Source organism: Gymnogyps californianus, chromosome 17 (assembly GCF_018139145.2).
Source record: "Gymnogyps californianus isolate 813 chromosome 17, ASM1813914v2, whole genome shotgun sequence".
NCBI lineage: Eukaryota > Metazoa > Chordata > Aves > Accipitriformes > Cathartidae > Gymnogyps > Gymnogyps californianus.
In genome coordinates this window covers 9,189,178-9,294,863 of record NC_059487.1, presented here as the reverse complement: position 1 = coordinate 9,294,863, position 105,686 = coordinate 9,189,178, and the positions used below count along the sequence as shown (strand labels likewise).

Genomic DNA, 105,686 nt, shown 5'->3' with positions numbered 1-105,686 from the left:
TAAATAAAGGAAATTGCAATTCTTTCCTCTCTTTGGTCACCCTTTAGTACGTGCAAGGTGACTGCCAATCTCTTCGGTGCTTCCCCCTGCCCCCAGTCTATTCTCCTCTCCATCCCGAAAATGTAAAAGTTAATCTCGGAGATGAAAAGTTGGAGAAGAATTGTTCTTGGAGTCAAAATTCCTGATGTCCTAAATTACAGCAACCCCCACCCCGAAGTGATTGGCTCCTTAAAGTAATCTGACCCCTCTCAATTAACTAGCACAGAGATAAAGATTGCTCATGCTAAACTTGTCACATAACACCAGGCTTGGAAATTGGAAAATCTCAAATAAAAGAAAGATACCTGTTTGGCTGTATCAATAGTTTCAACATATATCAATATTTGGATATGATTTACTCTCTTGATGTGCAAAATTGAGCGAATTTATGCACCTACATCTAACAAGAAGGGCTTCTTGTCGAATAACCACTTTAATTAAAATGTATAAGAGACCATTTACTAGCTGAAGCTTCGAGAGAGCTAGGATCTGCGTTGCTTTTTTCAAGGCACAACTGTCATCTGCAAAATATACACACGGAGTTTTGAAGCTCAGATGTGAGCTGCTTACAAATCCAAGGGGGGCAGAAAAAGATGTTTTACCGACTTGATTTGCACCTGCAATTAAACAGACACACAGGCTAGGCTAATTTACACTGAAACTTAATTGCGAGCATAAATCTTGCGTATACAAATGACATATAAATAAAACCTCTCCTAGATATCCATGGTCTGTTACACAAAGGAGCCAAGAGTCCCATATCTCCTTTTTTTCATGGTTATAGGTCTCACTTTGGGACATGGAATTACTTTAATGCATTTGTCTTCTTGCCTGAAAATACCTAACTGTGGGATGTCAAAAAAATAAATCAGGATCCAATTTGTCCTGGAGTACCTTTAAACAGAGATGCTCTTAACAATTAATCAGCAAAAAGAGTGTGGGGAAACACAAGCGTGTGGGTTACAATTTATTAACTGTAATTCCAGCTTGTTTGAGCATCCTGCAAAGGTGCTTTGTTGCTCTTGAGTTTTTGTGGAGGGAGCCAGGACTGAGTGTTGTAAGGAATGGCTCAAGGGATTATAGATTTGCTGAGGCTGTTTTTATCTTCTAAACAATATTTAATGTGTGGAAGGCACTTTGAGACTCCAGGGGTGAGCACTGTACAACTGGAGCAGCGTTCTTTATGTGAGTGGCAAGTTTTTGATGAAGCCCAAAGGAGAAGGTACATCCAAAAAAGAACAAAAAGCAACCCGAGCTGGGTGTTTCCCCTGAAAATACCTCTCACATAAGAACTTATTTCCATACAAACTTGAATGTTTGGGGGCTTTTGAGGAGCCTGGATAAGGAGATCGAATGAGGCTAAGACGCAGAAGGCTCAAGAGACCTAAAGCCATTTTGTGCCTGGATCAGAATGGACCATCCTCTCAATAATGTTGATGTCTTTATGGAGGCTTATACTGAAATAGGACTAGGTATTTTGAGGGTTGAATTTTAATTTCATTTTGTCACATGGCTGGTCAATTAAGACGCTGCTAGATTTTTGTTTCTCTTCCACAAAATGTATTATCTAGGTTTTTCCTACTTGAGTTATGAGCCTGCTGTTATTCTGATAAGCCTGTTTATGGTGTGACCTACTTAACCAGAGCTCTGGTGGCTGGAGGCTCGCAGTAGTGCAAAGACTAAAGGCCACAAACAGGAAAAGATATCATATGAAAAAAAAAGTTTTCAGGCTTTTGTCCTTTACATGCTGCAAGGTGTCAAGCACTGAACCAGCGCCGAGACCATTGTTCAACCAACTGCTCTTTTCAAATGGAAATGTCTGCAAAAGCCATGTCAGCAAAAGGAATTCTTTGCTTAAACTGTGGCTCCTAGCTTATATCCTACAATAAAACCTGAGGCCTATTTGTCCATACTTAGGACTTGTTACTAGGTTTTAAAGCTCCTTTCAGGCACAGTTTTAGCCTAATCTGGCTGTATCACTAGCACGGGCAAGATTATGAAGCTGCAAGGTTATGTTGCCTTTGACTTGCGAATGTATGTCAAAAGTCTGGTTTATAGTTTCTGCCAGTGCAATTGTCTTTTAAAAAAATATCTTTCTGCAGAAGGCACTGGAGCGACACAGGACTAGCTACGTCCACGCAGGAAACAGGATCAAGGATTTCCAAAGGTCTGTTGATTTTTCAGCTTTCATGCTCTGAAGATACATTTCCTTTGAAGTGTCTCAAATAGGGTAGTATCCAATTATATTTGTAATCCCAATCTAATTCAATCAGGGACTGCAATTATAGCTGATCTGTCTGTTAATCTAGTTAAAGACAGTAGAGTAGACTGCACCTTAGCTAACATAACTAAATTAAAATTCAAGCCGTTGAACACTTGTAACCAGGCGTAACCAAGTTACAGCCAGAACTAGCTGAAAAGTGGGAGGTTTGCAAGGCAAATGGGCTGATCTTCACTTAATGTCCAAACTCTGCATCAGTTCTCCTTGCAGCTAACTCTCTGCCAAGCTTCTGATTATAAAGGGCCTTAAAAAGTACTTTTGGGCTGAGCCAAATATAACAACTATTTTGGCTTTAGTTGTTTTCTTCCTCTCAAACGCTTCATCCCAGCTCCCCCAGCAGTGGGCTCAGAGCACTAATGCAGTACCACTTTCACAGGTGCATCGCCTTGCAACTCTTTGGAGCAAGTAGCCTAGCAGCTGCTTGACATCTTACCTGCTCACTGTGTGGCCGTGGCACATCTGGAGCAACCAGGCAGACACCCAGGTCTTGCACAAATCCGCCTTCGCCTGTGCACGTCTACGAAAAAGCCTTACCCGAAGAGCTTCCGTGCAGCGCACTTGGAGGGACAGCAGGTAGATGACCTGAGGTACATCGGTGATGCACCATGGTTATGGTGCATCATTTACGCTACTACAGGGAACAATCAGACAGCGTTAAGGGTCTTGTAGGTATAAAAGCAGACAGATCGTAAAAGAGCTGTCAGGGGAACTTTACAGATGGCCATAGCCCTGCTAGCCGGTCGTGCTGCATCAGTGTGACTTTAGAAAACACATCACTCTGGTTAACTAACCAATGTTAAAATCAGCAGGTCCTCAAACAGTTTGATCAGCTAGTGTGGATGGCGTTACAATGAAACAACTGCGCTTCATAGGCGGGAATACTTTTGGGTTGTGGTTTTTTGTTTTGGTTGTTTGGGGTTTTTTTAATTTATACCAGAATTGGCTGGCTGAAGTGACCCTGGCCAACAAAACAGCAAAGATGTCCTATTGTGTTTAATCATACTTGGGGGCAGCTATTAAATTTAATTAGTTCTGTCCCAACTGCCAGTTGCTCACTTTCAAAGTATTTACCCACCAATTCCAGGCTCCCCCTTTCAGTTTTAAGGGCTGTACTTAAGCTGCCTTGATGAAGACTAAAGTCTGTTTCAACCATTTTGGGAGACAATGTATGAACTAACACTCAACAATCATTTCCTTTGTTTGAAGAGAAAATTGAGTAGCAATACTGTCTCTTGCTGAAGGTGGTGTCTGACAGCAAGAACACCTTGCAGAAAATGTATTTACCCCAGTTTGGCCTGAACTTTCTGATCTGACTTAAGACTTGTTTAGAAAGGCATGTGCATTCTCTTAAATACAGTAATATAGCTACATGGCTATACAGCATCCGGACTGAATAAACACTCTGGGATTTATAGCATTATACCTGTAGTTTGAATTTTTGGTGATGAATCTTCTTGTGTAAAGAAATTAAAAAGTAATTTTTTAGTTGTCCAATCTAAGTAGAGATACTGAATGATATCAAAAGTGTAGTCTTAACTTCAGTAGGCTCATTCTGCTGTGGCACTTCAGCATCTCTATGAAAAGCCAGACAAAATCCCTTTAATCGTTCATTTAAAAGAATGGTATTGGAAATTTCATCAAAACTGGAGATGTGCATTTAAACCAGAGTTTCCTGAAATAATATTACTTATGGCAGACAGAACATACTAGCATCTTCGAGTCTTGGTCAAGAACTGATCTGTGGGAAAGTTGGAATGAGGAGAAGCAAGGGATGACTTTCTTCCAAACTTTGTTCTCAGTACAAGATCTATAAATTGTGAAAATAGGATACCACTCACAGTAAACTGTGCAGATGTTCAAGAGTGATCGTACTATTATATCACCTCCATTTCCCTCCTCAATTCCTGGCATAAAGAGTAGAGTACTAAGCTTGATCATTTTAGATATTTCAGTCATCATTCTGCAACTAAGCTAACACTTCACAAAAAAAAAGTGCAATTCGTAGGTTTTTGTCCTTTTTTCTTTCAGGCTGTCATTTGGATAATTTTGTGTTGACTTCATTCTATTCATGGTTTTAAGTGTTAATGTTTTGATTTGGTTTTTTCCTGTTGCTTTCCAACCATAACAGTTGAAGACAGGGGCTTGGGGATTTTTCAGTTGTTGTTGATTTTTGGTTTGGTTTTTTTTAGCTAAAAGCTGAGCTATCAAAGACCAGATGGCACCTCCAAAACCTGCTAATGCTCTGAATCTCCACTAACCATTGGTTGTCAGTCCTTCATTAAGTATGGCATGAACCAAATTCACCCACATGGAAACTAATCAAATTTAGGACTGGGATATAACTGATAAAAGTAATTGGAAAAACTGCTGTAGGAAAAAAAAAGGAATTAGGTCTACAATGTAAAAAAGAACCCCAAACTTATTAATCATAGTTGTAAAAGCAGAAAATGAAAGCTAATTTTACTAAGTAAAAGACCCCTGCTAAATGGTATTTTGACATCTGAAAATAATTCAGTTTCGATCTTTGTGCTTCACTGACATGAACAAGGAAATTCATAATTCTCTCTCCAAGCTGTTGTTTCAAGCCATCTCCGCACAGACGATTGCAGAGCGCTCGAGCCCAGCTAGCAGATTTTCTTTGCAACCACCAGGAACACAGAGCTGGGAAGAGACCTTTTGGAACCAAGCTCAGCCCTCTGCTAAGACAGACAACGTGTTCCATGTGCCTTTCATGAGCTGCTTTTTGGGATAACATAATGGCACAATGTATCAACAAATTGATTATGAAGCAATACTACATGCAATTCAATCATGGTTTTCTGAGACGATAAGGATACAGGGGGAGGTTGTCCTAATTTGTTACCTACTAAGTTGTATTTAGCATTGCCATCTGATTAAATATCTCACCATCGCATTCAGATGTGGTTTGGTATTCTCTGAAAAAATTATACCTCATAATCGAAACTCATTAGCCTAGTTCCTAATTATGAAGGGGATTTACCGTAGGCAAATGGCAGCCCTGATGCACTGGAGGCAGGGGCTGCTGGTTCACAGCGATTGTTCAGAGACCCTTACAACACCGCTGGCCCTACGTCCCCCCCGTAAAAAGGGATAATAATTGGACATCTCCAAAGGCTCCATTGCAGCTTAGTGCTAAAAAAAGGTTTGTGTACCTTGTCTGGAAGGAAACGATCTCACAGGATTCCTGTTACTGTCTGTGATGTATCATTGGGTCATGAAAATCAGTGAAGACAGCACCACAAAGACAAGTTACATTTACCTCTACTCTTGCGTTTATTCAGAAGCAAGTAAGTGTTTGAAAATGAATAGCATTCCCTCTACTCTGCAATATTTGTTCACTTAACACGCAGTTAATCCATTCCTTAAAATACTTGGTTTGTATTCTTGGGCAAAGCTGGATCTCTCATTCTCCAGATTGCATCTGCCGTCTAATACAAGATATTACATGAGGACGCTTTTCATGCTGTGAGAAATAGAGCTGATAATGTTTACTCTTGCATAGATGAAACGCTTGGGCATTTTAACAAACATCCAGAGATTTGTTTGTTTACCTGCCTAGCCCACATGCCTCTCATTCCTCCTGGCTGGGGAGCTAGTTGGTGGGTCTTTCAAAAAGTTGCAATTCTGATGTTATTCCTTCCCTTGCTTGGGAGAGCTCAGGTTTGAAATTAAGTTGCTTCCTGCATCTTCGGTCAGATGTATCTTTGGTAAAAGGCATTTTAAATGTAACAGCCCAGAACCCACAGGAATCAGCAGTCCATTAGTTGCATTAGGAATACCATTATGAAGGTGGTATTTCCATAGTGGTTATAGAATCTTAGGATTGGCAGCATTGCCAGCCTGAGTACAAGAGAACGTGTTTACAAGAGGGAGGGTAACTACGATTTTTTTACTTGTTACACCCTCATGTTGTCTCTTTCTCCTTCACCTTTCCATACTGTAATGGAGGTGTGAAAATCTTGCCACCTCAACTCCTCCTCCCCTCTTCAGTCTCATCATCAATGTCTAAATATTATTCCTAAAACATAGTAATGCAAAATAATGTCATCTCTTCACAGTAATCCCAGCTAACGGAGCTGGAGTGAACAGTGGGCATGGGGCAAGCAGATGGCTATGCAGAGTCACAAACACTAAAGCAAGAGGGCTTGCTGCTATCAGAAAGTTTCAAAACAATATAAACGGCTGCTCACACTTAACTAATTATTAATTGATAACAGTTCTGTGATGCTGTTACATGGACATCGTTTGTTTAGTGATGGCAGGAAAATATGAAGCTCTCAATACCTTTGTTGCAGCTCTTCATTACTGTTTTACTTAATATTTTGGCTTTAAAATATTTAGGACTGAGTGTCCAAGGGAATTTAGTGCCTAGATCCCTTTAGGAGGTTCAAAAGAATTGGCATCAAAGATTTTAGCACAGTGATAAAAAAACTAGAAGCAAATTCAGGAGAGTTTCTAAATTTAACCCAAAGCTTATTCCTGAACAGGTGCAGCTCTTAATTATATTGGCCTGCAAATACATATGAAGTAGGGCCGCTGCTGTAGTGAGGGTAGTATTTGTATTAACAATTCCCACTTGGAAGGTACTTAAGCTATATTGTGGCTATATTAACTGCAGCTGTACTAAAAGCATCACTAGGTCAAGAAGCAGGTTGTTCCCTGAGCAGTGGGCTGAGGAAGCCTGTTTCTAAAGGTTTGTGCTCCATCATTCTCCCACTCCTCAGTGTTTTCCCTGCTCAGTCCAAAATCTACAACCCGTTTGGGTGGCTGGTGCTGGCGTGTGTGTGGGTGGGTCTGGAGCAATGGTTTGGCTGATGGGCCAGCAGCGCGTACGTGCTGTCTGGCTTGCTGGCTGCCATGTGGGTGAGGTTTGGACCATAATTCTTTCTTTCAATGAGGATGTTCATTTGGATCTTTCTTCCCTACCCAGATGCTGATTGTCACACACTTTGCACGAACTCATGTCTTTGGAACTGCTCCCCTACTATCAGGTTTGACTGAAGCGGTCAGCAGGTTCAAAAACGGAAGATGGATGGATGGACTGAGGACAAATGTAACCCTTATTTTCTTATAAAGTAGGAAAAAATAAATCCCTTAATTACCATAGTTATAATGGTGTAAAAACTGTTTAAAAAGAGCGTCTCCTGATTTTGGATTCAGTTAGAGTCTAGTCTGGAAGAGTCATAAGTACTTACCAACATGCAATTTAACATACTTGTTAACCACTTCTGAATTTGAATGTCTGGGTCTCTGCATTCAATCTTGATTAACTGGCCCAACAATGAACGTTAATTACCCTGATTTACATTGCCTACAGAGTTATGGTCATCTTCATATCGGCAAACTTGAGGCTTCCTAAACATGTTCCAACAGGGTAACATTCAAGCCTTCTTCCATGTAGTGGAGACAGATAAGCCCTGAGAGCCTGCACTGGGAGATTTATCTTGCAATGATGAGCTGCAGTAAGAAACAGGGGGAAGAATACAGGAGGAAACTTGTGAACTGGTGTGCCTCAAAGCATATTAAGACTTTTTTTTCCCCCTCTCCAATCTATAAAGATGTAGGTAATACATAGTGCAACTTAGGAAAAGGCATTTTTATTTACATTTAGATTCTGAATATAGAAAAAAAGATTAACTAAGTTTTAAATCTGTGTGTTCTTCCCAGCAATAAACTGAGCTGACCAGAGTAGGACAGCATAGGATTTAAGACAATGTTCTTTACCTTGGTGGGAGTTAGTAAGTGTGTGTATGGAGATGTATACATACACATACACACATGTATATGTATAAATAATATATATACATCTCCCCACAAACTTACTTACCAGATTTTCCATAGCTGTAATCATTTTGCAGTGACATTCCTGAAGACAGGAATTTCCCGGGCTGGGCAGAGCTGTGGTTCCTGCTGCTTGCAACAGTTTCTTGTGGCAATGAGTTCCACGTGCTCATAACGCACAGCGTTAAAAAAGCTTCCTTTTATCAGCCTCGAGAGTGGGGCTGGGCTGCTGCTGGAAGTATGCCTATCAAGAATGATGCCTCAGCTCTGTTGGTGGTAGAAGATTGTTCCTCTGGACTTTTCTTAAAAAAATAAATAAATGTCAAGTCAGAAAAGGAAGCCTGCTATTTTTCAAATCCAGAAGCTGTAATCATGCTAATCCATATGATCGTGCTAAAGCCAAGCAACATGCCTTTTGCATATGATGTAATCATTCAGCCTAGCCTATTTATAACCACCACTGGCTGGGAACACCTTCCCAGAAAAAAATAATCAGGAGAGCTTTTCCTGGGTTACATTCCTCCTCTTCCTCCCCATATTTTTCAGTCAGTTGTGCTCTTTCTCCTACTTTTGCTGTCTTCCCAGCCTTAAACACAGCAATGTCCCTTGCACTTTTATTTTTCATTTTAAACTAACGCTTTCCACATCTTCTATTCTTTCAGTGTGTTAGAGCCATACCGAGTGAAATCCCAGTCCTCTGAAATCAATACCAAAACTTCCATTGATTTCATATAATGTATTCTTTTAAATTCAGTACAAATGCTCCACATGAGTTGTCTATTTTAAATATGGATCTACTGTACAGGGCTGTCTGTCTCTCAGCTTGATACTTAAAACAGCATGTTTAATAAATTCGCTGGTGTGGGTTGGTAGCATTATGTGTAATAAATGAAAATCTGTTGGTTACACTGAGCATATCAAGTGTAAAAGGAGAAAATTCATCAATGTAAATATCTATCTGTGGATCAATTGGTATCAATCTTGTTTAACAGTCTATTTCCTCAGGACACACTTTGGAAACAAAGAGCATTTCAAACTGCTGGTTAAACAAACCATGGGCAATATGGGGGTGGAGTAATTGCCAGATAAAAATGGTCAGCAATTTTAAATACCTGATAACCTCTTCTATTTTATATTAGTAAATACAGAGTTTCTCTTGATGTAATGTGTCTATTAAAGTGCATCAAGAGTGGGGGGGTTGTAAAACCATTATTTGCTTGCAGAGGAAAGGGCAAAGAAAGTGGCCTGAAAAATAAAATTTGTCCGCTGACCTCCATGTTCAATAATTGTCCAAGGAGGAGGGTGATACCTTCTGCTCTGCAAGATTTTTTCTAAGGTTTGTATTATCCTTAGCTAAATAAAACCTCTTACGAGACACTATAAAAACAAAACAAAACCCCAAGAGGAAATATAACTAATTAGATCACGATGCACTGTTTACCTTAGTCTACAATGTTAAGATCTTTTCATGCCTGTCCCATGCAAACTACAGCTCCCCCCTCCTCAAGCATCACAGAAAAAAAAAAAAAGATAACCCTGAGCAGTACCACGGACACTTGGCATGACTGTATGCACAGGCACAAACTTTAGAATAGAATAAACGTTGTACAAACCCCAGGGTTTTTGCAAGGTAAAAAATGCCGGTAAAGTAACTGGTAAAATGAGACTGTGGTGTTGTGCAATGTTCTGTGGCAACTGCGTGGCCTCATTAGGTACCATTGCTTCCTCCTTCCACCTTGCTGCTGTCTAGTAAGATTTGGGTTTTCCCCTCTACATCACCTTTCTGAACCTCCTCATAATCTCAGATGGATGTTTATCTTCACAGTAGCTTTGCAGCTAGGGAAATGTCATCCTCAGTTCACAAGTGGGAAACTGAGGCACGGACGCTGGCAAATTGTTTGCTGACGAATGCAATGGCAAGTGCATATTGAGTCCGACTTCGGCTGAACCTAGATCTTCTGAACCCTTACCCAGTGCCCTGCTCCCCCAAATCAATAAAATCATCTCTTCACCAAATCAATGTCTGTCTCCAATGTCTTCGAGCAACCTATTTCATTTTTTGTAGATAGACCTGGGGAGGGGGGGTGTTCTACATGAAAACAAAAAGCAACCATGTCTCCCACAAAGATTTCGCAATCCACCTCTCCATGTATTCGAGGATCCCCACATTTTTGCTTATGCAAGGTCCAGCTGCCTTCAGTGGGGATCGGAGGGGTAGAGGTGACTCTGCTCTGTAACACTCGAGGGCTTTACAGCAAAGTAAATTCGAGCCTTAGCTGAGCTGGGTCCTGCAGTCACATCTAGCCACATGGACTCTACCTCCAGTGTGCCACAAACGCCAGGGGCCACCCGGCTGGGGCTTGTGGAGGAGGTTTAAACGTGGTGCACTTTTACATGGAACCCAGCAGCGGAAGAGGGGCGTAAAAGTGAAAATGATTCCACTATGTACTTACACAGTCAATTTAGTACAGGAGAACATTTTCAAAGTGTTGTTTTTTCACTTGCTTCAAGTTTTTCACATGAACGTTTTACATGTCTAACGTTTTTATTCGCTGTTAAAAATACTATGGGCTCAATTTTGCCGGCTTCCTAGAAAGTGAGACTTAAAAGAAAAGGAGTCTTTAAACAAATGAACCAACGCCAAGCATAATTACGCGCCGTCTGGATCCGCTTTTAAAGCCCTTAACTTGCCCGCACCACCAGGAGACCCCGGGCTCGTCCATTCGGACAATCAGTGCTCTTTCCTTTTCCACCTTATCTAACGACAAAGGGAAGAATTAGCATTGTCCCGGGCTTCTGCTTGCTTTAGGGAGGGGGGGAAGGAGAAAAAAAAAAAAAAAAAAGTCTTTAAAGCACAATATAAAAAGCGCAGGTGAGATAACAAAGGTATTGTCCCTCGCCAGCCCAGCAAGTCGGGCTGCCGGCTTGTTTGTTTACTCTCAGAGGTGGATCCTGCCCCCCTCGCTGCCCGCGGAGCGCTGCCCGGGGGCGGCCCCGGCCCCCGGCGGGACGCACGCCTTTGTCGCCCGCACGGCCGGGCCGGGCCGGGCCGGGACTACATCGCCCAGCGTGCCCCGCTGCGCCCTGATCAATGGACCTTATTTGAATAATCTGTGAGCCCTTGGACTCAGGCCAATCAGCTGTCAGGGACCCATGATAAATCGCAATGCATTATTGATAATCATAATTACTCTGACATGCGCATTCCGCCCAATGGGGGTAATTTCCCAACTCTAGGAATTTGTTGTGAAGAGGAAAATAATTGCTACTATTTTGCTCCCGATGCTGGTGCACCATGTCGCGACGGAAGCAGGCGAAGCCCCAGCACATCAACTCCGAGGAGCAGCCCCCAGATGCTGCAAGTGGTAAGGCGCAAAGGAGGGCGCGGAGCCGCGGCGGGTCCCAACTTTCCTGATGCGCGGAGGCGGCGGCCGGGGCGGCGAGGGGCGCTTGCCGGGGGGGCTTTTTCCACCCTCGTGCTTCACCCCGCGCTCTTTTCCCCCCACGGGCTCTGCCAGGAGCCCGACTCCCCGCTCCCCGCAGGCTTTTTGGGGCATTTAAATCCCCGCGCCCCTGCGGAGCCGCAGCGCGGTGTTGTTCCGCGGGGCTGAGCGGGGGGCACCGGCCCCTCGGTATTTCCCGGGGGGTGGGGGGTGCTCGGCTCTGGGCCGCTGTGGGGCGCAGATCTGCGCGGAGCGCGGTGCTGCCCGAGGGATCCCTCGCCCTGCCCGGCTGGCGGCCCCCCGATGTCCCGCACCCGCCCCCCGCCGTTCCGCGGAGCCTGCGCCGGCCCCCGCATGGGGGGCGCGGGGCTGCACCGGCCCCGCTGCCGCTGCGGTCGGGGTGCAGCCTCATGGGAGGTGAACCCCAAAGCCTCCCTAAGGCGGAGGAGATTGGGGGGGGGGAGCAAACGGGGTGGGGGGGAGAGGAAGGAATTGCGAGCAGTCTTCGCAGGGGTAGGAAATGGCTCGAGTTTGCTTTCCCTGATCTATTTAACACTTTCTTGATAGTTATATGAGGATTTTGGGGGGCTTAAAAAAAAAAGGCAAACAAACCAAACCAAAAAAACCCCGCTCGGACTATTTTTGTTGGAGATCACAATCGCCCTGGACCTTTTGTAGCTTGACCTCCAGCCATCTTTGATTTCCGACTTCCTAAAATAACTCCGGTGAGCTAATGTGGGGTGAGCGTGAGCGCTTTGTATTTGGGTGGTGCGGGGGATTTCGCTACCGCAGATCGCTGTCCCTCCTTTTAGGGGAGCTCGCAGCCCTTTGCCTTGCTAAGGGAAGAGGAAAGTATAAATTTGCGCTCAAATTAGCCCAGAACTCCCGGTGGGGGTGGGCGTGCAGGGGAAGGGGTGGAGGGGGCACTCGCTTGCCGCTGCCCCCCACGGGAGCGGGGAAGGGTCGGGGCTGCCGGAGCGTGCCCGGCTTTCCTCGACGGAGCGGCATCTTCCCGCAGCCGGGCTGCGGGGCGGCTGGCAGCTCCCCGGGCTCCGGTGCGGGCTCTCCCCTCGCTATTAACGCCCTTGGTGCGGCGGAGCTGGGGAAGCTCCCGCGGTGACCGTCCTGCTCCGAAACGAGAGGGAAGAGGGCACGTCCCGGGTGGGGAAGGGGAGGCTGGCGGTGAGCTGACCTGGGCTGCGTTTGTTAGGAGTTGTTGTGGTCGTTGTGCCCCAACGCTTCTGTACGTTCCCCAAGAACTTTCTTTGGGTTCTCTGCTTTCCTAAGGGAGTAGTTTTGTGTGGGGTTTTTCCATCCCTAGAACTGATCAATACAAATGCACGTTACAGGAGCTGCTTATTCCCGGCCCGCAGGAGGTTTCAGGCTCTTAATTTTTTTCCTCCTCCCCCCCCCCTCTTCTTTGAGTCGAAATGTGCAATTGTTGGGTCCGGTTAATGGTGACTTAAGAAACAGCAAGCTGGCCAGAAGGCAATAAATCCCATGTTTAATGCATGACTGTTTTCCTTTGTGCATATGGTTAGGTTGGGGGATGGAGGTGATGTTTCCACATGTAAATCTCTGCCCACTGCTGGAAAGCCACCTCCGGGTCTGCGCTGAAACAAAAGGGTTAATAACTCCTGATGCGGCCCGCTTGGGGCGGGGGAGGTGTGCAGGGAGGGGAGGAGAGGAGCACACACCGTGCTCTCCGGGGCAATGGCCAGCTGCTTTTTTGTTGTTGGGGCTTTTTTCCGCGCCCCCCCCCCCCCTCCTCTTTTAACAACAAAACCCTGGATGGAAATCCCTCCGGGAGCCGGGGCAGCGATTGCACAGGCCGGGGGGACCAGGCGAAGCTCTCGCCCCGCCGGGGGGGGGGGGGGGGGGGGCTTCTCCTGCCGCCTCGGATGGGGCCGTCTTTTGTGGGTCGTGGGCCTCTGGCGGGGCCGGGGGGAGCGGGGGGGCCGGAGCTGCCGTGCGCCGCCCCGCGGCCGCGCTCTGCCGGGACCCTCCGCTGCGGCCCGGGGGCAACGGCGGGGGCCGCCCGGAGGCGGCGGCCGGTGCAGGTCCCCACACTGAAACCCCGTCCTGCGTGATCTCCGTTTCTGCTTTCAGAAATAGAAATCGTGGCTGCGGCTCCGATGGCTCTTATCGTCCGCAGATCTCCAAAATAGTCTTGATATTCCCCGCTCCAGGTGTGCCCGTAAATAACAAGTGATGAAGCTGCATAACAAAGTCGAAATACCGCAGGGATTTGTCTGGGACATTATCGAGTATATGCATAATCGTAATAATAAAATCAAGCCCTTATCTCCTCTTTTGCAAGTGTTCCTTTTTTTGCAAAGCGATTTGGGACCCACCTCTGTGAACAATGCAGCGTGTTAAGAAACGGTTCTGCTAACCTGGTGATCAATTAACAGGTCAAAAAATCAGCAGGTGGTCACTGGAGGATAATACTACATACTGAAAATTAGCATTTTCACAAAGGGACTGAAAATGCCCATTGTGCTGGATTGCTGCCATTAAAAATCTGATTCATTCTTAAAAATACAGTATCAAACTGCAACTTTTTCTCAGGGCAAAACTGGAGGTTTCCTCTATTTAAATCCCCGGTTCGTGCTTTGAGCTCTGCAGAAGTGGAGAGGGGGGTGTTTAACGAGGCAACCCAAGTTTTGTGGTGGTTTTCTTTATTTTATTTTTATTTGAGGTTGCCCGAAGCTTCTGCTGGTGGGGAAGGCTGGCCTGGCCTGGCCTGGCCGGCCGGGGGCGGAGGGGCGGCGGGGTAGGGTAGGGTAGCACAGCATCCCCCCGGCCGTGCCATGGGCTGCGCAGCCGGGGTGTTGCACCGGTGTGAAGGGCGAGAGGGTGCCTGGGAGCCGGGGGGGAGGGGGGGCGGGAGGGGGCGATGCCCGGCTTGTTTTTCCTTTTACGTAAGTGAAACATTATATTGGTTGTAGTGATGAAGCCCTTTTGCTGGGCTCGGCGGCATGTGACGTTTTGACAGAGCTGCTGCTCTAACCTTTGCCTCCTCCTGCTTGCTGTGGGTGGTAAGTTGATGTCAGGCTTACAATTAGGACTCTCATGCAATTGACCTTGGCAGCGGGGTTTGTGCCGTTTAGCTCGGTCTTAAACACTGTACTAGTGTTAAGTGTGGTCCGGGGCCGCCGCCTTTAGAGTTGCGGGCCGCGCCGGTGGGAGGACCGGCCGCCGCGGAGGCACCGCCGCCGAGCAGGTAGGGCCGAGGGCGGGCGGCCTCCGGTGCTGCTGCTTCTGGGGGGAAGCCTCTGCTTTTTGGTTGTTGTTATTGCTTTATCTTGAAGCGGGCTGGAGAAACGCCCTTCGCTTAAAAAAAAAAAAGTCATTGTAACGGGTGAACGTCGGGGTTGCTCGTTCAGCTCAGGTGGATGCCGGTGGCGGGGGGGAGGCTGAGCGGGGCCAGCCCCGGCCGTGCTCCCCGGGGTTGGCCCCGCCTGGCAGCACCGCCCGGGGGCGGCCGGTTCCCCGCGCGGGCCGGGCAGAGCGGCGGGGCCGGGGCGGGCAGCGCAGGGCGTGAGTGCCCTCCACCGACCGGCCCCGCACTCGCCCGCGCCGGGAGCTGCCTGCGCGACGGGCTGCGGGGGCGCGGGGCGGCAGGTAACCGGCAGGCGTTTTGGGAAGGGGCGTCCAGAAAGCCGGCTGCTTGCCCGCCCTTTCGGGCGACCGCGGGAGGTGACGGCGCGGGGAGCGGGGCTGCGGGGGCCTGCTGGGGCGGCTGCAGCCGGCGCCCTGTCCTCCGTTTGAAGCCGGTGCCTCCGATCGTAACTTTTCCTGCGTGTTTGAACGCTTTTCTTGCTCCTCAGAAGCGTTTATTCACGACAGTTTACTCTGTCCTTGGCCGAATGTTTCTCTGGAATAGGTGGATAATCGAAAGGCTGACTCAGTAGGTAGATAATAAAATTAGAGCCTTGAGAGAGGTTCTCTGTCAAGAAAGCACGTGAAATCCTGATTGTTAGGTGTAACACGTTTCTGGCTCCTTCTTGGGTAGAAAAATGCTGCTGATAAATTCAGTGTAGAAAACATCAAGGCCTTTGGAATATTTCTGTAAGTTATCAGTCGTGCATTTTGCTTACACAAAGTGCTTTTGTCATAGTTACAGTTAAAGAAAATGCTTTAAACGGTGTTTTATAGTGGGAGAAGAAGGGAAATTATGGACCGTTTAAAGTTCTTGGAGGTCCTAGTTTTTCAGCTGGGAAAAAAATCGGGGAAGCACGATGCCTGAGAGCAACAGGGAGCTGATGACAGAGGTTTTCACGTTTAGGACTGGAGTGGATACTTGCTAATCCTTCATGAGTTAATTTTAACTGGGGAAGTGCATGGTTATGTTAATGTTAAAGTAAAAATAGTTGATCAAATGTAGTCTGTGGAAAAATTAAGCTCACCAAAGGTATTAAACTCTTGGGAAAAAAAAAATGGGGGGGGGGGGCTCTGACCATTTCCTCCCAGTTCAAGTGAAATACAATTTTGTCGCAGTTGGGAAAAAAAAGTCACTAATTGCTCAGATGAGTGGTAGACGAGCAGCACTCTTTTTGAAATCACATCAAACCAGACAAGACTTATTTCACTCCTTTTTTACTGGTTCCCTTAAAAAAAAAAAAAATAATTCGAGCTGAGTGGATTTTATCAGCCTTCCTTGTCGATGACCGCCTTGTCCTACACAATAGTGGATTTTTTCCATCCATTTGCCAGTGATTCAATCTAACCCCCCTGCTGGGTTTACTGCATTCTTCTAACTTATTGGATAACTAGATGCTGAGAGATAACATTCCTGAAATTCGGGGGTGGGGAGATAAAAAAAAAAAAAAAAAAACAGTAGAAGTCCTATCCCTGGGAAGCCTTTGGAGAGGGTTAAGTGAAGTGCACAAGCAATTGTTGTGGCAGGGCTCTCCGCTCCTGGGTAAATCCTCATACAGTCTGTGGACAGAGCTGGCTGCCCAGGGAGGTTTCTTTGCAGAGAAAACCCACGATTTCAGACCGTTAAGTTCATGTCGGTGATAACTGCTCCGGGGGGGAGGGCAGGGCAGGGCAGGGCAGCACGGGGGTTTGGGTAAATGAGGTGCTCTGATTGCAGGCTTTTGGTGCTCCTTCGAGGCTGGGGAGAGGATGTAGCTAGAAATCAAGATGAAGAGTTTCAGAGAAGCTGTTGGGTTTTTTAAAGAAACAGTAAATTGCTCCTTTGTTATTCCAGGTACTACACAATAACCAAGCGTCTTGCTTCCACTGACTGTATCTTAAAAAAAAAAAAAACCAAACCATTTTTGAGATAGGGAAAGCTATTATACTCACTTTTTCTAAGGTAGAAGGGAAAATAAGGCATAACTCTTCCCTACTTGTCATGCAGCAAGTTGGTACAAGCTGGGAATTGAATTTATTTGGAGTCCTGAGCTAGTGCCTTACTGTCAGACAGGGGAACTGGAAACTAAAATGTGTGATAGTGGCAGCGAGAGCGGGCAGGGGCAGGGCTGCTAACCTGCCTGCTGCCTGCCTGCCTGCTGCAGGTGCCTTCAATTTACTGGAGTTTCTTCCTCTGAGGTGGCAATTGGTGCTTAAGTCCAGTAAAGTTACCCCTGGAGCTCCTCAGAATTATGAAAATTAGGAGCATGGGCTGTGCTGGAGTTTGGAAAAGAGGGCTTTGAATTTAGCATGGTCTTATCAGTGGAAAAAAAATTGAAGGAACTATGAATGGAAGTGAGATAAATGATCATATGCTTTGAAGCAGTTAAAGTTTGAGGACTTGTCTAGACATAGTTATCCTGGAATAACTCCTTGGGGGTGGGCAACAGTCTGTCATGCAGACATTTCTCCTCCACTTGAAACATTTTGCGTGGCCGCTGCGGAGGTGCAAACTGCAGCGTGAAATGCATGTGCTCATGGAGGAGAGACTGTGGAACAAAGAGCTTTGTGCTTTCTAAAGTAAAACCTAAGGTTATGTTGCAACACGGGGAAACTGTATAGTTGGGCCTGGGAGATTAGTCTGATAAAGCCCTAAATGCTAAAGGATTTGGAAAAGAGGTTTTGATGTTTTAACCTATTCTGTGAAATACCTGTTGGATGGATGGAAATAGTTACGAAAGTAGTCAAGTAAAGACCTCTTGAGTCGGTGTACAGAGTAGTTATGGAAGCTTCTTGTCTTTTCTTCAACACCAGTGCTTTCTTTCCCATTATATCTGCTCAAACTCTTGCAAGGATGAGTTTAAAAACGTCCATTCTTGACCGCAGTTGACCCTGTTTATTGACAAAGTTCTGAATCATGTACTACTTGTGCTTGTATGCAGACTAGGTATCTCTGGATGTTTTTCCATAGCGTTAAATCAACTTTAGACGTATCAATTTAATGATATTTGGGGTGGGAAATGTGTGCTAAAACTATGCTTTTACTCTTGTTTCCTTCACTTGTGGAAGTTGTTTGGGCTGAAGCAGGAGGGGAAAAAAAGTATTTAATTCTCCCTGTTTAGACATGAGGGATCCAAACAGTTTTGATCATAGCTGTGCTGAGAACACCTTTCCTCCCTGTTCAAGGACTTGTAATCCTGAAGTGTGCGTGATTAACAGAATTGCATGCATATAGATTGGGATTTATTGCTCTGCAGACTATAGCATAACAGGCCAATGATACTTGCGGGTTTTTAATTGATGAAGTTTTTTGGTTTTTAAGAAAAAACTTTCATGTTCATTTTCCGTCACTCAACACTAAACAGTTGAAGTTTGATTTGTTGAATATACATATAATACCCTTGTTATGCTAATAAATGTCAAGATTTGCAGTATCCTCCCTTACAGAGCTTTTACACTGCCCTGAAACAGTAAGTCAATGTGCTTGAGTTGTTGCTTGGACATGCTTCCCCTCCACCCTGCCATGTACAGGATATACACATGTATCAGATGTGTGGTTCAGTTACACCTTTAAAATGAAAGCCGCAAATAGCTCCTGTGCTTGCAGAGTCTTCAGTTCCCCTTGTAAAATGGTGTGGGCTAGTAACATGGAACCAGAGCCGAATTACTGGAGATGCAAAAGCTGAATAGAAGAGATCTCGTAATACAAATTCTCAATTGTGGTTGAGGTCTGCAGTGTGCCCCACTGGGTGTGTGGGAGGGATACTTGGTTACTGCACCCTTGGCGCCCATCAAAATTGGACCGATTACTGTGAGTTACAGGACATTTCACCTGAGGGGGGCTGTAATACATCTGCAGTCCTTCCCGCTTCCCCCTCAGCTGTATGAGCCACAAGTTTTACCTCCTGAACGCTCCTGCCTCCCATGCCCCGAATGCTTGCCCGCCTCGAGCTGGGTGTGAGTTTGTTGTGTGAAGGATGGCTAGACTGAGCAAAAACATCCTGTTTTGGTTTAGAATTTCTCTTAACCTCTCTTCCCGTTCTGATATTTCCCTGAATGATATTTTTTTTTGTCCATGTGCAAATTATGCTCAGTCTAATCTGTGGGGCGCTGGTGGAGGGAGGGCAGGAGTGGACTTGCAGACCAGCTTTGCTTTCCGTCCCCCTCCCTAAAAGCGGGTGAGTTGCGGATGCAGCTAAACAGGGTGTCCTGAGCGGGTCTGAAATGATGTCGTGTGTTTTGCAAGTGGGACTTGTTGCTTAGCTGTCTAATAATCATGAGTATCAATGTAGGCTCATACCTGTGTGTGGGGTTCTGTAAGTTAATCATCTTTTCTTTACTACTGTGGCTTTTTAGAGGTTTTTTATGTGAGCGTGCTTTTGAAGTATTTAAAAGCTAATATTGGACTTACTTTTGCTTTTGTCAGCCCTCTTCGGTAGTAATTACTTCTATAATGGCGGGGTGAATGTCATTTAATAGATCAGTGTACGATTAAGAACTGCTCTGAAGTTCCTGTGTTAACAACCTTGCATGAATTTCTGAGAGAAGGTTAACAAAGGAATTATAAACTGAAGTACGAACACAAAATAAGCTTATGTAATGTTTTGCTCAGTGTTACGATGCTTTCTCTCTCTTCCTTGGGTCGTGTTCCTTTTAAGCTGTTTTGCAGGTGCTAGCTGCCTTGCTGCACTGTTACCTTTTTACCTGTATAAAGGGATTTGCGATAAACCTCTTTCCATTGAGCCTTGTGAGATTCCTTTCATATTATTGTTTTTATTGAAAACAGAACCGAAATGCAGATTTCTTTGGGGCTGCAAATGAATTGGCAGCAAAACAAAGAGCAGGACTTCAGATTGATCTGCAAACTTGATTCCAGTGTCTTGTATCTTTAACTTGCAGTTCAGGTGAAGTCGGTGATCTTAAGAATAGGAAATACTCGGTCTAAATCTAGCTATTAATAATATGACTTTCTTTTATTTTAAGGGAGTCCACAAGACGCCCCAGGTGACGGAGATGGTGAAATGAGTTCCAAAAGGTGCCGCACGGAGGAGACTAAAATCTGTGAGAAATGCTGTGCAGAATTCTTTGATCTCTCTGAATTCCTTGAGCATAAGAAAAATTGCACTAAAAATCCACCTGTTCTAATCATGAATGACAGTGAGGGAACAGTACCCCCTGAAAGCTTCTCTGAAGCTTCTCTAGGGAGCTTTCCAAGTGATCGAATGGATAGCAGGACACGCAAGGACATTCAGGCAAAGGGCTGCACTGGCTCTATGGAAAAGAGAGAAGGAAAAATGGATGCTGAATCGGTAGGAGGAATGTACCTTAAAATAGAACCCCCTGTCACACCTGCGGCTCCTGGGCTAAGCTATCTACCAAAATCCAAAGTACCAAACACTAATGTGACTTTGCAGACGATACGTGGCACTAAAGTGGCTGTGAACCAGCGGACCTCCGATGCCATCTCTTCTTCAGCAGCCAGTTTTAATGCTATCCCCATGATCCTGGAGCAGCTTGTGTGTTTGCAGCAGCAGCAACTCCAGCAAATTCAGCTGACGGAGCAAATTCGCATTCAGATTGCCATGATGGCTCCCCATGCCCTGCATCCTTCTATAGCAGCTGCTACTGATCCACTAAAAGCTCTGGGCGCTCACATGTCTCAGCAGCTGTCGGCTGCTGTTGCTTTAATCGGACAAAAAGCTGGAAGCCAGAGCCTATCACTGGAATCCTTGAAGCAAGGAAAACTACCTCATTCTAACACTGGCGTTGCGGCCGCCAGCTCGCTGGCTGCTGGGCTTTCCTCCTCCTTCCCCTTGAAGCCAGAGGCAAGCAGAAGCCTCCCCGGCTCCATTTCTCGGTTCCCAAATCCTTTGCTACCTCAGTCCTCCAACTCCGTCATCTTCCAAAATCCACTTTCGGCCGTTTCTTCTGTAATAGATTCCTCAAAGAAGGGGAAGGGAAAACCTCCCAATATTAGCGTGTCTGAAAGCAAACCGAATGCAGAAGAGCCGCTCTTCAAACACAAGTGTAAATTCTGTGGCAAGGTCTTTGGCAATGACAGTGCCCTGCAGATTCACCTCCGTTCCCACACCGGTGAAAGACCCTACAAGTGTAACATTTGTGGTAACCGCTTCACAACCAAAGGAAACCTTAAAGTGCATTTTCAGCGTCACAAAGACAAATACCCCCACATAAAGATGAATCCTTACCCGGTTCCTGAGCACCTGGACAATGTTCCCACTAGCACTGGAATCCCGTATGGGATGTCTGTGCCACTGGATGAGTCTAACCTAATTGTGGATAGCAAACCTCTCCTAACAACTCTGCCTACCTCTGCGGCCACCAGTGCGCCTCAGACCGTCTCCAACCTAGCAGGCATTAAGGAGTCTCTGCCTGGTACGTTCTCCAGTGACCTGCAGTCAAGGCCTTCTCCAGAAAGTGAGGGTGGCTCTTCCTCATCAGGGGTGGTCGGTCATGAATCGGGAACAGAGCAGAGCTTGAGTTCACCACAAGCTACCTGCAGCGTGAGCATCTTCCATGTAAGTGGGTCAAACGAGCAAGGCTCAGAAACATCGAAGCTTCAGCAACTGGTCGAAAATATCGACAAATCCACTGCTGACCCCAACGAGTGCCTGATCTGTCACAGAGTGCTGAGCTGCCAGAGTTCACTCAAAATGCATTATCGTACTCACACTGGAGAGAGGCCATTCAAGTGTAAAATCTGTGGCCGTGCCTTCTCCACTAAAGGGAACCTTAAAACTCATTATGGTGTCCACCGGGCCAATACTCCTTTGAAGATGCAACATTCGTGTCCTATTTGCCAGAAGAAGTTTACAAATGCAGTTGTGTTGCAGCAGCATATCCGCATGCATATGGGGGGACAAATACCCAATACACCAATGCCAGAAAACACCTGCGACAATACTGATGGGGATCCTACTGTGGCTGAGAAGAACGGAGATGCCAGTCGCCCAGATGAGACCGTGGAAAGCATAGAGATGGAAGAGGACCTGGACTCTCAGGATGGCCCTAGGAGTTCTTCAAAACCTCCTACTCCGTACGATGCACAATCAGAATCACCAGCCACAGCAGCCACTTTCTCTGGTATTGCAGCACTGGAGAATCAAATGAAGATCGTCAACTCTGCTTTGAACTTGCAGCGGCAAAGCAGCTTGAAGTCTAGTGACAATGGCTCAGCAGAAAGTGATGGCATGACAAATGATTCGTCTTCTGTGGCAGGAGATCCAGATTATCAGAACGGCAGGAGTCCTGCTGCCTCCGAGTCTGCATCGCTCCAGGCTCTGTCCCCAGCCAACAGCCAAGCTGAGAGTGTAAGGTCAAAGTCACCTAGCTTCAACAATCAAGAAGATACAGGCACAGGAAATAAATCAGAGGGTCCTGAGAACGCCCCTGCAGAAATGGAAGGGGTTGTTGGTGCTTTGGATTTAACTTATGGCAATATTGGTCGAAAGGTCATTAAAGAAGAACCTGGGTTACACTTTGCAAATGGAGAATATGGTGAGTAATATGAAATACGGGCAATAACTTGGGGTAGGGTAGTAGGACTGGAGGAAATACATCTCTAAAAGGACAAACAGGAGGCAAAACCTCCTCAGCTTTCCCCTCTTCCTTCTCCTCTTAGGATAGGGGCATATGCCCTGTAAAGTTTTCCTGACTCAGACTCAAAATTCAACAAAATTCAAAGACTTAAGTGCTGTCATCTCCTGCAAGGGGTAGCATAGAGGTCCTTAAAATAAATAGAGGCTGTGCACTTACTATCTTTTATGGGCTCACCTGATTCCTCCCTATAGCTCTCTAAAGATACAAGTTTGTTTCATGGAAAACTGCTTAACCCAAGAATGTGACATTAAAACTCTGGAATCTTTTGTGGGGTTTTTGAGCTCTTTAGCATTGAGGCTAATGTTGATCTAAATTTGACCTGAAAGTGAGACTCTAACTCGTAAGCTCACCAACAAAAATAGGGATGAACTGATTTCTTTCGGAGCATCCTAGCAAGTGTAATAGCAGCCCTACCACGTGTCTTTGGAGGGCTCTGCAGGCATGCTCTTCAGGCACGTGCAGCTCCAAAGGCAGGGCCTCTGGTATCTTAGCCAGACTTAAGCTTGGAAGCAGAAGGAGGTTGGGATAAACGTTATTTGTGCTTTCTTTCCAGGTCGAAGTAGTATTCCAGCTGCTTTTGTTAGAGCCCCACCAGCCCTCATAAAAATGGAGATGCCCAGCGAGCGTCCCATTAGCACTAGCCATTTCATTGGCCCACCAGCTCTCTCCCCTGGTGTTGCCCCTCTCCTTGTGCCACGACCGAAATTCTGCCGTCCCGCCAAACAGCACATCTGCACTACGTGTGGGAAGAACTTCTCCTCTGCCAGCGCCCTTCAGATTCATGAACGGACCCATACTGGTGAAAAGCCATTTGCCTGCACCATCTGTGGGAGAGCCTTCACAACAAAAGGAAACCTGAAGGTAAGTCGTCTCTTATGTTGTGATCCCCTTTGTTGGGGGAAGTCATACCAGAGAGGGAAAGACTATTGCTAGTATTTGTCCTGCCTTTGGGGACAACTTTGATTTTCTTTTAGTTCCTCAAATGGTTATCTTTGACTTTCGTCTCTCCTTCCTGAGTTTCTTCACACAACTTGCTAAACAGTGTACGGAGATCACCCGCAGAAGTCTTTGCTACTGTCCTTGGCTTTCCTTTTTGGATGGTAGGGAAGGCTTAGCCCTTATTAAGCAGATTGCTTTATTTTCATTTGGATTTGGATGTGTCAAGACATGAACATTTCATAGACTGAATGCTACAAAATGATGCCTACAGAATACATGCATTACACTGCACCGCTTGAAACACCATGCAGGACGAGGAGGGATAAAACTGAGAGGATAATCCTGAGATGACACAAAGCACTTGGGGATTGTATCTAAGCACTTGGTGAAGAAGTGCTGCAAGTCTGTCCTTATTGTCAGATTAATCCATTTGCCCTGTAAGGGACTTGCAGCTCCCTCACTCACACAGAGGCTTCTCACTTCCCATGAGAACCTCTTCAGGGTCTTCAGTCCTCTTGTGTAAATGCTGATGGGGAGGGAAAATACTCTGCAGTTTGTGAGGAGTCACTTGCTGGAAGCACTAGCGGTATGTTTGTGGTGTGGAAGACTTTAGCTTAGGTGTAACCTCTCTTCCAAATTCCTTGGTGAGTTTTCTTGCATTAACTAGTATTTTTTTCAGTGTAGTCTGTTCACAGCAAATAATGTGGCTTTTATTTTTGGGGGGTAGAGGGGCATCTTTGCCAACACCACTTACAATAAGTGTAAAAACACAGTCCTACAAGCACTTCAGCAGTAAACGATAGAGCCATGGTAATGTCAGGCTGTAGAATGACTGTATCTTACACATGCCAGGAAGAGAACAAAGACAAGAACTAGCCAGCTTAAATACTTACCTGAATGCAAATGGAGCATACCTGACTTCTTGTGAGCAACTTGGCTGTAAGCAAAGTGGAACTTGGGTATACCATAAAAGAACTGCATTATTAACGATTCTCTTTACTTTCTTCCCCTCTGGAAGGTCCATGTAGGAACTCACATGTGGAATAACTCTGCCAGGCGGGGAAGAAGGCTTTCAATTGATAACCCCATGGCTCTGCTGGGGAATGATCCCAAGAAGGTATCTGAAATGTTTCCAAAGGATATAATGCCTCCTTCAGTGAGCATTGACCCCACAGTATGGAATCAGTATGCAGCGGTACTCAGCAATGGCATAGCAATGAAGACTAATGAGATCTCGGTGATCCAGAGTGGTGGCTTACCTACCCTTCCAGTCACCATTGGGGGTGGTTCGGCAATAAATACTGCTACGGTCTCCAAAATAGATGGCACCCAGTCTGGGACTGGTTCTGATACGGAGAAGGCCAGTGGTGCTGCTGCAGACAATGTGCCAAAACACCAGTTCCCTCACTTCATGGAGGAGAACAAAATTGCTGTTAGTTAAAAACTCTAGTGAAGTTGACGTACAGAAAGAACAAAAATATATATATACACAAACATATATTTTTAAGAGATTCCACTTCAGCCTCCTATTTTCCTATTGACGTGCAAATGATTTTATGGTTGTCTTTGTAAGAGTTGCCCAGAGTACAATCATGATATTGCTTTGCAAATAGTAAATAATAAAGAGTAGGATTTCCTTCTATTTGGAAAGATGCGGGTCTTGCAAAGTAGTTCTTGCGTGTGACTTTAATGTGTACAGCCTTACAGAAGTTTCTACAACTTGAAATTCCAAAGGTTAGAATATTTACCTCTTTGTTTAGAGTGAAATACTTGGGGGTTTTGAATAGAGTGGAAACAACCTACTGTTGATGGAAAAGCTTCTATTTACTGATGAGAAATGAAAACTATTAATGCGGGTAAATATCCTAGAATGTCTGCCACCCTTTTAGAAATAGTTTTTCTGTTTGGATTTTTGGCTCTGTGTGGTTTCTGAATGTACTTTTTGCTATAATGGCTATAAAAACTACAAAAATTTTTTTTAATTCCTTTTTTGCCTCAGAAGTTCTATGAAAAGAAAGTTGCTGTTTTTCTTTAATCACTGCTTCTAAGGAATTAATTCTCTGTATTGTTGACTGCTGCTTATTTAATACTACTACTAGGACAGTCCTTCAAGTATAGTGCCAAAACTCCTACTTCCAAAGATGTGCAGTTTTTCCTAGATGTTTTATTTCAATACCGAGAGCCCCAAACAAGCATGGGTGGGTATGTATATACTTTTTTTTTTTTCCTCTCTTGAAAGGGAAGACTTGCCTTGGGAAGTCAGGTCTAAAAGCTCTGCAAGGAATCTCAGGTGACTGTTGCAATTAGGCATGGGAACTGGTTTCCTTAGCAAGAGACTTTTTTATTTTTATTTTTTTTTCATTTGGGTAATTTAGAAGATCAGTCTGTGTAAACCTGTATTTAAATATGAAGTATTCATGCTTAGGTTAAATGTTTTGTGGGTTTTTGGATGGCATTCCTGCTCTGGTCATTAAGTTTCTTGGTGGTCTGTGAACTTGCATTCTACCAAAATAGTAATTAATGATCTATGTGTATTGTATGAAGGTTGCTGGGATAGTCATCTGGATTCTAAGTTATCTACCTCATTTTTTTCCTTTTGTAGCTGTAGTGTCTATTTTTCTATTAATGACCACTGTAATGAACTGAGATTCAAGCAGATGCTTCCATGCACTATCTGAAACCAAAACCTGATGTATTAGTGGAAGCACCTGAAGACTTACTGGACTGACCTTTCACTATTCCTCTAACGTCTGCTGGAACTGTATGTGTAATGGGATCTAAACCAGACTGGAAAGTGAGTATTTGGTATGGAAGGACTGAACGATGGAAAGAAGTCTAGTTGTTGACTGCAGGAAATCTTCAAGTCCAGTCTCCGTTGTGGAAGGCCCCAAAAATGCAGATTACCAAAAGTTTGTGTAATGTTGTTGCACCTGATTCTTGCTTATGATCTCTGTATGCCGAGTTGTGCCTTTCCTGCTGGACTTGTAAGTAAGAACATACCAGTACCTGTTTACACTGTAAAATGGATATTGTTACATAGACCATGCAAAAGGCATCCCAATTGTCAAGTTTCTGCATTGTGAATGTATGACTTTTAAGAACTCTGTAGTTTTGAGTATCTACTGATGCGTTTCTGTTGACATTTTGAGAATAAATTTTGGGATGGCTTTTTCACACTTAGTGCTTAAATTTTTCTGGCAAAGCATTTGTCTGCTGAAGAGCAAGTTCTGATAGGCAGCATGCTGTCTCACTCCAGTGACTTTTTAAATCCATGATCTAGGATTATGCTCTAGTTCATTACTTAAACCAACAGAAGCTAGGTAGCAGTGGAGGAGTCTCTAGATCAGTTTCTTGGGAACAGTTGGGGTTTGATGAAGGGATTGGTACTTGCCAGGGATGTTGATTCCCACACTAAAATAGAATGACAGTAATATGTGCAGTAATTCCTGTACTGTGATCACCCTAGAAAGGGGAAGGAATACTAAGTTACCGAATTGCCAGTGCCTGAAGATGCCGGCTGCATAGAAAAATGATAAAGAACTTCCCCTAAAGAGCAAAGGAAAACAGTTCTGAAAACAGCCCTGATAAGTGTTGAGATTCTGATACTCACAACCTAAACTAGCAAATGTATTTTGTGCTTGGGAGGTAACAGTGAAGGAAAATGGTGCACAACCAGTGTACCCTTAAGGTGCACCCTTCAACATCGGTGCTGCCCGATCATGGTGCCCCTTGCACAAGGCTCATACCTGGGAGTGGAAAAAAAGGCAGAAGGGAAACACTTGCTCTCTAGGCTCTACCACAAGCTCTGGAGGAATGAAAAAAGAAGGGGTGGGAAGGGCAGGACCAAGTGTAAAGTGGGCAAAATAAACATAGGAGCAGAAGGAAAGGTAACAACACATGGTGGATTTGTGGGAAGGTGGAAAGCATACAACACTTAAACAACTGCATGCTGTGCGTAGACTAGTTAAAAGCAGCACTACAGTTCCAGGAGGCAAAATATGTGGTGCGAAAGAAGACTTGACCCTTCTCTGCTCGGGGAAACAAAGAGATTATAATCTGAATCACAATGGATGAGGAGTATAGCAAGAGGTCTCTCAGTGGTGATAAGTAAAAATAAACTATACACTCATGCTAGCATGGATACTGTTCTCAAGCACTGACCTATAACCTGCTTTGAGAGCAGTGTTGCTCTGGGTGCCTGGATGGGCTTGCTGCCGGAGCTGCTGCTCTGTCCCTTCAAACTTTGGGCTGGATTTCTGGCTGGTTCCTTACACTGGTGGCGTTGGGCACCCCATGCAGGCTGTGCTGCCTGTGCAGGACTAACTGCAGTACGATGAGCAATGTGGTATGAAAGAGGAGGCGATGGGTTTACAGCAGAGGTGGATCACAGCTGAAGACCTGCCCTAACTGGGAAATCTGCTCTCCAGCATCGGCCAACCACAGGTATTGTGAAAAAGGGGCCTGGCTTCAAAAGAACCTGTGATAACAAGCCTGCTCGCCACTGATAGCTTGATACCAAGAAAATACGTCAGCAGCAGGACAAAACGAGCAGTTCTGCTAGCAGGAAGCCAACACAACCTGCTGTCCTGGGGCCTTGCATCTTGGTAGTATCTGTTGATGTCTCCTCATCCAAACAGCTCCTGAGGTTTGGGATCTTGTTCTCTCTCAGATGTAGACTCTGAGCATGTCCCACGAGGGCTGAGCTCGTGTTACAGCTTTACCTCAAAAGGTGCCAAGCTGTAGGGCGCTGTCTGCCTTTTCACGAGCATCTATATGAATGTAATTATGTATTTAGACCTCTGCCACCTTTAACTGTATTGGTCAACAGGCTTTAACTGTATTGGTCAACAGGTTGGAAATTAAGAGGAGATGGGGAGGGAGGAGGAGTTTATTAAAGTATGAGCTCTGGTCTAAAAATAAAATGTCAGGAAACTGCTGGGAAACCAGGACAAGAGCTTTTGGCAAATAGTTGTATGATATAGTGCAGCATAGTGTTGCTTGGGGGAATCGGGTAGACGCACCTAGGGCCTGCCTTGGCCGGGCAGACAGCAGTGAAAATGAAACGATATGACTTGGCACGGAGTCACTGCAAGGCTTTACTCTCCAGGCCACAGTGTCAAGCCCTTGCTGTGCCCAAAGCTGTATCTTACAGCTCAGTGACAAGGCAGCTCCAAGCTGGAGCGTAGCAGGATCCCGAGCTAAGCTGCTGTGCAAGTCACGGATCTTATCACAAAACTTGAAGAACGGGTAGGACCTATCGGACCACTGCCCCCACAGCAGAAAGCGGGCTGTGCCATAAGGACATTTCTGCTGGAGGTAGCTGGGGTGGGGGGGGAGGCTGTGTTTCCAAAGCAAGTAGGACTGGGAATTAGCTGCTCTCCCATGTACAAGAGCTGAACTGACACTGTCCGAAACTCAGCGTGGTGGAACTCGCCACACTGGCAAAGTGTGTGCAGTTTACAGTAACGTTGCATCTTAACAATTAAAAAAGACAGCTGATTGTCGTCTTCCCTGTCCTGATGTAAATTAGGAACAAGTTTACCGAAGCTAATATAGCTACATTGGTGTGAGAGCAGAATTGAGCATGGTATGTGCGCTGTCTCTGCTCATTAGCCTCTCCGCTTGCCTAGAGGACTCTCCTGTTCTTACTTGTTATTGTTTACTTTGCTCATCGCATAGAGGATTTGCCCAGGCTGTTGCTTTTGTGCAAGTAGCATATTTACTTGCATGAGCTAAGGTAAAGGCTGGCTTACTTAAAATGTTAAATTTGAACTTAAAAGTTGCATTGCTTTAAAAAAAAAAAAAGAAAAAAGTGCATTAGGTTTACCTTCATGTATTAGCTCTATTCGTCTAAAGAAACATTTCTCTTGACCTACCCTTCTGTTCAAAACTTTCTAAAAAGTCAACGGGAACTTCAAGGAGTGAGTTTGAAAACCACGTAGATAATCAGCTCTCTGGGCTGAGCTCAGTGAGGCTGACTGCCTTTCCAGCAGCTGGCAGCGAGGAGGGGGGAGCCTTCCCGCCGCTGCTGATAAATACAATGTGGAGCAAAGTGTAAATGACCATTGAGCTTGGTTCTGCAGAGGGGAAAGGACCTGGCTGAGGTGCTTGAGCCAATGGGATGGCAGAGAGAGGCTGAAACAAAGGAAAAGGGATGAGTATTGCATTAATTTTTTATTTTTCCTGTTGAAAGCCATTGTGCTTACTGCAGGGTTTGCAGTACATTTGGAATCAGGAAAGATGATGGCTTCTGTTTGCAAAATAACAGCTTAGGCAGAAAGCCATCTTAGCATCTGTGTGATCCCGTGAGGTTACTGCTACGGTGCTGAGGCTTTCTCGGTCTCTTTTTGTGTTGTGTGCTCAGATGAGAGGGCTCTTCTCTGCGTGCACTTCCCATAGCCTCCCTGCTCACGCTCACTGGTGAGTGCTCTACATTAGTTGTGTGGGCGAGCACTGGACTAGCGTATGTTTGACTTCAGCTCACATTTGTCACTGACCTAGAAAAGCGTCTGTCATTGCACAGCCACAGCAGGACAGGAAGCGTAACTCAGAAGCAGAGAAAAGAACCAGCAATTACACACTCCTGCCTATTATCATACTATCTATTTCATTATCATATCTTCTATTTTCTGCACTTTGAGTTAATTGCTTATAAAGGGCAGTGGTTTTTGCAACATTTTGATTGCTGTTAATACCACTGATATTCAAAGCTGTCTGATTTATTGGAAAGCATGCTTTTTAATGCCTATTATAACTGAACCATGTGCTGGACATCCCAGCCAATCTAAAGCAGCGTCCCTCTCCTTTCAAACTTCTTTATTAGCCTCTCTGGTTGTCACATCTTGCAGTCCAAAGATTAACTTCTCTCATTGAATTATTTCATGTAGAAAATGTCTCGATTCAGAATGAGAACAGGTGGATCTCATCGTGTGCCTTATTTTCCAATACTTGGTTTAGGCAAAATCCAGACATTACTAAAGCTTTGTGTAAAAGTGTCTCTAAAGAAAACTAAAAAAACAAATCAAGTAAAATCCACAGTACCTAGCGCTATTTTATATATATATATTTATTTTTTTTAGTCAAACACAGAGTCTGAATATATGGAGGAAAAGCAGAGGTACTGTCCATAATGTCAACACAGTACCTAGAACTACAAGAGCAAAAGGGAAGAACAGGGTGAAATATAAAGACCACAGCCTCGAGCAGCAATGGGCATCGGTGCAGGGTCAGGAATACAAATCCACTCTTGCAGTGTTTGAATCTCTTTAACAGTGGAGTGCAGTCACAGCTTCTGTAGGCTTGGAAGCATGAAAGCCATCGCTGCTGAAAATATGCTGTCAAACTGATGGTCACTAAGGGACTGCTGGAGCAGGAGGGAAAGCTGAAGAAGCTGAAGCCTGTCTGCCTGCGGGGAGGTGTTCCCCGGCTCCTCTCTGATGCCAGGGGCTGGCTTTGGTGGGCAGATACCGCACCTGAGCGCTCATGGTAGGTCAGGATGCCTCTGTGTTCCTTCTCAGTCTGGTAAGCAGGACACATTGAACAGCACAAACAAAGCCTTTTTAAAAACAGTTTGATAATTGTGTAGAGATATTCCTATGCTTTTGCTTACATAGGTTTAGGGGCAAATGTGATTCAAAGCATAAATAAGATACCATTTTTATTAATAATGATCTTGTCTATACTTCAATCAGCTCATTTAAGCTTTGAAATAAAAAAAAATCCAACAAAAACCCAAACTGTGAGCTGACCAAAACTCAAAGCACCCGGTTTATGAAACCATGAGACTGTGAGGGCCAGATGTACAAAACATAGTGTGTTGTGAACAGAAAGGTGATGCAGGAGGAATATATGGGGTAAATAACTACTTGACAAATAACCTGTATTCTTAGTGTAGTAATATAGAATCTGTCCTGAAACCTTTTATGCGTATTATCTTCCCAGAACCTCAATGGCTTTGCAGTCCTATGTACATGATGACAGAGGATGCTTTTAAATCGAGTTAACTGCATCAGCTTAACAGCCCTTCACAGTCCTGTAGATCCACTTTGCGAAGTTTGTTTTAGAAAAATTTGTCTCCATGCAGTCTAGATGCTCAGAATACCAAACATATAATTTTTTTTTTTTTTTCTCGACACACTGGTTGTTTTCATGAAACCAGTTTGATTACTTAGGTCGTTAAAGTTCACAACACATTCAGGTGATTTGCTGCTTTGGGGTACCTAAATCTCTGTACATATTAAAAGTACTCCAACCTCTCAACTCATGATGTCCAGATTTGGAAAAAATCAAATTTCCTCCTTACCTATTCTTCTGTTCTCCCATCAGTTCTTTCAGTCTTCACTGACAAAATAACCACTTTACGTAGGGGGGGTTAATAAAATTTGCAAATATAAAATGTGTAACAAATACCAATTTATTCTCAGTTTATAGCTTTACATTTTTTATCACACCCACAGGATGTGTAACACAAATAAAAATCCGTATGGTGAGAATTCACAAAACAGCTACAGCTGATAGCAAAATCATTTCAAGAGCTAACAAAATAAAAATGTGAGTGTATTTGTCTAGAAAGCTGCACCTTTTTCTTTCTTCATTTCTTATATTTGACAGATGTCCTAGATGAATGACAGTTTGACTATTATCGTTTTGAAAATTAGGTACTGAAGGGTTGTTTTCTTTTTGATCCACAACATATAATTGTGCGAGGAAGAAAAAGATCCTATACAAATACTGCACTTCCTCAGATCAGCATGAGAAGTATCTGCTCTGAGACTTCATTATGAGAATGCCAAATGTTCTCTTGATAACAGAGCCTATGGCAGTATGAGCTTTATTGTAGTTTCCCTTAGCAAGTGTTGATGGATTTATGGAGGGCTTCATTAAATATAGGCTTAAAGGATATCCGCTATCGCCCACTTGTCAAAAGAAAAAATAATATCAAAGCCATCCGTGCAGATCAGAGATGCAGGTGTTAACAGTGCATTATAATCTGGTAGTGTTTAACTTGCCAATTAATTGCAGTAGTCTTGTCTGAGTTCAGACGTTTAAAAGATAAATTTAAAAGATGAATGCATCTTGTGTAGGCTTAGGGCACGTGTATAATGATACCATATTGCTAATGATTCTTGCTTCAGCATCCCAGTTCATGTTTGCGTTTCTCTTACTAAAATGCTCCTTCCTAGCAATGACTCTGCATGCGTGCAGCCGCTAAGCCCCGGGAATGGGCAGCTTTTGCATGTTTGCTCTTATTTTGGGGGATTGAATGTCATAGTCCGAGCCTGTTTCAGTACTGCCTTGAAGAAAGAGTGATGTTTCACCACACCAAACCCACCTCTTTCCTTGTCATTTGTGGGAGTGAGTCAGTAGCATGGGGAAATAACGTGGCATACGAGGCTGCCTGCTGCACAGTTACTGCATGACTGCAAGTTTTCAAGCCCTTAGCAACCAAATCCCTACTCCTGCCTGCTGTCTTCCTTACAAATGGTGCAGCTGCAAACACAGCTCTGAAACAAAGCTCAAAATACCATGCTCAATGGCCTACATTTTCAGACAAAGAAGGTGCACCTTGGTATTTGTAAAACATGCACTTATGAAATCAGATAATAACAGGTACAAAGAATAATGACATAACTTGAATTGCCTGTGGAATCATAAACATTTTGTGCAACCAGTCACATACCTATAGTCTGAGCCATCTCCTTAGATGTCAGAATTATCTATAATTTGATACTCATGTTTAGGGAAAAAAACAAATAAAGTAAGCAAAAGCAAATGTAGTTCCAAAATTGAATTAATCTTCCAGCATATAAAAAGTCAAACAGAATATTATTGTTCTGACCTTCTGCAGTGTTCATCAGGCAAAAACACTGGAGTCCTATGCATAAAAAACTCATTTATTTAGTAGCACAACTAAAATGGAAGAAAATTTATAGCATATTGTGCTAAATAGGTAAGGAGTACAATTTGCAAATGCATTGTCAAAACCACCATCCGTTGTTTGAGTGGGAAACTAGCAATAGGACTTGCTCCTTGGAGGAATATAGGCACGCCCCCAAAATACAGTTTATTTACATGTTCTTTAATCAGTGGAGCTTAGAGACCTGGATGCATTTGAGGATCAGTGAAACACATGGGAAGGCATCACCTGTGGGTGAGAAGCTGGTGTCACAGGCAGAGAGGAGGAGGCAAAGCAGTGGGGACACACGTAACACGGAGCTCTGTAACACAGAGATGCGATGGAGAAGTGGGGGAGAAAGGCAAAAAAAATAAGGCAGGAAGGCTTGCTTCCAAAACACTGGGAGCCACTACGGTAAAGGCTCATGGACATAGAAATTTCTGGTCTGATTTAGGCATGCCCTGCCAGCCAGTTGTGTCCGCAGGCTGTGCTTTGCCAGATTGAACTTTCACTTGTCTTTGCAAACTTGAATGGCAGACCACAAGAGACTCATGACTATTCAGTGCATAAAACATAATCCTACTTGCAAAACAAGCGTGCTTGTGCTGCCTGCTCTGGGAAAAGATATTAAATCATTCCAATCAGCAACCTCGTAGTTTTGTACAACGCTTTGCATTAAAAATGGGGGCTCAACCTTGGACTTGCCAATAAACAATTTCTGGTTTTGAAATGAGATCTATAATGTGCAGCGATGAAAACACGAACAGCATTTGATAAACTCTCTCTACAGGACAGCCTCAGAGGAGGCCAAGTGGTCTATGACAATTCATTGGTTCTATGACAATTCATTTGGGGGGGAGGGGAGCAGGGAGGGGAATAAAACTCTGCTTGCTGTGGTGTTAATTTAATCATCTGGGCAAAAAAAGTCCTGGGAGAAAAAACATAGATAATGATTTAAAATTATGGAAAATAAATCAACTCCTTTTAATTTGCAGTTGTGCAGTATGAATTCTGCAGCCTGCACGGCTCCTTTGTGAGCCTCAAGTTCTGTGCTTACAAAAATTGAGCATCAGAAGAACTAAAATAGGTTTTATTTCACTTGATTTAACAAATCTAACTTCTCAGTCTGAGGCTGGAGGTTTTCCTTTGGGCATTCCTTCTCAACAGGCAAATGAAAATCAAAGGCTTGGAAATCAGGAGAGCGCATACCTCCTGTGAATGGTGAGATCACATGTAAAATCTTTACAGCAAAGCTAATGCTATGCAAGAAATGCATCAAGGAGTGGGTTTGGCCCATTGGGCTACAGCCTAGTCGAGATCTTTCACAGTGATTTTCTAACCAAAAATCAAAAGCGTTACAATACAAGGCAAAAAATTAGAGTGCCCTTAAGGGAGGCTTTGAAAGTTTGTTTAAATCCTCAGATGCTGCGGGAGTAAGTCTGCAGGCTGCAGTATCACTGTCGCTTGGTTTCTATTACCGTTTGCCAAATTCGTTATTCCTGATTATGCAGATACATGTAAACCTGGCTGTGCATCCCTTTGCTCCTCTTTTAGGATTACTGGAATTGAGGGTCACCTCAATGACTCCTGACATTTCTCCCTTGACATGTGACTCCCAACTCCCAATGACACCTTTCTCCTCCCATGTTCATGGATGGCGGAGCTGGGCCATGTGCAGAAATGATGTGAAGGAAGTTTAGCTGCTCCATATAAAGGAGGGATGTCATTCCTTTCTGTCTGAAACACAAAGATATGAAGGGCCAAAATGTGGTGCTTAAAAGAATGTGGGCTGTTTTAAAATCCAGTGCCACTTCCACCTCAAAGCAAATAACAATGCCACTTGATAAGTTTTATTTTAATTACAGATTGAGCCTCAAGGCTGGAGGCTAGGATTATCATTTCAGCCAGTTACAGCATTAGGCCAGTGGTTTTGTGGCAATGGTGTTATTGCTTGTAACAGTTCTGGTCAAGTACAACATCCTGTTTAGGTTCTTCAGTTGCTCCTTTTATTAGATTATCATTTGAAGCGAATTCTATCATAATATCTTTTCTCTCATTTAAAAAAAAAATATTTCTGCAGTTGAATATAAGAAAAAATGGAGCAAATATGTTTCATGAGCTGAAATGTTTGTGGGAGGAGAAGGGATTTCTATTTCTACTTCAATTGTCCCCATGAGTGGATAAGAACAGTAGATTGCGAAGTAAGAAATTAAAACATGGTATTACTAAATTGAAATACAGTCTAAAAGTCAGTTCTACAAAAAGTTTTTGTAGTAAGACTGCCCTAGTTAGAATGGCATTGAAAATATCTGCCTAAACATTCTCAGTACTGGTGCCTGAAACTGGTGTAACTATTAATTACATTGCTGAAATGTCCTCATTACAAAATGTCAGGATGACTCTGCTTCAACTGTAGAGAAAAAAATTAAATGACAACTGCATTTTTTGTGCTGGTGTAATCTGTAGTGTAACCTGAGCTAGAACGCAGTGAGGGTAGGAAAGAAAAGAGAGCTACCCAGAAACTGTGATGTGACTCGCTCTTCTTTGCTCTTCTTTTCTTTTTTTACATATATTCCTTTTGGTTTTTTAGTAGTCTTCATTTTTCACTGGGAAGGTACTAACTATTATTTAAGATTACCTTGAGCTCATTTTAAGATATACGCAAACATCCCTCATCTTAAAAAAAACAGTCAGTTTGGTATATGCTACTTTTTAGTATGTTAAAACAAATGGTCATTTTGAACTTACACTCGGGCTTACCTACTCATTCTCTGCTCTTGGTCTTTGTGATCGTGGTATTTTAGTTCTGCAGAACCATGAGCAGTTTAGATTGACTGTACAGGCAGAGGAGATCTGTCAGCCCGGGACTGCAGGCAGCTGTAGGGAGTAGCTGCAACAACTAAATGAGACACCCGTTGTAAGTGGTCTAAATACAGCTGCATGTGTAAGTAGGCACGGTGAGTCTTTGCTTAGCGAACATTTCCAAGGAGGTTATTTGTTAAATGAAGGATTTTGCAGACTGTTTGCAAAGTGATGACAAATAAGCTGGCTGTGCGCTAGAAGGAGGTTCAGATTTTGTGGTGACTGGGACTGCAGTGTAAGATGCTGAGATGGATGTGTAGATTTTCATACGATCTTTATCTGCACTGGGCATTTCCTCCATCTGTATAGGTACACTGGTGAAAATCTTGGTGGTTTCAAACAGGAAGAAGCTACGCTGGCACGAATGACAGCCTACAGCAGGTTTGGTGCCCTCACTGGTGTGGCTATGCAGGTGGTGGGAGCAAACTTAGACAATGCCCACAGCAGCTAGAGCACTCTAGAGCTACCAAGACAGTAGCCTTGTCAGCACCCACGGGCACCTGCCCGCAACAGCCATGGGCACAGCTACTGCTCGGTGCAGGCAAGGCTTTGGTTACAGAAGATGTCTAACACCCACGTTATGATTCCCCTCGAGGCAAATCCGGCTGAAGAAGCCCCTGGTCCAAGCCTGTGCCCTCCCGAGGCTGCGGCACTCTCACTGGTGCTGCTTGGCTGTTCGCAGGCTGCGCTCAGCATCCAGCTCCTGATGGGATTTGATTGAAATAAATAAATAAAGGAACTCTCCCAGGCAGATGGTTTTTGTAAAACCAGTCCCTTTGCAGAGCTGACTGAGAGCACAGCCACACAGGAGGAAAGCGTTAGAGGGGAACGGCGAAGCAGGAGGAAGTGATTTGAAAGGGGTGGGGGCTGGATCCCCATCGACCAGCTGTGACACTGTGACACAGGGCCAGCGCCTAACTAGTTACACAATCTGAAACAATTTTTTCTTTGTTACTATTACTGACATTTTTTCAATCACTTGGTGGTTTTCTCCACTGACTCTAACCAAGCTTCCACCAGGCTATCAGCACAGTTTGTGGTGGCTGAGCAGATACCATTAACCCTGTTAGACTTCCCTATTTGTGATTTTCTAGATGTAATTTAACATTCCCCATTTTAAGAAGGATGTGTTATGTGAATATTTGTCTTGACCAATTTTTTTCATGATAGTATCACTAGGAAAGTGTACTTCATTTGAATAGGACCATTGCAGTACCAGTTTCTAATCCTCCTTATGAAATACATCTTTGCCACTGGAAATTTTGGGGTTTGTGTTTGGATGAAGAATAAGGTCAACAGCATGAAAGGTACATGGGCTGGAGGTGAGCAGGGTGTGCGGTTCTTAAGGGATTCCTTTTGCTTTCTTGTTTATGGCAAAGAAGAACATGAAGATATGGAGATGGCAGGAGGAAAATGCAGCGGAGGTAGAAGAGTTGGAGTGAAGCAAGACAAGTGGATGGAGAAGACAGCAGGTGTTAAAGACACATTGGGCAGAGTTTAGCTGGGACAGGAACATTAAACAACTGGTGGGAAAGATGGTGGTGGCATCCAGGAATCCTGTCTGATAAAATGCAAAGTTTATCAGGCCAAGCACATATCTCAGCTTCTGTAGCCCAGTGCTTTTTTTTAATCTGATTTGTATACTTAGTTTTAATGAAGATTTTGTCACTGTAATTGTAAAGAAAAGCTTGAAGTCATAAACACAACAGAAACGCTGGAGCAATTTGTGCCTAAATTTGCAGAGGAAATCTGAATTAGGATCCAGAAATGAGCATTGCCAGGAATGGGTGAAGGTCACCGAGCAAGAAGGGTGCAAGCAGGAGCACCGTAAAGCACAGCCCCAACGTGGGTGGTGGGATGGTATAAAGAAGGGGAGATGAAACTTGCACCTCTGCGCTGGCTACAAAAGGCTGAGGACACACGGGATGTGGCGCGGGCCTTTCGCCTGAGGTGAAACACAGGAGGCCACGGGCGTAGGCGGCCAATGGTGCCAGTACGGCAGTGCTGAGCCCCCAGGAGCGACCCGGCTGGCAAATGGAGACGGGGTGCGCCGGGCACCGAGGGGAAGGGGCAGGCTGGAGCGAGGGGAGGGCAGCGGGCGCTGGCAGCCGGGCAGGACTCGGCCCGGCGCCCCAGGTGCGGGGTGAAAGGCAGAGCAGGTGCCGGCCGGCCGGGGGGCAGGCGGCAGGGCAGGGCTGCCCGCGGCGGGGCGGAGGGGAGCGGGCCCCCGCGGGGCCGGAGCGGGGCGGGCAGGCAGGCGGAGCAGAGAGGTGCGGACCGGGGCAGGAGGAGAGAAGCGAACCGGGCCGGGAGGGCGGAGCGCACCGGGCGGCGGGCGGAGCGGGCGCGGCACCTGCGTGCTGGGAGCCCGGCGAGGCCGAGCCCGGCCCCCTCGGCGGCGCCGCCAGACGGCGGCGGGCCGGGCCGAGGCGCTGCTGGGAAGCGCATCCCGCCCCGCTCCGCCCCGGCAGCCGCGGCCATGACCGACAACATCCCGCTGCAGCCGGTCCGGCAGAAGAAGCGGATGGACAGCAAGCACCGCAGCGGGTGAGCCGCTCCGCGGGGCGGCAGCTCCCGCTGCCCGCGGGCCTGGGCCCCCGCTCCTCGTCTGGCCGCCGCCTGTGTTGCGGGAGGCGGGGGGCGGGCGGCGCGACCCCCGGTCCCCTCGGCTCGGGGCGGCGGCGGGGGCCCCCGCCCGGGGGCCGTTGCGGGATGCGCGGGGCAGGCGGGGCGCGGAAACGCAGCGGAGGGCAGGCGGGAGCCGCGTCGCCCTGCGCTGCGCGGTCGCGGTCCGAGCCCGGGGGAGGAGAGGAGAGGAGAGGGGAGGGAGGCAGGCGCTGACAGGTTGTTCCTGACGCCATTGCCGTGGCACGCCCGGGCGGAGGGCAGGATCCTGCCGGGCGGTGCTGCGCTGCGGCCGGGGACGCCGGGGCTAGGGAGAGCGGGGCCAGCCATCAGCCGCCGGTTGGCAGCCCCTTGCGTGGGGAAAAAAAATCATCCCGGCCGGCCTTTATCCTCATCGCCTTCTCCATTAGAGCCCTCCAGACAAAGCAGTGCCTGGGCAGCAGCGAGCGCGGCTGAGGGTCGTCGCAGCCGAGCCCGGCCCGGCGAAGTGGGGCAGCGAACGCCCGCGGGCTCCGCTGGAATGGCCGGGCGTGTCCGGGCGAGAGGCGGCTGTGTCACCGGCTGCCTGACACCAGCCCTGCCGGCGGTCCTGTTGGTCATCCCCGCTGTTGCGCTTGGCGCGGGGCTGGAGAATTACAGGCTGGTGCTTGAGCGAGCGCTCGGCCTTTGCTGAGGAATAGCGCTGGACCAGAAATGGTGTTTGTAGCTCTGTAACAAAGGTCTCTGTCTGAACGCAGAAGGCTCTGTTTAACTGTGTCAGCTAAAGCAATACAATATCCTTGGTGTGGGATGTGTTCCTAAAGGAGATGTATTTATATATTTATACTGGTATTCCCATGCAGGAAGTTAAATAAGAAAAATGATCCTTTAATACTATTTTGTTAGGAAATTGCACCACTGTCCAAATAGGTTGATTTGTACACAGTGGTATGTACAGGGTATCCAAGTTACCTGGCTGTCAGTTATTGCAGTGCTTCATTTGTCCCTGGATAATTTGTTTTTTAAAATGTGGTGAGTGATATTAGCAAAATAAACCAAAATATCAAAGGAAATCCTGACTGTTAGAACAAGAGGAAATTTATACTTTTTCCCTTGTTTGTTATGGTTTTGGTTGATAGTTTTGATTCAGATTCCTCTAACTGAAATTGTTCTACCTAGTTTATTCATTATTAGAATTATTCCTTATTATCAACATTGTTTCTAATAATTGATGTAGCAATATCCGTGCCAGTTGATACTGAGCTGGGAGGTGTGTGTGATGCAGCATGTAATTCCCCAGTGCCTGTGTCACATGCATCACTGGGCAGGTTCCACAAGGTGCAGCCACCATGGCATTAAATTTGGTGACATGATTGAAAAGGCTCAGGGAGAGGTGGAGGCCTGAGAAATTTCTCAAAGCTGCTTGAATGATTTCTTTTCCTAAAGTTCTCTAATCTCCACCAAGACCCTCTTGGGTATTACAGTGTGGTTAGTAGTGTCTAACAGAAATTGCCCTCATCTAACCTGAGCTATGGTTCGTTGGTTGTGGACTCTACCTGATTAGCAGTCGCAGAGATGATGTTGCCAGTGATAGCAAGAAATTCTGGCAGCATGAAGTTGTGAAGGAAGATTACTTAGTTTTTTTCTCAATAGCAGTCTGAGTAACTTCATTTGGCATTTCCGTTTAGTGCGGTAACTCTCTTTGGGGATGGGACTTAACATATATTAGGGACTCTTGTTTTACTGGTAAGTGGCCTGTGATATGTTAGTAACTTGATCGAATGGTAGTGTGGATAGCAAAGCATCGAAGTTGAGCAAATCCAAAACAGTATTATAAACCAAAGAAGAAATCAGCCAGCAAGTCAGGGAGGGTCCCTGGTGTCACATCCAGGATGGAGTCCTGGGAACCCTAAGCCATAATCAAGACCTTCTTTCTTCTGTTCCCTCTGAGAAAAAGCCAAACAAAAGCCTTCCAAGTTATGTTCCTTGATACATATGAAAACCCAGCGATAAGCAAGTCTTGAAAGGCTTCACCTTAGCATAGCCCTGACTGCAATTTCTACTGTGGGGGTTTCCCCCCACCAGTGGGGGCAAGTTCTCAGGCAGAGATTTTTGTCAGCGTTGTCTTCTGGAGCTGGGAACAGATTTCTGTTCATGTACTGAATGACTTCCTAGAAATCTTCATGTATGTTAACAAAAAAGTAAGAAATACCTAATTCTCATGCAGGGCAGGTGTCATCCAAGCAAGGCTTTCATTACAGCCTCAGCCTCTAGCGTACTTTGAAGAGAAGCCAGGGAGGAACTCGCACAGTAGCCTTGCAGAGGTGAATGATGGTACAGACAGCTGAGATCTGTGTCAAAGAGAAACCATGTGCTTAATGAACCAGTGGGAGAAGTGGTTATCTGTGCCTGCACATAACTTTAATGTAGATCTTCCTTGCTGCAACCAAAGGCTAAGCTCTGAATTCTGCAGCTGTATGCCTTGAATTCAGCCATATTCTTCCAAATGCTTTGCAGCAGTCGGAAAACCACTCTGAGATAATGTGCCAATTAGGAGGGAAGGATAGCATTAACTGCAGCAGCACTGTTGGTGGGATGGCAAGTGAGTCTGAGCTTCCCGGGGCTGAGCTCTGCCAGGACGGGAGCTGCAAGTTCCTGAAGCACCCCAGATGCTCCGTTCAGTGCATGACACAAGTTTTTCCCTAAATAGCTTATGGTCTCAGTCCACAGTCCTGCAAGGCTTTTTTTGAAACCACCAAACTGCTGTGCTCATGCTGCCTCTGCAGTGTAAAAAGGCCTTGATCCAGAAATGTGGGGGGAAGAATGGGGAATGAGGCGAGGAAGGAGGAGCTTTACAGTAACATTTCATGCAGCCGTTCCATTGTATGTGTGTGTGTACTCTGGCTCTATTTAAAATGGCAAATTCCATTTCAAAGTCAACAGAGAGATGGGAGCTCCTGCCCTCCGTCTGCCTGCGTGTGGGTGTGCCTCGGCGCGTGCAGCGCTGGGCTGGTTTCCCACAGACGAGCTGTTTGCACCGCGGCACTTGGCGGATGGGCAGGGGTGGGCTGCAGGAATAGCAGCGCTCTTGGCCCCTTCCTGAGCAACCCCAGCTGCACCGTCGCACGGTGTGAAACGCGAATGTTTGAATCATGTGCAGGTGCATAAAAAGGCTAGGTAGTTGTGCATGGCTTTTTTTTTTTTTTTTAATCAGTGGAAAATTCTTTGTATGCTTTTAAAATAATGAAATGTGGAAGGTTGGCTTGTATATTAAAGGTGCCAAGGACTTAATAGCACAGCCTGTGAGAAACATAGAAACGTCATCCGAGAAATGTGGTTGTTGTAGAAATGATTAAATATGTTGATGAACTTCAGCACTAATTTGACAAATACTACCCCAGTATTAGACAAATGTGACACTTTTTTCCATTAGCTTTGTTTTACATGAAAAATGCTTATGAAAGCATTTTTCATTTGCTCTCTCAAATACTCCTCCATCAAACATGCTGCATTTATAAATAGAACCTGCTTCTTGGTAATGGCTGTTAATCTGGCATCTGACAGTCCATCTGTCATATTACTGCTTCTTACATCATCACTAAGAATGCATTTTTGTAAACAAATATAATCTCAAGTGAAGTACACAGTAGACCTGGTCTTCAACATCTTCCGTTCATCTAGAACTCTGTGCAGGTTAACGGCCACATCACTTATAGGACTCAAAGTTTCATATATAGTTCACATTGAAAGAGATGCTTTTGAGTGGTTGTGATTTTATTTGGGGATTTGTGAGTTTGGTTTTTATTATCATTTTTGCCAAGTTATGATTTAAAATGTGAATAACACAATGCTGTATAAGCTTCCCCATATAAGCTGTCTTCATGTGTTTTTCATGTTCTTTCTGTAAGATAATTTTTAAAAGTTCATGGTGTACAGTGACTTGCTAGTTTACTATACTTCAGGGGCTATTGCAAAACTGTTCTTCAATGCTTCAGTTGCAAAACGGAGAAGGAGAAATGTTTAGGAATGTATTCCTAAACTTTTATAGAAAACTGCTCACATTTCTGTAACTTTGTGATTCCCATTCCTGGAAAGTGCACGCTAATTTTATCAGCATCTCTAAGCAGCAATGTAAACTTTCAGCTGTTTTTCTAGACAATCTGTCTTTCCCTTTCAAGGACATAGTCTTCTGATTTCCTGATGGAAAGTATTTTATTATTCCTAATAATGCCAATAGTTCTCTCCTGCCAGAAACAGCCACCATCCTCCAGTGACAATGACCTTGCCCTGAGCAGAAAACTGGAGTAATGTGATGTTCTGAGCAGCCCCTTCCCTCATCGTCCAGGTCTTTAAGCTTGATACCCAAAAATAGGGATGGTATCTGTTGTGGTTTAACCCCAGCTGCCAACTAGGCACCACACAGCTGCTCGCTTGCTCCCCCCTGGTGGGATGGGGGAGAGAATCAGAAGAGTAAAAGTGAGAAAACTCATGGGTTGAGATAAAGACAGTTTAATAGGTAAAGCAAAAGCCACACATGCGAGCAAAGCAAAACAAGGAATTCATTCCCCACTTCCCATCGGCAGGCAGGTGTTCACCCATCTCCAGGAAAGCAGGGCTCCGTCACACGTAATGGTTACTTGGGAAGACAAATGCCATCACTCCGAAAGTCCCCCCCTTCCTCCTTCTTCCCCCAGCTTTATATGCTGAGCATGACGTTCTATGGTATGGAATATGCCTTTGGTCAGTTGGGGTCAGCTGTCCCGGCTGTGTCCCCTCCCAGCTTCTTGTGCACCCCCAGCCTCCTCGCTGGTGGGGTGGGGTGACGAGCAGAGAAGGCCTTGACTCTGTGTAAGCACTGCTCAGCAGTAACTAAAACATCCCTGTGTTATCAATGCTGTTTCCAGTGCAAATCCCAAACATAGCCCCATACTAGCTGCTGTGAAGAAAATTAACTCTACCCCAGCCAAAACCAGCACAGTATCCAAAGAAACAGTAGATCACAGAACTATGCAATGCCTGTAAAATTCTTTCAGGGAGGAACAAGTAAGTTAACTGGAAAAAGCTGATAGCCCCAGTCAAAAGGACTTTTTGTTCAGCGAGCACCAGGATAATCTGAAAACGTTTGTGTACTTGTTTGTATGTGCTCAGAGTACTTCATTGCTGATACCCAACTGGATGGATTTGTCAGAATGTTTTTTTTGATGTTAAGGTTATTCAGCTTCCAGAGGAGAAAGGGAAAAGGAGGCTGTCTGAAATGTTCCCTGTTAGGTTCACCACCCATTTTTCTGCTTCATCTTTCCCTTTTGCTCTCTGTATCAGTTGTGTTTTGTCATCCCAGCATGTGGGCATCCCAAGTTGGATATTTAGCAGCACGGCCCAGGACTTTGCACCCTAAGCATGGCCGTCTCTCCCTGCAGTATGAGTCCTTGGCAGCTTTGGGGGCTTTTGCTTTGGCTCCTGTGAGTGTGCAGAAGCTGTGCAGTGCTGGCAAGCACCAGGCTTTCACCAGTGTCGCACTGTGTGTTGTGCCAACACAACCTGGTGCAGTAATAAAAGCAGCTGTGGAGACCGGTGCTTGCTTACATTGCAACATCGGCACATGTAAGACAGAAAGGGTTCAGGTAGTGAAACTATCCTGTCTGCACGTGACCCTGAGTAGGTTAATGAAACGTGCCATGAGTCTGTTAAAACACAATCTGCCATTGCAGCCACTCCTGTTTGTGTAAACCGCTTTGTAAGGATCACAGATGTCATCTAGAGGATTTTAAAGCAGAACTAATGAACTTAGTAACATATTCTTCCTTAACGAAGTTTAAGACATCATTGAAAAAGTTTAAAAAAAATAAAAATTATGGCAATTGAATATCTTTGGGGGGGTGATAGACATCTGCCTATAAGAAAGAGCACATGGTTCTGTGCTTGAGGAATGTCTGTGTTCTTACCAAAAGCTCATTTTCTAATTTATTTCAACAAGCCATGGGCTGGCACTTGCGCAATTAGTGTGCAGAGATAACATTCCTGCTATGTATGGTTTGTGGGCTTCTGCTCTGTGCCCACCTGGCAAAGCACTGGCAGCGTGCTGGGTGGTTTGTGGGACAAGAGGAAAAAACAAGGTCACAAAATAGGTAAGAGTTAAATGCCAGCACTGGAGTTGACTAGGTGCCTTCATAACAAAAACTCGTTGGGAATCTTTGAATGTATATGGGATAAAAATCAGCATTTTTGGCCACTGGTGCATGAGTTCCTTGCTGAGCACTAGATGCTCTGGAGGAGGCTTCGAGACAGTGACGTAATGGGATTCCTGAGCGCTGATAAACCTCTCCAGTTAAAGTGTTGCAACATGCGACTCTGTTATTGCTGGTTGTAGTATTGTATTCATTGGTTGGACTTTTTTTTTTTTTAATGAGTTCCTTTACGTTGCATAGAAACGTCATGCTAAAAGGCTATGTAGGAGTTGTCTTTGTAGAAATGCTGGATATTCTTTACTTGAGCATTGATACTACTGATAATCGCCTTCAAAAGCTTGCTAGGCAGGAAGTTTTTCTTTTGTTTGTCTAATTAGGTTTTCAGTTTGCTTTCTCTGTAATTTGGGAGGTTGCGAAAACTGTGACTCTAGCCAGGCAGGAATTTCACAAAACTGTTATTTTTACACAGCAGATTCACCCATGCTCTTTCTTGCTTATACGTGGAACTGCATTATTTTTAGATTGATTCTCAAACCTTATGGTAACACAGCGTTTGTAAATTAAAATTCTTACAGCAACAAGTATCTTTGTGGTGGGAATGTTATGAGAGGTCATGGCTTTGATTGCAGAACGTGTGCTAAATTTTGGGTAATTTTGTGCAATTGCCTTCTACTTCCTTGCCTTTGTAGGTGCTGTCAGTATTGGGGGCTGCTGTCTCATTTAGAACCACGCAAGTGTAAGCAATTTTGCAGTGCTAGGTGTTAGCATTCACAGACTAGTGAATTCATAGTAATTTGGAAAAGAAAAGACTAAAAGCAATATAATTGTATGTAAACAGTTGGGCAGAGCACACTTTTCTTAAGGTAGAACGTTCTGGTTGGTTTGTGGGGTTCCTTTGCCATTTTTGTATACATTCATGAAGAAAAAATGCTGAAAAGTCATTGAACTTAATAAAATGTCTGGAAGTCTGCTTTGGAGATTTAGGTATTGGTTTGAAGATCTGCCCAGATATTTGGAAAGTTCTTTGGAGCGTATCAGTGAATTTTACTTTGTGTTAAAAAAAAAAAATATATATCCCAGCACAAGTAAAAAATATATTAAATTATAGTAGTACCCTCTTTGAGCCTTATTCTTTTGTAAATATTATGATAAAGTGGGTAGGCATTTTTGCTGTTGAGTACAATCCCTGGAAGAGGCCCAACCTAAAAAATAAACAAAGGTAACTGGTTTCAGATGTCTGATTACAAGGACCAACTGACTCTGTAACTGGGAAGCACGTTGTGATGAAATGGGGTGTGTGGACACCAGGTTTGCTTCCTTGGGCAAAGCCTCTTATTAGGAGCCTTATCATAGAGGTCATTCTGAATTCACAGTGTTTAAAACATGTAATGGTTTTCTCCATTGTGAAAGAAGGAAAAACACTCCCCCCCCTTTTTTTTTTTCCATAGAGCATATCTATTTTCTATTGCAATCCAAATACCACCATTTTCACTATTTTCCATTAAAATATATTTGGGATACAAGTGACTATTTGTCTTAGATGTTCATCTGCAAACACAAAAGAAAACTGCAATTAAAAGGTATCAAACTAATAAAATACACTTCTGAAGTAAAGGTTATGAATTTGAGTGTTTAACACTAACTTTACTGTTTGTCTCATGTTGGTAACTGCCTTTCAGATGTGGGTATTATACACAACCATGTGGGGAAGAAAGATCTACTAGTTAGTTTTTCTCAAGAAAAAAAAGTTTGTAGATTTAACAAAAATTGATAGTTTCAGGGGCAAGTATAACTTTTTGAAGTGGGTTACATTTAGGGTACTTAAGTTAATTATCGTTTTATGATACTACCTAGGGAATAGTCAAAGATGGAAGTCTATTGTCTTAGAAATGTTACAAATGCAGAATAACAGGCAATGTCTGTGTATAAAGGTAAGCAGAGATGGCAGTAGTGGTGCTGCAAGTCTGTAGGAAGTCAGATGCCTCTTGTATGTACTTGAACAGTAAAGCATCTCCAATTATTTTATTCCAGTAATTTGATCTAGGTATTCATTGCTATCAGGGTTTTGAACTGTTTGCGTTATCCACTGTGTTTATTTCTGTCAGATTTTCCTGCATTCTAATTTTCTCTTCTTCAGCAAATGAACAGTTTGCAAGTCAGAGTTGACAACAGCAGAGGCTTTGATAAAGCTGACCTCTACATGGTCAGCAATAAATGTGTGTAGGTGAAAGCAGTGGGATAGTTAACTGAAATTGGGGGACCTTACAAGTACTCTGGTTTTGGAATGGAGCGTTTGACTTACCTGGAGCTGGTAAGAGACTATTTGGCACCATCTAAAACTTGTGATTTCATGTTCCTTCAGTACCGATGTGTGGGTGCTATGTAGTGCTCTGCTATCTTGTCAGCATTTCAGTCTCAAAGCTTCTTTGAGCGAGAAAACCTTCTCTCCTGTGTTTGGGTGGCATCTGTACGCTTATGGCTTAGGTTCTTGAGTACAGACTAGAGAAAATCCACCTTTTCAGGGCTCATCTGTCACTCTTCATGAAACATAATAATGTCAAAGTAATTTGATTATGCAAAAATCCGTTTATCTAGTTTTAAAAGCTTGTGAGAAATTATCTTGCAAGTCAGCCTTGTGAAGTTAATGTCTATGCCTGCTCATGGAGCACTGAATCACATGGTGACACCTTTTCTTTACTTCTGGAAGCAAAGTTGATTTTTATTCCTCTTCTGTACTGAAGGAACTAACTTAACTGATAACACTTCTTTCTGTTTATTTGCATCCAGCAAGGCATAAAACATAAAAAAATGATACCTTTGTAGGAAACCACCTTCTGTGTGGTGAGCTGTAAACTGTTCATCATGCTGCATGTATCTTCTGGCAAGACAGTGACTTCAAGAGCTGAATGCTTTGTGTACTTCTTAAATAGTTATTTCTTTTGGTTAGGTGTGTATTTAACTGAACTTTTGTGGCAGAATGCCATGATTCAAGAACAGATCTTAGCGCTGGTTTCTGGAAAGATGTTTGTAAGAGCTCTGAATCTTGGTTATCAAACCGGCTGATACTGACTTTCTCAAATGTCAATGAAATTCAATAGGTCTGTTTTTAAAGGAGCAAGGAGGATTGGGAAGAGATTGACTTTCAGTAAGAAGCAGTGACAACAGAAAAATAACCCTTTTGGGATTTGGGAGGGTACAATGCTGCAATTTTGAACAGAGAGGCTTTTTCAAGGTACAAGAGGGATCGCTGATAAGTCCTTGCATGTCCCATGAAGTAACCGATGCTCTGTTTGATTCATTGCCTCAAGTAAGGATTCGTTACGTCGAGCAGTGTGTGGTTTTATTCGCTAAAATTGGTGTGAGAGCTGAGTTTTCGCTGGCCGCAGCAGCCAGGCTGAAGGCTTCATGAGGCACCTTGAGCTGGTGGCGGGTGGGCTGGGGCCTGTGGCGAGCGGGCTCCAGCCTGTGGAAAGTAAGTCGTGGTTCTCTGTTACCATTATTTAACGAATTGCACGTTAATCCTCCATGTTCTTGTAGAGAATAAGTGTTTCCTGTCACCTCATCCCGGGGTCTTTTGGTTGAAAAAAGCAACATCTAGCCTCAAGTTTGTAGGCCGCGCAATGGTTTCGAAAACAAGGAATAGAGTTTTGTTATGTATGACACTCAACTGTGTGCTGGAGGAGATTTTAACTTGGGTAATTTCAAATATAGGCACCACATGCCATCGCTGGGATTTATTTATTGACTCTGGTGAGCCCAGAGCTCCCCGACAGCAGTGGGGAGAGGTCGGGGCACTGGCCAGGCCAGGGCTGCTGAGGGGACACTTGGTGAGGTGGTGTGTACTGGTGGCTTAAACAGGTGCTCAGAGAGCTAGCTTAGCTCACATCTCATAGCCTGGATTTTAAATATCTACCCCTGAGAGAAGAGGGAATCCTTTAGTAACCATATCAGTTTTAGTGAAGTTGGTGTGGCTTTCTTGAATTCCCATGTAACTTTTAGCAAAGGCCAGAAATGATGTTAAATAACTGGCTTTAATATAAGCCTGAGTTGAAAAAGTAAAAAATCAGCATGCCGACGTGTTCATATTTTATTTATTTTGAACAATTTTTGGAAAACTGGCATTACAAGATATAAAAAGTAATTGTTGAGCTGGATAATTGAATCATGACAATATTTAATAGAGAAAGAACAGAGGTACTGCTGACAAAGTAGACAAAAATGCAGGGAAAAAATTAGAGCAGAGGTTATATTGGACTAGTCTGATTGAAAATAGGATGAACTTAAATTTCTGCAGCTGTTTCTCTGGCAGCTTGGGTTTGTGGCACTGGGTCCAGGCGTTGGTCTGGGCTGCCCGACCTCGCAGCCTCCACAGTAGTGCTGCAGCAGGACAGTCACCTGAAGAGCTGAAAATACGAATTACTAGAGCTAAACTACCAAACTGAGACTGTGTAGCTGGATCTACAGTCCGTGTTCTCAGTTGATGAGAATGTGTGTTATTCATTAGTAGCTAACATACAATTTGCCATTAACATAAACAGAGCTAATGACTAAAAATAAAATCAGTAATCATTTAGTATCTATTTTCAGATCCCTCTTAAGGTTTAATTTTTAGAGGATTATAGATTATTATTCCTTGGCAAGATTGTTTTAAAGTGCAAAAATTCAAATATGCAAATATTAAACCCTTCTGTTAAAAAGGTATACATTTCTATGAGGTAGGGGTTGCAGGGAAGGAGAGGAGAATCTCTGTCTGTCTCCATCTCTTTTTCCTGAGGACGTAGGAGGTCACTTTACATATATGCATGCCAGTTTAATTTCAGTTCGTAAATGGGAAAGCCTCCTTTTGTTTGAGGAAGTTTCCATACACCAACAAGGAAACAGAAGCAGTAACAGAAAGTAGCTGTTACTATTTTATTCATGGGAGCTTTCTGGCATAAAACCTGCAGTCCAGGATCGATGCAAGGGGACCTTTCCGCCTGTACCCCACACCTCCTTGCTTCCTGAAGCCCTTTCATTCACAGGAGGCGGAAGCTCTCCCAGCAGCCAGCACTGACTCAGTGTAGTGATGAGCTTGGTCCACGCTTCTCCATGCATTAGTTTCTTGAAAGCAAAACAAGGAGCCTCCCCAGCGCTCGTTGCTGCAGGCACATTTCTAGCATTGCTGTAGGCCTGCTCAGCTTTGAATACATGGTTGTGTGATGTTTTAGTAACAGCTCCGACACCGTACGAGATGTTTGCTCATAGCTTGGTGGACTGCGAAGCAAGTCGGCAATGGCTCTAGCAGGCGGAGTGTCTGTATTTGGTAGAAAGTCAGGCTCTGGGTTTTAAGATGCTTGTAATACAGTGGATAATTGACAGATGAGAGGTGGTGAGTGACAGATCAAGAAGTGATGCTCAGCTGTTCGCCTGGCTGGTGGAGAGGGTCTCAGGTGTGTGTGAGTCAGAGAAACGTGTTAAAAATTAACTCATTAATTTAAAATGAAATGTTCCTTCCATAGGTGTTGTGAGTGCTTAAGATGCTGTGGCAGGAGAGACCCAAGGCCTCGTACTGTTTGGCTTGGCCATCCAGAGAAGAGAGACCAGAGATACCCTCGCAATGTGATCAACAATCAGAAATACAACTTTTTTACATTTCTCCCTGGGGTAAGTATGAAGAAAGTAACTTTTCATCATCCTGCCCCGATGCTTTCCCCACTTTCAGTGGTCTTACAGTAGACAGGTGCAGAATCCGGAGCTGGAGGAAATAATTAAAGTTTGGGTTGCGTTTGGTGGGCCTTCTGCAAAGGCTGCCTCAGAGCAGCAGCAAACCAGACGGGGATCTGTCCTGAGTGTCCAGGACTACTTTAAGACTGCCCTAAGTTAGCATTTAGACACTAAAGGAGCATGCAAAAATGTTTCTGGTGGTTAGTTCAATATGCATAACTTCTGAACTCCATTAATCTCCTCCCTCTTCTTTTTTTTTAGGTGTTGTTTAACCAGTTCAAATACTTCTTCAACCTTTATTTCTTGCTTTTGGCCTGCTCTCAATTTGTTGTTGAAATGAGGCTTGGCGCACTTTACACATACTGGGTTCCTCTGGTAGGTAATTTAAGGTTTATTATTCAAAAAAGTTTCATTTTGGTGAAATTTCTTTTGCTGCCTTTTCTCTAGGGCGTAAGTTTGCACCTTAAATCATTTTGTTAGCTTACTTCTTCAGGCCAGCTCCATACACATTGTAGCGTGGATGCCTGTTCTGGCTTTAAGCTTTATTTTGTAGAGGTTTGACAAGGATGTGAGAGGACTCTGCCCCCAACTTGTTCATCTGTGGGGTGTTAACAGGCACAGAGCTCTCGCCGCTGGCTGTGGTGACTGCAAGGGCAGCAGGGCTTCGTGAATAACATGAGAAAACGAATGGAAACTGGAGCAACGTGTGTGGTGTTCACAGCTGCATCTGAACATAGGGTGTGCTCATGGAGGGTCTGCGTGAGGTGTTGTGCCCTCCCGGGGTGATCACGCAAGGGCCAGCGCTTGCGGGAGCCCAGACCAGCCTGGCAACTGCAGTGAAGGACCAAAGGGCACCTTTCAAAAGTGACCTTAATGAGTGGCCATATGCGCAATGACAGCAAATTATGCTCCCCTGCCAAACAGTTTGACCTGTGGCCTTGGGATAGGTCAACAGGCTGCTTCATAGTTTAACCACATTGTAAAAAACAAATGAAAAAAATGAGAAACACCCCTCCACAAACCTCCCACGTATAAAAATAAATATATAGAGACATATTCACACACACTCATTCACACTCGCTCAAGGTGCAGATACTCCTTCCTTCCTGTAAATTATTTGCCTTTTTCTTTTGATAACCATGTGTTTCACCTGCGATCAAAGGAAATCGATAATAATCAGTTTTGAAGCAGAAACTCCAGTGCTGTCAAAGGACAGAAAGAGGAATAGTTGCATAGAATGGGCTTCTTAAATCTCTAAAATGCACTGCATGAGCCAGTTACAACTGCTTAAATGCTTATAGGTACCTATCTATTTTTTTCTTTTATCCCAGTAAAACTATTCTTTCTCTTTCTATGTGAATAACTTCTCTGCTGCACTTCAGCTCATAGTATTGTAGAATAATTTTGGTTCAGAAGGACATCTGGTCCAACTGCTCAAAGCAGGGCTGTCTTTAAACTTAGGTTGGTTTAACTCATCTACCTGAGTTTTGAAAATCTCCAAGGATAGATACCCTTTTTACTTTAAAGAAATGACACAAAACCAACTGAAAATTGATTAAAAAAGCACAGGGTGCTTTCTAAGGCCCTACTTGTGCACTGATTTGAGAAATGGTGGTGGTAAAAATTCATGGCTCTATTGAGGGAGCTGAGGAGGGGCAAAGAAAATTTTTCCTGCCTTTTAGACTTTCAGTACAGTGAAATCCCTGGTAAAAGCCAGAAAGAAGTGAAGGGGGCAGCTTTGGGACATTGCTGCTGAAGTTCTGTTTGTATTAAAGCCTGGATCTCACTGAATTCTCTCTCGAGTGCGTGCTGCATTGCATTTGCTGTATGAATCTAACACTAATTTCATAAGATCCTGTCCTGTAAATAAAGTATACATGCACACACAGGATCTCTCTTTCTGGGTTTTGTATAGGCAGTTGCGACTTGTCTGTGCCAGGTGAGCAATTAGAATTTCACATATGAGCTGCCAGAAAGCAGGATAAGAAAGGTCTTTGTTCATTACTGGCTGCTAATACGAGTGTTGGGGATGGAATGACATATGAGATGACACAGTGAGTCGGCACATGTGGGAATATTTTGGGGCGATTATTTGAAGACTCTTCAGCTGAAACATAAGTTGAAAATAACCGCTGCTTTTTTATTTTATTTTGGAAAACAGATAGGAATTGCTAGTTAAATGCACAAATGCCACTTGTAAATAGAAGAGAAATGTTCATTCTTTTCTTGTTTTGTTGGTTATGGGAAAGAGATCTTCCGTGGTGGTGCAAAACAGATGATCGTGGTCCTGAATGCTGGGGGTGAAACACTTCTCTGAAAATACTGTATTAATGGCTTCTTACTTTCAACGTTTGTAAATACAGGATTGAATACAGGCATTTTTTTAAAGAAGTAATTGCCCATCCTTGGGTCTCTTCATGTATCTGCATTTTTAAATACTGCAGAGACATACTACATTGCATTTCAAGACTGATGATATTAATCTAGATCATGCATTTAGACGCATATGTATGTACTAGAATTAGGGACTTTGGTTTTATTATAGGATTGTGAGAGCCAGCAGGTGAAGTGTACCTCAGTATTTTAATAATTAAAGAAACTGCTCTCCTTCAGTCTTAGTAGATCTTAGGTCATTCTTCATAATTTTTCTTTGTTTAAAAAAAAAAAAGAGAGAATTTGAATTGTTATTGTGTTCAGTAGTGTTAGCAATGCTCCACAGCAAGACTTCCCTGAGGTGGTTGTGGAGTTCAGGTTCACAAGTTCTTTGTGCCCAGCTTAACAACTCGTACACGCAGTTTTTCGAGGCGTGTGTGTAGCCCTTCTTTCTAAAAATGAAGTTCCTTAAAGTTGGAAATTGCAACCCACTGGCAAAATCTCCTGTTTGGGTAGGTAGGTTATTTACAGATATTTTCATGAGTTTTTCATGTGACCCTTGGTTTCCAACATCACCCTTCCCCCTTCTTAAAATAAAAAAATTTCTTATTGACAGAGATAATCAGTACATGGCTGCAATTTTCAAGAATACAGATTGTAAAAAGTTCATTTTTCTTCTGTAACGGATGAGGAGTGTTTTAACTGTTTAGTGACTCTGAGCTGAATAGTACCTAATAAAAAAATGAATTTGTGGTACTAGCCCCATAAAGAATTGTTTTGCATTAATTTAGTTATTTTTTTATGTAGTGAAGGATGTGATGTGGGCATTTTCCTCATGACAAGAGGAAATGAAGTGACTGCTCATATCAACAGAAAAGTCGGACTGAAACCCTAATCAGACAAATGTGTGATTATACTATGAGTAGTTCACATTAATGTATTTAGAGTGCTTATTTGTGTAGGTTGAGTGTGTGTATACATACACATGAATACACACACATTATATAAGTATATCTGTGTATATAAAAAAGGAGTTATATAAAATTTCTATATAGATTTCTGTCTAAAGAAATCTCCCAGATGAGGTGGGCTAACTTTGATGGCTCTGTGGTGGAGGGAGTACTGAGATTTGAGGGATCCTGTCTTACATTGGACTTTCTTGTGACACCTCTCAGTCTTGATTACTCACTTGTGAAGTGAGATTACATATGTTATTTACACTCTTCAGATAAACTTTGCCAGTACCTCCCCAAGCAAATCTTTGTAGAGCATCACGGTAAAGCTGAGAAACAACCATATTTTTTTAAGCAACAAGTTTGTTGTCAGTTTGCTATTGGGAGTTCTGCACAGCAGCGTTTAATATCACTATAATGATTTAGTGAGAGAAGATAGAATAAGGAAATGCAGATTGTTGGCATTGGTACTGATAAATATTGCTCTTATTAGAGGCAGATGTGATTTTTTTCCCTGACCTTTTCATCCATTCTGTTTTCTCCCCCCATGCTCCTTTTAGGGATTTGTGCTTGCTGTTACCGTCATCCGAGAGGCCGCGGAGGAGATCAGATGTTACATGCGCGACAAGGAAGTGAACTCACAGATCTACAGCAAGCTCACAGTGAGAGGTCAGCTCGGTGGCTCCAGCGCGCCCGCTGCATCCTGGCGCGGCTGCGGCAGTGCCAGGGGTTGCAACTCAATCAAATGCTGCTGACAGTCGGAGAAGCAGAGTTCAAGGAATGGGGAGGGGGTTATGGGCTCGCAGGCACGTGGCTTCGCGGTCACGCCGCCGCTCCTGACACCACGGAGGCCGTGCGGGTCCGGGTGGCTTCTCATCGATGGCTCCTTGCTGGGCTGTGGTGGATACTGGGCTTTGCTGAGGGTTTCCTAGGGAGATGCACAGCTAATGCAAGGGGTGTGTGTGTTAATTGCTTTAGATAACTTCAGAGCATCATCTTGGCGACTCGAGGCATGGGGAGTGGGCAGCCAGTGCATTTACACGTGGAGGAGCTTGCTTGGTGGGCTGGGAGTTCACTGCAGCCAGCACCAGGCAGGGGTGAACTTCCAAGCAGCTGATGTGATATTTTTAAACCCTGCTTGCTCCTAATTCCAGTGTAGGCCAAAACTTCTTTCCCAATTATTGTCCCTTCTTGGTGGATTGGATTCACCAAAGAAAATGAAACTGGATCTGAATTGCTCTAGTTGTGGAGGTGGATGTTTCCAGAGGGGAAATGTGTTTTCCTTCCTGCAAAGCTGTGACATGAGAGAAGCGCTCCGTAGTATTGCATGGATGAAGGGAGGGAGAGGCAAATACAGCAGACAGCATAGTAGGAAGAGAACAAGAATGGAGTATAGTAGATGTGGTTTTTTGTTTGGGGGGGGGTTGTTTGTTTTTCTTCCAATTTTGGTAATAGTGCATCTGTCTTCCCTCTGCATGTGTTTTTTGCTTGTTCCCCCTGTTGGTAAGAGACAGATGTAAGAAGAATTCCTATAAGCTACCAATTCATATTATTTAATGGAAACAACAAGTGTGTTCTTAAAAAAGGGAGGAGGATCCACATAGGCAGATAATTTGCAAAAGCACTTTACTAGAAGAATTAAATCTAGGTCTGTGAAATTGTCAGAAGATGGTTATGCAGAAGTAGATTCAACTAATGAGGGTCAAGGTAGGCTGTGTTCTAGTGTCTAGGACTGGGGACCCTTTCAGCACAGGTACCGCAAATCATAGTTAAGTACAAGTACTCTGTGTACTGAAGGAGCTTGTGAGTGCATGTGTTAAATTTAAGGTGACTTCCTTGACATACTGACAGGTTCCATCACTTATTGAACATGCAGTACCGGTTGAGTTTCATAGTTTTTTCTGGGTTGTACCAGACAGGGACTTACATCATGCAAGTCCTTTGCTAAAAGAGAATGTGTGATATGTTACCACATCTTATGTGTGTTTCTGTTAGCAGCGACTGATGTAGTTCCTCAATATTGGCAATATCTTCTCTTGTATTTTTTTTGTATACATCATCTTTAGCCCCTTCCTCCAACGGTGAAGAGTTTGGAGACCTCATTTGTAAGTGAGCCCAGGCTGCAGCTCAGCTGTATCTGATCCCTGGCTCTGGCCATTGTTTACAGCTGTGCTGTACCTAACAAAGACATTTAAATTCTCATTTAAAAAATCGAATGCTGTCTCACTGTGGAGTTACTCCTAATACCATGACAATGATGGTGAGGCCAGGGCTTTGTTTTTAAAAAGGGAATGAACTGAATTTAAGCAACTTCTTTTTTTCATTTCCAGTTTCTTTGTTATAAAAGTTTATACCCTTGAATTACGATGCAGTGAACTAGGTGTAGTAAAAGTATGCTGCTTTCAACACTTGCACTTTTAAGAATAAGGCTGCTTTTTAAATGTAATTGCTTAAGGCTGTATGTATTTCACATGCTGGGAATTATGAGGCAACTCCAAACTAGGGAGTTTGAGTTTCTGAATATTAAATCCCGTTTTAATAACGTGTTCCTACTACAACACTTAAAATGCTTGGCAACCAACAAAAGCCTCATCCAAGAGGGGTGTACTACATCTATTTAAAGATATAAAAGAGTTGCCTTCTGGATTCTATTCAATGATCTATAAGGGGCCTGACCTCTCCTTTAGTTCTTTTCATATTGCTATTACGTTTCCCATGAATGATTTCCCTCCCCCCAGTCCTTTAACTTTTCTAATTTTGTGAAAGAAACCAAGGAGGATTGGCAGCTGGGTACTAGCTGAAAATCTTAAGCCACTTTATTTAACACAAATTTGCTGCAGAAACAGGAACAAGACTCTCTAGCAGTATAGTTTAGAGCAGGAAAAACACAGAAAATTATGATTGTCTTATGGTTTGGGGAGAAAAGTAATTTTTTGTCTCTCACTAAATCTCAGTACTCAAGCTTTTCAGGAGACTTGAACATCTACTTTTCCACCGATTAAAACCTTAGCACCTCTGAGAATCACCTAAGAGCAGGGAAGTACCTTATGAGGCCACCATGGCTGGGGGATGGAAGAGTGTTGGGTTTGTTTTATTGTATCTGTTAGTACAGTTAGAAAAAGTAGGCAAGCTTTCAAGGAAGCCCTTCATCAAGTCAGAAGTAGAAGCAGCAAATATCAAAATAAGTTGAGAAGAGCTGATCTTGATCATTAATTTTCAGTGCAGCTGACAGAGCTCCAGGTAGGACTTGCCTTGGACTGTTTACAGGCTGGTTGGTTTTTCTCTCTCTCTTTTTTTTTTTTTTTTTTGTTGTTGTTGTTGAATAGCACTGTTCATGCTTCAGCATATTGGCACAGCCCTGTACTGAAAAGGGGCGGTGCAGAAGGGTACTGATGCACAAAAGCCCTCTGAAATGTTGCTATATAATTTTTTTTTTAAACTTCACAATAGTTTCACCTCTAAAGCCAGTGTTTTGGGGGAGGGGGATTAGGTGAGGCTCAGCACTGAGCACTGCTGTCTTGAAGATTGGCTATAATGGATCTAATGGAGCACTAGCTTTCTCCAAGCTATTTTTATTTCTCCTGAGTATTTGCACTAAGCTGCAGTTAAGGTGGCTGGAGAATAGTTTTTCCCATCTCCAACCTTGGCCTCCCAGTGCAACCCCATGGATGTAAATACATACTTAGGTCTGAGTGAAGTCAGGGCGACTTAAGGACATGCTTATATGCAGTTTTGAATAGGGATAGAAGTAAGCACAGATTTAAGTGCTTTCCCGAATCGGGATCCTCTTGTCCTCTTTGTGTGCGGTTCCTTGTGCCCTGTGCAGAGCCGCGGCTGCAGCGTGGCCGGGCACAGCTCCTGCCGCCAGTCAGGAGCTCTCCAGCTCCAGCACACCCGCCAGCCTGGTCCCCCACCCCTGGGGGTGTATTTTGGATTTGCAGCTTTGCTCCTGTACATGAAACTTTTTTAATGCACTCTTCTTGTTAAGCTTTTTAACATTCACTAAACTGCTTGCTTTGTGGAGAAAAAGGAAGAATCCTCTTTGGATCACATTTTATTTTGAATATAGTTGCTGAATTCCAGGGACTAATCTTTTTGGAGGGCAGCATGAGGCAGAGTAGACAGTAGTGTATTTTCTGTGTTCCTTTATTTTATATAACATCAGAAAAACTCCACCCTGAACCTCTTTTTTCTTTCTACCGATATGATCCATTTATGTTCCAAAATGATGAAACTGGCAGACTTCTGGAAAGCATTTTTTTTTTAATAGAAAGCTCTCCATTTAAAGGACAGTTGTTTGGATTGTAATAAAAAATAATCAAATTTCAATCCCCTATTCATAAACCTACAAACCTCCTTGTGTTCAGAAGTCTGTGTGCTGACTTTCTGCTTGATAGAAAGCTAGAACTGTGCTTGCAAATTCTTGGTTTGTTTTTCTTCTCTCGCACCCCCCCTCCCTGGGTAACACTGCATAATAGAGAGAAAATCCACAGAAAGAAATGGGAAGAGACCTCCTACTGAGGGGTGCTACTTAAGATACAGATCATTGGCATTTACCAGCCATATAAAAACAATATTTTCCCAAACCCTCTGAGTCCTGCTCCACAGTTTATACAGCATAAGGCTGCAAAAGCCAAAAGTTTGGTGCAGCCCATCCAAACAACCCTTTTTTTTCAGATGCATTTAACTGTTCTAATAAACCTCTGGCTTCGTTTTTAATTCCAGATTAAGTGTTTTGATCTGTACCTTAGTGAAGCTCTGCAGATCTATTGTGAAATCTTGATTTAAGTGCTCGCATGGTAGAAAAAAGCATCTCTTCTGGCTAATATATTTAATACTTTAAATAATCTGCTCTATGGTACATCCATCACGCTGCAGATTTGGTGATAATTTCAAAGACCATAGCTTAAGTTGTAACAAACTGTTTGCATTTTATTATGTTTACTTTTTTGTCTTTAAAAAAAATAAATCAGGATACAGCAAAGAATGAAACAAATACCAGTCAAATTTTATGAACAGATTTTTTTTTTAAGTAAGAGATCAAGACTAGTTGCTTTTTAAAATCATGTTAATCACTGACTTGTATTCTGATTAACTTCAGAAAATATAAACTGGAAGCATTGTAAATGCTAAATAAACTAATGTGTGTTTAGAGGAAGCACTTCTAGATGCATTTATAAAAGCAGTAATTTATTATTACAAAAATACTTTAATAGCAGAGCAATACTGGGAAATGAAGCAGTTATGTTGTTAGCTTGTTTCTTAAACATGCATGAGAAAACATCTAATGTTTAGGAGGTAGTTTCCCCACAGAAAGAAAAAGGAATTATAGAATTCCCAAGATCAAAATAAAACTAATTCAAGTAAGTTGCTTTATGGGAGTCCTGAGTCAAAGGAAACATCTGGTCCCGCGCCTTCTTAGCAGGACATACTGCAGAGATGTCATCCATGAGAGGCCAGGAGCATGGCTGGAAAAGCAGAATTAGCTTTGCTACCTAAAAAGGGCATCTCATTTATACAGGAGTTATACAAATGTGTATTGGTTAGAAAGGTCCTCTCTTTCTTTTACCTTAAAACAGCTGAGGTTGGGAGGGTTATTGAACAAGACAAATCTGCTCCAGCTGCTTTGATTTTTCTCATGTTGGAAAGATTTTAAAGCAGATGATACTGTTTTCAGAATAATGATCCAAAAAGCCTTTTGTGTGCATAATGATAGGAAATCATCATGTTGTAGGTTTGTCCAGGCGTTAATTTTTCTTTTCCAGCATGAATTTACATCATTAAGGAAAGCACTACAAAAATAAGTTTCCATTCCTGAACCCTGCAGGTAGTGCTTCCTATACTGACAGTCACCAAATAAATCCTTGTGATCTTTAAGAGAAATACATAAAATATGGTTAAACAAATCCACCTCTCCTTCCAAGAGCCTTTTTGCACAGTGGTTCAGGAATTGCTGTGCCTGTGTGGGGAGAGCACACAGGGGTTTTTTCCTCCTTTGCACAGGAGAATATTCAAAAGCACTTTTTGTTGTTTTGTGAATAACCATATTAAAAGGGGAAGAAGAGATGTTATCTGTCAGACCCTTTTAGTGTCATAGTACCTAACTTTGTATAGCCCATACAGAAGACTGCCAGGGATGCTTTTTTGGATCCTCTTGGAGTGCGGCTTTTCTTTTCAAGCCTCTACGTAATGGACTCTTAATCCCCAGTATGCTTCCTGCCCCGGCAGAGATGTCTTTAGCCCAGCATTCATTTTGTTTACCCTTTTTTTAACTAAAAGTCTCGCAAGGCAAAACCCAGAATCTGCAAAAGACCTATGAGATATTTGTGAAATGGGCCATGACTGCTTATAATTTGTAGGAATAATTACAGCATGTAAGGAAGTCTGCATTTATTAGCAGCAGTGATGAAGCATGTTGTTAAGCACACAGTGTGTCACCAAAGCAGCAGGCTGCCGGGAGCCCAGAATGGCTTTCATTGTTAATTTGGAGCAGAAACACTGAAGCATATCCTGAGAAGGATGCTAATGAAGGGACTGCCAGTAGTAAAATCCTAGTGACCTTTGTGCTTTGTGCTAATTTCTATTCCCCCTCCCTTCCCCCTTCTCCTTTCCCCCTGAGCTGCTATCTGGCCAGTTAGCCCATGAATTTCGAGGTACAGTAGGAGTGTTGTCCATGCTGGGGTGAGCTCCACGTGCCTCCCCCACTTCCACTCAAATCACAGTAGATTAAAGAGGCTTTTGTTGAAATATAACAGACAGACACAGAGGCAGGGTTCAAATTAACTGATTATAAATCACTAGTTAGTCTGAGAAGCCAAATCTAGAGCTGGCTAATGATTTGAAATTACTAGCCAATTGTTAAATTAATCCCCTGTTTTAAAGCAACTGGGAAATGTTTGACAGCTGCAAAGAAATAAATATTTATGTGTTTTCTGTCGGACCCATACTCTGCACGGCTTGTTCAGGCTGTGTCCATCAAGAGGCAAAGGAGAGGTGGTAGAGCTGAGCCACATAGAAGAGCTGTGGCATGGAAGGAAATGAGCCTGATTTTTAAGATGGGCCCATTGTACTTGTGGCTTCCAGGTCTTGGCTTGAGAGTTGAGCTTTAAATTTTCAACCACCTAAGGAAAAGGAGTTGGGAGTTGATGGTTCCCTATTGTAATTTTCCTATTCTTGCTCTCTTGTCTGCCTGATGCTGAAAGTATTTTCGAATTCCTGGGTTAAGCAGTACAAAAAAAAAGTTTAAGGGCTTGTTTCAGAGTTGTCACTAGAAAGTGACCGGGGGCTTCTGCAGCCAGGGCTGAGGTCTGGAGCTGTTAGACGAGAGGCTTTCAGCCCTTTTCGCAGATTGAGACCCACTGCTTTACCCAGTAGGAGCAGTGGGCATGGTAAGTCTTTACAGGGCAGCGTTGCCTAATCCTTGTGATAGAAACGTTACCCATTTTCTCCAGAATAGTGAAGTGGAAGGGAGGGAGGTAAGGAGCATCGCACAGCACCCACAGACCCTGTCCTGCTGCTGCTCTAATGCACTCATATCGTTCCTTTGCAGGGACTGTGAAGGTGAAGAGCTCTAATATACAAGTAGGCGATCTCATCATTGTTGAAAAGGTTGGCCTTTATGTGTATTTTTACTGTGTAAAGTACTTTTTTGCAAGACCATAGAAAATGAGATGTTTTGAAGTCATATTTGGTTTACGATAGGCTTAGAATGTCAAGCGTTGAACACTGATTACAATATTTAATCACTTTTCAGGGTTTCCCCTTGCCCACCCCTGCCCCACCAAAATAGCATCATCATCTTCACAAATGAGAGCAAATCTGTAGATATGCACCTATAACCTAATTTTTCCACTTAGACTATAGCAAGATAAAAAGCCTCCCTGGTCCTGTCTCTGACTGTTGGACACAGGTTAAATACCTGATACAAATGCGACATCCAAATGTTGCTTTGTGTGTAAACAACACAAGTATTGGGAGACACGGTGATCCATTTGTAGGCACTGGTATGTACAGGTCTATTTCTCCTTTTACACAAGTTTGTGTGGGGTTTTTTTATCCACTGATTTCCCTCCCACCCGCGCCCCCCCCCACGCAAGCAGCTATGAGCTCTAAAACCATTAGTATGAAAACACTCAGTAAAAAAAAAAGAGAAAAATGGTAGCTCTAGATTGCAGATACATGCTTTCTTCTAATATGGGACTTCTTGAAAGGAAACCAGCATTAATTTAAAATTTCTTCATACTTCTAGAATTACTCACTAGCCCTTTTGTAAACCTAGCCATTGGTGGGTCTGGTCAGTGGGAGCTGGCACTAGTTATTATTCTGCAGGGAAGTGAATTTAGGATTCAAAGCAAAATGAATACCAAGCTTCAGTTTGACAAAGAAATCCTCTTTCTCCTCCGTATCCCCTTTGCTTGCCATGGTGGGGCTGTGGAAGGCGGCTGCACACGCGTGCAGGGGTGTATGCACAATAATGGCCTTTCTTCTCCTAACAGAACCAGCGGGTCCCTGCTGACATGATCTTCCTGAGGACGTCGGAGAAGAATGGTAAACATCTGGAACCAATTGTCAAAATAGCTATTAACCTTTCACTGGTTGTTTAGAGAAAATTATCTTTTGGAAATGTGAAAGAAATAGATAATAGTAAAATTTTAGAGAGAGAATTCAAATGCTTTTATGGACCACCACTTCTCGGGATGTTATACTCTGTTTTTGTTTGCTAATCAAAGAACGTAGGTGGTTGACTCCAGGGTAAATGAATCTGGTTGCACAACAGTTTGTGTTTTAGATGTAAATCATTTTACTTGCCTTTCAGATTTGTTTTAAGTGTGGGATAAGGAAATGTTTGATCAGAAGGGTTAGAAAACATAAAGACTAATGAGAACATTTCAAATGTTTTAAAGATACAGTGCAGAGTCTCACTGTATTCTGGACTAGTGGAAGGAAATGAATATGTGATGCAAGAATATCATTCTTATGTTATTAACAAATGTTACTTGAAATCAGATACTGTTTCCAAAGAAAGAAGGGTGTCCTAGCTATGAAGCCATTTCATGAGTTACAGATGTACCTAAGACAGACCTGGAAAGAGCACTGACTGGTGTTGAAAATCCACAGGGTCTTGCTTCCTTCGCACTGACCAGCTGGATGGTGAGACAGACTGGAAATTGCGGCTGCCTGTTACCTGTACTCAGAGGCTGCCAACTGCTTCTGTAAGCTGCCTTCGTACAAAATACTGTACTTGGTAAACACGCGTATCTGTTTTACCTGAAAAATGTTCAGGCGCTTCAGTTAATGGGCTGTTTTGAGAAACAGGTTAATGCAGCATTGTTCTGCACAGGGCTCAGTGCATGCTAGAGATTAGTTTTGGCAACAAAGAATGTAAGGGTAAACCAGCTCTTCCCGAGCTCCAGGCAAGATTTCAGGTAAGGTGAAGCTCTGTGCCACATGGCTGTCACTGCAAAGCTGTGCAGATAGGCACTGGGGTTGGCAGCTAGAGAATGACCTTGCAGCAGGAGGTGGCTAATGGTAGGATGCTCCTATTTTCTTTTTCCTCTCCAGAGACCACTGCAGTAACTTACTGCAGGATAGGTCTTGTTGCAGGATAAGTACCCTTGGTTGTGGTACTTCTCAAATGCTCCCTTTCGTTCCTTGCGGTGCAGTATGTTCAGAGGCACAATTTACGCATTTTCATGAAATGGCTTCAGAGGCCGCTAAGTTTTCATTGCTCGCCTTTATGAAAGGAGGAGTGTCACCATGGAAGCTCTACTGTATGATCTGAAATAAGTATATAACCTCCATCAAACATGCTGTTTCCCAAAATCTCTAGCTAAAGTAGTTTGTGTGTTGGTTTTTGGTTTTGTTTGTTTTTTTTTTTAAAGAAAACGAAAAAGAAGGGGGAATTAGAGTACCTGCTTTATTGATGTTCTATCTGTAAAAAGTGCAAGAAGTTTATTTTATACAAAGGCTTTGAAGCAAGGCATTCTCTCCATAGCGGTAATAGTTCGTGCATATGTAGGAGTCAGCAGTGAAAACACTGTGCAGAACTGGTGTATCTTCTTGTCATGACAGAACTGTTCCTAGAGACAGTGCCCTGGTTTCAGCTGGGATAGAGTTAATTTTCTTCTTAGTAGCTGGTATAGTGTGTTTAGGATTTAGTGTGAGAATAATGTTGATAACACACTGCTGTTTTAGTTGTTGCTAAGTAGCGCTTATCCTAAGTCAAGGATTTTTCAGTTTCCCATGCTCTGCCGGCAAGCAGGTGTACAAGAAGCTGGGAGGGAGCGTAGCCAGGAGAGCTGACCCCAACTAGCCCAAGGGATATTCCATACCATAGAACATCATGCTCAGTATATAAACTGGGGGGAGTTGGCTGCTCGGGGCCGATCGCTGCTCGGGGACTGGCTGGGCATTGGTCAGCAGGTGGTGAGCAGTTGCATTGTGCATCACTTGTCTGTCTTGGGTTTTATTTCTCTTTTTTTTTGTTATAATACTTTTCATTACCGTTATTATTATATTTTTATTATTATTAGTTAGTATTTTATTTTACTTTAGTTATTAAACTGTTCTTATCTCAACCCACGAGTTTTACTTTTTTTTCCCGATCCTCTTCCCCATCCCACTGGGAGCGGGGAGGGGTGAGTGGCTGCATGGTGCTTAGTTGCTGGCTGGGGTTAAACCACAACACGCTGGCATCTTGAACTAAACATTGAGTGATAGGGCGTTCCTGGGTTGCCTTGGAAGACTAGTCCAAACCTTCTTTGCTACGAAGTAATAAGCATCTTAGGCTGTCTTGATTATTCAGGCTGAAATTTCTTTTATGGGGCACCGACATCTAAGTAACTCCCAGGAGTCTCTCAGGTATCAGTTCAAGAAATAGTCTTCAGTGAAGCTGGTACACCAATTGTATTTTCTCTTAGACAGTTGGGCTCCAGTAAGTAACATGATTTAGTAATTATCTTAACTTGATAAGTAACTCTTGCTCAAAGTATTTTGGTAGAAACGTTTGTATATTATTAAAATGTGGTTGTCTAACTGTCTGCCAAAACACGTCTGTTTTATAGGACCTACTGCAAATCCGATCTTATGTATATGCAGAAGAACCCAATATTGATATACATAACTTTGTGGGGACCTTCACAAGGGTGAGTCTTGCTGACATATGCTTGAAATCATATATGTAGTGTTTGCTATGCAAACCTGCTGAATGCTACTAGGATGCCAGAGTTTTTCAGGAGAAATAGTGAAGTCTGTCTTGCCATTCCTTATCTCTTCTTTCTTTTTTTTTTTCTTTTTTTTCTTTTTTTTTTTTCCTTCGTAAAATCCATCAAATAAGTCTGAAACAAAAACATGGTTATTGAAGCTCTGACTTGGAGACAGTGTCATAAGACTGTTTGGGATTAAGGACCTTACTCTGAAGGTATTAGATCTGAACATTCAGACAGAGATTGGTAGTTAACGTATTCATGGTGCCTGTTCAGAAGGAAATCTGGACCACCATGGACTCGGTAGGATTAAAATCCTTTAATTGTGAAAAGACAGGGGATCTTAGCTAGATCAGGCAATAGCAGTCTTAATTCTGAGTCAGTTGGTTTTTTGCCTTCAATTGCAAGCAGCCTATGTGAACTCAGTTATCTGCCCCCTATTTCAGAGGGCAGCAGCTCAGTGCCACTGTGAAGTATCACCATTAAAAAATATATATCTTTTGACTTGTTGGGAAGATGCATTGCCTACTTGGGGCAAAAGGTTGGGTTTTTTCCCCTCTCAGTGGGAATATGAAAATTTTGAGATTCATCTAATACCCTTGGGGAGCTTTAAGAGGACAAATGGTTTTGTAACAAATAGACAGTTACAGCTTTTTAGAAGCTGTCTGCTGGTGGTTTAGTTCAAAATTGTAGGGTTTGCCCTTTTATCTTTATGTGGCACGGTTTAATCTGGTTTAATAGTGCTGGCATGGAAGAGGAGTTTCAGTGGCTTGGGGAGGCAGTTCTTGTATAAAACCTGTACAGACTTTAATTTACTTTCTCATGCAAAGGTACAATCACGTAGAATTAATCTTTTGGTGCCTAAGAGGAATTGCGCTTTCTTCTAACGCTTCTCTGGTGTGTATCAGACAACTTTCCAGGCATCACTGAGCAGTCCAAACAGGTTCTCAGTGAGGTCTTACAGTAGCAGGAGAAATGCTATTAATCTGCATGAGCCAAGTGAGGGAATGTTTTCCTGTAGTCCCTGGAGAGCTGCTGACAAATCCCTTTCTCATTTATGATTCCTGGGGGACTTCAGCAGGCAGAGATATCTTAATAGATTCCACCCCACCCCTTCTACTCCACTGAAACAAAGTGCTCATGTTCTTAACCCAACCAGAGATGTACCTGGGTTTATGAAAATCCTCCAACTTACCAAGAAGCCCTCTACCAACACTCCCAGCGTCCCTCTCCAGACATTTCTGTGTAACTCTGTCATCCACTGGCCTTTTACACTACTGACAAGTTTGTTTGTTTGTTTTTTATCCTGTTGTAGGAGGACAGTGACCCCCCAGTGAATGAAAGTTTAAGCATAGAAAACACTCTATGGGCCAGCACAGTGATTGCATCAGGTAAGATGGAGGCATGTGTAAAAAAAATTTTTTTTTTTTTTTAAAGGGAATATGTTAACAATTTTTAAAAGTCCTTTTGTAATGGAATAATAATCTCTGTCAGTTGGAGAAATTAGTAGTTGGAATGAGGTTTCCCACTTGTCCTAACACCTCTGGGGAGCTGAGCTGACATCTAATTGCCTCTTTGGACATTCCTAGATGAGAAAGAATTGGAGTGGCCTTTGGGCACTTCTTTAGCATCTAGGACCAGAATAGCACTTAATTGCTCTCCACATTGACATCCTAATCTGTAACAGAAATGGTGTCAAATAGATTCTGGTAACAGAAGCTAAGATGAAAGATTTCCAGGTAAGTGCTTCCATTGAGTTTGTCTTATATACTTTCAAAAAGGAAAAAAATAAATTCTTTGACAGATTTTGGTTTATATATACAATAAGCTCCCAAGGCCTGAGATTAATCAATGCCCCCTTGTAGAGGCTTGTCAAAGTAAAAGCCTTGTTCCTCTCCTGTCCAGCGCGCTTGCAAGGTTTGCAGGGCGGTAGCTGGAAGAGAGTGAAATTCTGTTCTGGAATTAAAGTTGTTGAATGGAGAGACTTCACAGTGCAGTGCCTAGATGTACATGGAATTAATAGTAATGGGAAGGAACATGAACTTCAAAAGATTTTTTTCTGAAGCACTGAAAAGAGTTTAATTTGCTCTTTTAAAAGAAGAAAACAGTGAATAAATTTTATTCCTATATGTTTCTATCTAATCCTGCTCTGACTCTTCTTTGAAATGTGTTACAGTGTTGTCACAGTGCTGTGACCAAAGGATCATAAAAAACTAGTTGTCCAAATACAATTTAATCAAGTAAATTATGTTTATAGATTAGTAATTGCCATGCAGTAGGTAACCTGCCTTCCTCCCCTCTGAGTCTAGACACATGTAGTCAGCCTGGCAGCTTCAAATACCCATCAGGCTGCTTAATGCGCGAGTCTCAGCTCATCCCACTTTTGAACAAAATAGACGGAGAAATGGAAGGCTGTCTTTCTTGTGATTCTGTCCTGTGTGGCTACTCTCCCCGCAGCACCCTTTCCCAGGGGACTTTCTTGCCTCTTGTATCGAAGCTTTTATTTGTACCAGCTCTTGAACCGGTGCAGATCTCGCACTGCCATGGCTGAGCCCAACATGGAGCCGGGGGCAGGGGGGGGACGTTACAGTAACTACTCCTACTGAAATCAGAGGGAAGCGCTCTCCTGCCTTCAGCACGCTCACAGCCAGTGCCTGCTGAGGGTAAAAGCTATTCCTCTGCTGTACGCTCGGCTGTGTGTAGTATACACGTGGGTGCAGACATTTTTCCCCAAAGGAGGGCACAGCGCGCACTCTGCTCCACCTGGTCACTACTTCAGGGCTGTTTAGAAGTCCTGGGTGGTCTTGGTGTCTGTATCAGGGCATGCAACGACCTCCTCTCTTCCCAAATGAACTACTGTATGAATCTAATTCTCCTTTCTGAATAAGTTATTTGTAGATAGACACCTTTGTGAGTTCAGTTAATAGGAATAACATTTGCAAGTATTTACATCATTTCAAACAGTTTATGCAATGGAGTCTGTTTTGAATGGCCATAAAAAAACTAGAAACACTTTTTTGTTTGATACGTACCAGTGTGCCTTCAAGCTGTTCTCTAGCCCTGACAGGTTTTCCCTCTCATTTTGACTGACTTGATCAATATAATACTCGGTTTGTTTCTCCTGTGGCAATAATAAATAGCATGTTGTAGGTTATTTCTGTTAGGAAAAAATGGGGATATTATTTTTCTTCCTCTGTAAGTGAAAGCTGTCAAGTTGTGGTGATGCCATCTCACTGGGGCAGCCTTTGCTTGTAAGATGAAGCAGAGCTATGTGGCTTTCTCCATCTGCTGTAGTAGGAATGGGTCTGACTCTGACTGTTTGCGGTTGATTTGCGGTTGATTTGGAGTAGCTGTGCCATCTGCTGATTTGAATTGTGATGATCTTACCACCACCTGCCATCTGGCTCCAGTGATTTGTTGTTGTTTTTTGTGGTGGTTGGTTTTTTTTTTTTTTTAAAGGAATGTTTCCCAGCGTATTTTTAGAAACCACCTCGTTTGAATCAGTCTTATTTAAAAGTAATTCACTTGCAGCTTGTTAAAACTTTGATCGTTCATGAGAGCAGGGGAATAGCAGAGTGTAAAAAGGCAATGTATTTGCAGCAGTGCTTTCTTTTTTTTAGTGTTGTTTTTCTCCATTTTTACAGACCCCTAAAATTTTCTAGTAAAAAAATAGAGTTTGGCAATATCAGCTTTTAAACTCTTGACAGTAGATAGCTTTTTGTCTTTATGGCTTTTTGCAAAGTCTTTAAGAGAAATCTGTAGAAAACCAGTAATTCATGGTGCTAAACTGTATTATGCTTCTGTGAGAAGAAAAGGGAGAACTTTGTTGCTCTCAGCTCTTTTAGCAACTGCGGGACATAGCATTAAAATACACTGATAGGCTCCCAGCGGCTCCATCTGTTACTGTAAGGTAGGAGTTGGTATGATTCACCTTTCAGTGGGAACAGCAATTAGACAAATACTTAAAGTAAATTGTAGATTTTAAAATAAGGTAATTCTGTCTTTGAAAGCTGTTGGAATTCGTTGGTTTTACTCTGATTGTGGCAGCCTTCACCAATAAAGAACTGTAGCCCAGACCACTGATAAAATTTTGGCACACAATGAAGGACCACTATCTGGTGTAAGGCAAACTTACCCACGCCTAAGTGGGACTCAAAGTGGTGGGAGGAAAACCAAGAAATCCTCCATCCTTAGCAACTTTTATTTATAGTGGGGAGAGACAACTGGCATCAAAAGGGGGTCAGAGAAAGTCAAGAGAGCAAAGCAGCAGACTTATCTTTCCGTGCACATTAGGTGGTGCAGTCTGTGATGCTGCATCGAGTCCAACCATACAGGCAGTGTGGTTGAAGACTTACTGACTTTTTGTAGGATGTCTGCGGTTCAAAGTCTGTGTTTTCATAGGTTTTATCTTTCAGGTACCGGCTTGTTTAATTTCTGGTTGCTATTGCTTCTGAAATTAACCTGCTAAAAATCCTTTACAACTGTCAAGCCTTTGGATCCAACAAGTATTTTTATAGAGAAAACAAATGGAGGTTGTTTTTCTTTGGCTGATGCATGCTCTGTTTTGTTTAGGTACTGTTGTGGGAGTTGTCCTCTACACTGGAAGGGAACTGCGCAGTGTGATGAATACTTCAAACCCAAGAAGTAAGGTATGGTGAGGAAACAGTCCTAGAATATATAAAAAGGGGCAGAAATTTATCATTTTTTAAAGACAATCCTTCCAAATGCTATATGTACACACTTATAGGGACAACCTCATAGGAATAATAATTCCTGTCTTCCAGCCTACGATTTAAGATAGTTATCATAGCGGAACCTATTTCTTCTTATTTTTTTGATCCTGTTATACATGTGCCTTCTCACTTTTTTGAGATTGGTAAGACCATTGTTTTATATGGTTGTAATGAGATAGTCCCAGTTAGAACAGGAAGGCTTATTTTGCTGCATTTTTCTATTATAGCAAAGCTAAGACAAAGTGCAGGGATGTCTATATAGTCTGCAGCTTTTGGCAGCATGAGTCCTCTCACACCTCTTCATGCATTGCTTAGCTTCCAAAGGATGGAAGTCATATTTAATAAGCTGGCAACAGTATTGCTTATAAATTTAAATATGTTTGTAGTGTTTTAAAAGAGAAGTTGACTAGTGGGTAATGGCTCTTTGGATATGGCAGTTCATTCCCTTTGTGAATATTACATTGAGCTAACATCTTCATTTGTGTGCTTGAAATGTCTCTCTCTTATTTCTTTAGATTGGTCTTTTTGATTTGGAAGTGAACTGTCTTACCAAGATCCTATTTGGGGCTCTTGTGGTGGTCTCGCTTGTCATGGTGGCCCTTCAGCACTTTGCTGGCCGTTGGTATCTTCAGATCATAAGATTTCTCCTTCTGTTCTCAAACATCATTCCCATTAGGTAAGGCAATTGCTGATTCTTCCCAGCAAAATACTGCTTGCTTTGTGTCCTCCTTCATGCTTCTAGTATGAACGAGCACGTAAACTCTTATCTATTCCTCATTTGACAACTAAGCAAACCTAGAAATAGAAAGCAAATTACTGTTCGAACATAAGAATTGCTTTGCTGTTTCTGCTGAATTTGTTCAACATATTTACCTGTTCACTGACTCTAACTCAGGCTGTGAATTAGTCATTTAAGGCCCCTTCTCTCAGTGTTTGGGCTACCTGGTTACTTTGATAAGAGCAGAGCAAAAAATGGAAAAGGAGGGTTATTTATACAGCATATAGTGTAATAGGACCCAGTTGCCTTTTAGAGGGGACTGCAACTTTAATATTTAATTGTACTATATTAATAAGTAGATTGTTACTTCGGTGTAGGTCTGAGATTCATTTCAGTTCCATTTTTAACCTGCTGTCTGCATATCAATCATGCTGTTCTTACTTGTCTGTGTCCATCTTCCCCTCAAATTATATCTGTTCTTCTCAACATAATTTTATCATCTATCTTTGAATTACAGTACCACTGCAGCAATGCACAGTCCTTCTCCCCATTTGCCACCCGACCACTGACTTTGAATATACTTCTCCCAGAACACCCTCTTTGGCAGCTCAGATTCAGCGTGGAAGACGTGTCCTTTCATTGCACTGTGGCAGTTCACAATGATTTTTTCCAAAGTTTAACTGGTGATACATTTTCTTTTTCTTTTTCCCCTTCGTCCTGCGTAGTTTACGTGTGAATCTGGACATGGGGAAAATTGTCTACAGCTGGGTGATCCGCAGAGATTCCAAAATTCCCGGGACTGTGGTTCGGTCCAGCACTATTCCTGAGCAGCTGGGGAGGATATCCTATTTGCTTACAGACAAAACAGGTATCTATGTAGAAAATACAGTTTTGAGTCACGGTGTGTTGTTGTTTGGATTTTGTTACATTTTTGGCCAGCCAGAGAGTATAATGTAAGATTTCTTTGGAATAGAAGAAATATGCATTTCCTGTCACTTTGACAATAGGATTTAATTAGTTTTTGAAAAAAGAATTTGGCATTTTTTTGTTCTGAATGCACTATAAGTAAGATAGGACAGGAATATTATGCTACTTCAAAGAACACTTAAAGTGTGCTATTAAACCAAAAGCTGAGGGTAAAAATAAAATTAAAAAGCAACTTTTTAGAGCTAGTTTTCAAAGCCAGATGAAATAGCTTACATGTGTAGGTAGAAACATACCATCAGTCTGTCTGCTGCTGTCCTTACACTTTTAAAGTTGAGCTTGAATTCAGAAGACCTAAGCTGTAATGAAAAGCTTGGTCTGACAAAGTCCTGGTCCCACTGAAGTTGTTTCCAGTTTTCTTTGGTTCCAACAGGACCAGAATTATGCTTGCAGCTCTTGCTGGCATTGACTTTGGGGTGAATCTCCATTCTTATTTACTGGCACAGTGATGTGCACCACTACTTCCCGGGAGAATCAACCCTCAGATTTGTTAATACTGTCTTTTTTTGCTGGCCTCAGCCTGTGCTGAGAGCCTGGTGCAGTGACTGATTCAGCTTCTGGCCCAGTTTCTCTTGAATTTGGGGTACAGCAAGGATGAGAATGTGTACTGGGGAATAGGCATGTTGATTCCCACTCCATGTCTGGTGCTGCCTCTGTTACAGGAACTCTTACACAGAACGAGATGGTCTTCAAGCGACTTCACCTGGGAACGGTAGCTTACGGCCTGGACTCCATGGATGAAGTGCAGAGCCACATATTCAGTATATACACGCAGGTAGAATTAAATTGCATTACTTAACTCTTTGTTCACAGAACAGTTTTCCAGGTCACTGGGCTAATGGTAAATTAATATGGCAGGGATCTGCTTATTAACTGTTACTTTTTGGAAAAGTCTGAAGGTCATTGGATGCTTAATCCATAAATATTATCATGATTGCTTATTGCTTTCGTAGATTGTTTCACATCCGCCAGTCTTTAACTGCCATAGCACATGCACGGATCTGCAAGTGTAAGTGAATGTATGTGCCTGTGTCTTGTTACTGAGGTCTGACTGTAAAAAAGCATACTTTTATTTAGATATTCACCACTTACAGCAACCACAGCATTTGCTTTGTTGAAAAGTTGGCACTGGGTAATGTTTAGTGGATTAAGTTGCTGTTTGAAATGCTGTGTACTAGGGCAAAAATAAAGGAAGAGGAACCATCAGTACTCAGTAAGCAGTAACAGAGAACAGTGTACCAGTATCGCTGCTTTAGGCCTGATGGTTAAAAAAGTAAACGGTAAAAGTGGGATTCTTTCACTAATGCACCAATGATCTTATATGGTGCCTAACTGATGTCTGCTTTGAGAACTATCTACACCTAAAGAAGGCAGCAAAGTCAACATGTGAAGCATAGAACAGGAAAATCCTGTTTTGGGAAGTCTCTCCCTTGCATTCCTCTTTCGGTATCACAGGATGACCCAGCATCTAAAAAGCCTTCATCTCTATTCTTAGACTTTTATTTCAGTTTTGTATGATAACCAGGTAATGCCATGTGACTTGTCTGGGTCAGCAAACTGTACTTCTTAGCATGTTACAATGGACAAGATGCTTATGAATTGAAACTTCATTTAGATACGTGCATTTCCTTTGTAAAACAAGGGATGAGGTTTTAATTAAGAATATTACTACCTTTAGGAGGAAAAAAATCAGCTGTCAGTGGCTGATGTTCCAGCCACCCCTCTGAGTGGTGCTTATAAAAGATTTAAGAATTGTCACTAATTATGTAATCATGGAAGCATTATTTTTCATTTTCTGTTAATAACCATTCTCTCAGCTGCAGCTAGAAATAACTTTTTTGTGACTTACTGACAACTAGATTTTTTTCTTTTGTAAAATGTGATTCCAGAGATGCAATCTGCAGACCTTAGTGATGGGTTACTACTCCTGTGTCATATGTCAAGCATTTTTTTTTCTCAATAGTTGTGGAATTGCTTCATTCCTACAGAAACCACAGAAGTTGTTTTTGAAGTTCCCATACTTTTCCTTGAGCGTGCGTACCCAATGCAGTGAACTGGGTTTTTCACGTCTCATTGTTTTTGCTTTGCTCTAGAATTTTAGCCTGAAGTACACTTTCTGTACACCCCACAAAGTGAAACCAGCATTCTTGCCTGGAAAAAGGCACCATGTACTGTAAATGGGATTTTTATTTTTGGATTTTTTTCATGGTGGTAAAGACACACAGCAGGTTTCCTTGACCTCAGTGATCTGTTTGGTGGCATAGCTCTTCCCTGGGCAGACTGTCAGGCTGCAAAGTGCTTTTAACTAAGCATATGATAGTTGATGAATACCTGGTATTTTGAGTAATTATCTTTTTCACTGGCATGTGTATCAGGTAACTTGTAACTCCTCTAGCCATCTCTCTCTCTTTCTCTCCTCTGCTTTCACAGCCTGCTTAGCATCTGGTTCTTCTCTTGGTCTTGAGACCCTTAAATGACTGAACTGTACTTCAAAAAAAAAAAAAAAAAAAAAAAAAAAAAACCCACAACACAAAACCCCCAGACTTCAGATCTATTTGCCCTCATTCTGTACTCAGTCTCCAGAGGAAACTTGACTACTGGTTAATTATTTGCCAAAGTATTCAATATTTGTCAAGAACATTGGGGTAACTGACTAGTCCAGTATGTGACTAGTGCTTTATGTCAGTCTAAATGCACTTCAGCTGAGGGTTTGCTGTTGTTTGATTTGGTTAAAGCCAAATTGCAACAGTGCTGTTTGATTTGGTTAAAGCCCAATTGCAACAGTGCTGATGAGCAGCAATATTAAATTTGAAGATCTTTATGTGTCCTGATTGCTAGAGTGTGGAAAATAGCATGTGGAATTACACTGGTAAAGGATATGTCTCATAAAACGTTTATAATTACCAAGTGAGATTCCTTATAATGAGGAGCATTTGCTGGCAATGATTCATTTTGAACTGTAGTTCTTATTCTTTGCTCTTATTTTTACCATGTTGTGGCCTTTGACCTGGAAGTGAAACTTTTGTCCTCTTGACACTAAAGGTTAACAGAGCAGGAAACTAGATCACTGTGTGTCCCTTCTTCAACCAGGATAATTTAGTAATTGTGCAATTATCTGAAGACTCCCATTCTGATACTAAAAATAGTATTAAAAATTAAATGAATGTAATTAAGATTTTCTAGGTCCATACAAGTCATCTGTTTTCTGTTTTCTGCAATTATATTCTCTTGCACATGAAACCCGATTGACTCTAAATTTTCAAAGCCACTGGTCTTTTGTGGAGCAAAAAGTGGTTTCACTGAGTCTTCTGACTTTGGTCTTTCACCAGTTGGTGTCTGGTGGATCTGCAACAAAGGGTCTTTTTCTCAGTGTACTGTTCCAAAAACTTAGGTAAATCTTCTGGGGTACTTTACTCCACCAGTAACAGCGATAAAGAAGTTGCATTATGCTGGGGCGTGTTCCCAATGATGATCTGAGTTAAGGTGTATGTAAGAGTGCGTCTCATTCCTAGGGACATAAGAGTCTGCACAGCTGCTACATATATGGTCTTCACTGAAGTAAAAACTTAATTTAAATCTTTTTTTTTTTCTGCAATATGACTTTATTTTGCTTTCCTTTTTTATAAGCAGTCTCAGGACCCACCTGCTGTGAAGGGCCTTACCTTAGCCACCAAGGTGCGTAAAACCATGAGCAGCCGAGTGCACGAGGCGGTGAAGGCAATCGCGCTGTGCCACAACGTGACACCAGTGTACGAGTCCAACGGGGTGACAGACCAGGCTGAAGCCGAGAGACACTACGAGGACTCCTGCAGGGTGTACCAGGCCTCCAGTCCTGACGAGGTCAGTATCCATTTGGGCGTATAAAAATATAAATATGACCTTGCTTGTTGCTGGGAAAAAAAAAAAATTATTTGGTGAAAGTACTCCAGTCTAGTGAAGGGGATAATATTTTAATGCATTTATTGTACTGATAACCCATGAATAGACCATAAATGCCCTCTCAGCTGATATACTTCAGCCAAATCTGCGCCTCTGTCTGAATCTACAGACCTACATGGTGACTAGTATCTGGCTGTTGTATCAGCCTCTGCATCGCAGAGTTTTGCTCATGTTTCTGCACCTTTTGTCCAGGGTATATTTTGCAGTTCAACGCCATGAATCCCTTTGACCACATTTGGTAAATTATAGGTAATCTTGTCTTGTCTGGGGGGGGGGGCACGACTTGTGGGAGGGGGTTAGAGTACTCCCACAAGTCACCTTGTCTCTGATCTGCAAGGTGTTCGAACTTCCAGACGAAGTGAAAAGTTGTAAATCACGCTGGGTAGCACTGCTAACCCAGGACACATCCCTTCCCATGCGGATGGGACAGATCTGGAACCCAAGTTAATTCTGCAGAGTGAAGTGCACAAGAGTTTGTCTCTGAGCAAACTGCCAGTTTTCTGCCAGCACCCAGTCCAGCCAGGGCTGTGCAGGGTGGTACAGTACGGAGAAACTTTGCAGCTCTCCAGAGACTCGCTGGAGACTTTTACTGAACACTTGAGAGATCAGGTTCAATACAGGACTTACAATTAAAGTGCTCTTTGCCACCCTCTGCAAAATTTGGAAGATCTAATTAGAGTGTTGTTTCCTTCTGTGACGAAGACAGGAGGAATAAAATATGGTTTCATGTATTGGTTATGCTTCTTGGATACATCTTCTTTAGTGCAACCAAGGTAAAACAATTGTTTTCTATTAATTTGTACAATTGCACTTGCTCTGTGCCATTGAAAGAGGCTGAAGCGTGAACCTTCCTGTAAGAAATCCTACTGATGGTATGAGATCATATCACCCATTTGACTACATTCGAAGGGTTCTTCCATTTATTGCCCCAAATAAAACAGCTTTGCCTCTGATAATAACCTTTTCACCTTTGACATCAGAAGAGAAGCTGGCTTTCCTCATTGTTAGAGGTGAGAAATTGTTTGCATAGAAATCAATTTATTCATTAGAAGCCTAGCTATCTGAGGATTTTGAGATTGTTGCATGTTTTACTGAAAGTCTGGTACAGAGTGAGTTTTCACATTTCATGTACATTCAAAATATTCCCTATAGTGGTCTTTATTCCAAAGTAGGCAATTCATTCATTTCATATAATGTGCTCTTGTCTGTACTATACAAAAGCTGCATCTTTGCTTTTTCCCCCCCTCCTGCATTAATATGCCTACAGTGACAACAAGCACTTACTCCTCCCTGGCTTTGGAGCTGGTGAGCAGTGTGCATGTGTGTCCTCTCCCACCACATATCTAGGTCAGCGTTTAGCTTACCTGCTTTTCTTCTCTAATGTGTTGCTGTCCCCTGTAAAGACAGCTTACAGAAAGCAACTGCCTTTGGATTGAAACGAGTTCTGAATGATTTCCAGATGGTAATTTTTGTGATCTGCATTTAAGTTTTGAGGGTTTTTTCCTAAAGCATTTACTGGCTGCTTTTGCACAGATCCTCTGTTTATTTACATATATACTGTGGTATATAGTGAAGTCAGTGATTTTTCTTTTCTTTTTTTGCTTTATACTGTTCTGTCTTTAAAATATTTATGCAGCAATTTGTCTCAAATACCCAAGGGATTATTGTTTGTTTGTTTGTTTTACTATAGCATGATAACTAATCCTTCCAAGATTATTGTTTGAATTCTTTTTTCCTTTCTTGTGGTGTCTTAAGTAGAGAATTACAGTGGGTTCAGAAATCAGATATGCTTTGCTGCACTGAGGAAATCTTGTCTGTATGTCTTAGATATACAAATATTGTTTAGACATGCTCTGTGTATGTCATACTAGATGGTACAAAATGCAGGATCAGCACAAGTTGAGTCCTTGAGAAGAGAGTGATGCTGTTAAATAACATTCCCTGTAGGGGAATGGCTTTGGACTCCTGTTAAAGCCAGCCTTTGAAATCCTATATCAATAAAATATTGCCATGGCAGGGAAGGTCAGTTTATGAAATGAGTACAAAAACTTGTATTCTCTTTACTTTAACAGCAAGGGTAATTTCTACCAGTTGGCATAGGATTCATTTCCTGTAACAGAAAGCAGGATTTCCTAAATTTGTTTCCTGTGCACGCTGCCATTTAGAAGTCTTGAAGTATCTTTATTCAGATATCGGTTACAGCCTTGGGGCTCTACAAGCCAGTTGTCAGTTGTAGCCATACAGTAACTAACAGGGGAAATGAAATAGATATAATCTGATCAGAGATAAGAGTGCCTAGGATTCCTGGGCAAACAGTCTTTAACCCTGACAACCCGCTGCAGCTGCCAGGACATGAAAGGGTGCACCGATCAATTGGTTTCTGCCTGTTGTCTGTCTGCCTAGGCAACCCTAAATGGGGCGTTTGTAGAGCAACTCATGGCACAGAAGGATCAATTTGTCTCTTTAGAATGAAATTTATTAGTCGATATCCACTTCAGTGGTGGCTTGGGTAATTTAATTGTTGGAAAGAGCAAAATTTGGGGGATAGTGTGCCGAGCTGCTGTAGCTGCTCTGCTTTGTAATGCTCAGATCTGTATCTGACTTGGCCTGGACAGAGCTGCAAACTCCTGGGGTGCGGTCAGGGGCTTTGTTGATTTCCCCTCATCAGTGAGCATGGGCTCTCTTGAAGGTGTTTGAGGGATTTCAAGCCTGCTTTTAAATCTCCTCAGTTTAAGCTGTAAATATATTTTTGCATCTTGAATGTTTCTCATCTTTTCGCTGTGACTGAGAGCACCTCTAGTTATCTGTTTGCCAGAGCAGAGTAAATCTCTTCTGTCTCGCACTGAGCTGGGAATGTGCTCCCCACCCCGGGGTGCCCAGACCTTGCCAGAAGAGCCATGGGCGCTTTTGTTGCCATCGGTGTTGTCCACCAGTGCCGTGGCACTTCCCAGAGGCTGGGCCCATTGTGTTGCCTGTTGAATGGGGATGGTAATTTCAATGCTTTTAGTACATCTGATAGGAACACTTCAAAATTATATCACTTTCCCTCTCAGTAATTATTCATTAAGTACTGTAGAGGCTGGGAAGTGGCATGTTCAAAGGGGTCAGCCCCACTTCCCCTCTGGTGCTGAATGTGGTTCACCTGGAGGGCCATTAAGGGCTGACAGGACCCATGCCTGCTCGGGAGCAGCATGGAAAAGGGGGATTTCTTTCATTATTCTTCCCCTTCCATTGATGTACCTTTTTATGGTCTCGGGGCCATCTGAAATGACTGGTGTTGCACAATGCAATGCAGTTTGAAGCGTGTCATGTGCATGACGTAGCACCTCTGACGTGCTGCTCATCCATTTGTTCCTCTGCGCAAGGCTTTTCTTTTGCGAGGTTTAAATGCTTCCTGACATAGGATTTAAATGAGATGCTGGCAGGGAATGAGGGCGGAGGTGTCTGTGAAAGAAAGTAGCAAAGGAGGTGCTTTAATGGGCTGAGCTGGGAGCAGAGATTTGTATCTCCAGACATTTGCAGCTTACCAACATGGGCAAATCAACAGCCAGTGCTGCACACACTGAACATCACGTAACATCATGCTGTGAAAAATTCTCGATAATTATTTATTAACCAGAGTATCAGAAACCCAAGCTCCGTCTCTGCTCTGGGAGACTGTTAGGATGATTATCTAACTGCACACTTTAATGCACCAAGGATGGCTTGAAGAAACTTTTGAAAAAGATAAGCTTGAAAGAGCCTTTGATTTGTTGTAATCTTTGTGAATAAGCCTGCAAAAATTTGCTAATATTAAACCAAATATTGATTCAAATTGATTTAAAGGTCTTTCAAGGCAAAGCCAACTCAACTAATATTTTTTTATCTGGCATTTTAAGACTACTTTATGAAACAAAAAGTTTATTTTAGGTTGTCTTTTAAGCCTAATTGTGGATGAAAGGGAGCTGAGTTCACAAAACATTCTCCAATTAGACCCAATTGTATCAATTCATCTAGTAAAATCTTGCCTCAATGTAAGTATTTATAGGTTCCATTTTTATCTGTATCTTGTGTATGTGATTTCCCAAAATAAATTCAATTTTTGTCTAAGGTATTTGTGGTCACTTAAGGCAGTAAAGGCAGAACCTGAAAGGCACGAGGGATAATTAACCTTCAAGTCAGCAGCAACCATGTGCCCAGCACTCTCATGCCTTTCAAAATGTCACTGTAAAATACTTCCAGTATTTTGCGTCTGTTTGGAGAAAGTATCCCTTGATCCTTTCTGGAGGTCAGTGATATATGGGCTCGTGTCAGCTGCTGCTCCCATCCGTTACTGCCAAGACAGCTTCTAGAGGTAAACCCCCATATCTCAGCAGTCTCAATCTTAGATGGATGTGTCTGCTGAGGTGGGGGTTCTGGGGGGATTGTCAGGGAAGCAAAACAAAGGCTTTGGTCTTCTGTCATGACTCTGGTTGTAATCTAGTGAAAGCTTGTAAAGAATTCAGTGTTGTAGGTCCTTAAATACTAGAAGCTGCAATCAAAATGATACCCACATAAGTTCAATTAAATGAGTTCTGGTGTGTGCCTTGAAAAATCTGGGGTTTGTTTGGGGTTTTTTGTTTTTGTTTTTTTAAATATTTGGGGAGAAGGGGTTCTCTGCTATGAAGTGTCTGTGAGCCAGCCTTCAGCTGTCTTGTCGATCAGTACAGAGGTTGAAAGTTGTTGATGAACTGTTACTACCAAACAGATAGAGTGTAACACCGAGCTTCTTTTGTTTGTTTGCTTCTTTAATACGGATTTTTAATGTGCTCTGCGTTAGTGTTTCTGGCTTTTATTGTAAATCCAGGGTGAATGCATCGTTTTGAATCCTTGATTTCATAAACAGGAAGCTGGGAAATAGCACATTCAAAAAGCAAGTCTTTGTAAAGAGTTTACCTGATGTGCCCAAGCAGAGGTTTGGGCACCCTAGGCGTGGGCGGAGGGTACCTGTGCCTGCCCTTGCTGAAGGGTTGTCCTTCAGGATGTGGCAGTCGAAGGCAGGGAGCTGACCACCTCCTGCTGAGAGTCTAGGACAGCCTGGCAGCTGAATCAGACAGGAGCTGGGCTGCCCAAACCCTGAAAATACTGTTAGTAAGCTTCTAACTTCAGAAGCCCACTAGAAAGAGCCATATAGGAGGACCTGCATATATGAACGGATCGTTCTATAGCACCATTAATGACTAATGAAATTCTTTGCAGCCCCCACCTGCTATCCCTTCCCCTCTGGTGCTCCTCAGGGGACATATGGTGTGGGCTGGCTGCCCTCATCGTGGCCTTCTCATCTCAGGTGGCCCTGGTACAGTGGACTGAGAGCGTGGGCTTAACGCTGGTCGGCAGAGACCAGTCCTCCGTGCAGCTGAGGACACCGGGTGGCCACATCCTGAACTTCACCATCCTCCAGATCTTCCCCTTCACTTACGAGAGCAAGCGCATGGGCATAATCGTTCGGGTAAGTGGCTTCGGGTAAGCTCTCATGTCTGTGAATCTCCTGCTAACACAAAGTGAAATATAAAAAACATTTGCTCTCACCTGTGCTGTTCTTCCTGGCTGAGTTTTGCAGTCTCTTCTACCTCAGGCTGTAAGCTGGTTCTCTGTTTTGAGCTAATAGCATCTCATTGCTGGGTTTGTTTAGTGATACATCCTTTTCCTTGACCATATTTGGCAGTAAGTGATGTAGTGCCCTGGGACATCTTTAATTTATTGATCTTTGGTCCCTTGCTCAAAATAACGAAGGAGCCCAAGCTTCAGGCACTCAGGGGGGGTGTGTCCTCTGCAGCTCCAGCTTCTTCCAGCTGCTCCTTCCCGCTCACATTTTTAATTTGTCATGTACTCTGGGGTGGGTTTCTGCTGTGCAGCTCCCTGCGTAGTTTTGTGCATACGTCGCTGGGGGCAATGTCAGGCTGGGGACAGGTGTCCAGCCAGGCCATCAGCCAGCACTGCCACCAACTGTGGAAGGAACTCCTCGGTGGTGCAACAGGGCCTCCAGGATGGTGCTGGGAAGGAAGAGGGAGCTTGAGCGTTTCCCTCTGACTGTGAAACCAAGGGGCCTGGGGATGCTGCAAAACGTTGGGACAGGATTTTTGCTACAAGTGTGCAAGGTGGAAGGAGACATGGGAGGGACTGGTGGGACATAAGACAGCTAAGATCTGTTTTAGCTGTGTGTGCTGAACGAAGGCTCAGCAGCTTTGATAGTCAGCAGAGATGCCATGTTATCTCTCAGGTAAGGCTGTTGTTTCAGGAAATCTTGAAGCCAGCACTGCCAGCAAAAGAAATAGTCACAGTTACCCTGTCCCCTGGGACCCAAATTCTGTGTCCCCTCCCACAGTGGCTGACACAGCAAGGAGGAAGAGGAGCTCGGTAGGGGCAGGACTGTTCTCACCAGGGGAGCAGGCACCAGCAGCGTCTCAGGGAAGCTTGAGCTGACTTTGAAGCCTTGCTCTGCGTCCCTGGGGTTGTCCTTTTGTCTGTCCAAAAGCTCCTGCCCTTCCTGTTGTGTTCATGCCGCCGTCATGCTGCAGAGCTGGGGGGCTATATGGTGGTCTGGGGCTGTAAGTCAACCCAGGTCACAAGTGCTTTCCTCCCCTTGGGATCAGGAGCAGGAACCCAAGCAGGTTCATGGGTCCAGCTTACACTGCATCTCCAAAGCCGTTGTGGTGGTACAACAGGGGGCAATGACGATGGCAGCAAGTGGGAAGGAGGGAGGGAATCCTGAACTGATGCCACAACAAATAACTTTAGGATATTGTTAGTGGTTTTGTGGAAGTGCTCCCCAGATCTCTGCCAGGCATCGAAAGTCCTCTCAGACCCCGTGGAAGTACAGCACCGCAGGAGGAAGCACTTGTAACTGCAGGGAACTGTGGAGATTTTTTTTTTTTTGAGCTGTTTAACAGAGCCCGCAGCCATGCTGAGACCACGGTGTCACGAGCAGGGTTTGAAAATAGCTGAGTTAAGGCAAAAGGGTGCATTTGTGCAAGTACCTTTATCAGCAGCAGCAGGCACTACGCGCGCTAAATACATGCCCAGCTGAAATTGTACGCATAACTTTGTAGTTTTATGTACAAATACAATATAAGATCGGACTCTTAGAAAAAAATTACCTTAAAAAGAAAGAAGAAGAAAGTGTAGGTGTTAATGGTGACAACTGATCTCAACTGTTTTTATTGTCATTAGTTTTCAAGATAGTGCTAAAGAATCAATGTTAGTAAGATAAAAAAACCCAGCTATGGTAAGGCACTTCCATTTGCCTGCGAAACAAACAAGGTGAAGCAGTCTGAATATTTCTTTTGGAGATAATTAAAACATCCTTGTTATTTATTACTGAGAGTACGGACAGATAATTGGTACCAGGAATCTAAAACATGAATATGAAACCTATAATCCAGGGCAAGATATGATTTTGTATCATTTCATGGGATCTGCAGCTTTGTTATCTAGGGTGGGGAGAATAGGTAAGATTGGTGGGTTTTTTCTTTTTTTTTTTTTCTTTTTTCTTTTTTCTTCTTTTTCCCCCCTCCATTTACTTTGTCATAAAACTTGGTTGCTGCATGTTTATTTTGGGGTATCTGGAAATAGGATGTAAAAATATCTTCTTCCTCGTGTATTTTAAGTTACAACAGTAGGAGGAGTAGCCTTTGTTTTTAGTTAGAAGCAGTCGGGATCAGTATTGCACACGTGGGCCTCATCGATAGCAGATTAATTTGCTCTGCTTTATTGGATGGTGTTTGGTAGCTTCACAAATCTCAACTTCTCTGGACCCCTGGAAGAGCACAGCCCCTGTCAGAAACGGCACCATGAAGGGGTGATGTAAAATGGAGCAATGCAGTGGTTGTATTCAACGACAACAAATATTGCAGAGAACTTCAGTATTCCTGTTACCAAGAGATGTGGTGATAATTATTTTTGCAAACCCGTGAAGGACAAGCTGTATTTAATGCAGATTGAAAATCATTGAAGCTGATGCAAATGGCTGTATTTGTGTTATTCTGAGTATCACAGAATCATAAAATGGTTTGGGTTGGAAGGGACCTTAAAGCTCATCTAGTTCCAACCCCCCTGCCATGGGCAGGGACACCTTCCACTAGACCAGGCTGCTGAAAGCCCCGTCCAGCCTGGCCTTGAACACTTCAGGGAGGGGGCATCCACAACTTCTCTGGGCAACCTGTTCCAGGGCCTCACCACCCTCACAGTGAAGAACTTCTTCCTTACATCTAATCTAAATCTACCCTCTTTCAGTTTAAAGCCATTACCCCTTGTCCTATCACTACATGCCCTTGTAAAAAGTCCCTCTCCAGCTTTCTTGTAGGCCCCCTTTAAGTACTGGGAGGCTGCTCTAAGGTCTGGACCTGGATCTCCTGTTGCTCAAGGAACTGCTTTTAAATTCTGGATCACACACCACAGTACGGTGTAGGGGGGACAAATTTGTATTTCAAATTGTTCCAGGCTTTGGAATATTAAAACATGCCCAAGGGCAGGAATGTTAGTTGAAGTGGGCTGATAGGCTGAGCTTGTACAAAGTAATCGGTGTGTTAAATCTGTGAATCTAGAGATCCAGCTGAATGCCGTTGAAGGTGCACAGTCGTCAGTGTTCCCACGAATGTCTCGTGCTGCGTGGGATAGCTGCAAAAAGTATAGTGCATATCCGTTTAAATATAGCAAGTGTAAATTTTTCAGATTAATTATTTTTGTAGTGAAAATGATGTGGAGACTTCAGGCAACCTTTTCAAGACCTAGAATAAAAATATTAGCAATAAAAGAGGGAGGACTAAACAACCTCCCACCCTGTTGCTTACTGTAAGTGCAAACTTTTTATGAGATGCTGTTTTATCAAAGGTAAAAGAAGTGGGCTAACTGTCGAAGCCAGGGTATGCTTCATTAAATTGTGTTTGTATGCTCAGCAGAGAAGTGGATGCCCTGAAATTTTCTCATCTAATTGGAAGAGTCCTCTTTTTTTTTCTCTCTTTGATTTGAAGTTTATTCCTTTTAAATTATCTATTATCTACATTCTCCCTCATTAGGAAGAAAAAGGTTTCTATTTTGCATTTCTGTATTTAGAATATTACTGCTGCCAAAACCAGCAAAACTCCCACTTGTGGTCAGTGGGAGCAACATCAGGCCCAGATCCTGACTGTAAATACTGTTAATAGAAGCATTGGTCCCTCTCTGTTGTGCTTGTTAATTGAGTGTCTTCATTTTGCAGCCATTGAGCTGCTGCTAAGCCACTAAAATCAGCTCCCTGTATACCCTGTGCAGAAGTAGGGTTTGAGTAGCAGATGCTGGCTGCCTCGGTATTACTTTGCCACGTTCCTGTATACTCCAAAATAATATCTTCAAGCAGGATTTTCATGTTCATTTAAAAAAAGAAAAAAAGTTTATAAATAGGTAGCTGCCAAGTAAAATTTTCTTTTATTAAACATACACATATGCATGTGTAGGCACTCCATTTGGTTTTGATCCACAACTTGCAAGGTGTTTAGCTCTTCAGTGTATCTTCTAAAACTGTGCTGCTTGTTTAAAAAACAGAAATAAGGGGAGGGAAAGTAGCGTGAAGTATCCAGAAGACAACACACACAGTGAGCAGCCAGGGAGGGAGGGAGAAGCTGCAGAATGAAACTGCACTCAGGATTGTAGTGAGTAGAATTCAAATGGTAAAATTTTCTGCTCAACTATACAGATATTGCCCATTCTTATAAACTGCAATTTTTTCGGCTAGCAGGAGCCATTGTGATTGTCTTGCCAGGCTTCCTGTACAATCTGGGTATAGAGTTTCAGCAAGTGATTCATGCGTCCAGCCCAGTAATGCTGTTACTGCAGTCCTTGGCAGAGACGCCCGTCTCCCCTGCTGGTCCTGTCCGCTCTGGCTCCTATAAAAAGATCTCCTTCAACACATAACTTTAGTAAATAAAGTAGTAGTTAATACTGAAAACAAGTAGCAGATGTTGCCTCGTTTAGGATATTTTTGCAATATCTGCTTGTTTACTTGTGATCAACTGTCATTTCTGTAGCTGATTATTTCAGTTCTAAGAAGTCTTGTTCTACCAAAGCAGCCACTCTTCACCGTACTGATTACTGACTTTTCTTCTTCTTGAAAGAAGGCCTGTTTGTTTGACCACAATATTTTCCATTCTTCTTTTTCTTTGCGTTTTTTTCCCCTTACCCATGTGGAATCATCTTTGTTGTAAAGCAAAGATAGTGCTATTGTCATATCTGGAATTGAAAGAAGCCTTTGAACTGTGGCCAGAGTCAGACCACGGTGGAAAAAGATGCCTCTCCAAAACAATATAACTGGCAAATCTCTGTGTAGATTTATAGTGTGATGTTACCATAATATGAGAACGCACTAACCTCCTATTGAACTCGGTGAGAGGAAATGACTAATGCAAGGAGATAGCTGATACAGTATTTATATTGGACAAAAAAATCTAAACTATCTTAAGCCAGTTCTGCAGCACGGGAAGTGGAGTCTTTATTCAGTTTCCTACAGAGATGTTGTTAGACACTTTTTAATCAAATAATTTAATAGATAAACCTTTACCTTTGGCTACTGCCAAAAGCGTTGTCTTTTATTTAAGCAGATTCTAGTTGTTTTGGTAGAGTGACACGCATTTTGCTTTGGGGATGTGGGATGTGTGGGTATTTGTATATGAAGGCTGGACATTTCAGGACATTGAAAACCATGCTTAAGCTTAATTATAAGAATCTTCCTTGTGAATATCTCTATGAGCTTGGCAAAAATGTTCAGTAAAGGAGCTTCGTTATCCTTGCCTACTTCTTAATCTCCCTAGCAAAGACACTTACTTCTCTTCTTTGCGTTTTTAGTATCCACATAAGGTGCTGCTTTTGGGGTTTTTTTGCTATGGATGTAAATTCTTGTTTTGCCAGTGCCACAGGACATGAGGCTTTTACCTGCCGACTCAAACTCTTCATGTGCGAGAACCTTCACCACTAGTTTCTGTAATGGCGGAACAGACTGACACGTATATTAAATAGTGTGAGAATGAAGAAGTGTCCACTGTGCTTTTCTTTCATTTCTTTTTTTCCTAAAGTACTTTTCTCCCTTTGTTCACAGCTGTCTTATTTCCAGACCTTCCTGGGCTTTTTGGTTTTGCGTGTTAAGTTTATTTTCTTCCTATCCCTGGTGGCTATCTTGGTTTACAGAGCAGTTTGTTCCTTACTCGTTGTTTTGTCTCCTTTGAGGAAATTGCCAGGGTTTCCATTAGCTTGTAATACTAATAGCTGTGACCTCCTTAGGTATCTGCCTGGTTAGAAGGGATTTTTTAATTTGTGGTAATGTAAATATGCTTTGCTTGCAGCCTACAAATTACTTGTATCAGATAAGGCAGGCAGCAATCTAACCTTTCTGCGGCAAGCATAAACTTTAATTATGCTTATGCCATATAATGTAACAGAGGGGGTAAATTAGAGTGATTTTTACTCTGTTCAGCTTCGTGCATCTGTTATTGTTTCAGGTAAGTTTTCAAGGTGAGGGCTAGAGGTTATTCTGAAGGCACACGCAGCTGGGATTGAGGCGTGTCTGTATGGAGATGCCACGTTGCTGATTAAAAAGCTGATCATCCTTGTCTAAAGCATTAATTCCTGCTGCGAGTAACCAAGTTGCAGTTGAATAGCCATCTCCTTTTGGCCCCGAGACAGGATGCTGAGCCAGATGGACCTTCGGCCTGACCCAGTGCAGACATTTTTGTGACCGTTGTGCAGAAAACTCATCACTTAGCTTGCTGACGCCACTCCAAATATGCTAATATTGGCCCAACTTAGATTCTTCTGTTTCTTATCTGCAGGATGAATCAACAGGAGAGATCACCTTCTATATGAAGGGGGCTGATGTGGTGATGGCTGGGATCGTGCAGTACAACGACTGGCTGGAAGAGGAGGTACAGGGCTGTCTTTCCTATATACAGAGGGTTTCTCATGCAAGTGCTTTTCTCCTTCCAGGGCAACATATGACAAAGCTTGTCAATGTGGCGGAGTGGACATAACTGCTAAAACATCTGCGAGCCAGAAGGTCACTGATCCTGGCAATTCATTGGATTAGCCTTCAGCCAAATATACGTGCAGTAACAAGGAAGTCAGGTGGCGAGTTCAAGATATTTAGTGCAGAATAAGTTCTGTAAATAAAATGGATTTTGCTCAAAACTGATTGCCACTCAGGATCACCAAATTTGTCCTGGGCTTCATCCTGTGTTTGGATTTATTTTAGACTGAAAGGCCTAATTTCAAAACTACATTTGGCAGCTTTGTACTGGGCTGTTTTTGTCAGGTTAGTAGTAATGTTGACACAGAGTTCATAGCAGTAGCTTCAGTTACTGATTCTCCCCACCGCCAAACCTTGGTGTTCAAAGAAATAATAATACCTTGGTCTTATTTTAAAGAGTTGATGGCCAAAGATATGAAGTCTACAAATCAAAGCCTTGTGTCTTTTTACTTAGAGACAGAGAAAATGAAATCAGTGGGGTTGTTTTTGCCACGCTGGTATAGCAGAGAGGACATTTTTGTTTCTGATCACTGGGATAGATTACAAACCATTGCAGATCTCCTTTTTTCCTCTTGGGTTTATCATGCACTTTATCAGATGTTACAGACTCACTGGGGTTGCTCAAATGGGACGGTTATTTTCTTAACCTGCTATCTTACATTGCCATCTCTGCAATGCTGTGCATAAATCATCTTACTTGAGATGCAGTTTATGGTTTACAATGTGATACTTCTTTCCAGTGTGGTAACATGGCTCGGGAAGGCCTGAGGGTTCTTGTTGTAGCCAAGAAGTCTCTGACAGAAGAGCAGTATCAAGACTTTGAAGTAAGTTTTTGTTTGGTTTTTTTCTTTGTTTTTAAACAAACAATCCCTGAAGTGATTCTCACAGACCTCTTGTGATAATACTCCCTCTCATCTCCCTACTCCTTCTGCTAGAGTTATCATTCTTCAATGTCTTGCTGTTCTTTTAATCAAAGTTGCTTTTTAAGTGATACGTATGAAACTGGATCCCAGCCAGAACCCTCCAAAACAGTTCCTGAATCCTGCCTTATAATCTTTTGTGGTTATAAATTCTGCAAATATTCATCATTTGTTAGACAAGTTCTGTTTGTGTGGGGAAATGTGTTGGCTTTTAGTTATCATTGTTGCATTCTGACATCGAGGGAAAACTACAAACAACCAGAATAGAACTCAGCCGGGCTTCATGGAAACACGGGCTTCATGCATGGGGTTTGTTAGGTGGGTCCCTACACACAGCACTAATTTGCTTACCCCAGGCAGGCAAAATGTGAAGGAGAACTGTTTAGCTAAATGCAGAGATGAGACAGTGGAAATGCTTAGGATTCTCTATTGCCATTGTTTGTAGATGTGTTAGTTACAGAAACCATGGTTAGACCTGTGGTGCGAGGGAGTCGCTCCCAGGCTTTCTGCAGGTGTCACTTCAGCAGCTGCTGTGCATTTGTGTGCACAAGGACACGCTGTGCACCGTGCTGCCCAGCTGGAACAGGACAGAGGCAAAATGACAGAAACTTCCTGAAATATTTTCTGCCTTATTCTGTAACGTGCACCTCGTTTTTGCCAGCCATTACAGGTGGCATCCCTGAATGACAGTTAACAGAGGGAGGTTAACTGGTTAACCCTCGTGCTGGTTAACCCTGTATTCCACAAAAATGCAGGCTGGCTGTGTGAGTAACTGTGGCTGTGTCTGCTCTGTCCTCAGGCACGCTACGTCCAGGCGAAGCTAAGTGTGCATGACCGCTCCCTGAAGGTAGCCACAGTCATCGAGAGCCTGGAGATGGAGATGGAGCTGCTGTGTCTCACCGGCGTGGAGGATCAGCTGCAGACGGATGTCAGACCCACTCTGGAGACGCTGAGAAATGCTGGCATTAAGGTCTGCCTAACCTAATGTTATTCCTAGCAGGAACGCTTAGACCCTCTGGAGTATGTGGCACTGTCCTGCAGACAGTAAATTAAGACAGTTTGGGAGCCCTGTCAAGGTAAACGTTTCACCAGGTGCCCTTTGCGAGTGGGAACAGTGGGGCTGGCTGATGCATTTTAAACATCACTTTGGGAACAGAACATGCTGGAAGTAGTAAATGTTAACTGAACACATGAAAGCATGTCACCTTTTGTGCTTTTCTTCCTCTAACATGCTCTGGCTCCTTCTGCAAAGAAACCGAGTGTGTAGGCAGGAGGGGTAGCTACAGGACTCTTCTGGGCAGTTGTTTCTTTCAGATAATTGCATGAAACAAGACCGGTTTGGATGTGTTTGGTCGCTGGTGCACGAATGCCTGTGCTTGGGTTGAAGCTGTGAATATACGTGTTTTCAGTAGCCGCTAGAGGGGGTCTGAGCCAAGAGAATCAGGGACTGGACTTTATTTTTCCCCAGCTTTCTGGGCTCCAGCATCTAAGACTCAGACACCTATGGCCTGAGCTGTGCTCAGCAGTGGGCGAACCGGTGTGATGCCTATTTAGTTTCTCTCTCTGAAAACTTGTCAGTCAGATCCCGGACTTGCAAAAGGAAAAAAAATAATAGACTAAACATTCAGATTTGGGCAAGAAAAGTAGGTAAAAGGTTCTGATTGTGGTTTCTTTGCTTTAAGTAGCAAAGTGAGCAAAAATCTTGAGCCATGCTGTGAATCCAAAGCAGGGCTGTGTGTTTAGGATTTAGGTAGGAAGTGGAATTCAAGGTGTGGGACAAGCTTCCAAAAGTGCTTTCTGTTTGGAGCCATCCCTGTAAACAGCAGGGACTTCAGCAGAGAAGTGAGACAAGCGGAATCAGACAGAGCTCCTTAGCAGCGTTGTGGCTTTCTTGCTCTGCGGCGTGGTCCTGGGCAGTTATTCCAAAGTGGTTTCATTTTTTCTCTTCACCTTGACTGGAGTTGGTGTCAGGGTGTGGAGCGTGTTGTCACACAGCGAGTGCGGCACTTCTGAGCACTCCTTGCAATGGTATGTTCGTTAGGGTATTGCATGCAAGAAGTAAATCAAGAGTGAAGGCAGTCTTGTAATGCATTACAGGGACCATCTTGTTAAGATCAAATCTCTTTCCAGCCTCAGATTATTAAACAAATAAGTGAGTCTTTGTGTGTTTTTTGGGTTTTGTTTTGGGGTTTTTTTTTAAGTTTCATTAAATATTCTTGGGCAGTGTCTCGAAAGAATAAAAACACCGGTGGAAAAAACAAAAAAACTCTGATATATTTACACTGAGGGAATTCCCTGCCAGATTATAACAGGGTATTGCTGCTGACATTGCTTTCTAATGCCCCCCCTCACCAGCACAAAATAAAAGGAGCAGTGTGTATTTAAAAAAAAAAAAAAATCTAAAAAAAAAACCCAACCAACTTAGTCTGTTCCAGACGCACACATCAGCAGTGAGCTAACCCCAGTTGCATCATCCACATTTCAGGCAGGGCCATGAGGGATCTTTCTGCAGCAGGGCCTGCTTATTTCAGCATACGAGAAATAGCTGGGGTGGGACACATTAACACACGCATACACATTCTTTAGCTTGCATTTTGTGGGTTTATCAGCAGAATCTTGAAATATTGCAGGTGGGAAAAATGTTATACATAGTTTGTAACTTGTTTTGCATTTCAGCCTCTTTAAAAGCTTTGCTTTCTTTCGTCTGTGAGAATTTTCTTGTATGTTTTAAAATAGGGCTTTTTTAGGAGAATAATTTGTATATCTATTCTAATAGTCCTTTTATATGCCTGAACTGGCAGGTGGTACTTCTAGATGTCCTGCAGACGCGGTTGTTAAGTTTTGTATTTAATACATTAAATATTTGGATTTTAGGTGTGGATGCTGACAGGGGATAAGTTAGAGACAGCCACGTGTACAGCCAAGAATGCACATTTGGTGACACGGACACAGGACATCCATATATTCAGACTAGTGAGTAACACCCACATACCCCTCTCTCAAGACTTCTTCGGGACCCCAAAGTCTGGGGCAGGAGGGGTGCTGAGATCACAACTGTTTTCCAGCAGTAGACTCAGAATATTTTTATTCTTTTGACCCAGCTTTCTATCCTGAGTTTTTGTTTATCTGACTGTGTGCTCTGAATAAGTCAGTGCGCTGCCTGTCCATATTACTTTTGCTCCCTCTGAGACTTGTTTGTTTGTTTTTTTCACCTTGATGAAGCAAACCCTTCCTCAGTTGCCATCTTTTTCCCCAGGTGACTAACCGTGGAGAAGCCCATCTAGAGCTGAACGCCTTCCGCCGGAAACACGACTGTGCTCTTGTTATTTCTGGCGACTCACTGGAGGTAGGCTCCAAACGCCTCAGGCTGTTAAGGAACAGCCCCAAACCACTGTGGCTGAATTCAAATTTTTTTAAAAGAAGCTTTCATAGCACAAATGTCGGTGACGCTTCTGATCTCTGTAAATTAGGTGTGTCTGAAATACTATGAGTATGAGTTCATGGAGCTGGCTTGCCAGTGCCCTGCCGTTGTGTGCTGCAGATGCGCTCCGACACAGAAGGCCCAGATTGTGCGATTGCTCCAGGAAAGGACCGGCAAACTCACCTGTGCAGTAGGTAAGGGACTAGGTAGGGAGGAGTGACCATGCAGGATGATGTCTTCGCTATTTATTCTTTTGACTGAACAGTCCCGTGTCATCTCATAACACCGGGAAATGCTGAGTTAGGGAACAGTGTTTTTGTGGGATGATTGAGAAGATGAAATTTTGCATATGGAAACTTCAATGACGAACTACTCATAAATATTTGGGGTGGTGTCTTTGCAAAACAGAGCTTGAACTTGATCAGGTAAAGTGCCGTTGTTAATCTGTGAGCTTTATTTCAGTATTGTAGGTATAACGGCACACCTACAAGTCAGATAAAGTGATCAGTGACCTGTGGGTCTATTAAAAACAAAACAAAACTTCTTAAGAATTTACATTCATGATTTCTATTTAAAATCCTGCTTTTGTTGATAGGGTTAAATGTTTCTTCTAATACTGCAGTCTGGTGAAGATGCCTTTGGCAGGGTTGGAAGTTGCCCCTGTTGCTTAGCTACCAATGTCATTTGTCTGTGCTCTGACCTGCAGGTGATGGAGGGAATGATGTTAGCATGATTCAGGAGGCTGACTGTGGTGTTGGAGTTGAAGGAAAGGTGAGATTACCTCGTGTTTAATAAGACTTCCTATGGCAATTCAGGAGCTAGTTCGCAAGTAACTCTTAAATAAATACTCAGAAATTTGTGCGTGAAAGTGAGAAGCTTCCACAAGAATAATCATCAGACCAATAGCCTTATGAAAAATAATTTGGCTGTAAAGGAGACTACTGTTTAACAGAGTTCAAGTTCATTATTTGTTTTTTGGCAGATTCTCTGAATTTGGACCGTCGTGGTTAGTTTTGGGGTGTTTAATCACGCGTAGATGCTCCAAATGCTGGAGTTATAACTACTCTGATAACATATACTCTACATGTACAATTAAAAACTGTTTATGTTAGTTTAGAAAGCAAACTCTGGGTTAGAGCTCTGGTTCCTGCATGTGGAGCTGCTTGGAGCAACAAGACTGGATTTGGCGGCAGTGGAAAGACTTTGCTTGCAGTGAGCCAAAACATTAAAATTGAGTGAACTTTTGAGACTGAAAATTTGTGTTCAAAACTGACTTGATATGAGTGTCACGTTAACATGCGTGTTGTGAATCATAATCCAGAGGGTTGCTTAGAATTGGAGGCCAGGGTTCAAATGGGAATTCTCCTCATATTTTTGCTCTTTGCTTAAAAGCCACGGTGGAAGGCAGAAGTACTGAGGTAATACTCTCCCCCACCTAATGTATTGCAAATTTTCTTGGAAATTCTGTCAGTGATAACTAAATAATAATATGATATTTCTTTGTTTCCAATAATGAAATGATCTCACTATGCTTTTACTTGCTGTTGTGCACAGGAAGGAAAACAGGCATCACTTGCAGCCGATTTCTCTATCACTCAGTTTAAACATCTGGGTCGTTTACTAATGGTGCATGGAAGGAACAGTTACAAACGGTCTGCAGCTCTCAGTCAGTTTGTAATCCACAGGAGCCTGTGCATCAGTACAATGCAGGTAAATGGACTGTCATGAGGGTTTTTCCAATGGAGAGGTGAAAAAGTCAAATCAAAAAGTAAAGGTTCTGTGTTTCATTTTGGATGCAACCATTTCTTCTGAAAATTTTCATGGGTTGGAACCTGAGGTTGTTACTTAGATAGGAAAACACATAAGAAAGTTCCTGGTATTGGACAAACATCAGCAACTTCTCCAAAACTGGACAAACAATATTCTACCTTAGAAAACACTGCTTTCGTGCAGCATATCATCGCTGTTGTTTAGTAATGCTAGGAAATACTGAAAATCTGAAGCAGGGCAATATTCTCAAGACCTCTGCTGAGTAAGTGCACTTACTTTCAGGTGTGTTTTAACTTCGGTCTCACTATTTGAAGGCTTTACTTAAGCAACTGAAGAGGACTTGGCTCAGACCCTGAAGAGGTTACCGAAAGCTTGGTCTGGCGTGCTGTGGAGTGTTCGCAGCAGCCATGCCGTGAAGGCTGCTGAAGCACGTATTAACTTTCCCAAGTACTCAGCAGCTCGCTGCAGCAACGTGGAGGCAGTCTGTTCCTCTCCATTTCAAAGGGAACCTTCGAAACAGATATTCACAAAATTTACGTTGCTCATGTGTGCAGAGCCTCAGTGTAACAAAAATGCAATAGCCAGTTGGCAGGGAGAGTTGAAAGAGATTTTAAGAGTTCATGAGCCAAATTCCGTTCTTAGCTGTGGTGACTTGAGTGAAAGTTACAGTTAAGGACAGAGGTTACTCTTTGGGAGTTGCATTTCCACGCCATAGTGTACTGATATATTCCTTAAAAATACTAAGTATTCTTTGAGTAAAATACTTGATATTTTTGAGAAGGCTGGTTCCGCCCTCTCCCCTTTTTAAAATAAATACATTGGAGAGGGAACCATAGAGACAAAAGGTTCAAACTCAGAGGACAGTCTAGCTTACTCTGCAGCGGAAAAAAAAGAACAGAAAACAACCCCTAACTTCTGACAAAAAAAAAAGAAAAAAAATCTTGAACTCTTTGGAGTTTGTATTAGTGAGTGTTAACTCTTTTTACGTTGTGAAGGCATCATCCAGGCATAAATAAGTACACACCTGTCCTTCACAACATCTGGACAGCTTTGATCAAACCAGTGGGCTTTGGAGGAAACTCTTTATGTTCTCTTCTGTGGAATTACATTACAAAAAGTTTTCCAAGTCCAGCTCTCCAGTGTTTGCTATTAAACATAGCTTTCATCCAAGGTTTGTGGAGGAATAAAAAGGGTTGATATTACATTCTTCTGTCTTCATTTCAGGAATTTAGAGAACCCACTGCAAGTATGTTCCAGTTTGAACAGAGTATATTTTTAAGCTGTTACTTTTACTGCAGTACCTTCATGCCTGAAAAGCTTGTTTCTTTTCTTTTCTAGGCTGTTTTCTCGTCAGTATTTTACTTTGCTTCAGTTCCTCTCTACCAAGGCTTTCTCATCATTGGGTAAGAGCTCACTTTTTACTAATAGTGTGGAAGACCTGTGCATAATGAATAGATTTGGACTAATTAACATGCAAGGCATGCACATCTCCACTCTGCGTGTTTCACAACACCGCTGCAGAAGGTGGATGTGATCCTTGTCCCCTTTCTGTTCCTCTGCACTGAGCAAAGCCACCAAGGCAGTGCAAACACTTCTAGAAACCTTTCCAAAAGGACAGTTTGTCCCATTCAGAACATGAGAAGCAAGCCATCCTCCAGGAACTGTTCCTTTGATCCTAGCAAAAAGCAGAGGGACAGTTGTTAGGCGCTGGTGCCTGCGCAGCAGTGAGAGCCAGTGCCCAGCTCCTGACAGTGTCAGAAAGGGAGGACAACCCAACCTCTTCAACAGCAGGAATCAGTTCCTGTCTAAAACATACTGGGATTATACTTGTAATCCCATGACTTCGTAGACTTTCAAGTACATAATTAAAAATCAAACAGCAAATTCATCTCCGTTGCCTTCTGATGCAAACAGGATCAAGCCTGAACTGTAGAGGTAACTTTGGGGTGGGGACAGGTCTGTTCTTGGCTCCATTAATAACACTGTAACACCAGTTGCAATACTTGAACCAATCATCTGTGTATGAATGTTTCTAATCAAGAGCCATTCAAAAAGCAAATCCTTCAGGTTTTTCCTACATGCAAAACTCTGGTGTGTTCCATTTGCAAGTTTTTATAATATGTACATCATTTGGCACTTCAGGAATACTGTATTTCCTTTCTGAACACTAGCATTTCGGTTTGCTCATCTACACGTTAGATAATTTACTAGTCTTCTACCTTCTTCCCAGGTACTCCACAATTTACACGATGTTTCCAGTGTTTTCTCTAGTCCTGGACAAGGATGTTAAATCTGAAGTTGCAATGTTGTACCCAGAGCTCTACAAAGATCTTCTTAAGGTGTGGGAGACTCTTGTTTGTCTGTTTTGGTTTAAGGCAAGATTTCCGTCTTGATTTGAAACTCTAAATGTGTAAAGTCAAATTTATTATCAGTAGATACAGAACTTTATCATGCATTTTCAAGCAAAATTGTTTTAAAGGCAAATTTGAATTAACAGATACAACCAGATTTCCTGGCAGTTTGTTATTGAATGCTACATGAAATGCAATTTATTAAAAACGGCTGGAGAAATAGAAGTTCCATTCTGTGGGAAATTCTAAGGATTTAATATTACCGATTTGTTCCAAAATAAAGGGGAAAGAGAAGTTGTCGGGGATTTGGCACTGTCCTGAAGCCAGAAAAGGGGATGGGGGGAAGGGATATGCTTATTTGATGGAGGGAGGAGATTATCACATAGTTCCTTGAATAGAAGTTTGCCTTGAGGATGATCTAAAGGGACCTAAAGGCTTGGTTGCTGTGCCATTTTTGTAGCTCTAGCATGAAAGTCAGGTCCTTCTCCTTAGACAAAACTTCATTTGATATTTACCATAGAAATATCAGGAAGGTAAATCTTAGGTTCGTTCCGCCCCCCGGAAAATTTTTTGAATAACTGGGGTATGCAGACTGGGAACATCTTTCTTAATTGAAGGAAAGGGTGGACTGAGTCTTCAACAGATCCTTTCCCTCAAGGATTTCTGTTAAACAGATACTCTCAGAAGCAAAGCCTGTTTTTCCAACAGCCTGAATAAGTCTCCATCTGGTTTCACTTGTATATTGTCTCTTATGTCATAAACCACTAATTCTCCAACCATCCTTAGGCCTGGTCTAAACATAGGGGGTTTTTTGTACTGGTATAGCTGTGTTGGCTGGAGATGCTTTTTTTTAGAACCTATCTGCCTTCAATATGATGGTGATTTGTGTGTGTGTGTCTAGAAATACAATATTAATATGTTCATATATATGTGTATACACACATCTTATATTTCACAGTACAATTACTAAACTCATGAGACATCTTTGCATTGAATTAATTGTGTATGCAGTAAGGACGAGGTTGTACTGTACTGTGCAAGCAGTGAGCTTCCACAGTCCCAGGCCTCTTTCGTGCATCATGAAAAATGAGAATAAAGAGACAGTACCTCAGGGTTGGTTGATTTGTTTTGTTTTCTTTCCAAATCACCTTCAAATTCTCTTTTATTAATTGCTGGGTTGATCTGTAAGTGAATGTTCATAAAAGAAAACCCCAATGGAGCTTTGTCTTTGTTTTTTGTCTTTCCCTGCTCTAGGGACGACCGTTATCATACAAAACATTTTTAATATGGGTCTTAATAAGCATCTATCAAGGTAAGAAATTAACTTCTGCTGGTGCCTTTAGATGTTTTAATGAGTACAGAATATCTGATTTTTTGTATTGCAGGAAGTTAAGTAAGGCGTGAAGTGAATTTAGCAATGCATCCTTGGGATAATGAATAAATATTTTTTTTGTCTCAGAAAACGTTGGTAGCGTTGCCAAAGGAAGAAATTATCTAAAACTAAATATTGGCAGCAACTGGTCAACCCTGTCGTAGGCAGTGACGTAGAAGTTCAAAGCATCATGCCTCTTCCCATTGGGACCATCCTTTGTAATTTTGTGCAAGTTCCTTTCAGTGCTTTAATTGCTCCATCTGTAAAGTAGAGCTTGTGACTCTTCCCTTCTTTTGAAAAAGGTTTTCAAACCCATAGATTATACAGGTTATTAAGTCAGCATGCAAAATACAGAATCTGTAGCTTTGTGTATTTTATCTAAACCCTGTCTGTTGGAAGTGGCAATAGTTCTGGTTACTTCATAGCCATCTGTAATGAAGGACTAGAGAAGAGCTTGGGTTCTTGATCATATCCCATACACTCTAATTAGGCTGCTAAAACAGTTAAGCAAATGCCTTAATTACAATGCATCCATTTTCCAAAAGTGGATGTAGTAATTGGGGTATATGTCTAAGAAGGTCTTTTCTTTCATTTTGTCTTTTTTTATCAAGTAACCTCAGACTCAAATACTTTCTGTAAGTGTTAATCAGGGAATCGTGGAAAACACGTAAATAACGTGGAGCTATAAAGCTAAAATGGCAATATGATTCTGTGACAAAATTTCTTGTTTTCCAAAACTCCTTTATCAACGAGAGTCAGAATAAATGTGCCAAAATAAGCAGATAATTCTTACTGATTTAATTGATACTGCCATCCTCAGTAGGGAGTGAATCCAAGAATGTAAAAGCTCTGTTAGCATTATCTTCTGAAATCTAATACGGTAGAACCCTATAATGGTCTTCTCATGCTGTATAAATATGATGGCAAAGCCAAGGCATTTATAGCAAACTCACAAGTGGTGGAAAGCTAAAGCCAGAGGGTGATGCATTGAGGGAAAGATTTCTTCTTGAGCTAAGACCACTATCTGATTACAATATTTGGTTAAAGTGACTTCACTTCTGATGTGCTAAATAACTAGAAAACAGCAGGCCAAACAATTGGGCTAGTTGCTAGCAGAGATGAGCCTGACCGAAAACTTGAGCAGTCCTAAATTTTGGAAAGTTCACAGCTGGATTTGAACTTTGTGGCTCTAGCTCTAGTCACTTGCAGGTTTTCCCTTCCGAAACTAGCCTGGTGTGATGGATGTTGGTGCGGATTACTCATGCTGCTAACATGAGTTATTTGTGCAGGTGGCCGTGCAGGGCGTTGTGAGCATTCCCTGGCTAGCCAGAATAGGAGCACGAAACAATGCATCATTAACAGTGCTTTAATATGTACTCCTTTCAGGGGGAAGTGTAAAGGGGAGAGATCTTGGCCAAAGTAGTGCAAAGAGCAGCTAACTTGTATCCAGTGAGCTTTTCAACACCTTGCTTCCATCTGGGCACTGAGGCAATGCAGTAGGTTTTAGAAGTATTTAATATCTTTTAGCTTCTGAGCTAAAAGTGACCAACTGCTTTTTCTGGGAGGATAGAGTTCCGCAATGTTAGAAATCTCCAGTTGCCAAAATAGCATGTATTAATTTCCTATCTCCATGTGTCTATGAATATGATAGACTGTTATAAAAGTCTGGGCACCTCTGCTGTAACTTTTCCCTGTCTTCTCATCAGTTCTGTCTCCTAAATAGTAACTGATTCATTGTCATTACATGCATCAGGTTTCATGAAAAACAGTCTCAAGACATGACTATGTTTCAGCCTTTCCAAGACCTAGCAGTGGGTTTTAGAGCTTATACTGGTGTTTGAATAAAATACCCAAATCTTCCATTCCCTTGCAGGTAGCATCATCATGTATGGAGCACTCCTCCTCTTTGAATCCGAATTTGTCCACATTGTTGCCATTTCCTTCACATCCTTGATTCTCACCGAGTTACTGATGGTGGCGTTGACGATCCAGACGTGGCACTGGCTCATGATAGTGGCTGAGCTCCTTAGTCTCTCCTGCTACATAGCTTCTCTGGTCTTCTTACATGAGTTTATTGGTAATGTTAAATGCCTTTTCTCCAATCAGTTAGTTTATGACCTGAATAGTGACAGGACTGTAAAGAGTTGAATTGAGCTTAAAGGCTGTTGATGAAGCCAACAATAATTAAAATGATAGTGGTTCTGACCAGAATAAGCTCTATTTGATTTGAAGGCACTTGAAAGGTATTTTATGGTTCCTTCTCATAGCGAAATGCTAGAGGAGGTAAAGGTGGTCAGTAGACTGTGTGCTACGCAGTGAATCTCATCCGTACTTTCAGAGCTCCACCACATATCAGCTGTCATATGTAACAGTGGTCTTTATTTCCATATGGGAACTGAACTTGAGACTACAGATTGAAGCCTCTGTTGTTGGTTTGAAAGATTTCATCTTTTAACTGGGTGAAGGAGCTGCCTCCTAAAACTTACCTTGTTTTATCTGCTTCATTGGGGCCCTTCTCTTGTGGGTTTGGTTGTTGGGTTGTTTTTTAGTTGCCTGTAACAGAGCTTATCCTTTTCCCTGGCTAAAGGAAAAAGGGTGAGGAATTCCAGATTCCCCCAGTAGCTGTCTAGTTGCAAATATCAGATCCGTGGGGTTTGTTCCAGTGTTCATTCGGGAACCACAAGATGTCACTACTTCTTCCATAAAGCTCTTTGCTAACTGTGAAGACAATGAGGATAACTTCCCAATGGGCTAGATCTGTATGTCTTGCATATGAGTATACCAGCTCCATTTTGAACGATGCTTCAATTGTTTTTGCAAAGATTCTGAGGTATTATAACTGGGTCAAAAGATGCATTTGCTGAACTGCCAGCAAAGTAGGAGAGGGCAGCTCCCAGAGTCAGAGGACAAGTAGTCCATTTAAAGGAAGCTTAGTATTGCCAGGAGATGGATAGCCTTGTTTCACGTAGGGTATGTATGGGCACTTGCCTGTGAGGAGTTGCATACATTACTGAAATGTGCTGTGCAGAAAGCTGTATCTTTTGTGGAAGAGAAGAGCAGAAGAGTGGGGAACCAGGTATCGTATGAGCTTTGAACTTGAATGGGGAGAAGGTGAGGCAGTTTAAGAAGCGTTGGTAGATTAAATTGCTTTTCTGCACCTCTTCCCAGAACGTACTTCCCATCTTCATTGACTTTGTGCTCTTCTCTTTATCCAGATGTTTACTTCATTGCAACTTTGTCGTTCTTGTGGAAAGTCACAGTCATCACTCTGGTGAGCTGCCTTCCCCTCTACGTCCTGAAGTACCTGAGACGAAGGTTTTCTCCCCCAAGTTATTCGAAGCTCACGTCCTAGGGCTGCCCTCCTTGCACACCAGAGACAAATATTGCACATGGCTGAGAGACAAAATCATGTAGTTGTTACTATAATGAATACGTCCAATATTTGCATAAGGATCATGTGGTAATCTCTATTACATGCTGCTTTATTGAAAAAGACTTCACAACTGCCGTGAACGGAAACCTAACGATAAAAGGGAGTTTTTTGAGAGTGGAGGCACTTGTTAGTTCATCCAGTTCTTGTCACTTTTGTTCAACTTAACTGGGGTCAAATGCACGTAACTGCAATGACGATGGGTTTCTCAAGCATGGTTAAAAGTATCTGAAAGCTGCTAACTGACCTTGGAATTTACATTGGGCAAGTTTAAGTTACTTTTTTTAAGTATCTGTGCTGTTCCTTGCATTGTGTTATGTTGTTCTATATTATTTATCTTTTTGATTCAAGTAGTTACATTCTTTTTACATCTTGGAAATCCCTTAATGTAGGTGATGCACTATACTGCTGACAGCTGATTCCTGATTTATGGCATGCTGTTTCCATAATGGGGCTCCAGCATGTTGGATCTACATGCACTTGAGAATCTGAGCGTGTTTGAGATTTTCCTTCAGTTGAAATGTGGTCACCCTAGTGATTTTGGAGGTATCCAGCCATTGATAAATACAGAGAAATGGTAGTCCAAAATGAAGAAATTCAGTTTTGTTTAGCTTTTGTGCTTCCTGTTAAAAGGAGCTGGTGACATAATAGCTTTACTCTATATTTATTTGTATAGGAGAAAATTATCTAAACTAAAGCAAATCCTCTTTGGAAAAGAAATTTGCAGTTGATCAGACTTGAAATGTGTCGACAACGTGAGAAGAGACTCGTACTGTTCTGCAGACAATGTGGCAGACGTGTCTTGAATCCTTGGAGACTGAAAGGAGAGGTCACAGAGCTGCTATTCCTCACAGCTACACGAAATCTGTTTCCTGTTAGGGTGAAACTACGAAGATGAGCTGCAAATAAGCTGAGGCGCTCCTAGGTGGATGTTGTTCATGACATACTCCCTGCAGAGAGGCAGTTTTTGAGAACCTTGCACTTGCTTTGCTCTAAAAACCAAACTTGAATCACAGGAGTGGGGTTCGTAGGAAGGCATTAGGCTCATGTGCAGAGCAAATTTATGTATTTATTTTTAATTTTCAAATATTAAACTCAATGAGTTCTGTTTTTATAATAAGCATTGGCCCACATTATAATACCGTGAGGAGAGCAACACGTACTTAGGCTGCTCAGGAGAAGGACAGAGAGTTACGGGAACCTTTTACGTTTGGGTCCATGCGTCAAACATGGATGAGCTTTTAGTGGCAGCCATCCTCATCTGTTGGCTGTTTAGTCTGTGCTAAATTAGTTGCTTGCTGTCTCATTCCCACATCATGAAAACCACAGTCGGAGCTGGCACTGCTTGGCGCCGTTGTTGGTCAGCTGCGCAGAGGGACCAGGAACAGCAGAGCCCAGAGCCTGAGCTCCCTTCTCCTCTCGAGGCAGCTCGTCCAGGTCAGGGCAACCATGCTGGTGTGAGGAGCAGAAGCTCCCTGGTTATCTCTGTGCCATGCTGAACCTCTGTCACAGACTGCCAGCTTCTCTTGCCATTGCTACAGGCGTTCCACTGTCGCAAGCAGCACAATGCTGCATTAAAAGGTCTGATGTGAAAATCAGTGGAAAATGGGAGTGTTGTTTTAAAAGAGCTGGGGTCTACGTTGACCCATAGTGGTACGTCTTGAATTTTCAGATCTAAGATAGCTGTGGCTTGTGTGGTAATTGCTCTGGGGAGTGTTTTGCACAACCTGACCTGCCTTCCTTGCTCTCAGTTCCTGTGAGTAAGTATCAAAGAGGAGGGGAAGCAAGTTCCGGAAGATTTAGTGAAAAATTGGATGTGCTTCATAATGCATATGGCTCAGGGTGAGAGGAAGGTACAAGTCCGTATGACCTTGTTGTTATTTCATGTGGGGGAAACCCTCTTAATTTAGAAAATCATGTTTCAAATTGCTTCAGGAATAAGAACAGCAAACACTCTTTAACTCACTGGTTTTTCTTTTGTGCTAGTCTTCTGATTAGGCTCTTGTCTAAAGTCCTGATACATAGCAACCGCCTTCAGAAACAACCTACTGGCTAAGGAAAGCTAATTCTTAGTATTCACCTTTTCATAATATTTTGAAAAATTGCCTTTTTCCTTCTCTTCTAATTTTTTTCCTAAAAATAATAATAATATACATTTATACTTATTTGACACGCATGTTCATGTTGGGAAAGGCCCTAGAAGTCCCACATTCTCCGTGAATTGTCTCGCAGGGGAAAAGCAGTGCCTGAACAGCCCGTTTGTGGGGGAGTTGGGCTAACAGCCTTTTGTGAATTATGCCACTTTGCCAAAAAGATACTTAATGTTGTCTTTATTGTGACTTGCTACAGCTCCTGGATAGTGTTGGCCATGCAGGTGTTCTGGAGTCCCCAGTCAGCATTTGATTTAAATAGATTTAAATGCAAGAATCAAGAATTTGTTTTGGCCACTTCTGGTGACTGAGAAGTCAAGTCCCTCTTGTCCGTTGGCAAACACATCGCAGTAGACATCTTTGTAAAGCCCTGTCCCTATCTAGTGTGTATTAGTAGTTAAATGTCCTGCAAGAATAACAGTGCCATGCTACTGTATGTAAATATTTGAGACGTATATAGGGTAGAATTCACTGTTTCCTGAAGTCAATACAGTTTACACTGAGTGGACCATATTTGCAAAATATTAGCTTACGCCAAGAAAGGGAGTGAATTGTGATTTTGGTTATATTTATTGAATCATAACTTTAATAAGGAATGCATATTTAGTGGAATTAATAGTAAGCTATAGCTGTGTTTTGGGGTGCGAATTATGTTCCTTTGCAGCTAGTTTTTTTGCACAAGGTTGTAAATCCAGGAAGTAATTTCTGTCTGGGTATACACTGCATTTTTTTTAAAGCAATCAGAAAATTAAAACTGCCATCTGACAAACAGCAGGAAGGAGGAATGATTGTTATATTTTTCAAGTTTAGCACTTTATGTCTGCAATCTATTTCTCTTCAGTTATTTAAAAAATGTTTTTAAAAGCAAAGTTTAATACATATGTTCATACTTACTGTACATTTGAATAAATGGATTTCTCTGCTGGAAATTTAATCTTTTTCCTCTAGTATGCTCATAATTTGTGCTTATTGGGAGTGAAGCATTGTTTTCTTCTTCTGTGTAGTATCTTGTTTGTAGCCTTACTTAGTGTTCTTCCTATTCCTTTTTTTGTTGTGGTTTATGTACTGTAGCAGTTCATATAACTTGTGTGCTTTGGGACTGTGCTCCAAGTGATGCTGTAGGGTAGCGGTGTATGTCTCACAGTGTGCTCTTGCTTCCCGTGGCTGCTTTAGGGAAGCCAACGCTCTGGGCTGTGCTGCTGCGGTGGTTAGCTAACGTGGAGGTTTTGTGACATGCACTGCTCTCTTCCTGCATGTCTACAGTAATTCCAGGTGTGTCACAACCATTTTCTTTTTTTTTTTTCCTTTACCTCTGTATTTGTTTCCTCCATAGAGCTTGTCCTGTTTATCTTTGCAAACATTTGTTTTGCTCAACTCATAGTGCAATTGAAATGCAACATTCTTTATTCAACAGCAGCAGCTTAAATCTGTGCAGGGTCTTATCAGAACTGGGCTGAGGAGTGATGAGTGACATCCCTGGTGTCCCCTCAGTGTTGAGAACTACGTGCCGAGAGCTACAGCTGTGGCTGGACCAAACTGAGCAGCACCAAAAGTGGTGTTTTTCTGTGGTCTACTGAACTATCACAATTGAACGCCGTGACAACCTCTCTCGTTCTCTGCTACTGCTGAGGAAAATTTTGCTATAGTTGAGCTGAGTTTGTCAGGGAGCCCCAGAGAGTTAGATGTGTGAATCCCTAAAGCCTGTCTTTTGGCTTTATCTTTTGAAGAAAGCCGCTGCACCATCTGATGCATCATAAATCCTTGGTTTGCGCAAGCAGTGCTCTGAACCAGGTATGTGAACTACTGTTGCATGCAGCTCACCATCACAAGTTCTTTGCGCACAGCTGTTCGGCTGGGGTTTGGCTCATCCCCATGGTTGCTGGGGCCAGTCCAGTGCCAACTAAAATCTTCAGCGTGAGCTGGGTGGGCTGTTTTATTTTTCATTTATCATTAGTTATTTCATAATTAATAAAATCTTTGATTTGCATGAAATCCTGGGTTCTACAGCTTTGCCAATATGGTCCATTACTACTGCCTACTACAACTTGTGTACTTATATGCCTTTGAGAACATTTTTAATTGTTAAAAAATAAATGTTAAGTTAATTTAATTTTTAATTGGGGAAATGGATTCTGGTGTCAAAATGATATTTACTGTGATGCCGATGTTTTGTACCTGTCATCTAGTTAAACAATATGTAAATACTCTTGATTCAAGAGAAATATCAATGCCAATTATTTATTGTTCTGTGGAGTTACGTGTTGCAGATGTGTAAGAACTTAAAAGGGAATGTTGTAAAACAAGGTGGAAAAATAAATTTTATGCAACTTCTTTATTTCATCCATATACACCACGTATGATGCACCTGAGTTAGTCCTGGCGTGATCAGTCCGAGATGTCTTTTGACAGAATTGTAAGTATATAGGTTAAGTTGCATTGTGGCCCTTTAACTTGTCTACATGGGGAATGCATGTCTGAGAAATGGTCAGTACTTTCTGCTGATCAGTCTAGACCTACTTCATTAATTTCTTTGTTACAAACAGTTTTCTAACAGTCTTAACAGGAAGGGGGGTGGGGGGGTGATTGTTGGGTTGTGTGGGGGTTTTTTGGTTTTTGTTTTTTTTA

The 105,686-nt window shown here is 42.9% G+C and overlaps 2 protein-coding genes across 4 annotated transcripts; both read left to right on the top strand.

Moving 5' to 3' along the window:
• Positions 1-11,377: 11,377 nt before the first annotated feature.
• SALL4 (spalt like transcription factor 4) lies at positions 11,378-26,642 on the top strand. Of its 2 annotated transcripts, XR_007767409.1 has the most exons (5): positions 11,378-11,487; positions 19,912-22,446; positions 23,102-23,409; positions 24,506-25,689; positions 26,090-26,642. XR_007767409.1 is itself a non-coding variant. In XM_050907127.1 (4 exons), exons 1-4 carry the CDS (start codon positions 11,418-11,420, stop codon positions 24,926-24,928), a joined length of 3,336 nt encoding a protein of 1,111 aa, XP_050763084.1. In that variant the 5' UTR covers positions 11,378-11,417; the 3' UTR covers positions 24,929-26,642. The 2 variants fall into 2 exon arrangements, 1 of the variants encoding a protein (XP_050763084.1); XM_050907127.1 differs by having other exon boundaries at positions 24,506-26,642.
• Positions 26,643-38,723: 12,081 nt separating this feature from the next.
• Positions 38,724-105,380, top strand: ATP9A (ATPase phospholipid transporting 9A (putative)). 2 transcript variants are annotated; one of them, XM_050907323.1, is made up of 28 exons: positions 38,724-38,791; positions 50,532-50,676; positions 50,998-51,111; positions 54,623-54,731; positions 61,612-61,670; positions 62,558-62,609; positions 63,180-63,274; positions 65,126-65,206; positions 66,582-66,657; positions 69,839-69,915; positions 70,515-70,675; positions 71,443-71,585; positions 72,364-72,476; positions 75,329-75,541; positions 80,946-81,107; positions 87,454-87,546; positions 88,388-88,471; positions 89,367-89,537; positions 91,442-91,540; positions 91,824-91,913; positions 92,038-92,182; positions 92,695-92,759; positions 93,543-93,698; positions 95,097-95,161; positions 95,989-96,097; positions 97,364-97,421; positions 99,355-99,558; positions 100,697-105,380. In XM_050907323.1, exons 1-28 carry the CDS (start codon positions 38,724-38,726, stop codon positions 100,831-100,833), a joined length of 3,144 nt encoding a protein of 1,047 aa, XP_050763280.1. In that variant the 3' UTR covers positions 100,834-105,380. The 2 variants fall into 2 exon arrangements, with proteins under 2 accessions (XP_050763280.1, XP_050763281.1); XM_050907324.1 differs by having other exon boundaries at positions 38,757-38,791; positions 75,332-75,541.
• Positions 105,381-105,686: the final 306 nt, after the last annotated feature.

Excerpts from the sequence above, each read along its gene's own strand:
- SALL4 (XM_050907127.1), top strand. The coding sequence starts at position 11,418 with ATGTCGCGACGGAAGCAGGCGAAGCCCCAGCACATCAACTCCGAGGAG. Across the intron at positions 11,488-19,911 it reads GCCCCCAGATGCTGCAAGTG|GGAGTCCACAAGACGCCCCA; the intron begins GTAAGGCGCAAA and ends TTTTATTTTAAG. Across the intron at positions 23,410-24,505 it reads CAACAAAAGGAAACCTGAAG|GTCCATGTAGGAACTCACAT; the intron begins GTAAGTCGTCTC and ends CCCCTCTGGAAG.
- ATP9A (XM_050907323.1), top strand. The coding sequence starts at position 38,724 with ATGACCGACAACATCCCGCTGCAGCCGGTCCGGCAGAAGAAGCGGATG. Across the intron at positions 61,671-62,557 it reads ATCTCATCATTGTTGAAAAG|AACCAGCGGGTCCCTGCTGA; the intron begins GTTGGCCTTTAT and ends TTCTCCTAACAG. Across the intron at positions 91,541-91,823 it reads ACATCCATATATTCAGACTA|GTGACTAACCGTGGAGAAGC; the intron begins GTGAGTAACACC and ends CTTTTTCCCCAG.